The sequence below is a fragment of the Neurospora hispaniola genome (genome assembly GCF_033458365.1).
Source record: "Neurospora hispaniola strain FGSC 10403 chromosome Unknown B0T23scaffold_4, whole genome shotgun sequence".
NCBI lineage: Eukaryota > Fungi > Ascomycota > Sordariomycetes > Sordariales > Sordariaceae > Neurospora > Neurospora hispaniola.
Genome location: NW_026944409.1, coordinates 4,111,904 through 4,230,686, shown reverse-complemented (window position 1 = coordinate 4,230,686; position 118,783 = coordinate 4,111,904). Strand labels below are relative to the sequence as shown.

Sequence of the window (118,783 nt, the reverse complement as noted above, 5' to 3'; positions counted from 1 at the left end):
GACCCCGTCTAGATACTTTTACTATTCGATTAAATATCCGATATAGAAACGTCGGTACTTAGACTGCCTTATAGACTTTAAATTGCTAACCGCCTATAAATAAGAGTAGTTTCTAAAATAATAATTGAATAAAGGTAGACGGAGGAATACGAAGCTCGATAGGATAGGGAATTTAGGATAATAAGTCTATTATAAGAGGAATTAATGTATTTAGGGGAATGGCCAGGAAACTACGGGAATAATAAATTATTAATATATTTTATTTAATACCTAATTAATTATATCCAATAGTAATTTAATAGAGAATCGAACGTCCGGGGGGATTTAATGGAATTTATTAAATAAATTAATATTCTAACTAAAGAAAGTAAAATAGGTACGTTTGACTAATAATTAATAAATATATTAAATAAAGTAACTAAGCAAATAGAAGCTTTAGGTAAAATAATTAATTAGGTAAACCTACGTATTACCGTAGTAGATACGAAGGTATTTAAAATAGAGAATAAGGCTTCTAATATAAAAAATAAAATTAGTAGTATAGTAGTAAGGATAGTGGCTATAGAAACTAAATTGGCAATTAGGATTTTGAAAAATTGCGCTAATTGCAATATAGTAAGGGAAGTAATAAGAAAATTAGAGAATTTAAAGTAAACTGTAGAAGGATTCTGTCACGATGCCGACCAGGAAGGACTTGGAGAAGACGTAATATTGCACGAAGAGGAGAAGATTAGAAGAGAGCAGCGAAAACTCTGCTCCCAGACTATGTATATGAACCAAGTGGAGACTCGATAGAGCTGACTAAAGGACGGTTGGGTTGCGGTGGCGGAACGCCGAGAGGGACGGGACCATGTCATATGGTGCCGTGACAGATTCTTAAGGAATTTAAAGGAAGCCTTATAATAAAAAGGGGATTATATAGAAAACGCGTAGATAAAAGGGTTTATAAGACTTAGACTTAATAAATTTTAGTCTTTTAATAAATTAATTAATAAGATAAGATACTATATTAGTACTAATACCTATTATAATATATCGAATAACGTTAACGATAATATATTGGACGGAATTAATAACCCTGTTAATTTAAATGTGCTCTTTATACGTACTATAGCGACCCTCTAAGCGGAATTAGATTTCGCTGAATTTATATTGAAGCTATTAATTGCTTAGAAGATTAATTAAATATTCGCCGCTACTTAAGCCTCGATATTAGGAAATAATTTCAGAAATACTCTATTATTAAAAGACAACCGGCTTTGTAGGGAAGATATTAGGCAATTTTACCCCTACTTCACCGATTCTAATAATATTAGAATAGTAGAAGATGGAAAAAATATAGTTTATACCGACGTTTTCTATTTTATTGACCGGTTCAAATTGTTTATAAAAGACCCTATTTCGGGTAGAGCGGTTAAGAGATAAATTCTCGCTATATTCCAAATACTATTCTTTAGTTTGGTAATCCGATAGTAGACTAATAAAATTAACCCCGATAAAAGATGTGATTTCTGCTTAGTTGGACTCGGTAACTTAATGGATGTTCTAGCCGAAAAATTCGCCCCTAATTCCGTTACTGCGATAAGGAAATTTACTGAAGTATTTCTACGTTTGAAGGATGTCGCTGGTAATAATAATACTTTAATTAATTTTGTATAGAAAAAATTGCGTTTCGCTAGAGCTATAGGGATCCTGAATAAAGATGGTAATAATTAATATAGTATAATAGTTTAAATTTAGGCTAGTTTTAATATGAATATCCGCCGCTTTCTAACTCCGCCCCTAAAGAAAAGACCCTTTGCGGATTATATATAAATATTCGAAGAGTTTTATATTTTATTTTATACCGCTATTATAGATAAATATCCTTTCCTGGCGAATAAATTATATAGTTCGAAGGACCCTAAGAATACTAGTAATTTAAAAGATGATAAAGGTAAATAGCCCTATAGGAGATGGGGTTAATTTAGCTCCTTTTCCCGACCCGGAAATTAGTTTAGGGACGAAAGCCGGTATAGGGACGATAGTTATATAAGGGATATAAGAAACGATAATCGGTCGTGGGATTATTTACGGGATTGTTTTAGAGATTAGGGGAGAGACTATAGTAGGATGTGTGATAAAGTCTATTTTGTGGACGATAATTCTCCTAGCTCTTTAATTACTAATTTGAATTATTTTATATTCGATACTAAATCTACTTGTAGTAAGTACTTGAAGCACTTCGACTCCTATACTATAATTAGAATTTACGTGAGGAAATGCCGCTACTTTATAGCCGTTAGAATTGAGGTTAGGAGGATAGATAAAAACTTGAGAATTAAATACGGCTATTACGATATTTAATTCAATTCTAGAAATAAATTATTCGCTTATTTTAAGGTATATGTAATAAAGAAGGAAATTGATAAAACCCCCGTCTATTTTATTAAATATAATATTGATGATATTCCTATTGTACTATTTATAAACTTAGTGACTAATCTAATTGGATACGTTATTAAAGAAGTTCTAGAAATCGATGAGGAAGACGTAGAGTACGGACTATTATTAATATATATATATTTAAGAATTAATCTTAAGACCGCCCCGGATTAATTATGTACGGAAGTATGTATCGACCTAAGTACCGGCCGGTCAATAATTTCGAGGGATTTACTAAATAAATTGGAATATACTATTACGATTAAAAATACTAAACGAATCTAGGGTATTAGAGGCGAGTCCGCTATTGAAAAATAGGTTATATTTTAATTGTACTTAGTAGGAAAAAACGCTAACTTAATACCCACCCTAATAAAAATTAAAAAGTCTATATAGGTAATAAATTCTTTAGAGGCTAATATATTATTAGCTAACAATTTTATAGACTCTAGGGGAGGGGTAATCGACTATAGAAATTATAGAATCATTTTTAAATATTTTAATAAATTCAAAATAGACTTTACTATTAATAAAAAATTTAATTCGTACTATTGTAAAATTACAACTAATAGAAAAATCACTATTCGTCCGGACTAGTAAATATACGTCCTAATAACCTATAAACTATTACCCTCGGGAAGAAGTTTTAAATTTATAGTTAAACTCCCTTAGGCCTTCGATTCAATTATTATTAATAAGACTCCCTAAATTGTATTTGTAAGAAATAATGACCCTTTCAACGTACTAACTATCTTTAAACGTACTAAAATCGGTATAATTATTAAATGCGAGGATACGGCATATATTATAATAGATTGGTCCGACCTAAATAATATTAATAATTTTAATAACCCCTACTCCCCTAACGAGTATAACGAAAGTATACGGGAAAATGCTATTAATTTATTTACTATTATAGATAACCGTCCGTGCGTATTAGAGAAATACTCCCTATTGGGACTCCGGCGTACCCCCGACGTACTAAAAATTATTATACTTAATAGTATTTATATTTTTACTGAAGATAGGGATCTAGTACGCTATATAATAGCCTTAGTTGATAAATACCCCGGTTTGTAGGAAGAAGGTGGAATAATCGATATTCCTAAGTATAAAATAATGAAAATCCCTTTAGTAGAAGGATAGTAAAACTAAAAAATAAGTACCTATCTATACCCCTTAAGCCGTAAAGACCGGGAAGTCGTTAACGAAATCTTCGATAAACTTCGAATATAGGGCAAGTTTGACGATTGCTTAGAAGCTACCCCTTTCTTATACCCTATTTTCGTAGTATAGAGAATTATTAAGGATAAACCTAAGGAATACCCTGTTGTTGACCTCCGTTCGTTAAATAAAATTTTAATTCTTAACAATTACTTTCTACCTTATTAAGAATCTATCATCGGCTGAATAAAGGGTAAGCAATTTATTATAATTATCGACGCCGTATTATTTTTCTACTAATTCGGAGTATAGCCCCCTTATAGAAATAAATTGATTATAATTATTTATAGAGGTTTAGAAACCTTACGAATCGTCTTTATAGGATATTAAAATTCTCTAGCCTATATTTAACACTTTATAGACCGACTCTTAGCGCTATACGCGATATATTATTGCGCCTTTATTAATAATATCGTAATTGCTAGTAATATTGCCGAGGAATACTTGAATTATTTGAATGCTATTTTCAAATTATTTAACGATAAGAATATTTCTATTTTACCTAAGAAGTCCTTTATTGGATTTCCAAGTATTAAATTGTTAAGTTTTTGTGTTAATACTCTTGGATTAATATTAATTAAGGAAAGGATTGAAGTTATGTAAAAATTAGATTTCCCGGACTAATTAAAAGTATTAGAAATATATATTAGTAGTATTAGATTTTTGAAGTATTTAATTCCGTACTATACTTAGTTAATCAAACCCCTCTAGGAACGAAAAGTTAAATTATTAGCCGAAGGATAAAAAACCGGAGTTCTAATTATTAGTAATATTAGTAAGTGTATAGTATATGTAATTAAAACTAAGTACGAAGCGATAAAGTAAGAACGGACCTCTTTTAAAACCGTTTAAAACGCTATTTGTAGAAGAAATAGTATTGGCGGTGTCCTTTACTATATAAACCCGGACTAAATATTATTTATTTAATTGGATAGTTCCCTAAAACGAAGGAATAGTATAATAATTTTTCACTTGAAAAACGGATATAATTAGACGCCTAATACTAATATCCCTTTAATAATAGTACTACCGGTAATATTTTTGAATAAGTGTTTAACTAAAGCAGAATTACGATATAGATTATTGGAATTGGAAGTTGCCTGCTTAGTATAGGCCGTCAAAAAGCTACGTATTTATATCTATTTATTAAACTACTCTATTATTATCCTTATTAATTATATTGCGATAAAGGGAATTATTAAATAGATTACTTTGTAGATGTGTTCTACGGACCGAGTTAACCGAAGGCTAATTAATACTTTAGTATACTTATTATAATACAATCTAGAAATATACTATATTCTAAAACGCTTGAATTTCGTCTTAAACGCTTTAAATCGTTTTAAATATATTAACAATAATAACAACCTAAATAGAGAAGCAGTTCTAAATATTATTTAATTTACTATAGCCGAGCTATAAATAGACCCAACTTTAAAGTAGCACATTATCGACAGATATAATAAGGACCCTAAGTTCGTTAAAATTAAATTAGACCTTACAAAGGCGAAACCTACCGAGGATAATAGAAGTCTTTTCCAACCCGGGTACCTATTTATAATCAGCCCGGACGGATTAATTTATAATACTAGTAGCAATAAGACTAGGAGTTTGTATATCCCTAGATCCTATATCTAAGAAATTCTAATAATTATTTATAATAAAAAGTACTATTTCGGGAGAGATAGGATATTTTACAACCTTTGTAGTTTGGTAATAAATAATAAAATTCACTTAGTGAAAAAATATGTAGAATATTACCCTACCTACTAATTAAATTAGATTAGTAGAACCTAGCCTATAGGTAATTATTAACTATCCTAAATTAGTACTCTACTTATATATTTTATTACTATTAATTTTATTATTAGGCTTTCTAAAGTACTATCGGAAGAAACACCTTAGTAAATACCTGGATATAATACTTTTAATGTACTAATGACCGCTATATATTCGAATTCTAAAAGATTACTATTAATATTAGGGTACTCTACGTATACCGCTGATAATTAGGGAAGAATCTTTATAAGGCAATTTATTATCGCTAATTAGGGAATCCTAATAGGATTAATTTCTAATAAAAATAGGAAATTTATATTAGAATTCTAGTAAAGAATATGGAAAATATAGGGAACTAAATTATTAATAATAACCGTATACTACTTATAGGGTAATGGTTTCTCTGAATGTAAAAATTAAAGCGTAGAGATAGTTATATGCTTTTACTATTTCGAATACCCCGAAGCCCGCTAGATAGATATTATACTCCCTCTATAATAGAATTTCAATAGTGTATACTCCGATACCGTTAAATCGTCCCCCTACGAACTCCTTTACGGCTTTAAATTCCGTAGACCCTTGGACGCCCTAATAAAACCTTTAGAGGATATTAACGTAGAGTATAACATAGCCTTTAAAAAGCACCTCCGCTAAAATACGCAACTTACTATAGACTTCGCAACCGCCAAAGCTAAGGTAAGATACGACGAAAACTACCGGGATATTAAATTTAATATTAAGGATAAATTCTTTCTCCAACTCCACTACGGATACTACCTACCTAAACGACCCTTAAGAAAATTATTCTAATAATGTTCCGGCCCCTTTAAAGTATTCGAACGAATTGGCCGCTTGGCGTACCGGCTTAATCTTCTAGACAATATGAAAATTTACCCGGTTGTATCCTATACGCATCTCCTACCCGCTCCTAAGGATAAAGATCCCTTTACCCGCCAAATACCCCCGCCCAGCCCAATAAAGGATTCCTAAGACTCCGAAGAAGATAGTAAAAAGTACGAAGTAGAAGCGGTATTCGATTATCGGGTAAGAAGACGATATAAATTATAATATTTAATTAAATAAATAGGATAGGGAAATTAGTATAACGAATAGAAGATTGAATAATAGTTAAGATATTCTAAAGAATTAATAGAAGAATATTAGGAATAAAAAGGAGGCCGCCCCGAAGGATCTGCTTCAGGCACCCGCCGGGGAGGTTATAGCGTTTGTATTTGCTAGGGAGATATAACTAATATAATTAGGGAGGAAGAAAGCTAGTCGGATATAGATTGAAAGGAGATATAAAGGATAATTAGAGTAATAGACGAATATTATTGAGGATAGTAATAGCTTCTTTTGTAAGGCCGGGACTTAATATAGGATATATACAATAGAAAGATAGACTACCCTCCTGCCCGCCGGAACCCTCCGGTAGGCACGGGGCTGCCCAGCCGGCCTACAAAGGTTCTTACAACCTTTATTGACCGCCTTTGATAGGGCACCCATTTACAGGCAGAGTAGAGGCTTCTGGAAGCCTTGCAAGCACCCTATTTAACCAACGCTTGTAAGGCCGCCTCTGGCCTGCTCCCTTCCCTAGAAATCATCACGCTTCCTATTTAGAATACCAAATACAAGGTCTTCTACAGGAATCCCAGACTTCCGCATCAAATATATTAATTTTGATTAGTAAATCCTATACTTTATTAAATACAATCGCTGTACTAGTATTAAGATTAAACCTGAACTCTGATTAGGAGGTATTCTTTAAAATTATCTATATATACTATTTCTAATAAAATAAATCAATTTTATTATAAATTTAATTATTATTGGACGATAAATTGAAGCGTTTAATTATTTTAATAATAAGAGCATTATATATTTAGTTTTTATAATTATTCTAATTAGTTATACTATAACTGGCAATATTTTTTAAGAGGGTAAATAAATAAGATTCCTATTCGCCGTCCTATATCTAATTCTTAATAGTAGTACGATTTCTCTTCTTTTTCTAAATTTAATTAGAAGGGGGGGCTAGCTAGGGGATAATTAATTAGAGAGGAATTGGCTAGATTATAACTACAATTGAGACCCTATAGTTTGGGATTCCTCCTATGTCACACGCTGAACTTGACTGTCACTTATATAGGTATAAAAGCAGGCGGTTATTATTCTTAAAAAAATAATAAGGGAAGAGGGGGACGATAGTAAGCAACGAAGGGTATTATAGTAGTCAACAACACTACGATTTATATACTGGCTCAAATACGACGATTTCTAATTTCCAGTATTTCGATTACATTTTGGAAATCCCCTCGCGTAAGCACAAAAAGCGGGTCATGGCTAAGACCACCCACTTTTACTGGGATGGTTACGAGCTGGCCAGTGCGTACCACGTAAAAAGGATTTACTGGCTCCCTTTACTGGGCCATTTACTGCTGCGACGTTCACGCCCTCATTCGAAAAGCTGGAAATATCACCGTAAAGAAGGGTCTTTGATCCGATGACAAGACTCCCTAGGATCGGGGAACAACATGAAACTCTCACTCTCTTAACCCCACCCCCACCTAGAGAGAATGTTTGTGGATCTCTTCACCGCTCGTCTCTCCGCTCTCGATTCCATGTTTGGTGAGCATGATGGTCCGTGCTCCTTCGGCTACCTCCCCCGGGCACCAGCCGGCGGCGGTTCGCTTGGTTTGCTTGGAAAGTCTGGAACGAGGCGCTTCACCTACTGCGTAGTTTGTGGCGCACTTAACCCCCATCAACCAATCGAGCCAATCTGATCTCGAAAGTGTGTGTGTGTGGGCTGTGGAATTCCTTCAGCAGCGTCCCTAGCCACTTTTGGGGTGTCCAATCACAGTGAGGTCGGCTATCGACCGAGTCCCAGTGTTCCAGTCTCCATCGTTCGTCTGGTCTCGCTCGGTCCAGGTCAGGAACACCCGCAGACGCCCGCACTGCCAGGCAGGTGAACAAGGTGAGTCGAAACACCCAACTCGCAATCCAGCGGAGATAATGTGAATGAACAAGAGAAGATCATTGATCTTCCTCAACTCCATGAGTGAACCAGCATCGGCGCCAGTTACTCCGTTGGTTCCGTCAAATATCTGTCGTGTTACGAGTAACGCCTGCTAACAACGCCTGCACCCCGTACAAAGCCCGGGCGGAACGGAAACGAACACTGGCGCTCTGCAAGATAGACAAGCAGAGACATGCAAACCCACCAACCACCTCGTCGGCCTTGCTCTCGAGACCGTGAGAACGGTTCGTCAGTGGTTGGACTGGTTCAAAGAGCTTGCATTAGGGCCATGCCAAATCATCAATCTATTACCCCACTCGCACCCCGTGGGCTTGCAAATCTCGCGAGAGTCGTCGTTGTTGGATTGAGGTCGCGTTGAGTGCTTGCATCCACAGTTTTCTTCCCCTCATTCACCCACCTGCTCTTGTCTCGTCTCTTGAGTTTGTGAGACTGTCTCGTCCATGCAAAGTGTCGGTTTGCACTTGTTCTTGTGAGTCGCAGCGCCATTATCAAACATAAATAAGAAACGACAGGGCACAGAACCAATTCAATTCCGGCGTTACCATCCTCGCAAAATTTGCCCTTGCAATTGGAGACACGACAGCAGTCCGAACTTGGTTTGTGTGGGTGTGGGTGTGGGTGCCCGTCTGAGCCATCGTGATGGATGGTGGTCCGTGCGGTGGGTGACTGGTCTTGTGGATGAAGCTCGAAAACCTTCCATCGTGCGATCTTATTGATGCTCAAGGCAGTACAAGCGGCGAAACCACAAGAATGTCGGCAATGATGAAAGTGTCATGAGCGCAAAGCATCAAGAATTTGTTAGACGTGTGGGTTACGCTAAGCAACAAAACAACAATGCGGGTAAAACGACCAGGCGACAACAACGCGCTTAAAGCCAACATATCGATCAGGTTATCCAATGCCCCATCTATGATGCTAAGGAGTGTCCAAAACTGTGAGTACCATGCTGTTCGCAAAAATATGGGTGATGATGTGACCAAAGAAACAAAAGCCGGGACCCCGCGAAGATCAAAATTAAGTGGGTATGACGGGAAAAAAGCAGCCGTAAACTTGTCGCCATCACCCACCTAGGAGATGTAAACAGGAAGGCGATTGCCTCTGAGCTCGCTCTTGGGAAACTGTATGTCCTGCCTGTCGAAGTCGTGCAACTGAAGCCAGCACAGCATCCTGAAAATCAGAGTGCACCAGATGGCCTGGGCTTCGATGAGCTGCTCAGGGGCCAGGACAGGTGTTGTAGGCAACACTGGGGATTGCCCAACCGTAGACGTACTAGGTGTCGAAGCAGTGGCAGTGGAATCGGGACCCGATGCTCTTTCCGTTGGGGCCATCCCCAATCCACTGATGTCCGAGTCTTCGGTCTGCTGTGCCAAGGTATACGATCTGTGATTTATGTTCTTCATGCGCTTGCGCTTATCGTACGCTTTGACCGCACGATCGCTAACACAAGGAAGGACATGCTCAAAGTAGACTTTCATGAAGATGCCCTGCCTGTCTTCTGGGTTGGCGTCGCTGAGTACGTCGAAAAAGGCCGGAACCGTCTTCCCTGCTTTCTGGGAGCTGTCATCTCCTGTGTCGCCCGTTGTGGTTGACTTTGTACTCTCCTCCGGCTCGGGTTCATTGATCATCCTGAGTACCTCTTGGATGTGCTCGCGAACAACCATGGTGAGAAGATCGCGCTCACGAGTCTTCAGGTATTTGTCGCACTCCTGAATTGCGTCGTGTAGACAAGTAAGAAGAGGAAGGTTGTAGCCAGGCAAAATGGGTGCGTAGTCCTTTTTGGGCCGTTCTTCCGCTTTTGGAGGACTGCTTGCTTTGTATTCAATCAACCAACTTGGTCGTGTTCGTTTCCTTGTTAGCGATCGCTTGAGCGGACCAATGACTCCACCTTCAGATGGTACGTCACTTGAGATCTCCACATCCTTCTTCTTCTCGTGCCCTTCGTTTTCTTTGTCCTCTTTGTCTTTCTTCTTCTTTTCTTCATCAGCGGCAATTTCCGTATCCCTCTCCTTCTGTCTTGCTGCGACGTCCCTTCTATCGGTTTCCAGCTGTTCGAGGACTTGACTGATAAGCTTTTTCAGATCAGGAGTGTCCGGAGAGGGCGTCATGTATTTTTCCTTGTCAAACCTCGTTGAGAACTCTTTGATGAGCCTTGGGAGATCAAAGAAGCGCCTATCCCAGTGATACGGTGTCGGGTTCGGAAGCATGCGGTGGTAACTGTTTTTCATGTACAGGGATTGTCCAAGCATGCCGATGATTTCAAAGGGAACTATCCGATGTGGCCTGTCAGTTGAGTGTCGCTTCATAAGGGCACTTTATCTGACTTACCTGCGAACAGATGTTGGTGTCTAGCGTCCTTTGTCTTGAAGTAATTGGCTGTGCTAGTGTTGCATTCGAGCTGAACCATGGTCTCGGCAATCTCGCGCATGCTGCCAAACTGGAGCTCGTTGTCATCTTTAGCACCAAGCCTGCGGTTGTCCTTGGCCGTGTAGAAGATGGTGCGAACGTAGCCGAAGCACAGCTCCTTGATTTCATCAAGAGGTATGATTCTGTTTTCCTGGAAGCGGGCTTTTCCACATATCTGGAAGGTGAAGGTGAGGCCGAGATCGGGGACCGTGCTACCAGTGAGCATGAAACCGTTGCCTTCGGCGCGGTACTTGTCCCGTGATCGATCAAACTCCTTCCAGTAGATACCCAGCATGGATGCGATTTCGACTATGTGGCATATTGTGGTGGTAGCGTACGGCTTCTTGACGCCGGCAGGCATGTTGTCCCAGCTTCGAGGCTTGGGTTGAAGGGCAACAACCAAGGTGTGCTCTTTGAAGCCTGCTACGGCACCGGGGCCGGATTTCTGGCGATGCTCTGTGACCCAATTCATGTTTGCTCGTTCCATGGACTGAATTTCTTCCAACAGGGTGAGCCAGGTGGCCTTTTCATTATCGGCCGTATGAATACGGCTGTGTTGAAGGGCGTCGCGCTGTTGTGCGTTCTGCTCCTCTTGTGTCAGGAGCCGGGCCTTCTTCATGCTGTCCTTGGTGCCATCGAGAAAACTGATAGGAACCTTGAGACCCAATTCAGGCTTATCCATAGGGCCGCGGTCATTAGTTTGCGGACAAACGAATATGACGGGAGTCTCAAACTGGACCTCGAAACGGAGCTCTTTGAGCTGTAACTTTCGGTGTACCGTATCATACCAGCCGCCCTTGAGACTTTTGCGGCAGTTGGCGTAACCCGTGGCAGATGCAAGGTATTGCTGGACGACCTGTAGGAATGTTCCGATCAATGCCACGAGTGAGATGACGAGGGCGGCGGTCTCGACTTTGTCATCGCTGCTGCTCATGTTGACGATCTAGGGGATGATGCCCAGAGACAGGAACGGAAAGAGGCCGTTATGGACGAGTTGAGGTGGGAAAGCGCATGGGTGTATAATTGAATGTCGTTTCAAGCGTCGTAGTAGCAGTGGCCCGCGTCTGGGTATGAATGTATTCGTGATCGTGATGGTGGTGTTGTTGATTGGCAAGACGGTTCGGGGGAAGAGGATGGGGCTCTATCTAAGCAAGAAAAAGAGATGATGAGTGTTGGATTCGTAGCAGACAGACGAGGTTTACGAGAAGGGGCGCAGCCACATCAGTTGTGACAACAGCATACATAGCTTGGACTTGGAATACTACCTCGATCCAAGGAGGCTCTGCCGCCGCCACCGTGTGTACGACGGTAAACAACCATTTTGGTTGCGACATGCTGCAAGAAGGAAGCTTGGAATTGGTGATGGGGGTGGTCGGGGTGGTCGAGTCAGGGTCCATGTCGTGTGTGTACCCGACGAGGGTCGAGAAAAGTGCGGACAAGGCCACCAATGGTGGTGATGGAAATAATGGGGGACTCGATTAGTTGGAGATCAGCGGAGATGGCGGAGGCAGGCAGGGCACTGGAGCGGGACTGCGCTAACACTGCGCCAGGCCCGAATTTGACCTGCAGCAGGGGCAGTTTAGAGGTCCAGTACGCAGGAGGCAGGCAGACAGCCCGCGCTCCATCTCCATCATCCACCTCGTCTGGCCATCATGGTCAGTTCTTTCCACTTTAGGTCATCCTCTTAGGAAGGTTCTGGGTGACTCTTTTGGCCTGTCCATTTCATCGTGGGCGACCTCCGCAACAAATACCTGTAGGTATCCCCGGCTGTCTTTTTCGTCAGTCAGCCCCTTTGGCCTGCATCGCCACAATGTATATGCAAGTCCAAGGTGGTTTCTGAACCTAGACCACATTGAGTTGGCCTATCTCCTCTTCTTCAGGTGCGCCTTGTTGCCTGCGTGGCCAAAGAGGGAGGGGGTTACACTCACCAAACTGATTTGTTTACATGAGAACTGGAGTTACCCCTCCCAACAATGGGAAGCAACAGACAGACGAAGCCAGCCATGTTCGAGTCAATCAAAGAAGCCCCGCCGTCTCCACTGCCAATCCGGGGCGGACCGGGGCGAAACTGGGCGGACCGGCACGGAAGGGGGCCGTCCCTTGGGCCAAACACTAGTGTAGCATGGAAATCCATGTTCATGGTGTTGTGGTCCCCTTACGTAAAAGTGTCGGGTGATGAACGTGTAAAATGACCTTGAGCAGCAAAGGACATTGATGTCACTCCTGTTAAAGGGTTGCGTGACGGAGCAAAGAGCGCTAACAGTTCAACCAGTGTTTGTGCGGTTATTCTGTTAAACTACGCTACCAATTTAGACAACTTATACACTACACCACACGACCTACCTTGGCTTCCTCGTGGCAGGCAACGGCGTCCGGCCCGCGGGGCATTAAGGTTCTCAATCACCATCGTGACGTCACCAACTAGCTCGGGGAAAGAGCTTCTTGATCAACTTGTACCATTTCGGTTGTCACTCTTTTCTTGACTCGGAGTCCTGAATACACACAGGCAGTTGAGGAACTCCTTCTCTCTCCGTCTAGCAGCAAATCAACCTTTACACAACCCTCAGCGACAATATATTTTCTAGTCACCACCTCCCACAATGTCAAACAACAACACCACCTCCACCAAATACAGCGACACCCGAGAAGACGTGCCCACTCCCTCGCTCGCCTGCCACGACCCCGCCAACCCCTCCATCCCCGGCTCTCCCAAAACCACCCTCTCCTCCGCCCTCGAAACCGGCGCCTCCCTCGCTCAAGACTTCAGCCCCGTCAAGTCCATCTGCGCCCACCTCAACGCCTTCCACGTGTACGCCTCGGACCCCACCCGCTTCGTCGAAGCCAACCACTACTGCGCCCACCTGACCGAGGACGTGCGACAATGCATTCTCTACGATTCACCCAACCCGGGCGCCCGCATCCTGGGCATCGAGTACATGATCACCCCCAAGCTGTACGAGACCCTTCCCCAACAAGAGAGGAGGTACTGGCATACCCATGTCTTTGAGGTCAAGAGCGGCATGTTGATCATGCCCAAGCCTCCCGGGCTGATGCCGCAGGCGGCCTGGGAGAAGGCGGAGAAGACGGAGATGGAAAAGGTGGTTACCCTCTATGGCAAGATCTATCACTTGTGGCAGGTGGATAGGGGCGATAAGTTGCCCCTCGGAGAACCGCAGTTGATGACGAGCTTTACCGACGAGAGCCAGTTCCCCGTGGACATGGAAAAGGTGTTGGATGAGAGAGACCAACGATTCCCGGGGGCGGATTGGAGGGCTAAGAGAGAGGGTAGAAAGGATATTGAAGTGCCCGAGATGCATCCTGGTGAGTTTTTCTGTCCCTCGTGACCCTGACATGCCCTGGTCCTTTTTCTTTTCTTTTCTCAAAGGTACCTACGCTAACTGTTGGAACAACAGATGCGGATTGGACGTGGAAGAAGGACAAGCAGAAACAATGAACGAGAAACATATCTCTATCTTATCTAGATTGTAATGCATAATATAATGCAACGAACGTACACGAACGAATATTCCGCGACGCCGTAATTGCTACCAATATACAAGTAAACGAGAACACGATCCCGAAACCCCTCACAATGCCGTCAACGCCTTGGTCATCTCTCCAATCACAAACCGAGCACCATCCAGCCCGAGCTTGTATTTTGACCCAAACACGCCAATCGTAACTGCGTCGCCCTCGACGGCAACCTCCACATCGATTGTATCCTGTATCATATTGTTAGCATAAGCCGTCGGTCTGAGAAAAACCAACTTGATCAAACTCACCGGATACGCATTCCTAACCGCGTTGTTCTCGAGCTCCTTAGGCACGGAAAACTCCTGCTGGTCTTCGGCCTCTCCCATCACCTTCACTTCCTCCTCGCTCACCAGTTCCATCCTCACAGCCCCGTTGGAATCAAAGTTGGAAGAAGACACAGGCACACTCAAGAAGTTGACAAACCCATCCACCACCACTCCAGTCCACTCCTTGATCTCCCAGAGTCCCGCACCAACGTGTTCAGGATCAGAGATCTTGTACAGATCTTCTTGAATCCGCTTGGCCATGTCCACCAGGCTTTCTTGGACTCGAACGCGCAACGGCACAAGGCAGAGAGTGGGATATGGGATTTCAGAGAGGTCGGAAGAGCGGTTGGCAAGGTAAACTCCAAAGACCACGTCTCGGGATTTGGCCTGAATAGTTTCCGAGACGAAACGTGCGTAAGCAGCGAAGAAGAGGGCTTGGATTGAGACCCCTGCCGCGGCACACAGCTTCTTGATCCTGGAGACGTCCGCAATGGCATTGCGCTGGACTAGAGAAACGCGCCGCGAGGGTCGGGACTGATGCTTTGGAGCTGGTGCTGGTTGCCATACGGCTCCTGGCAGGAAACGAGAGAGTCCGTCTACAAGAGGTCGGAGGAGGTCGGGTAGCCAGGTGGATTGCGGTGATGGTGCTTCTTCTACCTTTTCTAGAGCTGATGCTGCTGTGGTCGACTCTGATCCTGTCGTTGAACTCGTTGCCGAAGTGTCCAGGTTGAGGTCAACAGGTGTCGACTTCGCGCCAGCAAGGTATTCCGTCCAGAACTGCTTCGCCCTCGCACTTTGATGTGTCTGCTGTCTGCTATACTCCTTCCAGACCTCAAGCGACTTGGAAGCATCCGCCTCTCCACTGATGCTGGCGCCGGCGCACAAGGTGGCGAGCCGGTTAACCATCATTGGCAAGCATATCGCATCGTACAAAGCATGATGGATCGTGAAGCTCAAGATCCAATCCCCGTTGTCAGCTTGTTGACCACCCATGGAGTTCAACGGTTGGACTAATCCACTTTGACCCTTTCTTGACAGACTTGACCACTGCTTTGGATCGATATCCTCAGCTGGGTTGTCCACCAGCGCATCAGGCCTGAGAATGACCTGCACTACCGGCTTTTCAGGCTGGTCATTTGCTAAGAAGATGGTCCGCAGAATGGGAAACTCGGCAACTACAGACTTCCAGGCCTCCGAGAGAGAGGACTTGCTGATGTTGCCGGTGAGACGATATGTGAAGGTCGCGTGGAAGACATCGCCTTGGGTGTTTTGCCAGACGGAGAGCATGTGGACTTGCATGGCCGTGGCATGAAGGACGGCCTCGATATTGTTGATTATCGGCCCAGCAGAGGAGGGAATGATGTCGGCTTGAGAGAATAGGGCGGTGATGTGCTTTTCGTCGATATGCTTGGGAGGCAGAGAGGTCTCGTTGACAGTGTTGATACCATTTCCAGTGTCATTCGGAGCCGGAGCTTCGGTTGACCTCGCTGCAGGCTGCTCTCCGGCCACAGTAGCAGCCTGAGCCATGGCGGGGACACTCTTCGCCTTCAACAGCTGACGGAGCGGGATCGATACCCCTTGTTTCCGTAGGAGAGAAACGACCTTGATGGCGGAGATGGAGTCCAGGCCCAGGTGGTAGATGTTGTTGCTCTTCTGGACCGTAGATACCTCCAGGCCAGCAACTTCTGCAAGGACAGACCTGATTTTCTCCTCCAGTTCCGACCACTCTCCACCAACATCTGCATCCTCTACTAAATCCTTGCCATCAACCGCAACGGTGTCATCATCAGTCGACGGAGTAAAACCGTCCAACCCACAAACACTCATCTTGCCCCCTTCAAATTCCAACACGTTCTTCTCCCCGCTCTCAACCAAATACCTCAACACCTTATCCAATCTCTCCAGCAACTCCTCCGCCCCCTTCTCGCCATCCACGAATCGTGAGTCGCACGCCGTTCTCCAAACCAATTTCTCCCCTCCATCTGCGCCAGAAACAACATCCATCTCCACACAAACGGGGTACTCAACCGCCGAACTTCCACCTACTGACCTCACCAGCGCTTCACCACCTGCTCCTGTGTTACCGCCGGGCACCCTTCTTTGCAGAACAAACAACGTGTTGAAAAGCTGTCCACCCCCTTTCACCAACCGCTGCATCTTCCGCAACGGAAAATGCTCCTTGCCACCGATATCGTTCGAAACACCTTGCATGTATCGCAACCAACTTTTTACGTCTCCATGCAGCACGCTTCTGACTGCAACAGTGTTCATGGTGGGGAACATGAGCTGTTCAGCTTCTTCTGAACCGGCGCGACCGGAGAGGACTGCGCCAAACATGACGTCTAGGCTTCGGGTAACGGTGGCGAGCACTGCGGCATGGCAGGCTTGACCAAGCGTTTGCAAGGTTATGGCGTGCTGTTTGGTGAAGGACTTGATCTTGTAGAAGTCAAGTTGGGAGGTGGTTTCGTGCTGGTAGATGACCGAAGACTGCTCAAGAGAAAATTGAGGGTAAAACGTCGGTTTCGCGCCAGCCAGATATCCAGACCAGAAAGCTGCTGATCGGCCATCGCCTTTGCGAATAATCTCCTCCAGGTATGCTTCATACGAGGGGCGAGGTGTGTACCGGCCCTCGTAAGCGGCTTGGACGTCTTGGTGGAGGAGGGAGAGAGACCACCCGTCGTAGAGGGCGTGAGCTATGGAGAGAACAACAAATCTCCTGTCACCCAGTGTCGCGAATGTCAGCTGCAGAAAGCCGGCATCGCCGCCAGCTTTTCGAGCCCGAGCGGTAGCATACTCGGTGATCTTGGATAGGTCTTCCTTTCTTTCGATTTTCAGCTCTTTCATGGCTTCTGCGGGGAGTTGTTGGTGGACAACCTGGAGGTAGGCAAAATCCAACGTGGGGTCTTCCGCCATGAAGAAGGACGTCCGCAAGATCGGGGAGTTGGCGATCACGGTCTTCCACGCAGTCTTGAGCTTGCCCAGGTCGACATGCGGCTCAATCTCCATGATATCGTGGTTGAAGTACAGCTGGAAGTCCGAATGGACCATCTCGGCGACCATGCCGTCTTGAAGGGGAGTGGCGGGTAGAATTGTTTCTATATCTCCCTTTTGTTGTTCGCGGATCTTGTCAACCCATTTGTCCCTCAAACTAGAGGAGGTCTTTCCTCGTAATTTGTCGCCGTTTGCTTGCGTGCCGTTCATGATCTTTTGTTCCTCCAAGTAAGGAAGCAGTCCCTCAATTGTCTGCCCTTTCATCAACTCGCTTGGCTTGATACTAACACCCAACTGCCTCAACCGTGCAGAAAGTTTGATAGTGTCGATACTGTCCAGGCCAAGCTCCAGGATCGAGGTTGTCTCGGTGACTGTGTCAGCAGCGACCTCCGCTAGGGTAGCAATCTGTTCGCGAATCGTTTTGGAGGCTTCAGTCCAGACAAACCCGGAATTTTCTCTCCCTTTGTTGACGTCCTCCACCTTGTTGGCCTCGTGTCCAGGTTCTTGCTGCCATGTGACCAAGTTGATCCCATCACCACCCACAATCACTGCCTCCGGATCCTCTCCTATCTCCCTCATAATCTCTACCAAAACCTCCATCAGCTTCTCCACCATATCTTCACCAACAACCGCCTCCTGTGCAACAATCAACAATTTCACCTCCCCATTACTCGTCAAAGTTGCCTCAAGCGCTAGCGGATAATCAACCTGCGTATTGGCATCCTCGTCCATGATTGTCCACAACTCTTCCTCCTTGTTCCTACCTTCTACATCCGCTTCCTGGGATTTCGAAGGCTGCTCCTGTTGGAACGAGAACAACACCTCAAACAGCCCCTTCCCGGCCTTTCCACACCACTTTTGAATCTCCCTAAGCGGTACATGCTGCCATTCCACTACCTTCGAATTCCAGTCATGGCAACTCCTCACCAGCTCCTTATACGTCCTATTGCCGACCGAAACATGGAACGGCAGCGTGTTCAGAAGCGGGCCAGCGACGCGCTCCGCATCCTCAAGCTCGATAGCCCGTCCCGAAACAATGACTCCGATCGTTGGGTTTCTGACGCCGAACTGTTTGGCTAAGACGGCGACCCAAGCGGCTTGCAGGAGGGAGTGATTGGTTACTCCTAGATTTTTGCTCAAACGCTGGAGAGTGAAAGGGATGGTTGTGCGGGAACTGAAGGCTTTCGTGCTGGCGCCTTCGACGACGGCGAAAGTCGGCTCGGGACTGGCATTGTTGAGGTGTGACAGCCAGAAAGGCTTGGAGTGAGAAAAGGGTTGGAGGGGGCCGTGGTAGAGGGCTTCGAGAAAAGATGGGTTCTTCTCACCCTGATCGACCTTGCCACGATATGCAGAGGCCATCTTCTGGAGGATCAACTCCAAGCTGTTGGCGTCATAAACGCCGTGAAAGATGTGCAACGCCAAGAGCCGCTCCTTCTGGAGATCGGGTCTGAGGATACTAAACAGCTGGAGTTCCATGGTTCGCTTGATAATCCTCCCGGCATTGTTTCGTAGCCACTCCCTTCTCGTCGCCTTTACCGTCTCTTCCACCTCAGCCTCTTCCTCGACCTTCAATTGCTTCCAATTCAGCTTTGAATCTGTTGCTCCAGGCTTAACAGCGACCTGAACAAATCCCTCACTAGTCTGCACGAATTTGGTCCTCAGAATCGGGTACTCGTCCATGACTTCGTTCCATGCACTCTCCAACTTCTCCACATCCACTCCCTCCGTCACCTTGAAGAGGAAGGTATTATAATATTTCTCCCTCCGGGCAGTCATACCAGCCTGCAACCCGGTACACGGCGCCACATACTCTACCTCCTCCCTCTTCAGCCCCAGCTCTTTACAGACATTCGCCATGTGGCGATGCTGGCACGCTTGCACGAGTTGCTTGGCAGCAGCAATTTGAGCGGTGTTGGACTGCGCCTTGCCCAAGTCCAAGGCTTGTGACAAGTCGGCAAGGAGCGGATGGCTGAGGATTAGTGACGGAGAGGCTTGAGGAAAACCGGATCGCTTGAGCACCCGGCTAAAGCGGAGGGCAGAGATGGAGTCGAGACCCAACTCGAAGATGGAGGTAGAGGGGGTAATGAGTCCAGGAGAGATGGATAGCATCTCTGCGAGGACGGCGGCAGCTTTTTGACCAGTAGGGGTCAAGCTACCGGGGGCGATGGAGGCAGAAGGGGAGAGGCTGACGAGTTCTTCCTGCGTTAACGAGGAGAAGAGACGTTTTAGCTCCTTGATCTCCGCCTTATTGTTCGCTGACAGCGGGATGTAAGGCAGACGGACGACGTAGGTTGGGACCATGTACCCAGGGAGCTTTGCGCGACAGGCTTGCCGGACCTTGTGAAGCAGTTCAGCAGTGTCGTTTCCGTTTTTGATCACCTCCAATTTCTGCTGCTCCACTCCCCGCGTTCTGATGGCTGTTGTCACGAAAGCAACAAGGAAATCTTTGCCGGCTTTTTCGTTGCGTATCACCACTGTCGCCACATCCTGCACCTCCTCCACTCCCACTTTGATCGAATGGTTGATCTCCCCAATTTCCAACCTCTGCCCTCTGAGCTTAACCTGATCATCCGCTCTCCCCAAGAAGTCAAAGCAACCATCATGCAAAACTCTGACAAGGTCACCAGTGCGGTAGACCTTCTCCTCTTGATCAAGTACCCGCAAGGTAGGGAACCTCTCCTTGGTCAGATCTTCCCTCCCTAAATATCCCTTACCAACCAACTTGCCAGAGACGCACAGCTCGCCGACAGCACCGCGCAGGACAGGCTTGTCTGTGCCCGGCTTCAGCACGTACGAACCGACATTCAAAAACTGCCGCCCAATATTGCTCGCCCTTCCGTTCCTCGGAACTCTCGGGTACACTGTTACACCAATCGTTGCCTCCGTCGGACCGTAAAAGTTATAAATGACGGCTCTATCGCCCCACGCATCCAGAATCTCTTGCTTCAGGCTTTCGCCTCCTGTTATGAACACGCCGCGACACAGGGACGGGACATCGTCGGGGTGTATCAACCTTGCCAAAGAAGGAGTGAGGTCGATATGCGTAATTTGCAATCGGGAGATAGTCCCCGCGAGATCTTCGAGAATGAGGTCCTTAGGCGCGCCGACAAGGGTAATACCTACAGACCAGGACCAATACTGTTCAAGCACAGAAACATCGAAGTGCAGGGAGGCGAACTGGAGCCAGCGGGATGTGTCTTCCCAGTGACCAGTGAAAATGTGCTGGAAAGCGAGCATGCACTGAACTGTGTTGTCGTGGGTGATCTCGCAACCTTTAGGGGTGCCTGTTGTACCGGAGGTATAAAGACAGTAGGCCGCATCAGATGGATGCAGCTTCCGATCCAAGAACGGCGGGTCAGCCGACTGGCTCTTCAACGCCTCGAGATCCACGCCCATGACCGGCACCTCGACAACGAAGTCCATCTGTGTGGACTTGCCAGCCGTGGTCAACAAGGCGGTAGCCCCAGAATCCTTGACAATGAACTCCTTTCTTGCCTTGGGCGCTCCAGGATCCAGTGCCACGAACGAACATCCCACCTTCAGGACACCCAAGATAGCGAAGAAGGCCTCCGGACACTTATCAAAGTAGACTGCAACAATATCTCCAACTTTGACATGTCTTGAAAGCATGTTCGCTACCCGGTTTCCGTTAGCATCAAGCTCATTATAGCTCCACTGCCTCCCTATCGGCTCGCCATGGGAATCAAATCCATCAGCAAAGAATAGGGCCGTCTTCTCGGGAGTCTTGAGAGCTTGGACCTCGACAAACTGATGGAGAAACTGAACATCGTCCAGCACTGGCAAGGTGGCTTTCTCGGGGGGGACGATGGCGAACAGCTCCGGACGTCGCTCCAACAGTCCATCCTCGTCAGCAGCTGGGTGAAGAGCGAGATACTCAACCATTGCCTGAAACTGCCTCAAAACGAGCTGGGCTTGCTCACGAGGGAGGACGTCGTCGAAGAAAGTAACGGCATACTTCACCTCTCCGTTGGGTTGAGGTTCGACTTCAATGGAGACGGGGTAATCGATTGTCGCAGCATCCTCGACAAGGCTCCACGGCGCTTGCTTTTCAGTTGTGGAGGTGTGAGATGAGAACTTTTGATAAACAACCAGCGTGTCAAACAATCTCGTGTCTGGCCTTCCAAGCCACTGCTGAATCTTCGCCAACGGCTGATGCTGCTGCTTGTACAGCTCGGCACTGTACTTCATCATCCCCTGCAGCAGTTCCTCGTTACTCGCGGTATTCGCAGCAATGACCGGCAGGGTGGTGATACACGGGAAGATCGCGTCTCTCGTCGCTTCCGTGTTTCTACCCGAGAGAACCACGCCAAACGTCACTGACGGTTCACCCAAGTAGGCTGACAGCACCCGCGCCCACGAAGCCTGAAGGAGGACTTGCAAGCTATACCCCGACTCGGCCGCAGCCTTCTCCAGTTCAGGTAGCGACCAGCCACCCTGCAGCGTTTCCACCTGGATCTTCCTGGTCGACTCCTTCAAGGGCGTCATCACTGGGAAGCTGTTGATAACTGTATTCTCCGCCTGCCCCTTCCAGAACTTCTCGGCCGTCTGCCGGGAAGTCTCGATTTGCGTGAGAATATCCGCCACAGCGGTTCCGGTTTTAGTAGACGTCAGCGGGATAAGGTCATCGCCAAAGACAGCTTTGGCAAGTTCCACCATGAGGACTTGCAGAGAATGCGCGTCGTAAAGAACGTGATGCAGGCCGACGTGCATCGCCAACCCATCATCACCCTCAACCAAAGAAACGCCCCACGGCACGGACTGCTTTTCGTTCAGGATACCGTCAGCGAGATCACTCCGCCACTTCTCAACCTCAAAAGGCTGTCCCTTGATCACAAGCACCGGCTTCTTGACAGCATCAGGCTGGTATTGAACCATCGCAAAAGCGCAGTTATCATGCTCAACGGCCATAACGCCGGTGCGGAGAATGGGTTGAGCCTTGAAGAGCATCTCCCACGCCTTCTCCAGGTCATCCAGCCCAACACCCTTTGAGGCATCGATCCGGTACTCCAGAAAGTTGAGGTAATCTCTCCCTCCATCTTGAGCGGACTGCACGAACTGCAACCACATTCCGCTTTGCAACGGGGTACAAGGCAAAACCTTCTCCACGTTCATGAGCCGAATGTCCTGAGACACAAGCTGTGGTTCAAGCTGAGACTGGACCTCTTCAGCGAATTTAGCGATGCCATCCGTGATAGTCTTCGGCTCAATTATAACGGCCTTATTGCTACCCTTTTGGCTCTCAAGGAACGCAGCCAATGAAGCGCAACTAGGATGCGCAATGATATCGCTGGCATTGACCTTCGTACCTTCAGAAGCCAGTTCCTTTCGCAGCATCGAAGCGATCTGCACGGCGGAGATACTGTCTAGACCGAGTTGGTAGATGGTTGTCTGTCTCCCAATGCGACGGTCCTTGTTCGTCATAAGTGAGGCCAGAACACTGCAAATACGGGATTCAAGATCGGACCACTCTTCTTTCCTCGCGTCGTTTGCTTGGACATGAGGGGCCGACGAGGTTGATGCTTCAGTGTCATTGAAAGGCATCTCTGTGAGCTTCTCCTTGAGGTTCGCGGGAAGGGTATCGAATTGCCAGATATGCGAGGCAGGATACTTTAGGAAGTTGTCGAGGGTGCTGAAGAGGAGATCAAGAACCAGGTCGGCGAAATCCTTGGAGAAGTGTCCACTGTTTCAGTTCGTGTCAGAAAGCCTTTCCCATCGCATGGAAAACGGACTCTGAGACGACTTACCGCTCCAAATACAAATTCACCAGCAGCTCATCCTTCTCCGCGTCAGGGACGAACTCAACCACGATCGGGACCTGCGTTGATTAGCCTTCAGCGCAAATCCTACAAGCTATCGACCCTTGATCATCATCACCAACAAGTCAATCAGCAAAGGAAAACTCACATCCATATCACCCTCATCCCTCACCACCTTCCACAGGCTGTTCTCCTTCTCCCCATATCCGCCACCTTGTTGCAGCAACAAAAGTGTGTCAAAAAGTCTCTCTTGTGCCTGAACAAGCCCCTGCGCCTTTCTCAAAGATGCAAACCCAGGCCCCTCTAGAAGTCTAGTCCCCAGCTGGCCAAATGCTTTCACCAAGTCAATATTCCTGCGTCCCTCGAGATCGTCCAACCTCATCCTCACCGGGACCGTATTGAAGCAAGGCGCCACGAGCTCATCGATTCCCTCGATTGACAGGGTACGGCCGCTGAGCACGTTACCGAAGCATACGTCTTCCGTCCTCAGTACCACCGACAAAACGGTGGCCCATGAGGCTTGAATAAGGGAGAGAAGTGAGACGCTCGAGTGCCTGGCCTTGCTAAGGACTTGACTGAGTGAAATTGGGATGGGTTTTGTCAGTAGTACCGGCGCTGGCAACTCAGCTGTGCTGGAAGGAGCAAAGTGGAACGATTTGATCAACAGACGGGGATGCAGTCCAGCAAGCTGCTCCCTCCAGAACGTCTCCGTCTCCGGCGCCCGCGCAAACGCCAGACTCTCGCGGAGGAAGGGCTCATATTTCGGTGCTGGAGGTAGCTCCTGGCCGGCAAGAAGCTGTTCCACTTCGTAGAGCAAACGCTGGATGGCCACTCCGTCGTACAGAGCGTGGTGGCAGATGAATGACAGGAACTTGCCATCTCCACTGTTGATTATCGCAAGTGAAATGGGCGGTTCGAAAGAGTCGACCGGCTCGGAGAGGGTCGAAACGTGCTTCTCGATGACTTCCCCCAAATCATCGGTTGAAGAAACACCAAACTCCAACCATGGTATCTCCCAGCTCCCAGCTTCCAACACAACCTGGACCATCGGTCGCTCCGGATCCACAGTGGACACAAAAGCCGCCCTTAGAATCCCCTGCCTCTGGCAAGCCTTGGCCCACATCCGTCTCAAGCTTTCCACACTGCAAGTAGCTCCGAGCTTCAGCAGCATCTTGTTCACGTACGCCCCACGCCCACGCCCAATAGAAGCAGCAAGCATGCCCTCCTGCAGTGGTGTACAAGGCAACACCTTTTCTACATTCTTCCCCTTCTCTTCAAACTGCCCCGTAATAGCCCGGAAAAGCTGTTCTGAGACCAACGGCTCCAGGCTTTTCTCCTTTCCCGTTTCTGCTTCCGCTCCCACTTCTTCTGCCGTAGCCGCTGCCGGGGGCCCGGAAGAGGGCGACTCGGACAACGCCAACGCGATTCTCGCGACGGTAGAACTTCGAAGGATTGTTGATATTGCGAGGCGCCTGCCGCCGAGGTGAGATGAAAGCTGCTTGGAGAGCTCGATAGCAGAAATGGAATCCAATCCGAAAGCCGTGAGGGGCGTCCATCTTTTCACGCTGCTCCTGTCAACCGCAAAGATGCGGCAAACAATATCTGCCACTTTACTCTCGTCTTCTGACCACTCCCCGCTGTCATCATCGCTGTTGCTGGAGCCAATCAAAGGGCTAGCGGAGGCGAGGTACTCCTGGGTAAGGGAGGTGAAGCTCTCTTCGAGGAGGCGGCGGTCGAGCTTACCAGAGGCTGTAATGGGCAGCTTGGTGAGAGGAATGATGAACGAAGGGATCATGTAGCTTGGTACTTGTGCCTCAACCAATTGAAAGATGGAGCGGACTTCACTTTGAAGGACATCGTCGAGCTCGAGGACCTGGAATGTTGTTGTGCGGCCAAGGATACCGGGGACGAAGAAGCTGACGATTTGTCCTTGCCCTGCGCTGGTGGAAGCCACTCCTTTCTTCGGCTTGAAGAACAGTGTCGCGCATTCGATCCCGTTGCCCTCCATCTTCCCATCCTCTCCTACAGCCCCCTTTTCTTCCACGCCATTCGCTTGATCCACCGAATTACCCCCCAGCTTATTGCCAGCACTTGCCTGAGCCGCCGCCTGCACAACAGCATTTACCTCTCCCAGCTCAGCCCTCTGACCTCTCACCTTCACCTGTTCATCCGCCCTTCCCCAAATCATCAAACTACCATCGGCCAGCATCCTACCCAGATCGCCCGACCTATACACCCTCCCCCACTCTTTATCCACCACGAACTTCCTACTTGTCAGGTCTTCCTGCCCGAGATACCCCTTGACGACTTGATCTCCGCCAAAACAGAGCTCACCAAACCCTCCGATTGGGACCAGATCGAGCTTATCAGAGTTAGGACAAACCACGAACGCGCTGGTGTTGGGAAAGGTGAAACCCAAATGTCGAATCCTGTGACGAGGAGGGATGGTCATCTTCTTGACAGAGCAGATATTGGTAGTCTCGGAAGGGCCATACCCCTGCCATAGCTGCTTGTGCCATTTACTTGCTACCGCAGGTGTCATCGGTTCTCCTGCTGTCACCAGGAATTCCACATTAGGTACGTTTTCGGGGGAAACGAGCGAGGCGACGGTAGGCGTCATGGAAAGATGGGTAATTCCAAGTGAACAGATAGATTGTTCGAGGTCGGCGAAGAGGATATCGTTGGTGCCGGAGCAGAGGGTCATGGATTGGGTCCAGGCGAAGAAGATCTCAAAGACCGAAACGTCAAAGGCCTGGGAGCAGGACTGAAGGAGGCGGGATTTGCCGGGTATTGATGGGTAGATGCGAGATAGGACGTCCAGATTGCTGACGATGTTGAGTTGGGTGACGCAAACCCCTTTGGGTATCCCAGTAGAACCGGAGGTGTATATGATGTAGGCGATGCGGGAAGGATCGGCTGGGATATTGAGGTTTTCATCGGAGAGGCCGCCTAGGTCCGCAGTCTCGAGGTTAATGAACTTGACCTCTCCAATCTCCTCAAACTTTGTCGTGGAGTCAGAATCAGCCAGACAGTGCCGGAGACCAGCCTGCCCAAAAACTGTCTTTACCCTCTCAACCGGCGTGGTGGGCAGTAAAGGCAGATACGCACACCCAGCCTTGAGAATCGCCAGTATTCCCGCATAGAGAAGTACCGATTTCTCCATGACAATGGCCACAATGTCTCCCTTCTCCACACCTCGGCTTTTCAACAGCCAGGCAATTTTGTTGGCCGTTGCGTTCAACTCCCTGTAGCTCACACTCTTCGCTACTACGGTGCCATCTTCCGCAATCCTCCCCGCAAAGCAAAGTGCCTCCTGATTCGAATTCCTCTCAGCGGCTACCTCAACGGCCTTCGCCAAATCTGGCACCCCTTCAAGCGTCTTGGGGTGCTCGTTATAAATCGACAACAGTTTCCTGGGAAATACATTCGTGAGAGAAGATACTTCCGTGTCCAAGCTGTGGAGCATAGCCTCAACAAGGACACTCAATTGATCCCCTATGACGGCGATCTGAGCCCCGGTAAACGCATCAGTGTGATATGTGAGGGTCAAGCCGTACCCATCCTGGTGGGGCTCGACTTCAACGAGAAGTTTCGTCTCGAGCCAGTCCCGACCTTGTTCCAACTCCACGAACTTCCTCTCTCCGCCCCTGTTCGCATCCCTGGTCGGGCTTTCGAGCGTCTCCTGATAGACAAGAAGCACATCAAACGGACTCTGTCCAGCCTGAATCCCTATAGCTCTTTTGATCTCCTTCAGTGGCAACACGCTATGTTTCATCACCTCCCTACCCACCGCCTGAACATTCCCCAGCAGATCCCTCACCGTCCTCACACTTGCCAGATCCGTCCTCAGCGGCACCGTAGCAATGCACGGTCCGATGATCTTCTCAATGCCCGGCACAGGAATCGTTCGCCCCGATGTTACCGTGCCGATGACCACGTCTTGACTTCCGACGTAAACGCTCCATAGCCAAGCCAAAGCAGCCTGGAAGAGGACTGGCGGGGTACAACCAAGTTCGCGAAGTACGGACTTGACTTGCTGGGGAGAAAGAGAGGGAAGATGGACGGAGTGGGACCGAACTGTGGAAGAAGAAGGGATGTCGGGTCGCAGTTCTGGGATTGAAGGAGGTTGGAAACCAGCGAGGTGTTGAGCCCAGAATTCGCGGGCTAAGTTGCAAGACCGGCGATAAGATGCGGAATGGTAGTAGGTTGTGACGGCGCTGAATTGGGGACGTGACTTGGGAGTGGAATCGTTGATGAAGGAGTCAAGGTCAGAGAGGAGGAGATCGGTTGACCAGCCGTCATAGATGGCATGATGAATCTGAAGGACGGCCGTAATAGACGATGTGGCTGAGGGAGGGGAGAAGAAAATGCGGAAGGGGCGGAGGAAGTCGTCATGACCGAAGAAGGAGAACTCATCAGAAATGTTGTCGACGGCCGAAATCAGTGAGTCGTCGAGGGAGTGGAAGATGACCTGCAGGAATTGACCGCCATGGTGAACGAACCCCGTCCGTAAAGCCTCGTTTGACTGCGCAAGCTGAAGAAACCACGACCGGATATCCATCTCCGTGGAGCCCTCCGGGAAATTGAGCCGCATCCAGTTGCAGTACGCTCTCGGGTTGGCAGTGGTTTCAGACAGCATCGCAGACTGAAGCGGCGTACAAGACAGCACAGCTTCGATATCCTCCAGCCGTCCCTTCAGAGCGTCGTTGCTGGCTGCGATCTCAGCCGGCTGATACGTCTCCATGTCCCGTTCCTGGCCCTCTCCATCATCAGTACCCTCAGCCTCAAGACCCCTGATCACTTCCCTTAGAGCTCTGATTGTCCTGGCGCCCAGGATTTCGTTGGCTCCAATCCTCACCCCCATTGTCTGCCTCAGTGCACTCGCCATCTTGATAGCACTTAACGAATCCATGCCCGCATGCATCAAACTCTGGGTTGGGTGCACGACAACTCCCAAGGTATCTCGCACCAACACAGAGATCTGCCTCTCCTCTTCGTCTCCATAATTTTCATCTTTCGGCGGCCCGCTAGCCTGCATGGCTTCATACTCTGCAACCAGTCCCTTTCTGTCCACTTTTCCTGACGCCAAGCGTGGGAATTCTGTCATGACGATAATGTCACCAGGGACCATAAATCCAGGTAACCAGGCTTTGCAACAGTCTTCAATCTTGGTAGCCATGGAATCGACTGAATCGACAGCGCAAAAGAGGACGAGAATCCCTTTGATTATCGCTGCAAAAGCGGAGTGACATCCCGGAGCACGCAAAGCGGCATGTTCAATCTCACCTAGCTCGATGCGTTGACCGCGAAGTTTAACTTGGCCATCGCCAATTCTGCCCATACACTGCATTGTGCCGTCAGGGAGCATGCGCGCCTTGTCCTTTGTGCGGTAGAGCAAACCGTAGACGGGGTGAGAAACAAAAGCTTCAGCAGTGACTTCTGGGCGGTTTAGATAGTAGGGGGCTAGCTGATGACCGCCGATGGCGAGTTCACCGACTTCGCCGAGCGGAACAACCTTTATCTCTGAGGCGTCGGCTCCCTCCTCAGGTATCGCCAGAATGAAGGAGGAGACTGTGTCAAAGGAGAAGCCGATCAGGCCGGGGACAGAGTCCGCAGCAAAGGCGGGCTGGACGGTGCAGTGAATAGCAGCTTCAGTTGGGCCGTACATGCCCCAGAGGATACTAGCCTTAGCATCACTGCCACCGAATTCGCGAACGACGGGCTGGGTGAGCATCTCGCCGATGGTCAGAAGTAGCTTCAGACCGGGAGCATTTTCCCTCTTGCGCAACAAACTTCCAGCCACTGAAGGCGTAAGCTCGCAAGCATCAATCTCCAATTCATTGATGACCCCAGGCAAATCATTGAGCATGGCCGACCTGTTACAGCTGACCAGTGTCTTTCCCCTGAAGAGAGGGAAAAAGATCTCGAAGACGGAGACGTCAAAGGTAGGTGCAGCAAACTGAAGGAACCGTGAGAACTCGGGGATGTGTCGATCGTGAGCTAGCAAAGACTGAGTGGCAGCGTCGTGGGTGATGGGCACGCCTTTGGGAGTTCCTGTCGAGCCGGAGGTGTACATGACATAGGCTAGGTTCGTTGGTGTTGGTCGCCTGTGTTCGACTGTCTTTGTGGATGTGAAGGCCTCTTCGGTGAGGAGAAGAACCAACTTGCCCGTTCCATCCTCGGGCACCCTCTCCGCCAACTCGGGCGTGGTAATGACCAAGGCAGCCGAGACTTGGTCAAGGATGAACTTTGCTCTTTCCAGAGGAATATCAAGGTTAAGGGGACAGAAGGCCGCTCCGGCTTTGAGAATCGCCAATTGGGCAATGTACAAATCTGGACATTGGGGGACGAGGACCGGGACGATAGGTTGTGAGTCGTCGTCGGTCACCGGCCCGACGAGAGACGATATCGTGGCCGCCAAGGAGTCAGATCTTCTGTGCAGCTCGTGGTACGACAGTGAGACCCGCGAGCCGTCAGGGGCGAGGTAGTCGATGGCGAGGGCATCATTGCCTCTTGTCTCGGAGCGGTGTTGTACGAGATGATGAAGGAGACTGGGACCTGGGAGTTTCGTTGGTGGGTGGTTAGCAATGGAGAGGGTAATGTCTGGGTCCGAGTCGACTGTTGCCATTGTGGGTTGGTTAGTTAGTGGGTGGTGATGGCCTCTTTGGCCTTTTGTTGTCTTTCGGCACGATGAAGTGCTATTATTGAGCCGGATAGGAGCCCGTTTTTAGCGGTTGCGCGGCGGATGTAGTGGGACACCGGCACGGGAGGCTGCTGTAAGTGATATGATGTGGTGAGACTGTCCAATGAGGAATGAGGGTATCCTGAGTACCTCCAGTTGGTGTTGCTGATGTGCGGACTGATATACCCAAAACGTTAACACGAGTCCCCAAGGCGTCAATCTTATTCGCTACTTGCCCAAGGACGGCCATGTGTTGAACACGACCAATGGTAGGTATCAGATGGACACAAACAGAGGGAGAGACTTACGAAGTCTGGTATGTAGTGGTGATTGGCTGTGCTTGAGAAGTACCAGTTGATGTTGGATGATTTGATTTCTATGCAGAATCATTGGTCAGAGGCCGTCGACATGAAGAAGAACAACATGAGGAGGCTCAGTTCAGTCAACGTTGATTTGGAAGTGGGAGACAGTCTGTCTGTGATGGGCCAGTTATCCCGGGACTGGAGTGCCAAGGAGAGCGGGAGGGACGGGGGTGCAGATCTGGGTCTGTGTCTGTCTGTGTCTGTGGTTGGCGACGCCGTTGGAATCACCAGGCATGCTTGAGACGGGAGACGGTGGTGGTGAAGTCGGGAGCGAGAGACTGGAGAGGGGAAAGACGACGTGATGTTCCATGGATGGCGGCATCCTTCCCTTTGCGATTACCTACAGTAGCTCGCTCGATAAGTAATTTTAGTGGAGCTGCGATGGATCGCTCCAGTCGAAACTTGGAAGTTGCAATGCGACTATCCTCCCTTGTTTGCCAGCGTTTTGGGAAGGTGCCGGAAATTGCGTCCGCGGCGTCGTCTTCTTCTTCTAAAAATCAGATGCCTTCCTTCCGTGTGATCTCCAGCTGCTGTCCCGTGTTTTGTCCGGTCCCGAGTTGAGCCCGGCCCAAGCTCGGTGGTGTTCACAATACCGTAGAGGTAGGAGGGGCCGTTCCGTGTCCCGGTTCCGCTCCCCGCCGTCAACTCCGGCCGCCGGTCCATGCAGGTCTTGGCCTGTTCCAGCTGCCAGCTGGTGATCATTCACGAATGAAATCCAGATGTTCGTGCCTTGATCGGGATATGCAAGGTACCGATACCCGTATGCTTCGGTACTCGATGCCGGTCGTTTCAGTTATCACGTCCGGATGCCGTCGCAAATGGAAGACAAGCTGCAAATCGAGGTACCCTTTTGTCGATAGAGCCAAGATCCAATTATTCAAACATACCTCTACTTGATACTCGTGACATTTACCTTCAAGATCGAAACGCAAACTCTTCAAAATGTCACTGCAATCACACTACACGCAGTAAAAGTGGCCGCCAGTGACGGTGCGGACGACGTTCCTTCTTCGAAAACCAAAAATCGAGATGGTGTGATGACCTGAGGTTACAGTGGAGACGTTGGGGTGCCTCTCCAGGGCACTGTGTTGTGAGGATTTCGTGTTCCTTCAATTGCTGCCCGTCCGTTCTATTTCTCACTACGTAGAGGTAGTATACCTCGGCAACTATGTCTTGTGGTTTCATCCCCCGTTCCCCATTTTCCATCACTCCTACACTACTTTCCCATCTGTTTCTTTTTGCCCTTGTTTTGCAAACCGGATGAACCCTCATCGACTGTGTTCGTCGTTCGATTTCAAATCGACTGTGTGGAGTCCAAACTGAGCAAACTGCCATTAACAGCCAAGACCCAAAGCTTGGCATTTTTGGCATCGCTCTGGCACGGGAGCGACCATCACCGACGGGAATCCTCACCAAAAGACATTCGATCACTTTTGCACCAAAACAACGAGAAATGAAACCACCTTTTCTTTTATAATGCTGAAACTCTATTTCGCACGCGGGGGCCTTTCGGCATCGGTCCCCTGCACCCCCGGAACGAATTCTAACACCTAACCCTGACCGCAAGCCCTAGCACTGACCTTGAGAGCAGCCCGCGCAAAGCTTGGTAGGTACATGATTCAGCGTCGACACCGGCCCCGGATCTATCCAACTTTTCTTTTTTCTATGTCCCTTTTTTTTTTTTTTTTTGCTGAAAAGATCCTTTCTTCCTCTCTTCTTTTTTCTTTTTCTTTTTCTCACCTCTCCGTGATATCAATGGTGATAACGGTTCTTCCGGAAAACTCAGTGTAGCACCTTTCTTCATCTGCCAGACATGCAGGCATTGTACCTGCGTGACTTTGTCTTAGGCCATGTTGATCGATCCACTAGCTTACGTACCTTCGTTTCTTGCTTGAACCTGTCGATTGCAGCACTTCCACTTCGCTTGAACAAGTTTCAGAGACCTACAGTAACTGTCACGTATCGAGAACTGACTGGAAGCTCCAGAAGGCTACTTACAACACGTTTCGAAAGATGCTGCTGGATGGCCTTCAATGTTCGTTGATATCAAGCCACCATGTCGCCGACGCCCCTCGTTGCCGCTGTCTCGTTTGCGCCATTAACGACGACAACACGGCCGGGGTTGGCGACGGTGGGAACAAACGGAGGAGCAAAAACGGTACGACACTTGCAGGGAATAAATGATCTGGCGTTTCGGTCTCCGAGGTGATGGATGGATGCTGCGTGGTGCTAGCACCATCAAATCTTATCAGATCATCAGATATTATCCCGTAGGCCCGCGGAAAGCTCCAGAATGGTGAAAAGGCTAAAGACGTGCCCTTGCCGCACCATTCATGACAGGACCCAGCCCCCCACAACAGGGTACACCTCGGGTCGGACCAAGCATCCCAGAACGGATGGACATGAGTCAAATTTTCATCCCACTGTGGGTGAAATGAGACTCGGAGTCACTGGTTCAGGGGAAGAGGAGTGACTGGGTTGTTCAGCTTTATTCTACTCTACTCTTTTTTTTTTTTCACTCGGAAGCTCAGCCAGCGTGGCAGACTGGTGACCTGGAAGTGAGAAGATATGTGTTTGAAACCGATGTTGATCAGAGTGTGCGCATTTACACGAACTCCTGAAATGGTCAAGTCGGCTCAACTAATGGAAAACAGTCCTCAAACGGCCGAAATGACTAGAAAAAGACAATGATCGGTGACGCAATCCTTGGAAGAAAAAAACAGGCGGAGTCCCAAGGCAAACCGCACTCCACCCAGGTCCGATCTGATAGTAAATTTTTTTTCTCTCTCTCTCGCCTTTTCATTCCGCCCATTACCGCCTCTCCATCCGGCGTCGTCCTTGTGACAGCGGCTTTTTGTACTTTCCAACCCCGGCCCATGTTCACTGTTCGGACATGCGGAAAGACGAGACGGTCTCGGGCCATGAGTGGTGCCTGAATGGTCGAGATCAGATAAAACATCCACTGATCGCATCTTATCTGATCCGAAGATAACGCCGGTGCCGCCCCGACGCATCCCGGACCTGGCTGAGCCTGGCGAACCCACTTGTGGCACCTTCCTGTGAAGCACGAACCTGGCAAGCAAACGGACCCGCATGAGCCATGTCTTGACGGCAATTGGCCAACCAAGATCCGTTTGGAAGATTCCAACCCCACCGTGATGGAGTCACCTATCACCAACCCCACCATCCGTCTCCATTTCCCATCCATCATCATTGTCACAACAACCGAACTGGACTGAAATGCCCCCAGCACGACACCGTCACAAAGCTCCCACCACACGGTCAACCCACACTGATTGCGGCCAGCCATCGATCGAGAAGTCGGCACTGCAGTGTGAGTCTCGGAACCACGATACGGTGATGCTGTCCTGACACCAAGTCCATGGACCCGGAATTGCCAGGAAATCCAGACACCACCATGGCGGCGAGAAAAGCGGGACCGACATACAAGTGGGAGGAAAGTGAGGGTCGAAAACACATGAATTGAGAACACCATCCGAGAGACCGTCCGGGAGGGAATCCGTCCCCGCAATCGATCCAACGTTGGAATCATGCCATGGATTGCACCACAAGCCGGATGGAGCTCCGCAACTCAGCCAGGATAGCCCGGTAAACACCAGCAACAGCAGCACGTTTGGTTCTTGGCCCGACTAGCTTACATACTCGTCCCTAGCAGCGAACAGCTCGGTTCGAGGCAGAGAGCAGTCAAGATGGAACCGCAACATGGGACGAGAACGATAGACTACACCATGTAGGTCCTCCGAGTGGGAATGGCGACACACGGTGCGTGTTTACTCATGTATCACACCTGACCCTCTTTGATCCAAAGATCAACAACTCTCTTCTCTTTACCACAGTATCAAAACGGCCGCCTCTGCCACCTACTTTTCCCACTTCCACTCCCTCTTGCTTTTCCCTTCCTTCCCCTTTCCTATACCTCCTCCATCATCCAAAGCAACCCTCGCGGTGTTACTCGACCTCTCGCTTCCTATCCTCCTCCCGTTCCCTCATTCACCCGGAACTACCGTTGGGCTTTTTGAGCACCACCTCTTCCCGGTTTCTACTACCACTTGCATCAATCCTAGACAAGACAACGTGGGCAACTCCGTTCCTGGCATCTACATACTCTGTGCAAGTTGGAGTTAACGCGTGGATTCACTACAGCAGACACGAACCCCAAGTCACACAGACGTTGTTCGCCATTGGACTTGATTCCCCGCAGCCAGTTACACCGGGATCGCCCAAGCTCAACTGTTACTGTGCCGCCATAATCCCGTCATTCCGCCGTATATCCATAGTAAAGCAGCCTTCCGGCGTCCCTACAACACACACAACATTTAAGAAATGTCGCCTCACTGCAACATGGATGACTCTTCCTCCGTCTCGTCCAGTGGTTACACCTCTGAGCCTGTGGCCAATGGCGTGAGCAATAGTTCTGCCGCTGCTACCACCACCAGCCAATACAAGAACTTCTCCAAGAGCCGCCATTTGAGGCACACGCCTTCGGATGAGGTCCACGATCTCGTTTGCGTTGGCTTCGGCCCCGCCAGTATTTCCGTCGCCATTGCTACGCACGACGCTATCGAGGCCGGCCAGCTTTCCGAGTCGCCCAAGGTCCTCTTCCTCGAGAAGCAGGCCGATTTCGCCTGGCACGCCGGCATGCTCCTTCCTGGAGCCAAGATGCAGATTTCCTTCCTCAAGGACCTTGCCTCTCTCCGCGATCCCCGCTCCCACTTCACTTTCCTCAACTACCTGCACCAGAATGATCGCCTCATCGACTTCATCAACCTCAGCACCTTTACCCCTGCGAGAGTCGAGTTCGAGGATTACCTTCGGTGGTGCGCACGCCATTTCGATGACGTTGTGAGGTATCAGACCGAGGTTGTGGCAGTCGAGCCCGTTCAGTCTTCCGGGGCTAACAAGCTCTTCACGGTTACTTCCCGCGACATAACTACTGGCGAGATCACCACCTTCCAGGCTCGCAACGTTTTGCTTGCTCTCGGCGGCCAGGCCTCGATCCCCAAGCCTCTTCCCCAGAAGCACCCCCGCGTCATCCACTCGAGCCAGTACGCCAGCGTGATTCCCAAGCTTCTTCGCGACCAGTCCGCTCCCGTGCGCGTGGCTGTTCTCGGTGCTGGCCAGTCGGCAGCGGAAATCTTCAACAACGTTCAGAACCTCTACCCCAACTCCAAGACTTATATGATTATGCGCTCCGAGTTCATGAAGCCTTCTGATGATTCACCCTTGTACGTTCTCTCTGTCCCTCTTTCTTTCCATCTTTTGCCATTCTGGAAGCATGCAACTAACAATTCTCTACCAGTGTCAACTCCATCTTCAACCCCGAGTTCATCGACACCATCCACGCCCGCCCCTCGGCCTACCGCACCCACTTTCTTGCCGACGCCAAGGCGACCAACTACGGCGTTGTCCGTCTCGAGCTCATTGAGCACCTTTACGAGGTCATGTACCACCAGCGCCGCGTGCTCGGTACCGACGAGACGAAATGGCCCCACCGTATCATGGCCGCGCGCAAGGTGGTCTCGGTCTCGGAGAAGGGTGATACGCTCAAGATCAAGGTCGGCCGCTACTTCTATGGCGAGGAGGAGGAGACTGATGTCACCGATGGACCCATTGTGGACGAGGAGACGCTCGATGTGGACGTGATTATTTGCGCTACTGGCTACAAGCGCATGGCGCATGTGGATATGCTCAAGCCCACGTGGCCGCTGTTGCCCGAGGCCGATCAGGCGCTGGTCGCCGAGGCTGCCAAAGGATCATCCAAGGATAGGTGGTTTGTCGAGGGTGGCGAGGAGAAGAGCATGAGGGTGATTGAGGCCAACCGTGATTATTCGGTCAAATTTGGGGAGGGCAAGGTCGCCCAGGGCAGTGGCATCTGGCTGCAAGGGTGCTGTGAGGGAACTCATGGTGTAAGTCTTCCTTTCTTGTCTCTCTGATGACGGGGTGCATTTTGTCGATGATGAACGCTAACGGTCACAAACAGTTGTCTGATACTCTTCTTTCTGTTCTGTCTACACGGTCTGGCGAGATCGTCAAATCAATTTTCGGTGCTTAAAAAGGGGAGGGAGGGAGCACGATGATACCAATGTTGTTGCTTGTGTCACAGCGAGAGCGATTTTCCTTTTTTTACATCCATTGATGATTGTCTAAATCTGGAACGGAAAAATACCTTTGGGGTTTTCACATGGTTTTGTTTTGGAAAGAAAAATTTCCTTACATGTCACTTTTACTTCTGTTGTACATAATTTTTCTATTATTATTTTCGGTTGTTGGCTTTGGCATAGCATAGCTTTCATGCTTGTCTCGTTTCGCAGCTGAAGCAAAATAGCGTTGGGTATACCTTTTGGACACACACACTTCTTCGACCTTCTTCTGTCCTGCACAAGTTTTTATTACTGGCAGGGGTAATCACAACTTTATGGAGCTGGCGGTGGTGTGGTTGTTTCTACCACTCGCGCGATTTTCCACGTGCAGCGCGATTATCAGATCATCAGAAGGGTGGGAAAAAAAATGCGGGAAATGCCTGTAGCAAGGGGCCGATGATCGGATCAGATAAAAAGTTTTCGACCCCTCTGGGTTGGGATTCGAAACACGCCCTTGGTTGGCGATGACCTTGGCATCAGATTACGTATCTTTGAGCCGAAGGTACTTGGGTAAGAAGCCGAAGAGACGAGGGGCGGGCGGAGGAACGCTCGGCGGATCTGATAAAACACACGCGGCCGACAAAAAACGGCGTTGAACACGAGTTCGAGGTCGAGGGTGCCATAGAGTGCCTGGTGGCTGGGAACGGAGCTGGGGAAAGACTTGAAAACGGAGGCCATGATGGTGGCAGTCGGTGGAAGATGCAGTGCCTGCCGTGCCTGTGGCAGCGGGGGACGTGGGGGGGGGGGTCCACTTCACATCACCATCTCATCTCCGAGTGTGCGTGGTGTCTGGGAGCTGCATGCTTACGGTTGGTGTTCTAACTCCAGTCGACGGACCTGAGGCAGAAGTGGAAGCTACAAAGGAAACTGAAGCGGCGGGATTGAGAACCTTTGTTGGCAACGGAACTTGGTTGAATCAAGAAGGACCCGCCGTGACTGCAGCCAAAGGAAAAAAATTGCCTCAAGGTTCAAGTTCCTGTCCCATTGGCGACCCTTTCGAAGTTGACGAACCCCTCACTTATAGTACATACCACTTGCCATTTCAGTTCTGTTCGGCGTCAAGCAATGCACGAATGTTTAAGACCGGGAAGGTGCGCGGGCAGATGGTGTACACGAAATGCAGTGTGCACCTTCTCGGTCTGGATCAGTGCAACTCAACTGGCGACTGCATGGTCCCTTCCGCGGGGGGGGGGGGGGGGGGGCTTTTGTTTGATGCCAGATGTGGATGCCAAGTTCGGCTAAGGTCCTAACAGCTTTTGGTGCGTTCACTACCGCACTCGGTTAGAGAGCCATCTAAACTTACACGTTCAATCCGTCCGTCACAAGCCTGAGTGGGCCAATTCCTTTCTTCTTCCCCTCGTTTGCGAGTGTCACTTTTTCCCCGCGGCACCAGCACTCAACTTGAACTGTCGTCGAATTTCAACAAGATCCACTTTCCATCATCCTCCCGCGCCAGGCAACATTCTCCATCCTCTGCGTGAAGCTTCAGACCTCTGTTCATTGTCTCGTGACTTTCATCACCTCATGGTGGGCCATAAACCAGAAGGCTTCAACGTTCCTCTCCGAAACAAAACATAGCCCGAACCCACCCACAGCATCCACACCATCCACACCACATCCATGCCCGCCTCCTCCTCCAGAAAAGGGTACTACGGCCGAAGCTATCAGAACGATCATCAGTCACGTCCCTGCCGATCAACATCGTTACATACATATGTACCTCGTTTGCAAGGTCTCAGTCTTTGCTAAAGTCGTCGCTGGAGACTGGAGGCGAGCAAGCTTCGTTCGGCGTTACGGTTATTTCCTTTCCTGTCTCCTCGTGGCAATCGTTTGACATACAGTAATTGTCTCATCACGGGACGTGCCGTTGTCTTTCAATGTTGCTTGATGTGTTGTTGACAAGTGTGTTGATTGCTTCAAGCACTGTTTGTTCTCTGGCTGCCACCTGACGACCCACGCCTGTTGTGTTAGCTTGACGAGACTCTTGTTACCTTTGACACATTTTATGATATCGGCCTGTTTCTTTCTTGCGCTCCTTGTTCGTCTCGTCACTCTGTCATGACTGAACAGTAACTGAGTTGTGCGCATATCCAGCAATTCATCCGCTCTGATTCTCCCAAACAATTCATTTACGTTGCCCTATCCTTTCACGGTGGCCTCGTGGTGGAAATAATACCTGTGTTCTTGGACTGATGGCCCATTACTTAGGTGCTCAAGTGGGTTTCAAAATTAAAAGAGTGGCTTCATCTCTGCTTTTTGTATATCAGTCACAGTGGGACACATATTTTCATTCGGGATTATTTGATAAGCTTTCATTGACTTTTGAGCTGTACTATAAAGGAGAGGACCGAAACTGGTCGTGAAGTCCCCCGTAATGGCCGAGTTAAGCACCAACCCTCTGCTGAAAGATCTACGAGAATCTCTTCAAGAGGAGAGTGACTATACTCTGCCACATCCACGCGCTGGACCCATTTGCGTAGGGTACCAAGCAGGCAGTGTGGCTCAAATATTACAATATCTTACATATGCGATGCCCCTTACTTTCCCTTCTTCTCGTCCTTTTGCTTCTCGTTTCCCTTCACTTTCTGCTTGCCATTCACAGCATTAGCACCAGCACCAAGATCACATTCCTTCTTGTGTCTCTTCCAATCTGCCACCTGGCACTCCTTCGAACAATACCGTGCTTCCTTGCACTTGGAGCACTGATTCAAGTCGCCTCCATTCCCTCTGTTCTTTGGCTCGTTGCAAAAAGTGCACCTGTATCTCACCGTGGGCTTTGTGGTAGCCGTGGCGGGTCCAGGTTTGGCATTAGCTGAAGCCGACTTGATGCCAGCAGGAGGCGGGGCTTGAACTGAAGCTTGACCTGAGGTTGAAGGCCGCTTCGGATTCAGAGCCAAACGAGCGGCTTTAGCCACCAGAGCTTGGGCCTGGGCCTGAGTCAAGCCAGTGCCAGTCGAAGCCGCAACCGGAGTTGAAGTCGAGACTGGTTTCGGAGGTCGTATTTCGAGTGCTTTGGCGGACAACGTCGAGCGAGTGTCAGTTGGAGCTATCGTTCGAGTCGGAACTGAGGCCGGAGCTGACCTTGTGGGGTTGGCTTGGATCCTATTCGCAGATGGAGGCTGGCTCATGCCGGTTGTAGCCGGAGCCGGAGTCGAAGTCGAAACGGGAGCTCTGCCCGGAGCTGCTGCTGCTGAAGTTGTAACTGCACCCGGAGCGCCAGAAGTCACACCTGTAACTGGACCAGTATGGGGATAGAGCAGAGGATCCCAGCTCATCGGGTGCTGATACGGTTCTCCAAGCCCTGGACATCCAAACGGAAGGCTGATGGCCGCTCTAACAAGATACGGCCCGATCTCCTCCCATTGTGGAATCGGATAATCTTCACACACTGACCAACTCTTAGGCAGTTTACCCATGCTGCACGAGCAAAACACCGGATCATCCTTCCGAGACTGCACATGGTTCGCCACCAGTGCCCTCTGCTTCTTCTTGTACTCACAAGTTGGTCCATGCTCCCATGTATGGCCGCGACACCGCTCAGCAAAAGCAGGCAGAGCCTCCTTCCAAGTTCTCATCGACTGGGACATGACGGATTGATTATAAATAGGCATCGGGTCGCCGATGCTCCCGTCTGTCAAGTATCTGGGCAAGCTCTGGCGCAACTCCCTGGTGATCACCAGCACAGCGGTATCCAGTATCACCGTTCCATGAGCCAAGTCCAGACAGATGCCGTCTTTCGCAATAAAGATGACGATTCGTCTCATCCCATGTCTAGAATGTTCAGGTTGATTGCCAGTGGCAGCACCCTCGCTCCAACTGACACTACTGCCGGTGCCGCTGCCCATCTCCTTGCCGCAGTCAAGACAATTCTCATGGCAAGTGCAATCCGGCGACTTCTGGCTGGGAGCAAAGTCGCACAGCGCAAACACGCTCCTACATTCAGTATCCGGCGTCAACATGATATTCGGATTTATGTGCCTCCAGTCTGACTTCGGCCTCAGGACCCCGGCCGCCATGTCAAACAGCGTGGACAAGGTGATTTTGAACTCAAACCTGGCATGCTCGCCGGATGTTATGAGATACCGATTCAGAGCGTTAGCAAACTGTTCGTCTTTTTCCTTGAGCTGCTTCTCTTTTTCCTCGCGAGAAGCATTTCTCGGGAGTGGGTCAGCGATCTGAGAGAAATGCGAATGCATTGTGGCTTCGCGCCGGGAGAACTGGTAGTGGTGGTTTTGTAGCTGCAACCACCAGAGGCAGAAGCGGTTAGTACTGTGGAGGGAAGGGTCCGGGAGGCAGCCGATGAGAGGGCCACTTTGGCAGAGGCGGGGAAGGGTGTCGAGAGGATTACCGGAAGACGACGAGGGGGATGATAGAGAAGATGAATTGGAGGCATGCAGATATGGAAGGGACCAGTTCATGGGTTTCTGAGTGCTTTGCTCCAAATGGACGGGGTGCATGAAAGATGGGGTGAAGAAGGTCCTCCAAGCGAAGGGTTCAATCGGAGTTTCTAGATCGATGAAGCCTTTGGACCGGCCAGTGCGGATTTTTTGCTTTTCATGCTTGGTGGGGAGCGGAATGTCGATGAGAAATATCACGGGACACAAGTGGGAGTAGTTGGAGCCGTGGGAGAAGAATGAAGCGGTGGGGTCTCTGGAAATGATGAGATGATAGGAGCAAGGGGTGACCGGCACCGAGCGGATTTTGCATTCCCTATTTTCCAGTCTGTCCAGGAGACGGTCGGTGAGGAAGGTAATTCGCGTGCTGATCGATTGGATGCGTTGGTGGTTCTCGTCCATCTTGGCCGTCATCATCGTCTTGACCGCGGGAGGCACGGGCTCCTAGTCCTGTGGCTCTTCCGTTAAACCGCACATCCTCGTCACTCCGCTTTGGTTTGGCATATGCTGACTGATGAACACAGACGAACCGGAACCCAAGTTAGCCTCAAAAACCTTCAGGTTCATCTTCAAAGTTCCTGATGCCATGAATGAAAGTTCGTTCCGCCCCGCAACATCGGGGCCAATCGTAGGCACAACTTCAAGGGTCACCAACCCCGTCACTGCGTCCCCCAACAAGATGCTGGTAGGAACCATGAAGCTGACGAGCAGGTCGCTCTGTCCCTCCCACCCGAGTGGATCTGTCTCGATGTTGAGCCTGAATCGAGGAGTGAAACGCCGTCCTTTGGTCTCGAGCCGACCGAACCCCGTCTGCAGAGAAGCAAACAAGTGGCCAGGCAAGTTGGCGACAGGTTTACCTTCATGGTCATGCGTAGGACGAATGCAAGCCTGCAAAGCCGGGACGTATCGTGCAGGTATCTTTCCCCTGCCCCTTCCTCCGCCAGCTATCTCAGGTCTCAAGATGTTCAAACCTGTCTCCAAACTCAACATGATGGTTTTCAAAGTGAGGAGTGAGTGTCGGGGGATCCGCACAGTAACTGCGAGGGAGCTCGGAATGTTGATCCACTGGTAGAGACTCGTGTTGTGCTTATTGGCACTATGGACTGCCTCGTGGGCGGGGTTGTACACTCTCGGTTTGAGCAGGGCGTCGGGGTCGGGTATGGCGTGCTCGGGCGAGGAGTAAGCACCGAAATGGTGGAGGATGGTGCAGAGCTCTTGGTCGAACGAGCCTTGGGTTTCGACGTAGTTGACGAGGGAGTGCTTGAGGGATTCAATCATTACTTCCATCGTATGGTGCCAGGCAATGGTCTGGCGCGAGGGCAATGATGAGAAGAACGGGGAGAACGTGGCCGCTGAGGGGGCGATGATGGTGGATGCAGAAGATGACTCTGAGTCGCTCTCAGATGAGTCCGAGAAGTGAGAGCAGGGAACGAGGTTGGGTACCGGGGACGAGGAAGGCTCATAGGGGTCTGATCGTTCGAAATTGACGTTGGCGTAGCGGTCGGAGGAGTTGGAAGTTGTGGCACTCTCGCCATGGCCGTCGTCGCCGTCTGCGGTTGCTGCCGCCGAGTTGGTGGAAGCGGATGGGTCGGGAGAAGAACGACAGGCGTCAACGGTTGCTGCAAGGATTTCGCTAATCTCTCCACTGACCGAATCTCTGTCGGGCTCAGAAGACGTCTTTCTGATTTCGTCCAGAAATTCCGAGAAATCCACCTGTCCGATGGACTCATCCTCAGACGGATCAGTGGTTGGCAGTGGATCGCCGAGGATGACCACTCGCTCCTGAACAATCTTCAAAAGCGACGCAAAGGTCGCCCGATTGCATGTCCTTGGACTTAGCAACCTGAAGCCCACTCCATGCCTGTGAGCACTTCCTTCAGCACCTGGGTCACTAGGGCCATCGCCATCGCCATCGTTCTTTTTCTCAAACAAGTACCTCGACTCATACATCCTCGAGTAAACTTGCAGCAGAAACTCTACAAGCTCATCAGCTTGAAACCGGATCTTGCGCAGTGGCATCTCCGTCCGCATGTTTTCCCACCTCTCCTTCTGGTTGCGGAATTCGCGCCGAAGCTCAAGGTCCCTTAGCACGAATGCCGCTTGCTGAAACGCCCTGGAATCAAGCATTTCCTCACGTATTTCCGGAGGGATGTTGCGTACATGTTCCGGGATATGTGCCTTGGCGGTGGTCTTCTTCTTCTGAGGTTTCTTTTCCTTCTTCGCCTTGCCTTTTCCTTTTCCTTTTCCTTGTTCCACCTCTTTGTCCTCATCCTCCTCTGCTTTTTCGCACTCCTCTGCCTTCAGAGCCTTCAAATGCTCAGAAATCTCCCTTGTCGTCTTTTCAAATTCCTCGAAATCCCTTGCAAACTCTTCCATTACCTCACGCAGAACGGGACTGGGGCCAGGCCAGATGTTGTTCTTGTCGCTGATGGTCCAGTCCCTGCCGCTGCCGTCGGTGGGTTGGTGGTAGACGGGCCGCTTCCAGGTTAGACGCTGGTTAAAGTACTGTGCAGCGGTGGCTGGAGTGGTGGTTGGGGTTGAGGAGGGCGACGGGGAGGCACCAAAAGCGGGAGGAGGAGGACTCGGCGTTCCGAGAGAGGGTGGTGCTGGGGCAGAGGTGGAATAAGGGGAAGAAAAAGTAGGTGGCGGAGGAGAGGGATAAGTGTTTGTGTAGTATTCTACTGGCGACAGACCAAGGAGGAGGGACATTGTGAGGAGATCGCCATGCAGGAGAGTGTCTGCTACCTCTTGGGGTGTCTTTGGTCCCAGCCTCGCATCGTTGCTGTCGGAAGGCCGAGGCAGGGGAAGTGTGTGCTCGGTGTACAGTGTTGCTGCCAGTCGATTTTCAAGGAGGGGAGAGGCGGAGATGAGCACGTTAAGTGCTCCGAGATCGTCGGCCAGAGATGAAGTATCAATGACGTGAAAGGATATAGGCGCTGGAGACCTGTTCGACTCACTCGGCACTATGCGGTAATCATCGCTGTCAAGGATCAGAGGATCGAATGAATCCCGGAAGCGATACCAGTTGCCAAAAGTCGGGCCGATGGGATACCCAAGGTCTTCCGCCTTGTGGTGCTGGAGGGTATGCGCAAAAGCGAGCGCATCGCCGATGAAGAAACGGAGGGTGATGCGGCCTTTGCGCCACGCACGGCGAAAGGAGTTGCACCAGTCGGCAAATTCTTGTTTGGCGACGGCCTCGAGGCGTTCCAGTTGGGACATTCCTTCGTCTGGGGGTGGCTGGCCGACAATGGGAAGGTAGGCAGGTGCGAGGTGGAAGCCTTGAAGAGGGTCGCAAGAGTGATCGATGCGGATGCCGGGGGACGGGGTGGTGAAGAGGGGGTTGATCACTCGACGTTGGATCGAGTCGGCGCTTCTCTTTGTCGTCTTTTTCCGTCTCTCCTGAGCCTGCTTCTGGAATTCCTGCGAAGGCATCGTCTCCTTTTCCTTCCCCTTTCCCTTGTCTGCCTTCTTCTGCTTTTTCATGTTGTCCTCCAACTCAGAATCGGTATCCGTGCTTTCGTCTGTATCCTCATCTTCGTCATATCTCTCCTCTGAACCCGTTGCTCCCCACCGCCAGAAATCCTCATTTGCCACTGTGGCATGGAAAGTCGCCTCTAAGCCTACCGGCATCGCAGCTCTGAACGAGCATGCCGCTGCTCTTGTAGCGGCGTAAGGGACTCCCACCTCTTCTTGCTCCCTTTTGAGCACAGCGGTGCCGAGACGCTTGAAAAGGCCGTCTGATAGAGCCTCCTGCTGAGCGGAATCGGGTCGACAGAACCAGGCGTCCCAGATCTGGGTTAGCATCTTTAGAGTGCCCGAGTCCGTGAAGCGGATGCCGCTTGTGGGGTTGCGTGATTTGCTGGCATCTCCGACAGGGTTGGCCTTCTGTTTTCCCTCGTCTTTCTTCTTTTTGCTCTTTGACATAGAAGGATAGGGTTGAAATTCCTGACCACGACCGTAGGGACTTGCGTTCCATGTTGACATTGTTGAGCCGATCAGGCGCAGCCTCATGGCCTGCGAGCGAATGAGCCAGCCGAGGTTTTCGGGAAGGTGTTGGTGGTAGTAAATGGCAAAGAGGTCATCAGACGTGGGCGGCGGGTGAGGTAAGCCGGGTGAGTAAGAAGAAGAGGGGTTGATGTTGAAGTCAGGGTCGATAAGCAGGGTGAGCAGGAGGATGTTGCGCGCTGTGGGGACAACAGAACATTAGATGCACGGTCAGCCTTCCTACCTCTAGCTGTTGAAGATGGGAAAGGGGTGGAATAGAGAGAAGGAAGGAAACGTACCAATCACCAACCGATCGACATCACAACAAGTGATATCCAACTGGCGGGTTTTGTCCATGTGCGTTGTGAAGAACACATTTCGTATGTCACCCGACCCGAGAAGCAGGATGTCTACCGGCTTCCCTTCGCCCTTTTTGTCCGGCGGGATGTTCTCCGTCAGACACACAGCGGGGGTGTCGCCGAACGGATAGAACGTACGGGTGACGTTGGGGCAGCCTGGTGTCAGCATCTTGGATGGATGTTGGCGAGATGATACGCCCTTATGTTGTCGATACAAAATTCTGTGAGGGTGTTGTTTGTTTGGAGAAGAAGGACAAAAATTTTGAAGAAGCGATCTGAAGTTGAGAATTTTGTACGCGCTATGGTAGAAGTGGGGGGTGGCCTGTCACTGGGAGGAGATCAGGTGAATGGGAGGAAGCCGAGTGAATGGGAGAGCTGATAAGAAGGGGAGTGAAGGGCGTGCACTCCCAAAAGATCAGATGGAAATTACCTACGTATGACTAAGGCCTGGGAAGGCTGAATGATGTTGGCTAGGCAACAAGCTGAGGACACACGAATGATGTTGTACAGCTGCCTGTCCCTGAAAGCAAAAGACAGTGGCGCTGACTTTGGCCTTTATTGTCATTGTTCTCGGAAACACAGAAGACCATCCGAGCATGTCAACAATTCAGTTTTGTGGATCGGGGAGTATTAAGACCAGCTGGGTCAAGTGGATGGACGGCTGAGGCCAGTGAAGGGGAGGGCACCCACTTGTCGTGGTAAATGGTCAAAGGATGTCTGCTTAGTGGTACAAACTGTAATGAAGATCGTAGGTATGGTTGGCCCAGTTGGTCACTTGGGTGCAGAAGATGCTGGCTGTGACTTGAATGACGTGGGGATATTTGGGCCTGGCGTGCAACATCATGGTGGAATACATGTAGTCGTATGGTAAGTGTAGTGTATTATGGTGACGGTTTGTGCCTTCTATGCCCCTGGCTCACAGACTCTAGTCGCGTACGCTCTAGTAAAGGTGAGCACCACGGTCAACAAATAACCGCTTTAAAGATCTTGTCCGCATTCTTTGTCCAGAGTTCAGTGTAGGCGAGATTGACCTCCTCTTCAGATCTGTCACCTCTGCTAAGATCAACGTAACTGAAGTCAGCAACATTGTATGTTGTTCCTACCATGATCCATTCTCCCAATGAATCAGGCGGGGCCCGTCGTAGAATGTACTGCTTCGATGACCCCCTCAGCAAACAAAGAACGTCTCCCGGTTCTGGAACATCCACTTTGCTGTTGCAGAACTCCAACTTTCCGTTGTCACACATGAAGGGTGTGAATCCATCGAACTCCTGTGCGATGAAATAGGCGTATTCGCTGCATTTGTCCACTTTGTCCCATATATCATGACTAGCTACGGACCTTCCCTCCTTGCAGAAAGCACGTATAGCATTGTAGGCGTCTCCGAACGTTGCGAATCTGGGCATGTAGGTGGCGATTTGAAACCCATGGAAAGACTTCTCGAAGTAATCGCTGAGTAAGTACTCATTGAATTTCCATGGAGCTGGATCAATCACAACCCCAGCGTGGACTTGAATCCAGGTCTCGCAGTCGAGGAGATACTGCCTGCATCCCCAGATAACATGAAACTCAAGGGCGGGGTCAAGGAGGCGCATGACCCTGCTCTCTTCCAATATCTTGCATCGCCGTCCAACAGTTTGTACAGTTCCGATGATCAATGCATCGATTTCCAGAACCCCGTTCTCTTGAAGGATCCTGATGGGATTGCTACCTCTATCCACCGGGCAATGCCAGAAATTCTGGGTTTGACCTTGGAAGTCTGGTACCCATGACGGGCATCTTCGTCCCACCCGTTGACGGGAGTTCAGTGACAGTATATCAATACACCCGCCATCTCCCAGCATCCAGGCAGCATAAGCATGGAATACCTCGTCCACGGGCTTGGAATAATCAGGTGCCAGGTCATTCGGGACCTTCTCCGGACCATACAACAGTCCAAGGAGCGAGTAGATCCGATCCCTTGGGTCCGTGACCTTGAAATTGACGAACCGGGACAGCAGGTAGGCCAGCTGCTGCGATATTGTTTGAGACACGCCCTGCATAGAAGACTCACGCACGCGGTGCTCGGCTTCCCACGCAGTCCGAATCTGAAAAAGTTTCCTCGATCCATAGCTCCGTCCGGTAGATAGCGGCTTCCCAAAGCCATCCATATGAAATAGGTGATTCACAATATCACCACATACCATGTCAAGGATGGACCACGTCAGGCTCAAGTGCCCGACAAGAAACTGGACTTTTTCGCCATCCTCTTTCCAGTTCCTGACAGCCACCTCTTGTATCACCCACATCCGCTGAAACCATGGCCTCTCGAGTAATGTGTCCATGATCTCTTTGACTCCTGGTACCTGGAAATACAATTGTTTTTTGAATATGACGGCAACCTTGATACAAAGGTCGAATGTGTGCCTCCACGACGACTGGCTAACTGTCCCGTAATCTCCGAGCCAGACGTTTACTTCAGCAGCAAAGGCGTAGACATCCCGCATTCGAGGAACCTGAGCATTCCGCTCGGCCACATCTCGCTGGTTGATACAGAGGCTGTCAATCCATAGGCGTCGCGGCTCGTTTTCGTTGCGCAGATAAGTTAGAGCCAAGTGGAGGTTAGTCGTAGCTGGATAGGAGTGACCGTTGAGGTTGATGTCTTTAGTCTGCGTCGGGTCTCCCCAGGTGTATGAGATTGCGATATAGTCGTCTCGCGGACCGTCAAGGACGACGTGATCAAGAGTGCAAAAGACAGGGTCGTCAAAGGAGCCTGGGTGGAGCGTGACGACGCGGATTTCGTTGCCTTGAAGAGGTCGATGGGTGGAAGCGCCCGAAGGCTGGAACGACTCCATGGGTGGCGATCTTTGATGCGAAGAGCAATTCACAGGGGAAATAGAGGAGTTCGTCGATGGTGCTGTGGTCTAGTTTCGAGTTTCGAGAAGTGATGGTTCAGGGTCGTAAGTTGTGAACTTCTGACAAAAAACTGGAACGAGGTTGCAGTTTCCTTCGTTGGGCAGCTATTTCCATGTGACCTGTTGGGCCTCAGCTGAAGCATGACAGGCCGCCGGGAAAGTGCTCAGGAAGGTGGGACCAAATGGCCTTTATCCAATAAAGTTCAGAAGTCAAAAAGGCCACTGATCCAAGCCAATTGAGGATAACCTCCATTGAACGGGGATCAGATTCAGAAGTCGAGCGACCAAATACCACTTGATACAGCAGCCATACTATGACAACACCCCCAGTAGCTACATACCTACCTCTAGGTAAGGTATTGTTTGTTGATGTGCTTGCATCAGTGGAAGTTTAGGTCTGATCCAATGTGAGCTTTACACTCAAACCTGGACCCAACATCCAATGTCGTCAATAGGTCAGGTACTTGTCCAAATAGGTAAGCATCGAACAGCTCAAGGAAGAGGCCTTTGGATCAGAAAAAGCACCGGCCCCGATCAATGCACGCCTGTGAACCTTTGATCTTCCTCCCTGAAAATAGTAATCCTCACTTGAAGATTGTTCTGGTCCCAAGAAGCAGCCTCTTCTAACCTAATCCCTTTCTCCATCCATCAATGTTGCTACCTATGATCCCGGTTCGTGATAATGTTTACCAAGAAACACTGGGGAAGAAAGCGGACAGGATGGCGAAGAGAAAGAAAGGAAATATGAAGGACATCACCTGTACATCCAAAGTTGAATCCAGAACTGTTCAGATACGTAAAGAAGCATGACAGACAGGACATATAACCCTCATCATCCAGGTCTGTTTCTCAACTTCTCACATTCAGGCAGTCAATTCACTGCAGACACTCAGAGAGAACTCATAGCATCTTCCTGGCAGGCTATCCTCGAAGCCGATAACCTAACAGCACGAGCAAGTCGTGACCTGTACCATCGACTGGAGATCCCCAAGCAACTTCACATAACGCAGCAACAACATCCACCATGTTGACGCCAGTGGGCACCGGCGTCCTGCGCTACAGCTACCCCATGGGTGACACGCCAGCCGTGTGCTTGACGCAGGACGTTCCCCCTTCGTTTCGTATTCGCGCTCACGCCCGCACTACGAAACGAGGAGATACAAAAGGGAAGGAAAAGGAAGGAGAGAAGGGAAATGACAGGCAAGACGAGGATAGTGAAAATGACCAGAAAGACCTAATCAGCATCTTGCTTCTTGGGTGTGGAGATCTTCGCAAGATTCTCTTCACGATCAATCATGATAGTAAGCCTGTCGACAGCCGTCCACTCGGGGCGAGGCTTCAATGGCTAACTGGGAAGTAGAAGGTCGTCAACTGGACATAACCTGTTGTGACAACGAGCGAAGCATCATCGGTACGTCTCATCATCGGAAATTGGGTAGCTTTAAGAGAAGGGACAAGGGCAGAACTGACCTCCATCCGGCGGCACACAGCCCGCAACACCCTGTTTCTAACCCTCCTCATCGACATAAACTCCCAAACTCCCCCCTCCCCCTCCTTACAAGACCTCTTCCCAATCTACTACCACCTCTACCTCCCACCCCGCCTCGCCAGCCTCATCGCCTCACAAGCCCGCAAGCTAATCGACGTTTCCGACTCCCTCCAAACCTGGCACGCAAGCACATACGGTCGTGGAGGCATCCGCTTTTGTGACTCGTACTCCCTCTCCCGCGCCCGCGAAGTCTGGCAATGCTGGGCTCAATTCGAAGGCAACGAGGAACCCGGGGTTACTGATGTTGACTTCAAAGCCAAGTTCGAAGCGGACCTGGCTGCGACCAGAGGTGTGAAAACCGATGAACGAGTGGATAGCACTGGCTGTGGCCTCGTCTACACAGCCGTACGATCGGCGGCACCGGCAGCGGATGAGGATATGCGCCATCTGAACGATCTCCATCAACGGTTTTGGAGGGTCGGGAGTCTTTCAGCCCAAAACAGCGATGCGGTCAAGAAGGAGAGCAGGCAGGTTAACCCGATGTTTGCCACGCCGGATGTCGGACGTGTGAGGATGCACTGGGGACTGGATCCGCTTCTGGGGTTTCCGTTGGCGGAGGCGTATACGAGGACGGTGAGTGAGCCGGAGGATGTGAGTGCACCGCAAAAGGTAGTGGCGCTTGTGATGGAGAAGTTTGCGGCGTGGTGCCAGAGTTTCAAGGAAGCATGGGCGGAGAGGAGCGTGGTAACGAGGTGGTTTGTCGGCGATGCCATTGCCTTTGGGCATACTTTGCAAGGCTGTGCAAATGGCAGGACAGTCAATGCCCACTGGTATCGCAGCCGGCATAGCTTCAGACGTTTAAAGTTTGATGGGGAGGATTACCAGCCCGGAAGCCTTACCCCTGCCCCATTATCCTTCATGGTTATTGATACCTCCAATCTCATTGATGACCTCGGCGCTCTCAATGTGCTGGTCGCCACCTCCCCGCTGCTCGAGAACAACCTAGCCGCCACGATCTATACCGAGATGCTCACCCGGTACCATCGCACTTATAAAGATGAAGCCGACAACCTCCTTTGCGGCCCCCTCTCCACCGTCGCCCTCCTCCTCGGTCTGTTTTGCGTAGAACATTCCACCAACACCTCCGCTTATCACCCATCCCAGGACGCCATGACCTACCAAATGATAGAATACGGATCTGCTCTGCCCACAGACATGCCTCCAAAGTTGTACCAGCCATACGAGCGGCTGAGATGGAAGCGGCCCATAGCGCATTAGGCGTGCGCTTTCAACCCGCCACCACATGCATCTCCCGAATCCATGTCTCTGCCCGTGTACCCCATCAATTTCGAGGACAAGGACCTCGTTGGTATAGTTCACCAGATGTACAAGAAAATGTTCTGGGACGACTGTCCAGACGAAATCATAGCCGCCACGATGGCCAATATGAACCTGGCAGACGACGACCACAACAGCGCCCACGAACGAAGGTCAAACCACAAGCTCTACACGCCCGCCAGCTTGGCTGCTTTCCTGAAATTGATCAAGGGCAGAGTGCAAGTGGACGACTGGAGCGCGACAATTGAGGCGATCATCACCCTCATTGTGCAAGAACCGAGAAGGGTAGCACATGGAGACAGTGAGCCGGTCGCTGATTACACTCCGGAGTTGAGGGCCTGGCTGCACCTGTTTGGAGTGTATACACCACTTGAATGGAGGGTTTCCAACAACAACACACACTTGGTGCCGAAAAGGGAAAGGCTTTGGCAGTTGCAGACGTGGAAGAAAATTCCGCCGGTAATGTGCGTGACGGTGGTGGTGCCTCAGTACAAGTCAGTTGTGGTGGGTAGGTTGGAGAGGGACAATTTGGCGGTTGGAATGCCGACTTTTGTTGAGTGCGCCATTTCCAAGCCGGGCGACAACAAAAGTTGCCATGGGTTTGCGGCAGTGCAACTCGGTTATGGGCGGCCGCAGCGCGAGGTTACCCGCGTCAGAGGTTCCAAGTCGATCTTCAAGACTATCATGCGTCTCCCAAGCTTGGAAGGGAAATACCACTTGATGGTGTCCTTTATGGTCCCGACGTCGGTGCTTCTTCAAGATCCCAAGACGTCGATGGTCAAGGTCCAGTTCCGACGAACCCCCAACGCCGCCGATTATGGAGATGTCCTTGGACCCGGATTGGCCATAAACGAAACTCCCCTCCATAACTATGACCAGGTCGTCATCACCCGATACCCGCCTAGGCTGCGGGGCATCCCAACCGTGTATGAATTTCCCAGGACATTACCTCCTCCGGATCTGTCGGCTAGTGCCACCATCTCAGCTGGCATGGACGAAATACGATCCGAAATCATCCCCCTCACCGCACGCCTCCAGTTCACATGCCGTGAACTGAACTCTTGTCTCGCAAAAGGTTACACAGCCCACTACCACCTGGTATCACCATGTACATACCTCATCACCCTCAGCGGTAGCTTTACCGTGAGCACCTATGACATCAAGTCCATGTCTGAGTCGCTCTTTGTACATAGAGACGGACCAGAAACATGCACATGGGAATCAAGTTTCCCTTTCTCCTTCCCGCTCCTCACAGATATATTCACAGCAGACCTCATCACCGGCCCTGTGAGTCCTGATAACAACTCCATCGAGCTACTGGTCAGAACCATTCGCCCCGCGGATATCCGGGAAATCGGGGCCTCCCCATCGTGGATTTATCCCATCCTCCTTTCCCCCCCTCTCCCCCACTCTGCTTCCCCAGTACCTTATTCCTCAGTCACACCAATTTCATGGTCCCTCCCCTACCTCCCCTGCATCGACGATCTCCCAGTCCTTGACATCCAAAAACTTCGCTCCTCCAGCTCCTCCTGGCGTCGCTTTAACCTCTGGCTCAAAAATCACACTTACACCCTTTCCCACTGGGAGCACGAACACACAGAGACGCAACCGGAATCCCTACAAGAGGACTTGCTAAGCATTGGCGAGCTGTCCTGGTTGCAATGGAAGAAGATGGTTCGGGGCATGATTTTGGGGTTCACGGCAGCTGTCGGGAGGAGGCAGACTATCTTTGCTGTTTGTCTGAGAGGTGATCGACAGAGGGTTGTGAGCATGGTCTTCTTTGTGTCGTGTTTGAGGCTGGACGTGGCGAATCGATGCGTGCTGCTTGATGGGGCAGTTCTCGTGCGAACGGCGGAGACAGCTGCCTTGATTGATGGGTTGGAGAAGGTATTGGACGATTGTGCGGATGCTACTGCGCCGGCGTGGACGGAAGCTGAGCTGGACACATCCCTTAAATATTTCAACACTACACGTGAAGGCATCCACCTCTGGAAGGAGATCCTCCCGGCTTATGTCGAGCGGTGCCGAACTTGGGAGCATGACGCTGAAAGGTGCGAGTATCTTCTCCGCGCCGGTGCAACGGGAGTGATCATCCCGATGGATGATGATACCGAGGAGTCCTCGGTCCTTTGCAGCTGTGGTAATGGACGAGTCCCGGGCCATGATAACGTCCCGCAAAAGGTGTGGGAGAGGATCAAGAAGCATTTGGTGAGGGTCGCTATCTCCCCTCCGTTCGGATGTCCATTTGTGGAGGAACCGTATGTCCCGGAGACGAAGAAGAATGTGAACAACCCGACTCCGCGGCCGCCACCTCCACCCAAAGCTGTGTGCAGGAACCCAAACTGTAAAAGAAAGGATGGAAGAGAGTTGGATCATACTTGTCCCGTTTGTGAGAACACCAAGTACCTCTACTGTTCCAGGCCGTGCCGTAAGGCTGATACAGCGAGGCACAAGAAGGAGGAGTGTCAGGGTGGAAAGGGCAAGAAGAAGTGAAGGGAAAGCAGGATTTAGAGAAACGCAACATGTAGTAGAGGTAGTAAGCTTGTAAGATAGAGGTCCAGCTCAAACTATCGGGAACGTGCTCCCCAACCTTATTTTCCTTTCTTGTTCTCCCATTCTTCCTTGACAAACTCAGCGCATCGTTCCGCCATCATGACCACCGGTGCCATCGTATGCGCACTCGGGATCTTGGGAAACACGCTAGCATCTGCGATTCTCAAGTTCTCGATGCCATGGACCTTCAGCTTCTGGTTTACCACTCCCTCTCTTGAGTTGTTTGACATCCGGCAGGTGCAGGAGACGTGGAGGCTGGAGACACAGACGCGGGAGGCGTAGGCATCTATTTCCTTTTCTGTGACTGTGCGCCAATTTGGTTTTTGGAACTGCTGCTTTTTGGATTTGCTGTGTGTGGACGTAGAAGCAGATAGTTGTGTGGCTCCTGGCAAAAGATCCTTACCAGGCACAGGAACGGGCTCCTCATCCGCTGGCTTCTTCGTCGTCCAGAACCTTTGTAACAACCCCGTCTGGGGTTCGTAAAGGGCGTCCAAATACACCAAATCCATTCCCGGCGCAATCCTCAGTGGTGCCTCGTGCGGATATCCTGTGTTTGTAAACTCTTCCGCCAATCGCATAGTGAACCGCACCGCCTTCCTCATTGTCGCTCGATCTCTGGCATCGGTCATCATCGGGTAACAGATCTTCGGGTCAGCCAGCGGGTCATCAGACGCAAGCTTGACATGCCCCCTCGAATATGGTTGGATGAGCGTTGTGTACCACGTGAAGAGTGACTTGCCCGAGATGCTCACGGTCAGGCAGTTGACGGGGTTGATCATGATCTCGACGTCCGGGACATTCCGAGGCAGAGAAGCCTCCATGGTGTCTTGGTCTGAGTCGTCATTGTGTCGAACGGTCATTGTATTCGCCTCCAGAGCTGCGGTGCGTACGAAGATGCTTCGGGGAGTAGTTCCATTGGCGAGTAGGCCTCTGCCAAAGAAGAGGTAGAGGAGAAGGTGCCAGAGGAAGACGAAGGCGTTTTCGAGGCAGTGGAGGGTATGTTCGCGTGGGAGGTCCAAGATGATGGGGACGGAGGTATGGTCGGAGAGACCCTGTCCTACTGCTGGGAGGTCGTGGAGAACTGGGATCTTGAGGGATTCGAGATGCTGGCGAGGTCCGATGCCACTGAGCATCAGGAAGTGAGGCGTGCAGATGGTCCCACTGCAGACGATGACCTCCCTCCGGGTCTTGACCGTATACTCGCGGTCACCTTCTCGAACCCTCACACCCGTCACCCGTGTCCCATCCTTGCTGAAGAGGAGCCTCGAAGCTACCACTCCGGTACAGATCTTCAGCCCCATCCTCTCCCTCACCGTCTCCCTCGGCAACCAAGCCTTGTACGCCGACACTCTCTGACCCTTCCCGTCAATAGTCTGATCCATCACAAAGCATCCCTGTGCGTTTGCACCTGGGTCATTCACCCCCTCCCCCACAGGTAACCCAACTCTCCTCGCCGCTTCCTCCACGAAGGGTATACACCCAAGTGTGAGCCCCGGCTTCCTAGGCCTGACAACATCCTCGCTCTTCCTAAACCACGGCTCGACCCTCTCCCAGCTCCAGTCCTCTAGTCCATGGCCTTCGGCCCACTGGTTGTACCCCCCTGCCCCACCTCTTGTCCATAGCAAGGCATTGATTCGTATCGCCCCGCCCAAGGCCTCAGCGGTCCAGAGTGCCGCTCGTCTGCCATTGGCAGCGGGGATCGGGTCGGAGTCGCGACGGACGGACTGGAGGAACGGGAATTCGAAGTTTTGCGAGAGAAGGGGTATGCGAGAGAGGAAGTTGTCGCGTACACGGCCTTTTTCCAGGAGGAGGACGGAGACGTTGGGAGATTCGGACAGGCGCGAGGCCAGAACGCAGCCTGCTGTGCCGCCTGTCGGAGAGGGGGGGCGAGTTAGCTGGGGTTGACCTCTGGATAGGTAATACGAGGGAATGGAAAGGGGACTGACCGCCGACAATGATGTAGTCAAAGGTTTGATCGTGGATATCGATCGCGTGGACTGTGGGGTAGGACGGCGCGAATGGCCACATCGTTGTCGTGGTGGTTGAAGGCGAGGGAACCGAGCGTCGGGTCAAAGACAGGAAGTTGGAGACGCGGGACAGCGGTTGTCCGCTACGGCGCTGTATTACAGGCGATGTTACGCTGTAACCATGACGTGCATCCCGTCCCATCGAGGCTGATGCTTCCCCCCCCCCCCCCCCCCCCCACATCACGAACATCAACACCGCAACCTTACATAGGTAGAAACACGCAAAGTTAAAGTATCAAAACAAGAGGTATCATTACTGTACTTATCTATCCCTGTCGCTTTTTCCGAACCCATCCATTTATCCCAACTCCATTGCTTTTTTCATCAACGTCCATCTAAAACTTCCACCCCTTAGGACCGCCCCATGTGCCCTTGACCATGGCATTAAAGTACACCCAGGGGAAGAAGTCCTTCTTCAGGTGATAGAAGGCCCGTCTGGGGGTTCCCTGATCCAAGGCACCACCAACAATGGGCAGTCCACCAAACGTCTCCTTGGGCACACCCGCATACTTGAACTCGGCCAACATGACCTTGCCATACTCGGTCACCAGCGGGCACGAAGTGTACCCATCATACTCGAGCGCCGGCTCCTTGCCCTCCAGGCTCCTCAGCAGGTTGCCCACAAGAACGGGGGCCTCGGCAGTGATGGCCGCCGCAGTCTTGGAAGTAGGCAAGCTCGAAGCGTCACCGGCCGACCACACATTCTTGAACTTGTTGGACTGGGTAGTAGCCTGGTTCACATCGACGAAACCAGCCGCGTCAGCCACCGCGCTGTTCTTGACAAAGGCGTAGGGGCCCATCTTGGGGACGACGTGCAAGAGGTCAAACTCGCGCGTAACCTTCTCCTCGCCCTTGGCGAAGATGGCCTTGTTGCCGTTGACCTCCACGAGATCGTGTGCAAAGAGACCCTCCACGCCGCGCTCCTTGCGCAGCTCCTCCAGGCGAGCAGAGTACTTGGGCACGCCGAACATAGCCGGCAAAGCCGTCGCGAAGGCGATCTGGATCGCGCCCGACGAGGGGTTGGAAGGGTTGTAAAGTCCCGCGCGCTTCCAGTGGTCCAGAGCCAGCCACATGGCCTTTTGCGGGGCACCAGCGCACTTGATGACACCGGCGGGTTGCGTGAAGATGGCCTGGCCGCGCTTGAGCTTCTCGATGGTGGGGAAGACCTTGCTCACGGTATGAGCGCCATAGATGGTCGACACAGGGGCGCTGGGGTCAGCGAGCGCTTCGGGCAGACCCTTGATCTTGTCGTAAGTGATCTCGATACCGGGAACAACGACCAAGTGCTCGTAACCGATCTTGTCGCCATTGGCGAGAGTGACGGAGTCCGTCTCGGGGGAGAGCTGAGAAACAGCCTGGTTGTAGAACTTGAGCTTGGGGTCGATGAGGGAAGCCTCGTCGCGGCGCAGAGAAAGAGGGTCCTTGAGGCCGCCTCCGACGAGCGTCCAGCCGGGCTGGTAGTGGTGGTACTGAGCCGGATCGATGACGGCAATCTCCTCGGGCGAGAACTTGCCGGTGCGCAGAAGCTGGTGAGAGATGGAAAGGCCGGCCGCACCGCCGCCTACTACAACGATACGGTGCGAGCGGGAGGTGCCGGTGACGGGGGCAACGGAAGCGAAGCCCCGACGGGAAAGAGGGACGGCGAAGGCGGCACGGGGGGCAGCGCGGGTGGCTGCCGTGAGGGCCGTCCTGGTAACGAGTGAGCTGCTCATCTTGAATCTGTATCCGCTATCGGAGACTGAGCTGAGGTGGTGGAGTGAATGTAGGTTGGTGTTTTGAGTGAAAAAAAGTGTCGTGATACGACAGTCAGCGAGTGAGTGAGTGAACTCAAAGAAAAAAGACTGTTAAAGTGCCCCCGGATTTGTAACAAATCTCAAACTAGTGTAAGCGCGATCACCTCATCGTCGACCTCTCATGTTGCGTTGCTGAGTCAACCTCCCGGCCCACACCCGATAGCCGCCGAGTGGGGCTCCTTTGACGGATTCCGGGGGCCGGTTATCGGCGGGTGCAAAATTTGCCATGGAGCCCCGGTCGACGGCGATTACAGTGTGGGAGCACGGGCCACCCATCCCCCGAAAACATCAGGTCATTCCAAGTCACATGTGGCCCTTGACCTCGAACACATCGGCGACCACCTCATCGGTGATGGATTACTATGTAATACTCGGTGGCGTTCATCCCCGGGACATAGACGCCGCCCGGCCCCCCGGGACTCGGCCAGGATGTGTAGGTAGTGTGATATATATCTGTTTGTGAAATCTGTCATGATCTAGCTGATGTCAGGGAATTGTTTTTGATGCTTCAACAACACCAACATCCACATACCTCAACCATCACATATTGAATCTCACCATGACATCTTTACAGCCTTACCTCGCAGAAGTCTGCCAGACAACCTCCAGTCTCTTGACCAGCAGCACCTGCGCTCCATGTCTTTATCACATCCGACATCTCACAGCATCGTTCCCAAGGAGTGCATTACGAATCGCCGCCACTAGATCTCTCAGCTCCACATCTTCAGCATCAACTTCCCAAAGGAGGACAATTTATCGATCCCATCGACCTCATCTACAACAATCACATATTGTTCCCACAAACTCCATCCAACCCTCTTCACTACGCCGAACACACACCACCACCACGTCACCACCAGAACCAACAATAACCCCCCTCTTCGAACCCACCACCTCCACCTTCCAATACCTCGTCGCCGACCCCCTCACCCTAACAGCCGCCATCATCGACCCCGTCCTCGACTACTCCCCCCTCGACAATTCCATCTCCACCACCTCCGCCGACGCCCTTCTCTCCCTCATTGCCTCCAACGGCTACAAAATCGCTTGGATCCTCGAAACCCACGCCCACGCCGACCACTTATCTGCCTCCTCCTACCTCCAAACGCGATTAACAGAAGTACAAGGAGAAGACCACAAACCCCCCATCGGTATCGGCAAAAGGATCGGTACCGTCCAGACTTTATTCAGCAAGCGGTACGGAGTACCGCCGGAAGAAATCCAGCAGGTATTCGGCCACTTGTTCGACGATGACCAAGTCTTTCGGATCGGCAACCTCGAAGCGAAAGCCATCCATCTTCCCGGCCACACGCCCGATCATCTAGGGTATCAAATCGGCAACAACGTCTTCTGCGGCGACAGTCTGTTCAATGCAGACATAGGGACCGCGAGGTGTGATTTCCCCGGCGGGAGTGCGCAGGATCTGTACCACTCCGGCCGAAAGTTGTTGCAGAGTTTACCGGACGAAACGAAGATTTGGACAGGACATGATTACCCGCCTGAAGACAGGAAGGAGCCGGTGCCGTGTTTGACGGTTAAAGAGCATAGAGAGAGAAATAAGCATTTGCGGGATGGGATCACGGAGGAGGAGTTTGTCAAGGCCAGAGAGGAGAGGGATCGGAACTTGGCGGCGCCGAGGCTGTTGCATCAGAGTTTGCAGGTGAATATTCGGGCGGGCAAGCTGCCGGGGGAGAATGAGAGTGGGTTGAGGTTGTTGCATTTGCCGGTCAAGATTAGGACGGATAAGAAGTGGTGATCTGGACGGGTTAGTAGGAAGAGGTAGTCGAGAAAGGAGGAGGGTAAAGAGGAGATCAGGATTCAGTGGTACATCACCCACCGTGCGAGTCTGTTCACCGTGGTTGAGACGGCTCGTCATGTGTCCTAGGTGTTCATGACCCATATGCATGCCTCAAACTCTGTACCAAACTCCTCACCCTACTTCGTACATGTCGAAGCGCATTCGAATACGTGTTTGTAACATTCTTGGAGCTTTGGAAGGCCTTGTTCGAACTCGCAGGGTCGGACTATGAGTTTCCGGTCTGCTTATATGACAGGATGAGACGGTGAAATCACGACGAGATGAGCTGGAGATTGTGATCAGATGTTGATGGTACAGATTAGGTAGAGGTACCTACCTAGTACCCCAATAGCAGTGACCAGCGCCCTCACAGTCAAGTAGAACCACTTGTACATAGGTACTCCATCATGGTGGCCTTCCTTGCAAGCACGTTGTCCTGATCTTGGGACTTCCGATGATCGATGTGGCAGCAGGTGGTAAAAGCTAGCGAAAAGATGACAGCGACAGGGCAACAGCACCATGGGAGAACGTACAGGCCAATTCAAGTGTTGACCATACCACCAGATACCAATACACAAATCCTCATCACTCTATGTTATCATCTCTCCTCCTCCACCTCCCACCCAAGGTCCCAACTCTCGGGTCCCCACGGATCAGCCTCCAACGCATATGATACCACCTCCAGCTCATGCTGCTCAATCCACTTCAGCTGATCCTGCAGCCTCCGATACGTCTTTTCGTAGAGATGATAATCATCGTACCAAACACGGAACCACGAGTCCATCGTAGAGGCCATGATCTCTTCGTTGGAGCGAATGTCCGAGATAGCTGGGCGCACGGGTCGTAAGCCTTGGTACATGCGCTCGACAAAACTCGTAAAGCAGGTGAAACGTCGCGAGAGCTCATCGAGCTGGTGTGTAGTGAGGAAGGGTTCAGCCAAGAGGTCCTCTCCTTGAATGGGAAAGTCGGAGACAATGGACTTGCCGTACTCGACCCAGTAGTTGGCAAAGTCTCCAAAGGGAAGACGAAAGTCGTCGCAGAGCTTGTCCCACCCGAAGAGAACTTGGTATCGAGCCCTTTCGAGCGCATCAGCCATTAGCGACCTTGCAAAGGCTACCAGATGCCGTCTGAACGCTGCCATGCCGTGTTCCCTCAAAAAGCACCGATTACACCTGGGTTCCCTCAGCTCTCCCAATTCAGCATCTTGCACACAATATTTGCTCATCGCATCCGTCAAAAAATGCACCTCTTCGTACGCAATAACAGGCAAACGAAACTGTGACGCCTCTCGCCATTTGGCGCAACCACCGCAGCGAAGGATGCGCATTGTCAAATGGTACGTCTTGTTATCATGGGCACCGTAATATAAGAAGCGGCGGCCGATTTTGGCGCGAGGGACAGGGTCAAACAGGTTGGGGAAACACCTGTCAAAAAAGTTGTAGAAATCCAACTTGCGCCCAGTGACCACTGGTGAAGGGAGGATGGGCCGCCCTCCGTTGTGCATCGAGTTTTTGTTACGATGCCAGTCGCCCCGGACAAAGATACATTCAATGCAACGACGGTTGTGTCGACGGAGGCCGCAAATTACGAGCTCATGGTTAGAGGCAATCAGGTCGTTAGTAGTAAGAATGTCGGCCTCCACGTTTCCGGCCCAGAGGAACTGGTTGATTCCCCCAGCCTGCCGCATGCTTTCCCATGGGTGGGTGGCCTCATGATACCGCATCCGGACATCGGCAAGTGACTCATCTCGAGCCCGGATATGGATTCGGTGCTGGAAGATCCTGGCTCTCACGCCGTCATCCCATCTGTCGATAAACCACCATTCGGCCAGGCGATTGGCCTCTCTGCTGCCGGGAGGGGGCTTGCGAAGGTCGAGCCGCAGGATGTTGTGGTTATCGAACCTCGTATGCGGCAGGAGCTTGAGGCAGCCTCCACAAGCGTACTTGTTGGACTCCCAGTCCTTGGAGCCCATGCGAGGAGAGATGTGGGAATCCCTGCCTCTGAGGAACGGCGTGATGCCGCCATACTCGGGAATCAGCTCAAGGGCGAGCAGGCGCTGGAGGAAGTTGATGCGTGTCGGCCTGATGGTGGCTCGCAGAGTCTGGCAGGTTTGGGCCAAGTTGATCAATGAGATGGGATCAACGTTATCCAAGATGATGAGGAGAATTTCCAACGGAGCGTTATGCAATGAGATGACAGACATCTTTGGGTGAGGGCTCGAGGTGGACTGGAAGTGAGGAGGTAGGGTGAGGTGTGGCGAGATGGCTAACGAGTTGTGGTTATATTCATATATTCCCACCCAGTCCGGTCAGCTTGTTGTCGCATTGGTTGATGCGTGTCAAACACGAAATCTAGGTTCCGTTCCATCAAGTTGAAGTAAGGAAAAAGTGTGATGAGGACAGAGGTTGAGGAATCAAGTGAGATGGCTAAAGCCGGCGGCAGGCGATGTCAAATCGAGTCATACGGTAAGTCTCGTCAACGAAGGGCCAAGTAATCACGATGTAACGTAGGCGTGAGGTCGAAAAGGAAGGCCGGGGTGAAAGGGCGGAAGAAGGGGAGAAGGGGAAAAATGATTAATTTTCAACTTGCAGAACCACAGTGTGAAGAAACCGTGAAGAAGTCTGGGAATACGTGATCAGGTTCAACGCATCGTCAAGTTGCATGGCTGCAGGCGACAGATGAAGATGTATCAAACAAAGATAGAGAGGCTGATGAAAGACGACGAGATTGACGTGGAGGAGAGTTATCGTGATGAAGGAAAATGGATATTTTGTGATTCCGTGGAAATGACGGCGATGAGGGTTGAATTACGTGAACTAAGAGGAAGAAGCTGGAAGAACGGTGACCGTACAAAATGCGATTATTGATTTCTCAAATGGAGGAAGAAACATCGTCCGAGGTTTTTGATGTGAAGTTGAAAGGAACTGAAGTGGTACGACGTGAAGTGGAAGGTACGGTGACACCAGGAATAGGTACCTCTAGTGGGGCATGCCCCATTCGAGATACGTACCGTCTTATCTTATCTCGAGCAGCTACTCGTATCAGCTCACGTGATTACCTCAATCGTCACCACCCTCTCTGGGGAGGACTTCACTCGGCCCTTGACAGCCACAATCACAAATTGGGCGGAGCATGTCACAAAGAGTTTTGTTCATTTTAGTTTGAAGAGTATTTCTGAATTTCAAAACCATGAGTAACTATCCATTATCTCAAATTCCTTCGATAAACACTGCATCCCCCTCCCTTTGTTAGCTTGCATTATCATGAAATTAGTACTTTCAACGAGATAAAGTATCTTTGCGGATGGATCGACGGCCAATTCTATCTCAAGATCTCGAGATGTCGTTGGGCTAATCAATGCTTACCACAGACTAGACAAACCACAGCCCTCTCCAGTTCTTTATCCGCCTTCTGCTGGACCGTGATGGTTCTCACTCCATTGGGGCACTTGTTGACATAGTCATCTTCGAACTCGATGCCCAGCTCTTGAGCCGTGGGGCAGCGAATCTTTTCATCAGGGATCGGCTTGGTAGAGCCACAAGTGCGGCAGATGGCGGGAGTGAAGGGGATTTGGAAACACATGTTTGCTGTGGGTGGTGTGTGGTGATACTCGGTGTCTGAGCACTGAGTATCTGTTATTCGCAAGTGAAGGTAGATGAATGTCTTGATCCGTATCTGGTTGTGACTGTGAGTTTGATCTGATGGCGAGAGACGGAAGACTTCATGTTTAGCTCGGTGTGTCTTCTGCTTTTATATCTTTTCGGTAGAAAAGATTGCTTGTGAATATTCACATGAGTTGGGTCGTTTTTCGACATAATTGCATTATATTCTTGGTGATGTTCCATGGACGAAGCTGTTATGTCGATACAATGGCCTTGTTTCGATGAAGAGTGTTGCCCGACGAAACAATTCGGACAAAGAAAACAAAGAAGGTGAAGTCTCAGGGCCAATGAACAACAACAGTGATTTTACTTTGCTTCGTTGTGTCCATCGGTCCAAGACAGACGAGAAGGATAGAGAATGTGATGGCCATACAGCGAATCTCCAACCTGAACAAACATGAACGAGTACCTGATTCCACGACAGATCACTTCCAGTCCTCAGACCGCCATGCCATCTCAGGATCGAGTCATTAAAGAACTGGAGATTGACCAGGTGCATGACTGCTGATGTGCCCAAGTTCTGGGACTGCAAATAGGTTAGGATAGCGAGACTGAGAATCATAGACTGGTTCTTCACCAGTGGGATTCGTAGCTGTCCATTCTGTATGTGAAGAAAGGGTTGGTGCATCATTGATGATGAGGAACGTTGCGTCGAAGAAAGGAATGCTCAGCCGTGCGTGAAATACGTTGTGGTACTGGGTAGGTAGTTTCTGTTGCAAGCGCACTACTGTGTTCGCTTTGCTGACTGTCCATTACGTCCGCATCTACGCCTGGTATGGCATCTTGTGAGTTGTTGCGATGCTTGCCCACGCGGCGCTCGTCACTTCATTGTATTGCTCGCGCGCGTCTTGTCGGTAACATTTCGACTGGGAGTTCTTCATGTCACATTCTTGCCCTCAGTTCTTTTCATGGCGGAACAAAGTGGTGCCGATTTTGCGACCATTAAAATTTTCCTGAGAGAAAGGTTACCTAGATAGACGAGCCGAAGCCTACTTAAAGGCCAGCTTTAAGCATGAAGGGAACAACGCGGAGTAGTCGTTTCGATGAAGTTAGTTTTCATGATAAGATAGAGCAGATTCAAGACAAGTGTTGATGGAAAGATGCCGTTGCTCTGATAAAAGAGGTGACTGGAGCAACCAAGGAGGGCCCAGAAGAAGAGAGACGGGAGCCGGCGGCACAACATAACGAACGGCAGATTTGCTCCGTCGGCACCGAAAAGCTTCAGTTTCGTTGACAAAGGCAACGCCGCGCTTGCTGATACTTAAAATTGCTCAGCGAAGTAGCAGCCATTCGCAAGGGCAGGAGCGACATCAACATCATGTCGGATCAAAGTTCACAGTCCTTCGGGCCATAACTTGTGGGATGTGATGTACGACAAGGCTTGAAGTCGGAATCTGTGGATGTGGTGGCTGATCAGCATTGATATATGGCGTGTGCCCAGGATTACTTCGGCCCAAAGCGGTTGATCACCAGTTGTCGTGTAACCTGAGGTTAAAGAGGACCCCCGAGCAAACAAGGCGAGGATTAGTGTACTTGTTGCCGAAGAGGTCCAGATGTCCAGTGGTTTGAGGATTGATTACGTACATATTGGTGTTTGTAAATCGCGCGGGGATCTCCTCGAAAAAGGAGTACTTAGTTATTCAGTACCTATGCCCCTGGTTCGGAATATTTTGGCAACGAAAAGACGTCCGATTGGCAAAAAATGACCCTGATGTGCGACGGGAGTAGAGGTAAGACATGTCGTTGAATCGTCGCCGAACGCACCCCACTCAGTGAGCTATCAATCGTGATGCTCATCACTTTGCCAACTAACAGAAACCCACAGTTATACGGAGGAGCGCTGCTAAGGGCTGTTGCAAGTAGAGCATTTACTGTTAGGGCTTGCCACTTACGGATAATGGTGGGGTGAGAGCTGCATAAAGGGACCTGTAGCGGGGATGCTTAGGGGCCACAAGGGGTCTTTTCAGCGCCCTAAGAGGCTGAAGCGGTGGGGCATCACGGCGTTCTGGACTGTTTGGGTCAAGGAACGATGACATCATAGCATCTGACGCAAGCCCAGGCCTGGCCTTCCCTTGTCTGGACCGTGACCAACCACAGGCGGCGCAACGTCATGGCCAGGGCAGAAAATCCGATGTCTTGCTTTCTTCTTTCGTCACTCACTGCCACATCCCGGCATCCGTCCAGTCCAGTCCAGTCTTGTTCATCGTTGCTTTGGATACTAGACGGCTACTGATGCATCAAGGGCAACATTATTGAAGGTTCTCGGCATACCTATCTACCTACCCATATACCTACCTACCTAGGTACATACTCTGTCTTCTTGTTCTGGACCCCAACTGCAGCAGGGAGACAGAATGCAACCATGCTGATGCCCTCTTGTCCTTCTCCTGTTCCTACTACTTTACTCAACTACAACGCCATTGATTGATCCTTTTCTTTCTCTCTTCTTTTATTTGGTCCCAATTTTCATCTATCCCGCCACGCCGATCAGCAACTACCCAACCTGCCTGTACATACCTACCTAACTACCCGCCTACACCTACTTAGTGTCCAACAACATCAAACGCACTCGACACCACATCTATTCGACCGACCCACACCACCGAGAGCCTCCGATGGCCGACAAAGCATCGACGTACGAGCTCGAAAGGAAGGAGGATATGCCCAGTGCCTGCCCATCCTCAGGGCAACTGGACGGGGAAACACTCGAAACAACAACGCAACACCGTCACGGCCACCATCATGGCCCTACGAACGGCCTTGCTCCCTCGGGGCACACGCAACCCCATTCCTCCGCCTCCTCCGCGACAGCTGTCAACATGCCCGCTGGCGTCGACAACATTCCTCTCGACACCGTCCCGACCGTCGAGGACACCCCCGGCCTCCCGCGCCTAAAGTACAACATGATGGACTACAAATGGAAGCTCATCATCGTCTCCTCCCTGCTCGTCATCGAGTCTTCATTGTTACCCATCGCCCTCTTCTACGGCCTCTGGTTCGGCACCGACCTTCGCCACGGAATCGTCTTCGCCATCATCACCGCCTTCTTCGGCCTAGTTACTGGCATCGAATTCGGGCTCCGTTCCCTTAAACTCATCCTCCCGCGCGACGAATATCGCCCATTGGGTACCGATCCCGTCAAAGACCGGTGGAAATTTGACTTCACCCATATGACGCTTTCGTTCGGGTACACGTACATGACGGGCATCCTGATTGGCGCGTCGATCCCGCACGAGCCGATAGTCAAACCGTTGGCGATGCCGGTGCCGCTTTTCTTTATACAGATGGGACTTCAATTGTTGTGGACGGGGTGGGCGAACAAAAAACACAAAAAGGCGCCATGCAGGATTAGTTCGGTCCCCAAGGGAGGGAGGGTACCGCCATTGGTGTTGACGATTGTGGAGGATATTGTGGCGGTGGATGGTGCTGGAGGCAAGGAGTATAGGAGGGCCATCAATGCCAGGTACGAAGTCAGCAAGAGGTTTAGGGAGATGATTGCGAGACAAAATTGGTTTTGGGGAGTGGGAGCGCTGGTGGATGGGGCGGCTACAATGATTGTGATTTGGACGATACCGCAGGAGATTGCGTATGGTGTTGGTATGTTGTTCTGTCCCCATTCCCGGTTGAGGTGTTGGCCATGTATGAGATGCTAACCTTCGGTGCCAACAGCTTGGGCAAGTCCCCTTATCTTCTCGGCGATATGGACCGTCATAACCGTCATCTGGGTCAGACGAGATCTACGACGAGAAAAGGCAGAATGGCGAGCAAACGCTGAGCCGTCATTGTCCACTGAGGACACAACCACACAGGAGATGCAACAACACTCTGTTGTCTAAAGTCAAGGGTGGGGGGAAAAAAAATATATGAAGAGTTTTGTTTCTTTGCAAGTCAGCGTACACGGGTTTGGATGGTCCAGTTTCTTTTCGCGTTTCCTTTTCTTTCATCAGGCAATATACCCACGCAATTTTTGACGAGTCAAATCGGTTGTTTCTTTTGCATGATCTGCTTTTGGTAACTGTCGTCTGCATCTAACCGCCGAGCCCTTGATGCCCAAAGCCAGCTTGAGGTCACCCTGCACGAGGCCGACCGTCTTGCCGGCCGCCATGCCCCACCCGTCGTTTGCAATCCGGCGTCCATAAATTTCCTCATCCCAATCGGTTACTCTTGATGTCTCTGAGGTTGAGCAATTCCCTCTCCATCTCTCACCCGCACAATCCTCATCCCTCCTTCAACCGGCGAATGATTTCGCAAGCCCTCAATAAACAAAGCGGCACTTCCAGTATCACGGCGTCAACGTAGCCTCGACTTCCTCGAAGATGCCTGACACGTCGCCTCACATGTTCGGTCTTGGGGAGAGGTTGATGGACATCCCACCTGTCTTCTACCTTCTCTTCAAAATTATCGAAGGAATTCTTTTTCCTCCCCAACCGTTCACCCCTCGCCTGGCAAGCAACTCCGACCGCCTTAGACCTGCATCTATCGATACTTGCAGTCCCACTGAACCTCAAGAAATATCCATCTACAACGACCACCGACGTACCATCGACGGCTGGCATGCCGTAATAGGGTGCATTCTTATCATCTTACTCTGCTCTGCCCTCCGCTTCTCCGAAGACAAATGGAACATGAGCTCCCGGAAAGGGCGTTGGTCATACCGTCTCGACTGGATGAAAGAAGTCAACTACCCGCCTGAGACTCGCACTTTAGCCCCGATCATGGTTCCTTCACACCAAGATTACCGCCTCACCCAACGGCGCGAGGCGATAAGAGTACTCTTCATGGTTATGGTCACAACATGTGTGTGTCCGATCACGGAATATTTTTTGTGCACTAGGGCAGGAATTTCGGAACGACTGCATAACATTGTGCAAGAAAACACAGCTGGAGAATCATACGCTATGTTGGTGAATGGGCTTTTCCTGGTTTATCTGATCTTCAGATATGGTATCCTTCCTTGGTTCGTGACTGCGGTGGCTAGTGAGAGTATAGTCTTGACAATGCTCCCTCTTTACGGCGACGCGGAAAATGGAATGAGTGTCTGGGACAGATGGATTGAGAGGTGGATAAATGCACACCAGTTGGAGAATGTAGTGGAAGAGGCCCGGTACATGGCCGCGATGGAAGATCTCGACCCAGGACCGCAGAACATGCCAACAGACTTCGGTCTCTTGGACTCCCATGTGCCTGAGTTGACGGTTGACGTATCCTGGCGTGACAAGTATAAAGGGTTTTCCTCAACCGAGTACTTTGCGGGCTTGAATGGAGAGAGAAGTGGCCCGTCGATTGTCACAGGTAGAGGTAGGTGGGAAGTGACTATGGTAACTTTGTATGCATAATAGATGTAGGATTCTAGCCAATCATAGCACGTATTTTATGCGAAGCCCATGCATTGTGCATGCTCTGATCACGAACAACAACCTCGTTGCTCTCAACAACCAGCAAGTCAACGTGTATGATTACGATTCCAGGACAACGCGGCATCACTTCTGCCATTCCTATCTGACTCGATCTTTTCAACATCCTAGCCTGTCCTACCTGCCGTCTCGAACGGAGGTACCGGCCATTCTTCGCTTGTGCTTCAAACGACCCATGGATGTCGATAAAACAACACTGATCATCACCAGGGTGACCATCTGGGTATCGGCTAGCCACCCAAAATGTTTATGACGCGTGATCTTGGTCACCCAGAGCAGCCGGTATGGGGGTGTGGCTCGCAACTGACAACGAAATTTGTAACCATTCTCGATTCTAGTCTGGTCCCGAAACAATCACGACCCCATTGCAATTGCCCTCGTTAAACAGGATATGGAAAAATCGACACTCGAGCACAACGAGCCGCGTCTGCGACAGGATGACCACCCCCGTTATCCATCTCCCCAAAACATTCACGAATCGGATCAAGCAATTCGCCTCGTCTGCATCTAACCGCCAAGCCCTTGATGCCCAAGGCCAACTCAGGTCTCCTGCACGAGGCCGACCGTGTTGACGGCCGCCATGCCCCACCCGTCGTTTGCATCTCGGTGTGGCAGTCGTGACCGACCTTTTTTGTTTACCCGACATCCATCATTCCTGACACAAATCAGGTTCCCGATCAATGTTTTCATCCATTTCACACGCTTTCTTTCCTCTGCTTTTCTCTGCTGCTGAAGAGTACCTGACGACCACATGATTCGCTTTCTAAAGATTTCCATCGATTCGCAATTTTCTCACCGAGCGACAAACTTGAGGTATCTCCCAGAGTCAAATCGCCGGATATTATGTTTATACTGACTGGTCATTATCTGAAAGCGCTCCCCTCCATCGAGCCACTTCCGGTACCTTAACAGGACATAAATATGGACTCTCCACATCCCGAACCTACTACCTCTCCGTACAACTTCGGCCTCGGCCACGACTTCAGGATCGCCCTTATCCCACCCTTTCTGTACTTCTTGATAAGAGTTCTCTCTAGTGCAATGCTCAAAGATCACCCGCTTCTTCTCGACCAACCTTCCTACACAAAGATGATGAAGAAAGCTGCAACGGATATACAACCAACTGTGATCCTCTTGGTTATCTTCATAATCTGTTGCACCTGTCGCTATCACAACTCGAAGCGGCACAAACTGCTCCGGGCCGCCAACATGGATCACACGGACCGCTCGCTTCGCGCCTTTCTCAAGCATCATCTCTTTGCTTCGGATCCGGTCCTGCCGCCGGATGAGTACCATGTAACGAAACGCCAGGAGGCCATGAGGCTGCTCTTCTTGGTGGTGATCTCGGCGTTATCCTGTCCGATTATCGACCATTTGCTTTGGGACTGGGGGGCATTTGTCAAGAACGAGTGGATCTATAAAGCCTGGATAATTTATTCGGCGCTCAGGGTCTTTCAGATTGGGGTGGTGTTTGGTATGGATGTACCGATGGTGCTTTTGTGTATAGACCTGCAGTGTTTGTTTACGGCGACAGCGACCGTGGCGCTGGCGTGGGTGACCTTTGGGGGAAGGTATGGCGTGGTGGATATTTGGGATAGGAGGATTGAGAGGTGGGTGAAGGCTTTCGAAAAGGAGAGATCTGAGGTGACGCTGGAAGAGTGGAAGATTTTATGGGAGAAGCAGATTCTGGGGATGAGCTTGAAGGCCGTTAAAGATGAGGTGGATATGGACGAGAGGAACAACGAGTTGCTGACTTGGCGGAGGGGGATGAAGGAGGGCAGGGGGTATGGACCTGATTATTGGTTGCCGAGGGTAAAAGGAGCGGAAAGGCCGTTCCAGTATTCGAACAATGTGGATGGGGACGCGAACCACCCTAGAGATACTGCTCCTAATCATGTATCTTGGTGTTGGGAATGCAAGGCATACGTTTATGGCCATGCAAGCCGATGATTTGGCCCGAAAGCAGCAAGGAGAGTTATTCGGAGGCACCCAATGTGTTGCTCACCGCACAATTTGGACAAATGCAGTGGTCACCATAGACAATCGAGCGAATCGAATCGAGGTTTTCTCATGCTGGGATCGTGCATAGGATTGTTGCACTGAACCGTTGTCAACATGAAGATGCGAGAACGTGGCACGGCAGACTGAGGGGATTGAGAATGAGAGTTGTAATGTGACGATCGGTGTAACAGCCGAAGGATGATAAAGAGGTGTAGTCCGAGATGTTCGAGGTCGAATTTGTTCTTCTTTCTTCTCGTGATTTTGCTTGCGATTTTAGCTTGATCATTTTTTTCGCGCATTTTGACCAGAAACGGGAACAGAAGAAGTCGTTGGGAGTGGATATCGAAAGCAAGAAGAACAATACCAGAAAATGACAGCGGAAGCGGCAGTAGAACCAATCCAAGTCGTAAGTCTCGTCAACTCACTCAGGGAACCCTCGAGACAACCAAAAGAATTAACGGTGCCGTTCGTACAAGGATCATGATGTGGTTGGCAATCTCGATGTCGACGTCAGTGAGTCCATCAGAGATGTCGAGACTCTCTACGGCTCAACGCAATCTGTCACGGCCAGCATCTTCGAATACCGCGACGTCCATGGCCGTCTATATCAAGCATCCAAGACAACAGAGTACATCTTTCCTGTAGACGAACAACATCTTCAAGGCTACGACCTAGCGTGCGTTTCTCCTTCCTGCCATCCTCCAGGCCAAAACATTGACGAATACCAGCCACGAATACATGCTCATCCTCTTCTCCAACAAACTCTACCTCGCACCCATCTCCAACCCGCAAGCCATCCTCGACATCGGCACCGGCACCGGCAACTGGGCTATCGACATCGCCACCGAGTTTCCCTCGGCCTCCGTAATCGGCACCGACATCTCCGCGGTACAGCCCACCTTCGCGCCACCTAACTTGTCCTTCCAGATTGACGACGCCCAGCTCGACTGGACTTTTCCACCCAAACATTTTGACTTTATCCACTGTCGCTTTCTCTACGGCGGCATCGACGACTGGGCCAAACTCTACCGACAGGCCTACACGCACCTGAAACCAGGCGGCTGGTTCCAAAACGTTGAAATCGACATTGAAACCTTATCAGAGAACCCCAAAGTCCGGAATGACCAGGACCACGTCTTCAAAACGTGGTGTCAGCTATTCTGGGCTGTCGGGGACAAGACGGGTCGGACCATGCGGATTGGAAGGGATGGGACGATGGAACGGTTGATGAAGGAGCAAGGGTTTACAGAGGTGGTGCACAAGAGCTACAAGGTGCCGATTGGGGCGTGGGCAAAGGATGGGAAGCTGAAGCAGGTGGGGTTGTTGAATTGGCATTATATTGACCATAGCTTGGACGGGTTTGCGGTGTATCCGATGGGACAAGTGTTGGGATGGAGTAGGGAGGAGGTGAGCGAGTTGGTGGAGAGGATGAGGAGAGCGATTAGGGAGGTGAGGAGTCTGAGTTATTATACGGTGAAGGTGGTTTATGGGAGGAAACCCGAGGGGGGGCAGTAATATGTGGCTTCATGCGATGGTGTGATGGAGTTGGGATCTTGAGTCGGTGAGTACCGCCCGGCGGGATGAGAGAGTAGTTGCCTGAGATGGCATCATCCCGTCTGGATACATGGCACATGGATGGATACCTCTACATGCCCGGCACATGGATCATGATGGCAACCGAGAGATCCTGACGCCATCCAATGGAGGTTTTTTCCTTGTTAAAGTTTGGAGAATTTCTTGCGTGCCCACAGATGCCCAGATTACAATCCTTCAAGGGAGGAAGGAAGGCTCGGTGACGGCACCTGCCATCCAATCTAGCAATTAGGTTCCGTTTGGTCGCCTGCCTGCCCGGCTCTGTGGCGCATCCACTCCTGTTCCTCCTTCTGCCACAAATTGGAATTTTTCGTGTTTATTTTCTATCCTCCTTACAAGAGTTCTTTGAAAGTTATCTGCCATCCCAATTCAGCCGAACCATGAAGAATCCCCAGGTCGCCGCCATTTCGGAACCCTATCAGCCTCGTCAATTCGTCGAAAACGTTCGTAGATGTCGCGAGAAGATTCGAAGGCTCGGGCGCGAACTTCTACCTCCCGAAGATCTGGTGCCCGACTTCCTCATGCGAGAACCGATCCAAGTAACGACACCCGCGCGTACCCCGTCGCCCCTGCAACCAGCATTGCAACCTGTGCCCCAGTCCTCAACTCCCGGCGGCTCCAAAGAGCAGATTGCTGAGGAGGTATCCACGAAAGAAGAAGAAAAGGAACAGCGTCGCAAGTCGAATGGGTCGCAACCCGAAATCCTCGTTGCCATTCAACAGCGCATCAATCATTTGGAGGAGCAAAAGTCGTGGCCGGTGGTGCCCGGACAACCACAAGAAATCACATCGTTCAAGGACGCACTCGAGGTGCCCTTGCAAGTAGTGGGATCAAAAGCGACAGACGTTGGGTCCTCGGCTACCATCACCCTGATGCAGCACTTCTATGACCACATGATCATGGCCTACAAGAACTCAAGGGCCGATATCGAACAATTTTTTACTGCTGACCCTGATCGCATATTTGAAAAGTTCCAATCAATGTCGGTCGAGGACCAATGGCGAGCCTTTCCAATGATACAAGCTTACGTATCCAAAGTGAGCATACTGCGTACCGCTACAAAGACCACGAATCTTCGTCACAACCCCAGGTTTTTTGCTGTTCTCGGCGGACCAGGCTCGGGGAAATCCACCATCTGCGCAACATGGGCCAAGCTGGATGGCGGCGTTATGCACATTGGTATTGGAGACATCTTGCGTAGCGAGGCAAAGCGACCTGACAGCCCGTATGCCGAAGTCCTCCAAGCCAATCTTGCAAAAGGCGCAATCGGCGATCCGGAGATGACAGTCGGTCTCATCAAGGACTACATCCGCACCAGGATACGCAGCGCAACCGGGCCTATCCACACCTATCTTCTCGACGGTACGTAAGCAGTTCACACTTTGCACAACGTTTGCCGTGGCCTATTGACACCTTGAACAGGATTTCCTCGCGCTGTCGCGTCAGCCCAATACTTTGAGCGGACCGTCGGTCCCATCAGCAAGGTCATTGTCCTCGACATACCCGAGGCGACTCTCATAGATCGATGTCTCCAGCGAAACCGGTCTGATGACAATCATGATGCCATCCGAGAACGCATCCGCGTTTACAACACCAAGTCGGCCGAGGTCATCTCTGCTTATGCGCTTCGTGGCAAAGTCTCCCTATTGAGCGAGCCGTCTGACTGGTCAATAAGGACTTGGGCAGGATATTGGACCATGGAATTGAATCATAAGTTGTCCTATAGCGTGGAAGTCGGACAAGATGTGATTCGACATGCTGTTGCCTGCGGGCTCCTCATATGGGAGCTCTGTGTCATACGCGACGACTGCACCGAACTAAATGCTCGTTGAGAGAGTTTGGGCTTTGCGTTCACGTGGGCTTGGTACTTCTACCTTGTGGAGGCCTGTTATGGAGAACGAAGTACACACTCGGAGGATGGAATGCAACATCGATGAGTTAGCGGTGGGTGAGCATGATTTCACGCGATTGTGCCTAGTGGTAGAGGCCATCACTGCTGACCAAATGGAAATGAATTACACGAAGACGGTAGAAGAATAGAGTAGAGTCAGCGAAACATGGATAGCTTCTGATGTCCAGAGTATTTTAGAGGGCCACCTAGTGAGCGGGTGCCGCCGGGGTGGTCTTCTATGTGATCTGTATGGTCTTGTGAGCGCCAGTCCCATCGTATCCAGGCAGATTGCCAATTGGGATGCAACCTCTCCTGCCTGGAAATCTGCCCGCTACCCCCAAGGTTTTTGGTCAGGAACAACGCCCAGTAACATATTTGCTCGCAGATGCACCAAGACTCAATGTATCACGCAGTCGGCATGTACGTGGTCCCTCTCGAAAGCTCACACATGTACCTACAGCATAACATGCACAGAAGCAAAAGCGAGAAGGAGGGGAATCCAGAGTGGTTTAGTGGAGTTGGTCACGGCACTCGTAGGAAAAGAGTATGGTAGGTAGAGGTGTGTCAATGAACGAATAACTTGGAGCTGCAATGGTCTGGTTTTGATGTTTTATCGGCAGCAATGCAGGTCACTATTTGTCTAACCTGTCCATTTTCTTTTCTTCCTTCAAGGCATCATCATTTCTTCCCATTTTTCCCTTCCTTCCATCATCTTTAACCGTTGTCCAGATGTGTGAGTTGTCCAGATGTCTGATATGATTTATTGCCCATTCTTTTCCTGTTCCAACGCCCGCTAAGACAAATCAATGCTTCCATGCTGAACTCCATTCCAAACCACGCCTCTACCACCAAGCCTCGTTGTCGCTAACGCCGTAACATCCTGCAAGAAAAACCGTGCAAAGAAACGAGGGAATGAGTGCTGCAGATAGAGGTAGGTACGAAAATGTCGAGGACTGAAAGTCCAACCAGACCCAGTCAACAGACAAGCACCGTCTTACCTACCCGACTAGGCCGGAACCTCCTTTCCAGTCGGGTACTCAATGTTCATAACCTTGTGATCAGTCGGGTTAGGGATCGTGACCGCAGCACCGCTACCCAAGGCATGCGGACAGGTAGCCTGATTGGCACCAGCAGCCAAGGTACACTTCTCATCATAACCTTTATGGCACAAAGAATCGTTGATGTTCCAAAGCTGGTAATTCTTTCCCACCCAAGTATCGCGAGAAAGGCAAGACGACAGAAAGTTCATGGAGTTGGCGCCCATAAGCGGAAGTTTGCCCGAGCCATCGGTGATTAGAGATCTGCAGTTGTCCGCTGGAAGGTACTGGTAGTGAACCTCACCCATGGCGCCTCCGGCAATGGCGGTGCCAGGTGCAGCAGGATGTCCTGTGGCAAGGTAGTTCCACGCATCATAGCTGATGTCGTGGGCGCCGCCAGAGTGGTCGATTCGCAGGAGAGTGACGCTGCGGCCGGCGGTGACGTTGGTGAGCTTGACGCAGAGGTTGTCGCAGTCGACTTCGTCGGGCCAGTAGGCTACGCGGTTGGTGTTGATTTTGCAGCCGAGAACTCCGATCGAGGACGAAAAGAAGGAGTGAGGGGTCACGTCGAAGAGAGAGCCGGAACCAGAAGATTGACGCTTGTCGGTGATATGAGAGCTGGGAGTGTCAACGGGAGAGTGAGGACCGAGCGAGGAGGGTGAGGCCTTGATGATTGAGGTCGTAAGTTCCTGGGCTAAGCCGAAAGCAACCAAGAAGGCCACGAAAAGGGAGATAATTGTGTGCATCATCCTGCCGGCTGTTGAAGATGTTTGGTATCAAGGCAAGACTTGCAGGTATGCCTTTCGCTGGTGAAGATATTGGAGGTTGATCTTCGAGGGGATGGCGATGAGGATGGGAAACGAGAGAGGAGGGCTGGTGGAAGAGACATTTTATATCTGGAAGAGGAAGAGGTGCTGGAGTATCCAGATCTACTCAAAAGCCACGAGTAGGTGAAGTGCAGAGGATAGTTGAGATGAGATCGTTGAGTGAACAGGTTTGGAAACGGCGAAGCCTTCATTCACCCTTCAATGCTTCATAATCCGCCATCTGGACTCTTTAGATGAGAAAGTTTTTGGGTGATAGACGTCCCCTTGTTGATGAATCACCGCAACCAATCTAAAAAGAAGAGATAAGAAGGTCACGACGAGGAGAACATGTTGAGTGAAGGGCTTACCTCAACGCCAGGCAGCCATGGGGCGTTTACCACGAGCACCGGACAGACTCCGCCCATCGCACAAGAGAGGCCGTCTGTCTGCAAGACCTACTCGTCTGGAATGCCTGTTTGTGGGATCAAAAATCTTACTCGTTGTATATCTCCATCGCTTGGTGACAACTGGAAGGTTTTGCTGCAAGACAATCACTGCGCCCGTCGTTTGGCTCTAACAGCACTGCAGTTTGATGAACGATTGAAGCTCCGGGTTTGTCATCTATCAGACTCCCCAGAACGGCTAGTGGCAGTGGTGGTGAAGGAGTTTATCATTGTGGACGCACGTTTTCTGTCAGTCTCTCCTTCGAAGAAAAAGATAGAGGGGATACTTCTGTGTATGTTGCGGACGATGTGGTGACATTTGATGTCGAGATTCCTCAGTTACCTTCAAATCATGGGCCCAATTTCAACGTGCGACATTGCCAGTCATTGCAGATGTTTGGCACCTGCCTCAATGCTCTGTCAAGATTGCTTCTGTGACAGATGTGGAGATTACGTAGGTACAAGTCCAAACGTGCAAAACAAAAGCAAGCGAAAAGGAAGTCGCGATTCTACGATGGCTGTCAACGATTTCACTTTTTGACATTGGAAGGCACGAGTTGGAAGTTGTTTTGGTGACGTTATTTGCGAGTGTCTCTTGGGATCTAACTACTGGCTGATCCAGATTCATCATCCTCTCACACCCATTCCCGGACCCAAAAGTCGGGGACTGCACTAAAATTCCTTCTGATTGTTGTGTGTACCATTGAACTCCCAAACTATTTTCTTCTGACCACTCCTGCTTGTTCCTAGACTAATTCTTCCTTTCCCAGTCCAGCAAAGAATCCAGACCCTAACCGACTCGAACTCCAGCACAACCATGTCCCTCTATCGTTGCCGATATATTCCCGCGAGACAAAAACCGAAAGAAACGAGGAGAAGACGCTACCGTCGCATATACGAATGACCACGGCCGTGACTGATAGCTGGACCCGGGCGCTTAGGGGGCAACTTCCTCCTGACCGGTGGGGTACAGGAGGTTGACCACCTTGTGGTCGCTAGGGTTGTCGAGCTTGGGGTTCGCGCCCAGCTGGTGAGGGCAAGTGGGTTGATTCGAACCCGCGGCAAGGCTGCACTTCTCATCATAGCCGTAATGGCAAATGGGATCCTGGATGTTGTAGAGTTGGTAATTGTTTCCAACCCACGAGCCACCAAGACAAGAGGTGAGCCAGTTCAGGCCGTTGGCGGCGGCGATAGGCAATTTGCCAGTGCCGTCAGTGATGAGTGACTTGCACTCGTTAGCGGAGACGTACTCAAAGTCAACCTCAAAGCCACCGCCGGCAACAGCCTGGCCAGGTTCCTTGACGGAGTGGCCGGTCTTAAGGAAGTTCCATGCGTCGTAAGAGATATCATGGGCGCCGCCCGACGCATCGATCTGAAGAAGGTGGACCGAGCGACCTGCGTAAGACAACTTCACGCAAACATTGTTGCAGTCAGGGGTGCTGGGCCAGTAGGCGACCCTGTTCGTGTTGATCTTGCAGCCCAACACGCCAACGGACGACGAGTACTTGTCGTGGGGTGTGATGGAGACTTTGCCCAGGAGAGCGTTGTTGCCGTTCACGTTGCTAGTGCTGAGGACACTACCCGAGGCCATGGGAGATGCGGGAGCCATGGCATTGCGAGCACCGGAAGCGGCGTTCTGGGGGAAGGCGAGGGCAGGTAAGGCCAAGGCGCCGAGGGCCAGAAGGGTGGAAATCTTGACTTGTCCGAACATCTTGACGTTGTAGAAAACTTGAAGGGGGTGTTTTCGAAAAGATCTGAGATTATTGGTCGCGGTGTGGACTTGTTGATGTTTCAGGTACTGGCAAAGACGAAGGCTTGCTTGCTGGTGGGTGTGGAAGAAGGAGGAAGGAAGAGAAAGCCTGGGAGAGGAGGGGATTTTATATCTAGAGGACGTTAATTTCGTTACGGATACTCCAGTCCTATTCACCTGAATGAAGTTGAAGGTTCAAACGCATTCTCTTTAGTGAAGGAGACATGTTGATTTCCGCGAATTCATCTCATGACTTCAAGAACGGCTGGGGTCGTCCCAAGTCCAGACCAGAGCAGGTTCCGTGCCAATGAATGGTATTCTCCATGGCTGGGTTTTTCCACGGCAGGATGAAGGCAACACACTTCCGCAGTACCTGGGCGGTGAACCTTTTCGTCTGAAGCTGCGGACGGGAAATTTTGCTCATTTTATACCTTTTCTAGAACAATTTAGCAGCCATGACCATTTGGCTGTTTGAACTCAATGACTTGCGGTCTTGGCAAACCTCTAGTTTGCAATCCGCTACGGGGCACTTTACAATTTATTTGACACCCTTTACCAGCTGTGTGGACGGCGGGAAGTTTCAGTCACCCCAAACACAGCAACTCTGACTTTGAAGCTCTGCAAAGCACAACAAACCTTACATCGTACTTCCTTGCGGTATGCTATCCAAACAGACAACGAGTGTTCCGTGCCGTGTGGAGACGATGCCGTGAATCTGTTGAGGAGTGACGGCAAACGGTCGGCCTGGGAGTCACCTGCGAGAGTCTCCGCCTTTTCTTGTCGTCTCGAAAAGCGATAAAAAGGGCCCACCGCCCAGCTCTGATCCGTTTGCGTTCCATTCACTCGCACGTATTTTAAGATGAGAAGCAATAGGTAGTGAATGGACCTCGAGGCCGTTGTGGTTTTGGGGTGGGCCCCCAATGGAATAGATGGCCTGGATCTTCCTCCTCTTCATCCTCCATATCTCTATATAAAGCTCCCATTTCTCTAGCACTTCTTCCTGTTTTTATTTCCTCACCATCGACTACCCAGAGCAGCATACTCCGTCCTGCTTCATCTTTCACAAGCAGCAGACTGTCACAATCACTCCCCCAAAGCCACGCAACATCAAGAACCAACAAGATGGTGTCCTTCAAGTCTGTCATTCTCGCCCTTGCCACTACCGGCATCGAGCTTGCTTCGGCTATCAGCGTCACCCCCCACGATCAATACTCGTCTTCAGTTGGCGTTCTGGGCTGCAAGGTCAACACCAACAGGGTCGCTTACTGGCCCTCCTCCGTGGACTGCGACCAGATCTGCGTCGAGGTCACTGCCAACGGTCGTTCGGTCACCCTACTCAAGATCGATCAATCTGGAGGCGCGTACGATATCTCCTTTGACGCCTGGAACTATCTCAAGACAGGCTACCCGGCGGTCAAGGGCCACATCGAGCCTGGCGGTGGCTTCTCTGCCGAGTACAAGTTCGTCTCCGCCGACAACTGCCGCAGCCTCATCAAAACGTCTTCGGGCAAGCTGCCCTTCACTGCTGCGAACTCCATGAATTTTGTCAGTTCATGCAGCGCCGGCCGGAACACCTGGGTTGGCAACAACTACGAGCTGTGGAACATCGCCGACCCCGTCTGCAACCACGGCTTTAACGAGCTTTGTACTCTCGCACCTGGTGCAAACCAGGCCACTTGCCCGCATCCCCTCGGCTCAAGCGATGTCCTGAAAGGTCAGGATGTCTTGAACATTCTTTACCCCCGCGGTGATGTTGTTGATGCTCCTTAAGCGACAGGACATCAATTCCGGTGCGCACCACACCGATTCGAAGCACATCTCCTTTTCTCCTTTAGATACCATGGCGTTCAGAACGGATGGGTCGGATGGGGAGGAGGTTTGGTTTCGATGTTCGGCATGAGCGATCACCATGGGTGCACGGGGTTGGTTGGCGAAGGGTCATTCAAAGTTGGGAGTTCGTGGACGGAATAGAGGAGTTCAAAAGTTCATAGAGGTAGATTTCAGGGATTGAGCACCATGGTGCAGATGCTCCCCGATGGTAGCCGCAATGTAGATACTGGCTCCTGCCGAAAAGGAAATGACATAAACCGTTTCGGCCAATCTCTTTTCTGCGTGATCGTGACTTCCTCGCTTGGTCCTACTCGGCGTCCTTCCTCCTTCTTTACGGAAGAAAATGACTGGGTGAAGCTACGTACCAGGCAACAGTGAAGAAGTGCTGGAAAATGTGGGAGGGGTTGTTTCATGTAGAATGCGGATTGATGCGCTTTCAATTCTTGCGCTTTCATCGATGCCACCACCACCGGGGAAAGACGAATAAATACCACTTGGGTTTTTCATTTGTGTTTTGCATACATGACAAACATTCCAATTCGATTACTCCTCGACTTGAACCACTCCCATGTACCCATCTCAGAACATTAATATTCTGACGGTGGTAGAGGAGGTTCTGAGGCATCTAGGATCCCCCAACAACCTCGAGCTGGGTGTGAATCCAGTCGCCTCCATCCTTACATGACTTCACGGTTCGAATTTCACAGCTATGTGCCATGCGGCAGGCTAGAATTGCGCACGATCAATCGGATCAAACATGCTCACCAAAGTCCCTTTTCTTCGTCCCGACCAGCCATGTCGTGGGTTTGCACAAAGTTGCTCCTATCTCCATCCCCAAGACAGTGCCCTCGGATAATACCAACGGAACTATCCCTTCACTCAGATGCTGCCGTCGTCTGAACTCGGGGATGACTCCCAACGTTTTTGGTCCTGGGGCTCCGAGATGTATCCTGCCAACCTTGAACTGGTCCCTTCACCAGGTCTTCTCTTCACTGAAAACCTTCTCGTCTCGTTTGAACCACTTCAGCGATGGTGAATGGCATTTGGCGAGCCGCTATTCACCGGCAGAAACCCAAAAATATTTCTTCCTTCTAGATATAAAATCTTCCCCTTCTCCCACCACTTCTTCTACTTTCACACTTCCTCACCATCAACGAGAAGCAGTCTGGAAATCTTCCCTACCTTCAGCAAGACTAAGCCCAAGCCAACTTCCACAAGCATCTACCAAGACCACCGGAAAAATGTTGCCCAAGACCTTTTCCTTTGGCATTCTTGCCTTCTTTGGAACTATCCTCTCCTCTGTCACCGCTGCAGCCATCGCCAACCCCGTCCCAGCTGCTAACGGTACCACCACCTTCAGCGACGGCCGAGCCAGTGCTAGATTAGCCGCTGCCGGCGACATCTGGCTGACCCCTCACGACAAGTACAGCTCCTCCGTTGGCGTTTTGGGCTGTAAGGTGGACGTCAACCACATGGCCTACTGGCCTGAGGCAATCGGCTGTGACGACTTCTGCATCGAGGTTTCCTACGGTGGCCGCTCCGTCACTCTCCTCCGCGTTGACAACTCCGCCGGAGCCCACGATATCTCTTTCGAGAACTGGAACTACTTGGAGACCGGCTACCCGGCCTCGGAAAAGAACCATATCCAGCCCTCCGCGGGTTTCAATGCCCAGTACAAGACGGTCGATCCCAACCAGTGCCGCGGCCTGATCAAGACGGCCTCTGGCAAACTCCCGTTTTCTGCTGCAACGTCCATCAATTTCATTTCGAACTGCGCCCTCAACCACCCGAACAGCTGGGTCGCTCAGAATTTCGAGCTGTGGAACATTTACGACTCCCAGTGCAATTTGGGATATAATGAGATTTGCGAGACACCCGACTTTAAGAGTGGCTTCAACCAGGCCAAGTGTGCGCACACCCTGGGAAGCCAGGACAAGTTGGTTGGTCAGGATGTCTGGAACATCCTGTATCCGAGTGGTGACGCGGAAGAGGCAAAGGGTCCCGGTGAGGCTTAACTGCTGAGGCCTGAGTGGGCGGCGATCTTCAAAGTTACAGGTCAACATCTTCTTTCCTCTCGACTTCGACTTGGGTGACATGATAGTTCAGCATGCACGGTTCGCGGCGAGGTTAGAGGAGGTTTTCGGCTCAGAAGATGACATCCTGGTACTATAAGGGCCAGGCGGAAGGTTGCGGTCTAGAAGATGATCAACATGGTACAGCATGGAGTTCTGGGAGTTTGAAATCAGGGAAGCATTCGACAAGGAATTGATAATGGTGATGGCTTAGGGAAGAATCCTCAGGCATTCGAGCTTCTAGACACAGTTAGATGCAGCACATGGTTGATGCTGGCTCCGGTAGATGGAAATATGAATGCATTTCCACATGGCCGGCTCTACATTTTTCGTGTCAGTGATGCCTGTTTGTGCACTTCGAGTTGTCTTGCATGTTTCAAGCAAGAAGCCAAAAAGTCCATAGAGTTCGCGGTCTTGAGTAAGAGTTTTCTGGCATGTCTCGCAGTTATTTTCTTTGTAGCAAATTCGTGTTTGCGGGAAGGACAATCCACAGAAGAGATGAGTACCTCGTTTTCTTTTCTTTTCTTTTTTTTTTTTCTTTTTTTTTTTTTTCTTTTTTTTTTTGGGCAAAAATTTTGCATCAAAAGGGTCATGAAAGACCAGAAGTAGCCACTTGGGGAGAACGAGTCCCTGAGCCGCCCATGGGGAACAAAGAGCGGCAAGGCGGTTTTGAAGAACAAAGCCAAGTTTCAGAACGTCAAAGATAATTGTGCCTGGTGGGGATGCATCCGCGTTGAACAAAGAAACAAAGCATCCCATCGAGATGGGGCCAGCGCGCGGGACGTTTGAAGTAATGGTGCCAATCCATGTTCATGTTTTGCTCCCTAAGATGACTCGAAAGAAAAGCAAGATGAACTTACCTTTACCTACGAATTCTCACGTGCTTCAATAGTTCTGGATGATGTGTCCCAAATGTTCAAGTTGTGGTAGCTGCGTGTAGATGTGAGCTGCATGTACTGTGGTCGCGAGCGAAAGTAAAAACCCCCCTGTCAGGTACTTTTTTGCACGGACACTATGCGTTTAGTACCTACCCACCTAATTAAACTTACCCATCACACCAAGTATGTCTATAAAAAGTGGCTGCATGTCCTAGGAAGAGGTACATGTACCAACACGGCAATGCAGCCTAGCCAGCTTCTAAAAGAACACGAAGCTTGTAAAGTGTTGAAGCAATGAGAAAATATCTCGGACACCTAGGTATGTAATCCGAACAGCGAAGACCACGAGCTCACAGCAGACCGATGGAAGGGAAAAAGGTGTGTGTGTGTAGTAGACAACTCTATTTTTCTTGGTCTAGAGGTCTAAAAGTGCATCTAAAGTGTGCAGCTGATGTCATAACTCATAAACGTTCTCCTTGAGGAGGAAAAGTGCCCCTACCATAGGGTCTATAGAAAGGAAAACAAAAGAAAAAAAAATCGCTGTGCCTCCTATCATGTTGAGCTCCGAGTGGGATTCAACGAGTAGCAGTGTACCCGTCCTGCCTGCACATGTGCTTCGAATGATTTCCCAGATACCCAAGACAAAACATAAACCAGATCTGGTCAAACTTCTCCAAGATATCCCTCCCAAAAAGGGGGGGAAAAAAAGAAAAAAAAAAAAAGGACGAAAAATTGGTGTAAGGGAACCCGCCCATGGTATCCATCAAGAAAGAAAAATCAAAGCTGAAAAGCTGTGAAGCTGTATGTCTTTCGTCGCTCATGATTTCCATGCCCAGCTGACCTCGCCCTGCGAACTCAAGGATGACGCCGACTCGAAGGCTTATACTTTCGTGTTGTTTACGTGGGCTGTAATAAGCCGTCAGTACATGAGCGGTAGTAGACCGTGGCAGAAAAGCGAACTTACTGTAACCACCTTGACAAACTCAATTAGGATACGGAATATCCACCACAGCATACTCGGCCGGCAACGCCTTCTGGATCCCCAAAACATGTCCCGCACCACAATCCGGCTGGTTGGTAACAGCCAAATCAGGGAAACTGCACGGAACATCCTCGCCCCACTGGCACCGGGCATCCGCAACGTTATAAAGCTGAAAGTTGTGGCCCACCCAACTACCACCCTGGCACGAGTTGATAAAGTTCATCGAGTTCGCGGCCGTGAAGGGCAACTTGCCGTCAGGTGTCTTGATAAGCGGCCTGCATTCCTCGGGCGAGACGAACTCGTAAGTAGCAGCGACGGCGCCACCGAGGGCTGCTCCGCCGGCGGCACCGACGCCGTTCTGGAGGTAGGCGTAGGCGTCGTAGCTGATGTCGTAGGCGCCCGTGGAGCTGTCGATTTTGAGGAGGGTGACGGAGCGGCCGTTGGCGGTCACGCGGACGCAGATGTTGTTGCAGTCGACGGCCGAGGGCCAGTAGGCTACGCGGTTAATGTCGATTTTGCAGCCGAGAACTCCTACGGAGGACGAGTACTTGTCGTGAGGGGTGATGGCGATGGATTCGCCGCGGCGGACGGGAAGGATGACGGCGGCAGAGGTGAGGGTGGCGGCCGTGAGGCCCAAGACGGTCATGACGTTGGCTAACATGTTGTCTGGGATTTGTGTCTTTGTTTCAGAGATTGTCTGGTTGGATGTGGGTTTTAGACGTGAGACGGCTGGAAGAACTTGATCGAGATGAGTGATCGACGTGGACTGTTCGAAGCTGACTGGGGAAAGAAAAAGAGGGAATGAAACATGGCTACGCTCGTTGTTTTATAAGAGTTTTAGAAATATTCTGCCAACACCATCTTGGAAATTTCCTGTCCGATGCCTATGCAGAGTCATCGATTTGCTCCATGCCGTTGGTAGGCACAGCTTTTTTTTTCCACGCCCGGAAACCTGTAAGGACAAAGAAAGATGCATGCCCCTGAGCCACCCGCATGGGACAAGGCGAGATCGAACAAAGTTAATCTTCAGGAACGTGAAAGGGAGAACGTGGTTAAACGTGGTTGGTGGGGGGTATATCGCAGAAAACAAAGCCCAGTGGCTTGTGGCTTGCAGTCGAGTCAAAAAAGATGTGAAATGGCAGAATCATACGCGGAGAGCGTTCTGTTATATTTTCACATGCACCAAAGTTTCCACATCAGATTGCCACCCACCATAAGACATTCCCACGTATGCTGCCCGGTTCGAAGTGGGGTCGGATACTGCATCTGCATTTCCTATGCCGATACCAGGACCGGTAGATCCGGGACGCGGATCTTGGAAGTAGAAATAGTCTGGACGCAGATCGGTGATAGCTCGCGGCTCCGGGCTCTGGCCTAAGCTTGTTGTGTTGTCCGAGGGACGGCATAATCTTATAGGCCATGTCTGCCGCTCATGTCCCGTTCATAGCGCTTTGTGTTTCCATCCCAGTCGGCATCTTTGTATCGGCTCCGAAGGCGGCAAAGAGAGTTTCAAGTTGTCCAGGATAAGCAAACTTGATCTCCTTTCCCCCGCAAACCCCGATGCGGAGATGGTCCTTTGACACCCACATAAAGTCCTGGTGCTCCGTCGAGTTGAGACGAACTTGCGGGTGCTCCTGCAGACTGTGCGTAGACTCGACAGACACAAGAAAGGTGAGCTTCCGATATCGCCCTTCGCCTGACGCTCCTTCGAACTCGAGTTGGTCGAGCAGTGCCACGACATGGTTGAGGGCAAGGCCAGTCTCCTCGAGGAGTTCACGTGCCAGGGCGTGGGAGAGGGTCTCGTCGCCGAGGTCAACTCCGCCACCGGGGGTTTCCCACAGGTTGGGGAAGCCATCTGTTGGCGCGCGCTGAATCAAGAGAATGTGATGTTGGTGGAGGACCACGGCGCTGACAATCACGCCCTTGAGTGTGGGGTTGGCCATGAGGTATGTCTCAAGCGAGACGCCGAACTGATGGAGAGCCATGGTGCTGGTTGTACTTTTGCGGGCTGCTTTGAGGAAATGAGTGTTGGTTATGGTCCCCGAGTCAGTCTATTTGTTGGTTCAGTTGCGAGGGAGATTAATCGTTTGCCACCAAACGGCAACAAGAAATTTGACGATGTCCTGTTGGTTGTTCCCGGATTTCCCCAGCTTTTGAATTTGGTCAACGCCTTCCGTAATGGTCTCTTGCGTTACGCGGCGATCACGTCACTTGAAACACCCTCTCAAATTAGGTAGAATTTTCTCATCGCGGTTGCCTCTGTACAGCCTGGGTGAAGATGCCCTCACTACCTCTACCTCTATGGCGTCCCGATGGGGTTGAGGAAGCTCCAAGAAGACCAGTCAGCAAAACAAGAATATCTGAGACTTCCTGAGACTTGGCTCCAGAGTCTTATATTCGAATAAACCTTTGTCGTCGTCGAGTGTCCGGACAGGGAGTAACCAAGATGACGTCAGGGGTACAAGCCATGATTCAGTGGAAGCACGTGCTGAAATGGAGGGACGGGATCTTTAGTGTAGAGGGGTTATTTCCTGCCCCACCTTTTTCAGGGGCCTCAGCGCTCCTGGTTGGCCATTCCCCCTCCACCACTCAGCGATCTCCAGGGTATCAATGACGTGGCGTCCACTGTTTTGCTCGCTGTCAGCATCAACAGCACTGCGACTTCATTTCCCTCGAGACCTTGTCCTTGTCCTGTTCCTGGTGTCCATCTCCCATCTCCCACTCTCAGCCCTACCCGTTCTGTTCTCCATCTTTGTCGATGATCATCCCAAAAAAAAGTCCATCATGGCGACCGATTCCAGCACCCAGACCGAGACGCTGCTGTCCGAGATGGACGAAGACGACGACTTTGTCATCATCACCCACCAAGAAGTCAACGCGGCGCGGCGCCCACGGTTCCTGAACGACATCAGCAATTACATCGACAGCATCGCCGACGAGCTGTGGCCCATCAACAAGAAGATCCACGACAAACCTGAGCTCGGCTATGGAGAGGTCATTGCCCATTATACCTTGACGGCCTACATGAAAACGCAGCCAGGATGGACAGTGACGCGATCGGCGTACGGCATGAAGACGGCCTGGGTTGCGGTCTACGACACGGGCAAACGGGGGCCTTGTGTTTCCTTTAACGTTGAGATGGGTATGTGTGTCTCTTTTCCCGGCCCTTCTCAACTTCAGCCACCGTGCCTGGCCATAGCAGGCATCACCCCAGCACCCATCTCCTCGACCAGTTCCAGACTTCCACACTAGACCACAACTAACAACAAACCCCCAATCCAGACGCCCTCCCTGCCATCGGCCATGCCTGCGGCCACAATCTAATCGCTACCGCCTCCCTCGCCGGCGCCCTTGCCACCGTCCACCTCCTCTCCCTCTACTCTCTCCCGGGCCGCGTCGTCCTCTTCGGCACTCCGGCAGAAGAAGGCGGCGGCGGTAAGATCCGGCTCCTGGCCGCGGGCGCCTACAAAGACCACGGCGTCGACATCAGTCTCATTTCCCACCCCGGCACCATCCCCGACTGCGCCCTCACGCACACGACCGCCTACATTCGGATCAAGGTCGAATACTTTGGTCGGGAAGCACACGCCGCAGCAGAGCCGTGGCTGGGAGTCAATGCGCTGGACGCTTTGATCACGGCGTATAATGGGATTAGCGTGTTGAGGCAGCAGACTATGCCGTCTGATATCATCCAGGGACACATCACTGATGGCGGGGCAAGGCCGAACATCATTCATGCGTATGCGGCGGGCATTTTTGTGGTGAGGGCGGCCACGCAGAGACGATTGGAGGCGTTGGTTGAGAAAGTGATGGGGTGCTTTGATGCGGGTGCGATGGCGACGGGTGCAAAGGTCAAGGTGACCAGACTGATGGCCTACAAGGATCATGTGCCGAACCGGTTGTTGGCGAGGAGCTATGCGCGGTACTTCAATCCGCTGGTGCCCGAGGAAGGGGATGGAGGAAGGGATGGGGACGGGAACGAGGCGGGCGGACCGAGCAAGATTCCAGAGGACCAGGATGTTGATGAAATGAGAGGGCGGAGTGGTGCCAGTTCGGACCAGGGCGATATTGCTCATGCGATGCCGAGTATCATGCCCGGGTTTGAGATACCGCCGGGGCCGGGAGGGGCAGGGCCCCATAATCCAGGGTTTGCGGAAAGTGCGGGAACGAGGTTGGCGTTTGAGAGGAGTCTGAGGGTTGCAAAGGCGTTGGCGGGCACAGCGGTCGATGTGTTGACTATTGATGGGTTGTTGGAGGAGGTCAAGAAGGAATGGAAGCGATCCATGAACGGGAGCAGGTGAGAAACAGCAGGCGGAACGGAACGGTTAACGACGTTATGACATTACGACAGCGGTACAGATTGGATGTAGGTTTGGATACAAGGTAACTGAAAGGTACTAACTAGGGCTGGTCCCCATCTTTCATCAATCAACATGTCCTATCTCCCATCCCTTCTCCTCCCTCCCGTCCTTTACTGTCAAGTTACCTGCATCCCACCCGGCAGCTCCGAGACCCAGCCCTCCGTCTCCTCTTTTACCGTCTGCTTCTTGAAACAAGCCAACGCCTGCTCTGGTGTCTGCGTCTTGAGCTGCGAGCATCCATCACCGCTGCACCGCGCATCCAGCGCCCTCTGGAGCGCGTCTCCCTTCCACCCAAACACGTAGTCGCCGTGCTGGCCATACCCGGTCCCGTCTCCCATCGAGTACACAAACGGCTGTCCCTTGTCGGGCCAAATAGCCTTGTCATTGAACTGCCGAGTGTCCCACATGACTTCGTACATGAGCTGTGGTAAGCGGACCGGGTGGCTGGCGGGGCAGGGGCCGGTGGATTCAAAGGTGCCAGAGGAGGGGTACGCGACGTGCGACTTGTGGTCCGGGGAGTCGACATTTTTGCCATCCCAGCAGCTAGCAACACGTTAGTTGTTAGTGAAGGGAGTGGCGTCGAGATGAACGGGAAACTCACGTAGGAAAGGTGATGGTAGTCCGAATACCACCCGGACACATCTTGTTGGGGAACGTGACGGTGTCGTCGCCCGTGCAGGGCGCACCGCCAAACGGACTCTGCTGGATATTGTGTTCACATCGATGGCAGATTTGCCTTTGCATACCCCGATTAGACCGGAGCATGGCATCGCCTACCAGCATGCGGAAGCCCTGTTTGACATCGATCAGTAGGTACCTTGTCTTCTTCACACACACCACACACACCTTGCTTTGATGATGCCAGGGTACGTAGGTAGGTAAAACTCACAGGCTTAAAAGCAGTAACTTTTGTCTTCCCATCATACGGCGGGATATAATAGACGGTTATCCCTCCTTGCCCCTTCAGTCCCAGGTTCACCATCTGCGGCACCCTTTTATAGCTTCCGTTCTTGGCTCGGAAGTACAAGTTGGCCGTCCAGTAGTTGGAAAAGTCCTCGGCGAAGGAACACGTGGTGCAGGTGGACTGGGTGGAGGGGTCATACTCGACGGGCGTCATGGTGGCGTTGAAGGAGTTGCCGCCGACGATTTGGTGCATGTGCGTCGAAGGGAGCATGCCGGGGTTGACGAGCGGGTCAAGACGCTCGATGGAGAGTTGGGAGCATTGAAAGCGCATCATGGCTGCTGTGGCGTATTGGGCTAGGGTGTCTTGCACGAAGACTGAGGCCACAAGGGCCAGGAATTGGAGCTTCATGGTGATGGATGGGTTGGCTTTGTGAGATGAACGCGTCTGTCTTGGAGCAAAGAGATGTCGAAGGTACCGGGCTGGTGGTTTACGGTTCTAAAAGCCAAGAAGGAAGGCAAAAGGAGAACGGTCTCAGGGAGTGTGATGTAAGACAACCCCTTATACTCCAGTCGTGTCTCTCTTCGCCTCCCATCCGGGCTCATAGCATCGATCATCATATGCCGAGATCAACATATATAAAGACGCGGCATGAACGTCTGTCTCATCGACAACTGCAACCAACCGTGAATCTTGCTTCATGCCATTGTGTAGTTGTCATTGGTTAACCCATTCTGCCGAACTCTGGCAAGAGAAGCAGTATACCCGCCTTGGTGAACTGCCGCATATTGGCCTGCTTTGGTGGTTAAATCCGGGGTAAAGTCTCATTGGCGAGGAAGGGCGATCTGCCTTGAGTGAGAGGTCGAGGTGCAATATATTCTAATGAGGACTTGTACCTTTACCCCGCTCTGAAAACATATGTGACCATAAAGGATTAGAGGTATATAAGGTTTGTCATAAAGGTTGTGGTCAGGTTTGCCACAGGAACGGAACCTTGGAAGGGTACCTACCTAGGTACCTAGTTGATGATTGCATGTACAATCACCAACATTGCCGTTGTCACTCACATGGCACGAACACGGCTTGTTGCCGGTTGGATTGGAGTATCACAGTCACAAACTTCAGTCAGAAGACCAGATAGGTAGAGGTAGAGTAGAGTTACAGTTACAGTTATGCTTAACTGGAAAACTAAGTGTAGATGCTGAGGTTACATGAATGTCCGAATCAGATCAGAACCTTATCAGACGTCACCCGATGGAGCTCCAGTCTCGGTAGTTATGATCTCTTCACATGTGACGGATGCTTCGCGATTGCATCGTCGGTCATCGAACCAGCAAGTATCTCGATTAGTTTAGGTAGGTAAGGTTCACCAGTCAAGAATGATGAGGACTGTCGAAAAGGGGAAAGAGAAGAGAGAAAAATGAGATCATCCATATTGTGGCATGTCACAACATACATGTAATCAAACTTGGAGGAATTAAGGTCGCCAAGCAAACTTGACGGTATCGTCGGCAACCGAATCGAAGAGGGTCTAAAGATCTTTCGGGATACCTGAGAGTAGTGGTTTGCTTGATACCGTAGGCTGACACTTTGAGCAGAGTACCTCTAGGTGCAGGCAGGTTAGGATAAGCCCAAGACAAACCCAGACTCCTACTGTTCGTTATCTTCCTATCATTCGAGTAGGTAGGTAAGTAAGACATGCATGCTTACACGGAAATTGTCGGCGATGTGAAGCACCGCGTGTCCAGTCTGACTCTTCCCTTTTAGTGTAGGTTGACAGAGAGAGCCGTTCAGCCATTTTTGAAGCCAAGGATACGAAGCACGAATTCGGTGGTGCAACTGGTTTTCCAACGTTGCTCACGGTTATGGGTAGAATAGACGAGAGTGGGTTGGTTGATTAGGCTAACTAACGGTTTCTCACCGTGACCACTGGTTAAATACTACTGCAGTAAAGCCCACCAAAATCCTCAAGCCCCATTGCACCTTCCAGTGGCTCCAAAGTCCCAAACAGGCATGCATGCCGGGCGTTGTACACTAGCCATAATCGATCGTGGCTACATCGAGGTACATATGTAGACGGCGCTCGTTGGATCATGGTTCAGGGATCATGATCGTTGTTACACTGCCTTTGTGGCTTGCAGGCACGCAAGATAAAGGAGATTAAAAGAGGGGATCAAAAAAAGAAAAAACAAAAGAAAGCGTTCAGGAGAGAAAAGATGATGAGGAGGAGGAACTAAAGAAGAAGCAAAGGGTCTAGATCGGTGATGCAGGAACGGTCCACATTGATGCCTGTCGCGAATAGGTATTGCAGGTGTTGATGAGTTGGTTGCCCTAGACATGGAGGCACGTCAGAGCTCATTGGGAAAATAAAAGAGGGTTCGTTGTTGGCTCAAGGATTTCCTGTCTTGATCTCCTCAAGTGTTCTTTTCTTATAATTCTTTGATACCTCAAATCATTTGATGCTCAGCACTTCCATCGGCGATGTCTGGCAGTGAATATCAGTAAATCCTTCGTTCACTCACCGTCCTTTTCAGTGACCGACCCCTGCCTCATAGTACATTACTGTAGGACCCGAGCACTGGCGCTAGACATTGCTGGTTGGTTGCCAAGACGCGTGTTCGTTTCTTCACGGACCGGACTTGTCGTCTGCAAAGTTGTTGCCGATGTGACTCGTCCGGTATTCTCCTCCTTTAGGCCAAAGGAAGGCCCGATGTTTTGTTGATACCTATCTTTTCGGTGTGTCTAACAATTTACCGAGCCATGTTAGACAAGATAACGCAATCCAACAACTCTCCGAGGCGATGAGAAGGAACAGTCCCATCTCATCTCATGGATCCCCCATCCCAGTTTTCAACCTACAAGTCAGCCCCGAACACCTCACAACTCGCGCTTACCCAAGACACCTAGACGCCGCGTTTAGCGCATCATCACCATACCGTTTACCACTAGAATGTCCGTTAGCCCGGTACTTTGCATAAGGTTGATTAGGTGGACATTTCCACATCCAGCCTCGACAGCATCTGCCCGGTTCCTTGTTGCCTGCTGCAGTCAACTTTTGGTAAATTATGCGATACACATGTTGTCCGTGAGGTGTGGGACACCTGGTGGGGGGACTTTTTCAGTTTTGATCCGCGATCGGGCAATTCAGTTCTCTCTCCCTTCCCTTGTTCCTTCGACGACCGTGACGTTGTAGTGAAAGTGTCACGCTAACAAATCTTCAAGGGTTGTGTTCACTGAGTGAGACAGGCCCACTCGGACTGGCCATTTTTAGTATTTTTTAGCGGCAGAGGCTGGGATCGATGGAGGATCAGGAACCCTGCTGCATCCGTTGCGGGGCCCCAGGCAGGCAGCTGTTGCAGCCTCCATGTTGTTGGTGCAACAAGTGAGCAAGTGAGAAAATGGTGGAAAAAAAACAACCAGTAAACTGAGCCTTGTGGGCTTGGTTGCTAGTGGCTGGAAAAGTGGTTGGTGCGGATTGGTTGTTTTGTTTTGTTTTTCTTCTCTTTTTCTTTCCATCCTCTCCGCCTTCACTTTGCTGACGTGATTGTTGACTTGGTGATCGATTGAGGCTGTTGAAGTGATTTGTCAGTTGGAGCATCCCCCCCCCCCCCCCCCCCCCTTTTTTTATTATTTTTTATTTTTTTTCCCATCTTTTCTTGGCTAACACAAGTGAGTGTTTACACTGCTCAGACAACTTCTGCTTCTCGAATTTTCGGCATCACTCACCCGCGCCCAGATAGCGAGATACGAATGGCTCGGCTTGGCAACGTATCATGGACTCCATCAGGATCCGTATTCATCTTCCTTATCAACGGGCGCCATGACGTACTACCTTGGAGAACCGATGACCTTGTGAAATGTTTACCAGTGTACACTATCGATTCCTTACCTCCTCGCAACTCTTACCCAAATCTCCCCCATGGTTTCACTCACATGCACTCCTATCGCTTCGGAATCCGGGTGCCTACGCCTTGCGGAGATTAAAAAAGCCAAAAGATGCTCCTAGGTAGCGCTTACGGACCGGGACAAGGCATGGAAGCCCTTGGGGTGAGCGGCGGTCGGGGGGACAGCAAAAGTCGGAAGACGCCACGACGCCAAGTCCAAACATCCCAAGCAGATCGGATGTTCGGGCGGGTGTAAGGCCGATCGCTACTGCAATTAGTGGCGGTTAGGGGGGGCCCGTCGTCGTGAAGCCGTCCAGTGGTTTGTGGCCGTTTAGCGTTATCTGCAGCGTGTCAGCGACTTTAGGTGCAGTGCCACCTCACTCATCACCACCACGACCGCCGCGCCGGGCCCGCCGCCAGGGGTCGGGACTTGGTTGACAATCCTTTTTTTTCATGTGGGTAGCAGCCCTGACGGGAAGGATGGATGGACTCTCGTGGAATTCGAGATCCGATGATATATGTATCGTGCTCGCGCTGGTCGCAGTGCGGTACCGACCTTGGGTACTTGACATAGTTTCATGCTGCTTTGCCTTCCTCCGACAGCCGGCACCAGATAGACATCATCACCACCCATCATCGTCATCGTCATCGTCAAAGGAGGAAGTCGACGTCAGGCAGCAACAACACCACCCAACATGGCGACGACAACAACGATCATGGCCACCACCATCACTACACCAGGACCCATCCTGCTTCCACCAACACCACCACAGACACCACCCCTCGAGGCCAAAAGGTCGTCGTCATCATTTTCCCCCATCTCCAGCGACGCCTTTTATTCCGACGACAACCTGCCAACACTGCCGCTTCCAGCAGCAAAAACCACCCACCTCCCTCTGTCTTCCGCCCTTGGGCTACCCAGCCCCAAGAACACAACATTCACATTCGAAAAACCCCCTCCTCCCCCCGCAAAACCAACCCTCTCTCGCCTGGCAGTCTCATCCCGCCTCTCCGAATTAGGATGGAAATCCCGTCCTCGCCAAGGACCCCAAGGCGATTGCCGACAACTCCAAAAGCCAAACAAAAGTCTCCAAGTACCCACGCTGCTTCCTGGAGGCGTCCCGGCCGTGGTTCTGCATGGGCCCAAGTGCGAGTGTCGGGAGCGGGAAGAGACAACAGAGAAGGCGGGCGATGATGAGCTAGTAGCAAGGGTGTTGGCGCTGGCACAACGCACGGCAGTGAGACAGCGGCTTGAGCAGCAGAGGAGAATGAGGGAAGAGCAGCGAAGGGCAGCAGAAAAGAGGGAGAGGAGTTTAGAGAGGAAGGGAAAGAGGGGTGGCATGATTTGTGGGTGGAGAGTTGGCATACCCAAGGAAGTGACGAGGTTTTTTTCGAGCAGGACATCATCTGTCTCGCTGTCCGACTCCAGTTCCGACTCCGACTCTGACCCCGAGTCGACGACGGTCACCGGCAGCACCAGCATGGGACTCGGATTCGACCAAGACAAAATCACCGATCTCTGTCTCGCCTGCTCCAACCTCGACATTGACAAAATCGTCACCCACCTCTTTACCAACAAGGTCCCCATCAACGGGCGATGTACCATTACTACCTCGGCGGAAGTTCCACTTGATTCTCAACCAGTCGAGACCACCCCCCTCTTTTCCGTGCTTCGCTCTCCCCTCTTCTCGACTCGTCCAAAAGGTCAGATGGCAATCCTCCGACTTTTGCTCGACCTGGGCGCCGACCCCAACGCTTCCATTTCCGTCGTCCCGCTATCATCCGAATTCGAATCCACCCATCTTCCAGCCCAAACACAGCCTGGAAGGCTCACCATCCTCAGCGCCGCCTCCATCCTCGGTCTACCAGAAGCAGTCTCCCTCCTCCTCGAGCGCGGCGCCAAGGTCGACGCAAGGCAATCCAGTCTGCCACTTGGCGTCGATGGAAAATGGGGCAAAGGGCTCAGCGCATTGGACGTGGCCACAATGGCAGGCCACGATCGCGTCGTCGAGATTCTTCTTCGGGCAGGTGCCAACGTGACAGGAACCTGCGACCTCTTTCTCCCCGCTCAACTGCCCATCAACAAATTCGCAGGAGGGAGACCAAAACTACAAAGTGCATCAACTTCCAACCTCCTCTCCAAGCCTTCTCAATCGCAACTTCTCCAAGTGCCAACTCCAGAACCCCAATGGCCCACCCCCTTACCCATCCAACGAAAGACCACCCGCCTCTCAGGCGTCACACCCCTCCACCTCGCCTCTCTCTCCGGCAACTTATCCATCGCCTCCATGATCCTCTCCTCCTCCCCCTCCAACAAAGCCGACATGACCAACGCCCGCACATCCACCACCAACAACAATATGACTACCGGCGGACGAACCCCCCTGCACTACGCCGCCGAATCACTCAACCTCGAACTTTCCTCCCTCTTACTGTCCGACCCGCGCACCGACCCCGACGCGACGGACGACGACGGCGCTACGCCCCTTGCATTGCTCGTCAGCAAGCTGGAAAGTACCTATTCCATGAGACAGCAAGAGGAAGTCGTCGAGTTAGTCCGCAGGTTACTGAGAGCCGGAGCGAACGCGGGAGTAGTCCGGTGCGGAACGGAGTTGTTGAGCTTAAAGGCGAGGTTGTTGGCTTTGGATGATGGTCGTGAACATGGAAACAGAAGAAGGTGGGGGGATCTGTTTGAGGAGGATGCGAGGGGGGTGTTGAGGGGGAGTGTTAAGCGGAGGTATTGAAGGCACCTAGTTTCTAGAGGTTGAGGTTAATGACAAGGGACGATGATCTGATGGATCGATGCATTACAGGCGTTGGCGTTGGTGCGTGTATACCGAATGGCTGAGTGGACCTGATACATGTACTAGGGACAGGCAATTATTGATTGTATCTTCATTTTTGTCTGTTGCATTCGCTGGATACCCTTCTTGGTAAATCAAATGGATTTTCATCAACACAACACAATACAATGCCTGCCTGCCTGCATCTCTTCAGTTGCCAAGCAGCTCCATGTCCCATCTGATATGATCACGCAGACCTCAAAAGGGAAACTGAAGGATGATGCAGTCTCTGAATGGACCGGTCACGGACACACATGCATTAGTCTAATGGCCACGATTAAGGCCGCATAGCAAAAGGAGCACTAATCCAGGCAAAAAAGAAAAGCGTGAGTAGTCCCCTTTGGGGAACGACCAAGAGCATCTTTGCACTTCGAATTAACACTGTGAGACACCGACATGCGCAAGCTGTCTCTCCCTCGCCTACCGGTCCAATCGGTACTTTTGTTTCCCGAAACCTGTCTGACAGCTTCGAGGTACCTACACACTAAGTAGCCTCACAAGGCTGGCTGCCTCTCGTCTATTTCAAGCCACGCCTTACGGTCCCAAACTTCTGGTTCCGGTCGCAGTACGCGCGGCGGTGGCACGTCGCGCAAAGGTGCTGCTGCTGTGATCGGGGCTGACAGAGTGATGTGATAACATGGAATCAAGATGAGGTGACACCGACTTGTCCGCCTGTCGAACTGGTGGGTGCAGGGAAGGCAGGATGTCAAGGAGTGTTGCACGACAGGCAGCAGACAACAGAGGCCGCCACGAAAAGATATACCATGTTATACTAGGTAGGATTCCGTCTTGAAACTTTTGAACGACCGTGATGAAGCAGTTTTCCTTTAACCCATTCCAAAAACTCCGAAACAAACAAACAAACATATTGAACTCCTCCTCCCGATGCCGCCGCTGCTGTCTTGTCCCTTCTACGAAGCGAGTGTCTATAAAGCGAGTGTCGTCTATCCATGCTCCTCCCCAAAAGTGTCCTTTCTCATGACCTGGTATCTGTCAATCCCGCATGGCCGGAGTGCGGCAGAAGCCACAAGCACGGCCTGGGATAACCCAAACAACCTCGCCGTTGGCGGCACATGTCGAACAGCGGATACCAGGCAGTCCCTGATGATGGCGGGTAAATACATGAACCGAAAGTCGTTGGAGCAGAAATCTCAACACTCACTGGAGCCTTCCGAATGCCTTCGCCGACTGCGGATGGAATCGAGAGCGGACCAGCGCTCGGAGCTAGCAGATCCAGCTGCTGCAGACGGAGGGGGACGTGACTTTGAAGAATGATGTTGTTGAGAGGAAGCATTGCGTATAGCAAACGTGTCAAGGAGGGAGAGAAATTGCCGTGGCTTGACTGTGGTGGAGTGATACCTAGCAGTATCTTTCTCTTTCCTACAATTTGTTCTTGTGATGGCGGCGCTTGCTGAATGCTGTGCTTGCTTCCACTCTGTGAGAAGAGACCCGTTGATGGTAAAATCTCAGGGTTTATATCCTATTTCATGATGAAGCATTGTGGAGCTAGGGCCGACAAGGACGACTGACTTGGCTAGTCAATGGACTTGTGTAACGACAGCAGGATGAAACGCCTAGAGGCTTTCCGGAAGTAAACACCCGACTTGTTGCCCTCATTGGCTATAACGAGAGAACCCAACAGAACAAGGAAACACAGTAACGTCGGACCCCAGCCCAACGCTCTCCCTATCTCGGTTAACCAACGGCAGTCAGTCACCGTGAAAAGAGTATTTTCTCCTGAGCGTCAAGCAATGAAGAGTAAGGGAAATGGACTGACGTTCTCACGATATTATCGCCACACGGCCGAATCTTTCACCAGGAGTTCTTGACCGAGTGTCCATCGCGAGCTTCACCGGTCACTTGGTGTGCAGCCTATTACAACGGGAGCAGCGGGCCGTTGGGGAGGGATAATAAGCACGAGCCGCGCCGTAACCCCCACCAACTCATCCTTGTCTTGCCTCATCCGGTTCAACATGGGTACCTTTGAGCCGTCTGGTTGGCATGCCTTTCTGGTCCCAGCTTGAGGAGACCGGTGACGAGGTAGCCTATGAGAGCCTACAGAGTTCATGATAGCCGAGAAAACTCTCTGCGAAATGAATGGGCTCTTCCTGGCCGATGGTGGCTTCCACGTTACCTTGGGCTCGCCTCGATGGGACGTGGGCTGATCTTCCACATATGTAATGAATTGCTGTTTGGCTAGCACTAGCTGCAGCACAAAATCGTGCACCCTAACGTTCATCAACCAGATTGCGACGGCAGAACGCCAAGAATTCAGGACTCCAGCGCCACAATCTTTGCTTGGCCCAGCGTTCTGGCAAGCTCCAGTGACGATGGGGCAACGCAGGGAGTGCATTGAACCGTTCCATTCAATATCGTGGCCGGTCTCCTGTCTGAGGCCCACGCATCAGGTCTGGTCAGGTGCTCCCTCTGTCACCCAAACGGTCTACGCACGCTGGCCCTGGACTGCTTACGCTACAACCCTGTGTCTGTGGCCGTTGGGAGGACAGCTGAGCCAATCTTGAAGAAGAGGTTATTGATGGGTGACAGCCAACCGGATGCTCCGGCACCCCGACCTTTTCCGTTATAACCAGCAACGTCCACTGCCAGAAACCAGGACTGCAGGGTTTTATATCAGTTCTCATATGGCAGATCTCCAAACAGGAATCCGGCACTTTCTCGTCCTCTGGTATCACCATGACTGGCGCGCTTCAACAAAAAAAAAAAAAAAAAAAAAAAAAAAAAAAGACTATGAGGCATTCGGCCTACCTCTTGGTAAGTATTTCCAATGGTTCGAACCTTTGATAACAAGCAATAGGCCAACCATCGCTCAAAGAGGACAATGAACGCCTGGAGTCGAACTTCCGCTTCAGGCGGGATGCTTCCGTGGGCTGGCAGCAGCGGGCTGTCAGCACGCTTCTGGTGCCTGCCCACACGTGGCTGATAAATGCCGCAGCGATTGCCTCGGCAAGGATTTCGAAGTGCGCTTGACTTCACCCTTGTTTTGATATCTCGGTCGTCGAATCAAATCACCCCGACACGCAACCCAGGCGGGTGGTTATTGCTGAATGAAGAGTATGCCGAACCTTGGGCATACCCTTGTTCAATCTTGGTGTAACACTGGGTAATGGTGTGGTCGAGGATCTTGTTGACATTCGATGTGCAACGGAGGAAATATCAGCATAGCCTTCGTGGCTAGGAATAGAGGATCAGAACAGTCTCCAACTCAATGGTAGAGAAACAGGGAGAAGAATTGGGCCAGGAAATCGATACACCCAAGCTCGCAGTCAAGTGTGGAACTTCAGAAGAGGAGGGGAACGGCGGCCGACAACTTGAGAAACTTCTGTCAAAAGCTGAGGGTCGGGCTTCGATTTCGGACGCCCAAGGAGCCCAAACTCTTCATCGTGTGGTTACCAGAAGGAGGTCAAGAACCATATCTGCTCCAACCAGCCGCGAGATCTGAATATCGTGGTAAGGGGGCCAATGGCAGTATTGGCAAGTCCGTCATAGGCTTCCATCGGTTGTTGAAGCTTTGTCTTCCCATTTGCCCCTCTGCTGGAGTTCCTTCTCTTCGGGCATTCGGGTCATGGCGCTCCCATTTGGCATCGATGTTCACCCTTTGAAACACGGGGAAATCGTCAGATGGCTTGTCGTTGGACCAGAGAGATGCTGCATTATTCCGAATCGAACCAAGAGCTGGCTATCCATTTTTGCCTTTGAGGGTGTGTTAGCAACGGTCTGCTTCGATTTTTCGCTTTTATACACGTCTTTATCTCTTTCACGTTGCTAAGTTGGACGGTGAGGGAGGATCAACAACACCTACTTCCACCCAGTACCAAATTGCAACGAAGGCGAGGTACTGAGTACCCGCTATTGGTCCAGATCGTCTTTGACCAAAGGCGTCTTTCTGAAAGCCTTGTATTCGACTGCGTCGTCGCTCGAGGGCCGGTCTTTGGGGTCAGAGCTAGTGTCCGTGGGGCGGTTGTGTAGGCTTGACAAGGGGAGATGGAAGTAATCGATCTGCTCGGATGGAGGCGAAGCATTGAAGGCATCGAGCTTTCTGCATCGGCGAGAACCGTCAGTACTCTTGGGACGCTCAACAAGGAGTCAGAAAGGACATGGGAAAATAAACTTGGATCAGAGAGAGGCAACAGCGAGGTGATGCCTGCCTCGATTTTGACGGCTGCCTTGCACCATTGGTCAATCGCACACAATTGGGCAACACAACTTCGTGCTCGTAGCTGCCAAACTGAAGAGAAAAGATGCCATGGTGGAAGCGTCCGATGTAGCGGCAGCACTTTGAGATGTGATGACCAACCCACGGCAGGCACGGGTGCCTGCATACAACCTCAAAATTTCCACAGACGATGCCCCAAGTATGATAGGTTACCATGCCTAAACATGTAACAGCGAAAATACAGAGAGGAGCATCCGCCACAAGTCGAAACAAAACATGGGGAAAATAAGAAGGGAAGCCATCCCCATCTTCCAAGTCCTCAACATGATCACATGCGGTACTAGGTTCCGGCCCAAAGCTCGTCGTACAAACTCCCAAACAAAACCGTCATACAAGTCAATCAACGTAAAATAACGACCTTCTCGCCGGCTCTCATTGGGATCTTGTCCCTCACATCAAGCACCTTTGTGGTCGCTCTTGCGCTAGCACCCTGGGAAATTGTACAAGTTAACACTTACTCCCCATCCGGTCGACCTGGCAGCAGCACCATCAGCTACATCAAGACCGAGTCGACTCCAGTCCGCGTGACTCCCAAAGAAATTGGGAACAGGGCCGTCTTGAAGGAGGAGTACACTCCGGTGGTGGTGGTGCCGGAGTAGGCCAAGGGACGGTAAAGGAGACGAATGTAATGATATCTTGTAATTTACGGAAAGCAACTGTTTGGTCCGGATCGAACGGCGGATGGCCGGGTTAGAAGGACTGAACCTGAAAGTCAAGCTGACAACGAAATGATGGAATGCATGATCTTGAAATCGGGTGAATACAAGGTCACGGAAACTGGAATGGAAGGCGCGCCCATGTTGACCTTGCTGAGAACTGCGACAGCCAGGTTGGGGAAGGAACTGCTTAGATGTTACAACCGAAACAAGCCGAAGTGTCCCACAGTCAATGCCGCTGAGGGAAGGAAGAGCTCGAATGCTCTGCCATTCTCACGATCAGAAATTCTCGCATTGTCTGCCGGTATCTGTTCCTAATCATTCCAGCCCGGCATTTCCTTCACTCTCTGCACCCAATGAATACTTCTCCCAAGCACAAGGCCAACCGAGCATCCTCCTTTGCAAATACCCGCAACTACTCATGTGCCACTCGTCACCACCAAAAACAATAGCCAGCGTAACAGCAACAATTGTCCACTGATAACCATATTCCAATCTAAACCAGGTACGTATCAGATGACTACATGGTGGTAATGATGACTAACTTAACTCCAGTCTCCAGCACCCAGCTCAACCTTTTTTCCCGCGCGCAAGGCCTCCATGATGTCTTCAATCTTCCACGGCTCGTACTTGTACCCCGGCGGATAGTTGGGCGGCACTTCAAAGTCCTTGTTGAACGGAATGCCCCTCTTCATGTTCAAAACCACCTGGTCGTAAACCTCGTACGCATACTTCTCCGGATCGTGCTGCCAGACCCATCTGGGCATCCTAGGCTGGGCGTTGCGATAATCCACCTTCGCATTCTTCCAGTCGGTGTCTTGCAGCAGTTCGGCGTTGAAGAAGCCCAGCTTCTGAGCACATGCGTTGCGAATGAAGCGCATCCTCACGTGAGCACGAACCGACTGTGGAACATTATCCCATCCGCCGATCTGGAGACACGACGCCAGGCTGACGGCATCTTCAATTGCTTGCGTTGCTCCATTTCCCGAAGCTGGCAAGAACGAGTGGGCGGCGTCCCCAATGTTGACAACACGCCCGCCCGGAGACGCCCACTTGGGTTGAGGATTGCGCCAAAAGAGCTCAAAGTTAATGATGGTCTTGGGCGGAGTAAGCTTGATCAGCTCCTTGAGCTCGGGGGCCCAAGGCGTGGGGACTTTGTTGTCCATGTTCCTCAACACCTCGTCCGACTCGACCGTGTGTGTCCAAGACTCTTTCTCGGAACCCGTAACATCGTGGTTCATGATCCAGATCACCGTGTCTGGGCGAGTCAGCTGCATGGCATAAGTTCCCGGTCTGTCTCCAACGTCAGTTCCCACCACACTAACACGTGCATGGGTAGCACCACTTACCCAAGCCAGGTACGGACGATGGGTTCTGGCTTTCCACCGCCCTCTGGAATGTGCATACTAAAGAACTTCTTGAGCTCGGGCTTCTGGTCCAGGTACCTAATGTCAAACGCCGCGCGCCACATGGCTCTGCCAGACTTCATAGCCCTGACCTGGCCACCGAGGAGCTTTTGCGCCTTTGACCCGACGCCATCAGCCGCAATTACGACATGCGCTTCGTATCTTTCGCCGTCCTCAGTAATGACCCCGGCCACTTCGCGTTTCAAGTCCTCATAATAGTCGACAACCTTCTTGTTGAATGTAATGGGAATTCCGAGTCGGCCCACCTGACGAATATACATACGGTAAACAAGCGGGCGCATTTGAAAGAGCCCAGGAGGAGTGCCGGGATCAAGTCCAGCCTCCCGGAGTCGTTCAGCAACCTTGAGGGGAGGAATTACCAATTCTCCGTCGTGCTTGTAGGTCGCAAGCCAGGAATTATGGAGAGATATCTCGTCATACTCCTTCGCCATCTCAGGCCAGTGTTTGAAGAATTTGGTGGCAGACAGACCCATGAAGTACATATCCCCTGACCAAGCATGCGTAAGCTGACATTGGCTTTGGACACGTAGATGATGTTCGGAAAACACACTCACCTTGGGTGTTGATGTCTGGGCATTTCTCCAGGATTCGGACCGTATGACCTTTGCGACGGCACTCAATCGCAGCCGTTAGGCCAGCCAGGCCGGTTCCCACGATAAGAACATCGATGCCTGAGTCCGGATATGAACCAATAGGTTTGGGTTCGCCTTCCGTGATGTAGGGCATATTGTAATTGGTTTGGGCTGTTCAATGTTGTTCAACCCGAGTGTATGATTCGGGGAAGAAAGCTGATGAGAGCTAGTGACGTGGGGAGACCTCATTAAGTATATGCATACACCCACAGAATGTTCTTTCTGTCTCCTGGAACCATGTAAAAGGATGGAGAATGCACATGTCAGACCCGAAGGTGCCAGCCCGATTCCCACACGGGGATGGTAGCTTCCGACACCGAACCCAAGACCAATGAGCAAACACGTTCCAGTTGGCAGTCAGCCAAGCCTACAACACCCGCCCCCCGATGCATCGAGGCGGGCATCGGGCGGTACCGAGGCGTGGGTTACAGTGCGTCCCATTTGTCAATTGTACATGACCATACATTGTCGTTGATTAATTTCTGTTGGCTGCTCGATTTCTCATCTGCATTGTCCCAGATCAATATGTCCCTTCCCTGATCTGATTGTCGGTTCCTACCAGCTCTCTTCTTTCCTAGACCTGTACGTGTACTTGTTCTTGTTTCGAGCTGCCAGCAGCTGCTGCTGTATACACCGCAGTGCGGAAGTCGCCCTACTGAAGTTTTCGTCTCATGCCAAAGTTAGAAATCCATGATCATCAAGGGAATTGACGACCGGACGGAGTATGTGAGGTATTGGAAGCGCTATCGCCTTTCGCTGGCGCCGCCATTTGCTATTATTTTTGTTTTTCCCTATCGTACCACTACCCATAGCCCGCCACTGCATGCACGTGGCCGTCGCGGCGTCAATCAGCTCAAGGGTCACTGCACGGGGCCATCCTTTTGGGGCTCTCCGGCGGCCAGCAGACCATGAGAACATTTAACATGATGCACAATGATTGCCACAGGTGCGTTAGACAACCATGGGGAAAGGAGCTCAGAAGAAGAGGACTCAGAGGAAAGGGGAACAGATGAGAGGGAGACGTGGAGCGACTTCTGCCTCGGCGGTTGGAGTCAAGCTGTCAAAGTCAGCCAAGGCCGCAGTCGAGACTACCTACGGCTCCCAGGGGACTTGATTGCCAACTTGGAGGGTTGAGAATCTTGGAAGTTTGGGCGTGGGAATCTTGGCACATCGACTGCCAGCAAGCAAGCAGAATGCCAGAAATCCGCTCAGTTTCAGGCTCTACCTATGGTCCGTCGAAAGCCTCGGCTTCGCAGTTCACGAGCTGACCCAGTCCACCGATGATCAAGAATCTACAAACTCTCAATGACAGATCTTTCAATAGGGGACCGGACAAGGTTGAGTCCGTCTCAGCCGGAGTTCTACGGCACTTGAAGGCAACATGCAATGGAAGGAAGGACTGGGAAGGAGGGAACTCAGGAAGAGGGAGAAATCATGCCGCATCTCTGCATGACTGACTGTTCAGCCTTTGGACATCCACAGGAACTTGTTACTGTATTCTGCGGGGAAAGGGGGGCGTAAACAAGACCATGGAGTTGATGACGCTGCTGAAGTGCAAGAAATCCCACGAAGCATTCCCGTCTGAAACCCTCCGCGTATGTGCCGGGATCTCCGGGAGGGAAGGAGTCTGGTATTAGACGGCAACGGGAAAGATCACGGTGCCCGTTTCAGCTGGTCTTCCGGTTCGGCACATAGTGTTGTTCCATGTTAGCTGGGAGCATCGTCATACATTAGTGGGCGGGACAAGGAGCATCCGTCATGGGTTTCGCAGCCCTTGAGCCTTTCTTTCTGGGAGTTTCTCTCTGATCGATGTGTTTGATGTTATCCGTGAGCATCCTCGCGCCCTAACAACTAACTTGCTTACCTCACTCACTTGCAGCAGGTACAAAACAACCTCAACCGGGCTACTTACCTCTAAATGGACTGTGAAGCACGGCCCGATCAGTCCTAAATCTCGTGTCTGCGCGTCCAGGTCCCTGTGGGTTGCATTGGAAGCAGCGCAGCGCTTAGATAGCACGGAAGGTATCATGTGCATTGCATTCAAGTCAGATGCACCCCACAAGGAAGCAACAAAGCGTTCGGCACGTGGGTGGGCATCTCCAGTCCAAGCTTCAGCCACTAGCATCACCACCATCACCACCACTATTACCACGTGCACCGTCTGAAGAATCGTCGTCGGCGAGCTAATCCAATCCAATCCAATCCTATCCAATTCGGTCCGGCCAGCAACAGTGCCCGGTCGCCCGGTGGTTACCAAGTATCCGCCGCCAGTGTCGCAGTCACAGACTGGATGCGTGCCTGTGCCATACTGGCAACTCAGGTTACCTACTAGGTAGATGCTTCTGCCAAGTCTCCCAGTCATGTCCGGTCCGGTCGACCAGCTTGACAGCTTCCATCAGGCTGCTAGGTAGGTACACACCTACTTCTTGAGCGCATATCAGTATCCCAGCTCTACCTAAGAACATCAACTGAGGAACTTTGCTTGGATTGCACCATGCATCATGCTTCCAAAGCGTCAGTCATAAGCAGGTTAGCATGCAGAAGGGACCAGGCGCAGTGCAGCTCAGCGCAGCTCAACGTGCATTGATTGAGCTTTTCAGTGCTTTTTAGATACAGCTCAAGGGGTGAGGATAACAATGAAGATTTTTTTTTTCTTGTTGGCATGAATTATCGTCGAGTGTCAGTTGAGTGTCAACAACTGAAGGCCAATCTTCGTGGTACTGGTTGGTTAGCCAGCCTGTACGGGGAATTATGGCCACTATTTCCAAGCAAGGTGTTCAACCAATCAAACGGGCCGCTGGTCTAGTGGTATGATTCTCGCTTAGGGTTCAATCCTGAGCATTCTTGCGAGAGGTCCCGGGTTCAATCCCCGGGTGGCCCCATTCTTTTTCGACTTTTTTTCCATCGGTTTTTTTTTTTTTTTTTTTTTTTTTTTTTCCCGGCTTTACCGCTTCACAGTTCTCTTTTTCTTCTTTTCCTTTCTAGTCTCTCTGTCTTTTCTTTAATTCGACATCAATGTCTTCCTGTCTCTTCAAAACACCATCCTCATTAATTCCATGCCTTTGTGTCTTTTTTTGTCTCTTCAACTGCAACTCCAGCGATCGCAAGATGCAACTCCCAACTCGTTATGAAGAACATTTAAATGCACACAATTTCTGTACAGACCTGTAAAATTGCATGTGTGAACTATGCTTCCAATTCCACAGTAAAGTCCTCGGTCCAGATCCATGACCACCCCTATCCCTTGGATGAAAGGGACTTCACATGTCAGGCCTTGCAAAAGCAGGAATCAATCTCTTCCTTTTCAATTGCATCTGGTTAAACAAGAAGAAAGTAGCGATATCGTCGCCGATGCAAACACATCAAGAGCACCGCAACATGGCACTTTGCAACCTGTACTCAGTCACGCGATTCCTTGAAGTTTTTGCGCAAAGCCGCCTCATTGCCTGTCATTTGGTGACTGCAATCTCCGCTCCCGATCTTGCCAAAACCATGATCAACACTCCGATCAACCAACTCTAGAGTCCGGACGAGTTGCTGGGTGGGTGCAGACCCCTTCCTACCGTGGGAGATCTCTTGGTACTGACTTTTGGATCCTGATAGCTGTTAGTTATCTCACCTATATTACTTGCATATACCTAAAAGTTTATGTGCAAGCAACTGGAAAACCTTCTCGTGGGTGCCATCCCGGACAGGAGAAAGCATGACCGTTGCCTCCGCAGATGCCTCTACAGCACGTACACCTCGACTTCGACAGTATATCTGCAGCCATGCCAGTTACAAGATAATGGGTACTGGACTTGCCGTCTCTCTTTCATTAGCCGCGAGTCGCGACCGAGACTTCACCGTAACTAACTTGGTCGAGGGTTGGTGCAACTCCCGCCGGGTCGCACAACCTTCCCGTGCTCTCCCATGCCGCAGAGCGTAGAGCACAGAGATGCAAAAAGAGAAAGTGAAAACAAGAAAAGCAACGGCAGGAAACTTGAACTTGGTGATATGTGCTCATGATTTGTTTTGAGGGAGTTTTGTATCCGTATCTGACCTGACGGGCCTGCGTTCCACTTCAGCAACCAAGGTATAAACCCCTCGCAGCAAGACATACACCGTAACGCAGCCCAAAGTTCATACATAAACGTGCTTTCAATTGGCTTTGTTAGTCAAGGAGAGCAAAGAGCTTGAGTGAGAGAAATGGGGATGTCATTGAAGTCTAAAAAAGGCAAGTGAAGCCGACACTCATTCCGGAACCAACTCCGAATCAAGTAAACGTTCTCAGTTATTGCTTGCAGTTTGCAGTTCGGCAACAGAGCCACTGAACGAAGAACGAATGCCCTATTCTTGAGTTAGCTTTTACTTCTCATTTTCTAATGTCAGGCTCCATCGCACTCACCAAACGATCTGAGATCCGTCTGCTTCTCACCCAACGGCCCTACGACGCTACGTCCGGGGCTCAATGACTTTTTCATGTTGGTCTGATTCCGGCGCTGAGCCTGTCCTTATTCTAGAAACTCAGTCGCGCAATCCATACATTCTTCCGCTCAGATCATCATCAGTCCACTCGACTGAAGAGAAACTGGAGTGATGAATTCGCCAAAAGACAAGGAAACACGTGTTGCGTACCTCTGTCATGTACACTGCCACCCGCATCTTGCCTCGCATAGTACATGAAACCGGCGTCTAACTTCTCTCTTTGTGCCAGGCTGAGTCCTGAGAGAGGAGACGCAACGTTGGAAGCGTTGTCAAATGGCATCCATTATTGGTTGGGAGGTGTTCTCGTATAGCATGATGCTCGAAGCTGTGATTTCCAGATGTCAGCGTCGCTGCAGAAATGCTGTGCGTAGGGATCAGAACAACGGCAACGCTCTTGCTCAATCAAGGAGGCGACGGCATGTAAGGGGGGAGAAAGTAAGTGCATTGAGGATCCCGGAACGGCCACACCATACCACCCCACCCTTGGCAAGTGTGATAGCTGCGAAGTAGTCAGCCTCCATTGATCAATAAGGGTTGATGTCCCTCCGCCCTTGTCATCAGACACTTCAATTCTTCCAAAGAGCCGACAATATCGCCATTGACGCTCGGACTCCATCAGGAGGCCGGCGCTAAGTCGTTGTGGTTGCTGAGTGCATTGCGTATACATTGGCAGTCGGCCAGGTGATAATGAGGAGAGAAAAGACGCGGGCGGGCGGCCTTCTCGAACTCGCCGTGTCAGCCCCGCTACTGGAAACAAAGCTGGCAACTGTTAAGCATCAGTCTGCCTGGACAACTTTCCGTCCAACTCTCCGGCCCCGATCTTGTTGTTTGATGTCGTTGGCATAGTTTCTTGTTTTCCCCATTTTCCTTTTAAACAGGGAACCAGACCGGTAGAAGTGCCGTTTTGTCATTTAGAAGATCATCTTTGCATTCTCTCTCATTCTGTCATCATTTGCTCTTGCGATGCAGCTACTTACACTCGTTATCGTAGGCCTGTTTATGCTGATAGTGGCCGTTGTGCACTTCATCAAGGCCTTTAGGGAGGTGAACGACCCAAATGGAATTCCGGGGCCGACACAAATACCCTACTTGGGGCGCGTCCATGATCTTCCCATCCAGTTCATGTGGCTCAAGTTCAAGGAGTGGGCGGACAAATATGGACAACAAGGCTTCTACCGAACCATGATGCTCGGTGCCGAGTTCATCGTCGTGACCGATGAGAAGGTGGCGGAGGATTTGCTGGTCAAGCGCGCCAAGTATAACTCGGATCGGCCGGTTATTCAATCCTTGTTTGACTCCAAAAGCACACATGGGTCGATGGAGTACCTTCCCCTGATGGGTCACAATAGTAAGTAAACAAGCCCCTGAGAATGATGGTACAGGCCAAAACGAAGCAAAAGGTTGACAAAGGAGTTAACAACAGCATACTGGGCACGACAAAGAAAACTCAGTCATTCCTATCTGACCGAGGCCACCAAAGCTCAATACTACGGTGTAATGTACTTTGAGGTCCAGCGATGGATGGCACGCTTGCTCGAAAACCCAGAGGACTTCCAACACTCTATCGAGGACATGTCATCCAAGGTCATGTGCCAGTTGACATGGGATGATCCGAGCCTGAGTGAGTATTGTACCAAAAGTGCCTGGGGTCTCCTGACACAGATGTCACCGGCTGGACCCATCACCAACGTCCTGACACCGCTATGGCACTTGCCAACCTTGATCAACCCCTGGAAGAGAGCAGAGCGCAAACGCCACGATGAACAGCAAGCGTGGTGGATGGAACGTCTTTTGACATGCAGGGAGAAGTTGGCGCGCGGGGAACTACGCCCATGCTGGACTCGACAGTTCCTCGAGAAGACGTCCCAGAAAACCAGCATATCTGGTGACTATGAGGCCTCTTGTGTCATTGGCATGTTGGCCCTGGTTGGAATCTTTACCGTCGTCGGTCCCATGTCCTACTGGCTTGTGTCCATGGTTCACAACCCCAAATGGCAAGAGGCTGTTCAGAGGGAAGTTGACGAGGTTTGCGGTAACCGTATGCCAAGATTGGAAGACGCTCCTCGGTTGCCCATCCTCCGTGCTTGCATCAAGGAGACAATGAGGTGGAAGCCGAACGTGCCCACTGGTGTCGCCCACGAGACCGAAGCGGATGATCATTACCAGGGATACTTTATCCCCAAGGGAACGCGCATCCTGCCTTTTGACTGGTTTGTCGGTCCTATCCCGCTGTAATGCCTGCTCGATGAGATGCTGACAAGGCCAGGTCCTTTCTCCGTAACCCCGTCAAGTACCCTGACCCGGAAAACTTCCGTCCTGAGCGCTGGCTCGAACCTGGCTGGCCCACGTACAAGGAACCTCTGACTCAGTATCCGACCATCAAGGGTTTGACCTCGTTTGGCTGGGGGCAACGCCAGTGTCTTGGTATGTCACTCACCCAAGATGAGCTCATTGTCGGATGCGGTGCCTTGGCCTGGTTGTTTAACCTCCGGCATAAGCGTGATCCAGTAACGGGCCGGGAACTACCCGTTCCGCTGGACAGGAGCAACTCGCTGCTCATCATCAAGCCGGATCCGTTTCAAATGGAATTCGAGCCACGTTCCGAAGAGAGGAAGAAGGAAGCGTTGAGACTCTGGAAAGAGTCCGAGGCAAAGGATCGCGCCAGGAGGGAACGGTGGTTGAGGAACGTGAAAGAGGGAAAGGCGAATGTGATCAAGGAGCCAAAGGTGGCGCAACCGACATTGAAAATTCCATCTCCCTCACCGGCAGCAGCGGTTCCGGCTGCACTCGTGGATGGAGGAGAGGTACGGGATGATTTTTCGAAGACGGTGCAAGTGGTGGAAGATAAGAGTGGCGGCGTGAATGGTCATGGTGGTTCATTGGCCGAGAAGGCGGTGATTGATGTGAAGAAGGAGGCAGATATTAGCATCACGATCGCGAGGCTCGACTCCACTGCATGTGTGTACTGATGGACATGACGGGGGAGAAATTGTAAGTAACCAGATGGGAGTGATAAGCAAATAGCAGTCGGTGCACCTTTTTACGAGGTAATCAAACCTTTTTTTTTTTTTTTTTTTTTTTTTTTTTCCTTTTTTTTTCTTTGTGGGTTATTTTCAATGCAATTTCTTCACTCAAAAGTGCGCTGATCGGGTATGTGCAATCTGTCGCGCCATGGTGAAATGGTTTATCTTGTTCGGGCGGCAGACGAGTCGAAGGGCTCGAGAACTTAAACGAGAAGAGAGGAAAACCGACGAGACAAAGTTGACTGCCCAGGAAGACTGCAGTGGAGACGAGAGTGTGGCGCCGACCAGAACGTGCCTTCCCCGGGCCGTTTAGGTCATGATCCAATTCTGTTGACATGGACCACGGCAGCTGCCTCAATACGAGTCAGCCAAAGGGCACCTTCCCGCCTTGGAGCCATCGACCGGCTTGATCGTGATCCCATCCCCAACAGAGGATTAGATGCTGGAAGGTGCGCATCGGCGCACAGACCACCAGCTACAGTATTTAGTTAGGCATTACGGTTGCAAACCGTGAGTGAGCTCGTTAGACCAATCACAACCTTTGTTTATAACCTAAAAGAACCGTAAAACGCAGTGCCTAACGCATTATATTAGCGATCCTACCCACAGGGATTTAACATTACAATTAAGGGGGACACCCTAAAATGCCCTAATCGAAATCATTATTACCAAATAAATAATATGCGTAGTAGCAGTAATACTAGTACAGTACCTCGACGTAGACTAAGGGGTTTAATGAATATAATGATATTTCGAATATATAATAGTACGCTACTTTAGCCAAATTATTACCTAATAGCTACCGACGAGTATTATTAATAATTCTTTCCTATAAAACAAATTCGGGACTGAAGTATATATAATTACCCCTAATAATCTCTAATATAAGAAGTAATTATTATAATAAATATAAACCGGATTTACTTTATCCGAGAACCTATAAATTTGAAAATAGAGAGTTAACGCTAGTTTGGAAGGTGTATATTAATATATTAATAGAAGTCGGAAATTATACCCCGTATTTATTAGGACAGCGCTAAATATTAAATAAATATTTAGTAAGAATATTTAATTAGGGTATTAAGTAAATTATAATATAAATTACTAATAATAACATACCTCCACCCACTTTATCTTAATAAGTCTTCCCTAAAACTAAAACAATTATTAAAATATATATACTACTAACTATTATAATACTTAAACTTAATATAATATTAATAATTCTATACCCCTTAATTCTACCCTCCGTTTCTTTATACTCAATATTAATCTACCGTTTTTAATACTTATATACTTACCTGGTCTTTATACCTAGTTAATTACCTACGAGGTTTAATGAATTACGTATAGGTATTAGTAACTTTTTAAATTCTAATACTTACTCCTCTTACGTACTAATATAATTACCGGAGGGTATTAGTACTATACTACTATAATTGTAAGCTTTCTATATATAGTAAATTTAGAACGCTAACCTCGATTTAATATTAATTTAAGAAGTACTAATCTAATTCTCTCTTAATACTATACTCTAATTGGGTATAATTAGCCCTTAGAATATTATACCTACCCTAATCTTCTACTTATTTCTAATTTTACTACCCTTATTATAAGAGTAACTAATTATACGGGATTTTTCGGGAATATTCTCAGGATTCCCCGGTGAAGACTTTAATAAATATTTAAAAAATATTGAAATTTATATTAGCTATTTAAAGTTTATTAATAAGGAAGAGAAGGCTCGCGAATGTTATATTGCGTTCCGGAAGGGACTACGGGGTATTGTAAAGGAAGGATGGTACCTAAAATTATTTAAATTTAATTATAAATAGGAATTATTGAAAATATAATTTTTAATAAAATTTAAATTCTGTATTACTAATTATGATTAGAAAATAGGATATTAAATTAATATTTTTAATTATAAAGTAGGTGAATTAATCGAAACTTATGTAGATTAAATTATAGAATTATTGTATAAATACAATTTATTATAATTTAAGGAATTTTATAATCAATTTTATTTATAGTTAGCTGATAATTAGAACCCTATAGACATCCAATTACTAGAATGAATTAATAATTAATTTTATAGAATAAAGAAGATTAATATAAGATATTAATTAACCAAAGGGACTATATTTAATAATATAAGGGAAGTTATTATCGATTATATTATCCGGCTAGGGGATAAGGCGAGTCTATTTTTAAAACAACTATTAATTATAGAATTAATAGCAATTAAATAGAATATTAAAATAATTATGATAAATAACCTACTTATTATATTCAATGAATTAATATTCTATAAGCAAATACTAATTAGAACCAACCTATTATTATTTTAAACGTTAAGATCGGTGAATAGTAATTATATATTAATATATTAATAATAACTGTATATTATCCCGCTACACCTACAATTATAGATAGGAATATAAATAGTAGGGTAGGCATATATAAATTAATTTATCCTAGTACTATATTTAGTATTAGGCTATATTAGTAGAGAATAATTTCTAATCCCTAACTAAAATAGTATATATTTACCTAATATATCGGGAAATTAAGGTATAGCGGGGCAATTTAGGTCTATTAAATAAGGCAATAGTAATAATAATACTAATTAATCCGGAATCTAAGGTAGGGCAAACCTAAGAATAAATTATAATAGGGACGTAAAGAGTAGTAACTATAATATCAAGGGGTATAATTAGTATAAATAGACCGACTTTAAATATTTTAATTATTTGGGCCCCTACTTATTAATTGATTATTTGGTAGTAAAACGGCCTTAGTAAAAGATAATAAAAATTTAAGAATATATTTAAAATAATAAACTTAATTTAACTTAATTAAATTATAATCCGGCGGATAAATAGGGAAAGTAATCGCGAAGTATAGCAAATTTTATTAGAAGAGTAGAGGAAATTCTTAATAAGGAAGAAATAGAAATAGTAATACTTGTTAGGCGAGCCGCCGTAGTCTCAGTATTAAATTCGGTAGTATTAATTGTAGGGCTAGAAGATAAATAAAAGTGAATAGTTAAATTTATAGAAGAAAATACCTATATATATAATGCGCTATTAAATAATATACCGGCCGGTCCGGTATATTAATAGTAAGGGAGGTCCCTAATATTAGTATTGAAAAGAATTAATATTAAATAGAAAATTAAATTAGAGAAAGATAATAAATTCCTTAACTAAGGTAATACGAAGGGATAGTGAATTCGGCGAAATATTATTCTAATCCGGGGTATTAAACCTAACCTATAGGATTGATGGGACATAAGCGTTTAAATAAGAACCTAAATAGTCGGAACTGGTTTATTATTTATATAATTGTGTAATTGCTTACCCTAAATATAAGTTAGCGTAGTTTAGGAATTAGGGTTATAATAAATAGTATGTTGGGGTCGGCGAATCGCGAGATATACCCGATTAATAATAATTAACGGAATGAATAAAGGCCCAAGCTAGGTAGTAAACGTAGGTTAAAATAAGGGAGAATAATTATAAAATATATTATTAGGATATATCCGTGGATTTATAAGTAAAAGAAATATCGGTAGGTATTTAATAAATATAGGTATATTAATTAATATAATTAGCGAGGAAGTAATAAATCGGTATAAAATAATAATAAAAGATATAAAGACGCTATACCGAATTATAATTGTAGACGGACGGTTAGTAATAGTAATAAAGTATATATATTTCCCCTTAGTAGTAGAAGGTATTTTAGCCTAGGTTATAGTATATGTAACTCTAAGGGCAAATCCAACCTACGACCTACTATTGAGCGCCACTTAGATTTATTGCGTAAGAGGAGTTATTAATGTTTATTATCGAACTATTACTATAAAGGGGAAGAATAGGGTTAAGAAAATAGTATTATTACTAAATAAGTAGGGAAGGGTATAAAAGATAGAAGATAGTAATAAGGAGGATTATAATAAGGATGATTATTAAGTAGATGAAGAAGTAATTATTAATATTAATTTAGAATATACTTTATTAATAGATAAAATAAAGGTAATAGAAGAGTATAAGGCGGAATATTATTTAAAAAACGGATAGCGGGCCTAAACCTAGAGTAAGTCTACGAGGAGGAAGAATTAAGAGAAAAAGTATTAAAATTACACCTAACGAAATCGAAGATAGGAAGGAGGATTAATAAATATATAATAGTATATACAATAATTATAGTACTAATAAAAAGAAGCTTAGGGGAAATAGATTTATAGATTATTAATAGACTATTAGAGGTTAGTAAATAGAAATTAAGGGAAGGATATATATTTTGAAAATTAAGGATAGTAAAGGATAGTTTCCCAGTATAGACGCTTCTACCGATAATACCGGTAGACGGAGGAAGAGTAATATTATAGTATTATAATTAAATGAATCGTCTATTCCTAAATATTGAAATTAACTATTTATTCGATATTAATAATATTTTAATATTCGATAATTATAGGGGAATAGTATTAGTATTAATAGGGAGAAATAGAAAATTTATATTAGAAGTATTAATAGAAGAAAAAGATAGAACTAAATTCGAAAGATAGGCGCCGAGCAGGGTATTAAATAGCGAATAGTAAAAAAAAATATATTTTAAGGAATAGTATAAGGATAAAGAAATAAATTAGAAAGAAACGGTAAAGTATAGTAAAAGAGTAGGTTATATATATATAAGATAATTGGTCGTAGAGGGATACGTAATAAATCAAAAAATCTGTAGAGATATAGGAAGGAGACTAGAGATTCGAAATATTATTAAAGTACTAATAGAGAAGATATAGGTATAAATTGAGGAAATAGGCATATAATTAAAAGATGAGTATAATTTGGAGGAATGGAGAGAAAGGGTAGTACGTTTAGTATATATTTACCGGAATATATTTGCAATTGAATTAGTTAATATTAAAATTATAAATTTTATTTAATATATAGTTAATATATTACTTAATATTATCCCTTACCGTCTTAAATAATTTTAATATACCCTACGGATGCGAGAATTTGCCGATTAGATTTTACCGGAAATAGAAGTAATTAATTAGATTATTCCTAATATAAATTCTTAGGGAATATATATAAAATTTCCCCTTAAAAATAATAAAAACCTCCGGATTGTAATAGATTATCGATTAATTAATGGGGTGATTATTAAATTATAGTAGCTTATATATAATTAGGTAGGATTATTTAAATATATTATAATAGGAGAGTACAAGTTTTCTTTTAAATCGATAGCGCTTATAGATATTAGGTAATACTAATAGTGCAAGGCTATAAGAATAAAACTACTTTTATTGCGCTAAACGGTTAATATTGGAATATATAAATACTGTAAGGTATAACCGGTTCCTTATATACTTATTGTATATTAATAGACGTAGGTTTTAGAGCGTAGCTAATTGTGAGTAAATTTAAGGGATTAACTTTACTAAATCTATTCAACTATTACTCCGAATAGGGAATATTATTCGATTATTTTATTAATAATTATAATACGTCAGCTACTAATTTTAAAGCTATATATAATTTCTTTAAATACTATTATTTCCCTTATATTATATTTATCCTTATTAATATCTCTCCGACAAAGACTATTCTTTTTACAATTAAAATTACTATAATAGGTTTTAAATTTAAAGAGGAATAATGGCGACCGGTAGTAAAATACTAAAACTAATTTATAAAATAAACTAAATTTAAAAACTATTTGAAGAATAAAAAAAAATTAGCGGCAACTCTATATTTACTACCCTATTTATAAAAATATATTCTTAGCCGAATAGATTATATAAAAGTATTAAAACGAATATATATAAAGTAAATACTATAATAAACTTTAATTGGAAAATAATTAATTTAAAGCTATTAGATACTATATAAGTGGAGTTGGGGACCAGTTCAAGCCGAATTTTTTATATATCTATATATTAAAATTTAGAATCGAACAATTAAAACAATTTTACCGGGTGTACAATTCTACTTAATTAATAATATATTGAAGACTAGTATTAGGGTTGTATTAGTATAATTAATAACGGTTCTAGTGGGAATAGAAATTATTAATAAATTAGTAAAAGATATAAATATTTTATCCTTTATATTATAGTTACTTTCCAACGCTGAAATATAATATTATGTAAGTAAAAGAGAGGCGTTAAGAATACTATAAAATTTGGTTAAATATTGAAATATATTATTAGAGTCCGTATATCCAATTATTATTTATACTAACTATAAAGATCTATTAAGAATTTTAAATATTGAGGGAGATCCTACAGGCCGTATTATGCGATAAATTGACCAATTAGAAGAATATAATATAAAGATTATTTATTAACCCGGGAAATTATAATTTATTGGTATTATTAATAATTTATTACACTTATTTAGCGGAACTATAGACTAGCCGGAACGGTAGAATAAAGAAGTACTCCCTTTTAAATAATTAATTAAGATAGCCCTTATTTATTTAGTTCGGTTGTAAACTATATTAATTAAGGAAGTAGTATATATAATTATACTATAGAATCCGCTAGACTATATAGATAATTTAGACTAACAATTACTTACTGAACCTTAGTATACGGTTATAGTAGGATTCCTATTAAATAGTAAAGTAATATTAGATAATTTACTTAATACGGAATAATGTAATATTATCCGGAAATTAATTAAATATTGGCTAATTAATAATTATTTAATATACTAAGAGGGGTGGGGAGGTTGTAATTCGCTAATTTAGTACGTATTCCTAGAAGAAGTGCCGAAAATACTATGTAAAGTATACGATAATTATGGTTATTACTCTACTGCTATTACTCTTTAGCGATTGTATTTACAATATTAGTAACCGGACCGATTGAAAGATATTATATTTTATATATTAGAATGCGGGATATATATTATAATCGGCCTAAAATTACTACGAGCCGTCGATTTAATACCGATATTATTATTAATTCTATAGTTTATAGTTGGAATAGATTATACGGGTATAGTAATACTAAAAGGACGAGCGGGTTAAATATATATTTATTTATAGGTGTCACAGGGTTAGCCTGTGTGCCTTGTGCCTGGTGCTAGCGTACAGCAGCTTTTAAAACTGCCGTACGCTATTATTACCGCCGGTAAGCCAATTATTACCGGCAGTTGATTAGTTAGAACGCTGCCCGCCGCGGGTCTATCAAACCCGCCGGCGGTTGCCTTTATAAGGCCAGCCTTCTAGGTATTCGATTATACTTCTCTTCCTTTCTCCTTCGTACAATTACGTATAATTATATTTACTACCTACCCTTTGCCTATAATAGTTAATTATACTTTTTAATTATTGTGTTTATAATATAAATCTATTCTCTTTTATTGCGCTATTAATTCTTAATTAATACGTATATAGGAATCGCCTCGCTCGTCGAATTATTAAGTCTAATACCCCAAATACTAATAGTTATAAATTATAATAATTGCAATTATAGTTTCGCTCCCTTTATTTAATAAATAAGGGTAAATACTTTTTATTTAAGGGATAAAAGACCGCTTTATATAATTACTTTTCTTATATCTTATAATAAGAGTAATAATTATATATCCTTCTTTCCTATTAATAGTACTAACGATTTTATTAACCTCGGTACCCCTCTTAAAAGTACGCTATTTAATTTGAATAATATTTATAAAATATTTAATAAAATTATTAATACTACCGACATCGCCGTTTATCAAACTACGCTCGTCGAATTCCTTCCTTCGATAGTAATTAATAACCTTCTTATCAGTATTAACGACGATAAAGAGAAGAAAATTATTCCTCGTACTTACTTTAATATAATTAATATTATTATTTAGGACCCTACTTTCTAATTAATTATTACCCCGTTTGGTCGCTTTTATTATAATGACCTTGCTTAATACAAAGATATTACTATCGATTTTGAATATAGTAAGGACGAATTAAAGACCGTTCGTAAAATAATTATTAAAATTTAAAACAATTTCAATTAAAAGAATTTTGATTATTTTAATTTGATAATCGAATTTAACAACTTCTAAAAGAAATATAATAACTTTAATATAAATTATACCGCCCTTAAATTTTATAGTGCTAATATCCGGTCCCTATTTAATAATTTTAATAAAATTACTAGTATTAATATTAGTAAAATATTATTTTTAAAGTAAATTATAGAAAATCCGCTAATTTTTACTAATAAGGAGAATATTAATATAACCCGTAGATACGAGATTTTTAAGGTATGGCGTTTCTATATTTTATTTTAATAAAAATACAATCCCTTCCTCTATATTAATAAGGATATTAAAATTATTTGTATTACTATACTATTAAATTCCGAAATTTTATTTAGTATTTAGAATAATTTGGATATTATTTCAAATAGAGGAGATATAAATTCCTAGCGTTAGAAGATTAGTATTGAATTTATAGAGTATTTGGTTATTTATTTCTAGAATATTAATTTAAAAATGGACGTTGGCCGTTATTTCGAAGAATTTTTTATAAAGAATATATTTTTTACGGAATTCGAATTAGAATTTATTAATTTAATAAATTTTTTATTACAATGCCGACTAGGAAGGACTTAGAGAAAACGTAATATTGCACGAAGAGGAGAAGATCAGAAGAGAGCAGCGAAAACTTTGCTCCTAGACTATATATATGAACTAAGTAGAGATTCGATAGAGT

At 49.4% G+C, this 118,783-nt stretch overlaps 32 protein-coding genes and 1 non-coding gene across 33 annotated transcripts; 18 read left to right on the top strand and 15 right to left on the bottom strand.

Annotated features, from left to right (window-relative positions):
• Positions 1–8,243: 8,243 nt before the first annotated feature.
• B0T23DRAFT_317632 (uncharacterized protein) lies at positions 8,244–8,489 on the top strand (the record flags this gene model as incomplete). Its single annotated transcript, XM_062835011.1, has 2 exons — positions 8,244–8,392; positions 8,432–8,489. Coding segments are annotated over 2 exons (207 nt in total), but the record flags the coding sequence as incomplete, so codon positions are not given.
• A 949-nt stretch (positions 8,490–9,438) lies between these two features.
• B0T23DRAFT_154764 (uncharacterized protein) lies at positions 9,439–12,057 on the bottom strand. Its single transcript, XM_062832608.1, has 2 exons — positions 10,790–12,057; positions 9,439–10,730 (listed from the first exon to the last, which is right to left on the bottom strand). Exons 1-2 carry the CDS (start codon positions 11,799–11,801, stop codon positions 9,532–9,534), a joined length of 2,211 nt encoding a protein of 736 aa, XP_062693504.1. The 5' UTR covers positions 11,802–12,057; the 3' UTR covers positions 9,439–9,531.
• A 1,410-nt stretch (positions 12,058–13,467) lies between these two features.
• Positions 13,468–14,321, top strand: B0T23DRAFT_317343 (uncharacterized protein; the record flags this gene model as incomplete). The annotated part of the gene is made up of 2 exons (XM_062834997.1): positions 13,468–14,188; positions 14,281–14,321. 2 exons carry the CDS (start codon positions 13,468–13,470, stop codon positions 14,319–14,321), a joined length of 762 nt encoding a protein of 253 aa, XP_062693503.1.
• A 69-nt stretch (positions 14,322–14,390) lies between these two features.
• On the bottom strand, positions 14,391–30,492 carry B0T23DRAFT_453982 (uncharacterized protein). Its single transcript, XM_062841194.1, has 4 exons — positions 30,426–30,492; positions 23,584–30,294; positions 23,424–23,494; positions 14,391–23,359 (listed from the first exon to the last, which is right to left on the bottom strand). Exons 2-4 carry the CDS (start codon positions 30,061–30,063, stop codon positions 14,455–14,457), a joined length of 15,456 nt encoding a protein of 5,151 aa, XP_062693502.1. The 5' UTR covers positions 30,064–30,294; positions 30,426–30,492; the 3' UTR covers positions 14,391–14,454.
• A 4,331-nt stretch (positions 30,493–34,823) lies between these two features.
• Positions 34,824–36,552, top strand: B0T23DRAFT_316125 (FAD/NAD(P)-binding domain-containing protein; the record flags this gene model as incomplete). Its single annotated transcript, XM_062834906.1, has 3 exons — positions 34,824–35,725; positions 35,800–36,406; positions 36,481–36,552. 3 exons carry the CDS (start codon positions 34,824–34,826, stop codon positions 36,550–36,552), a joined length of 1,581 nt encoding a protein of 526 aa, XP_062693501.1.
• A 2,400-nt stretch (positions 36,553–38,952) lies between these two features.
• Positions 38,953–45,546, bottom strand: B0T23DRAFT_442938 (uncharacterized protein; the record flags this gene model as incomplete). The annotated part of the gene is made up of 3 exons (XM_062840839.1): positions 38,953–41,478; positions 41,590–45,218; positions 45,318–45,546. 3 exons carry the CDS (start codon positions 45,544–45,546, stop codon positions 39,178–39,180), a joined length of 6,159 nt encoding a protein of 2,052 aa, XP_062693500.1. The 3' UTR covers positions 38,953–39,177.
• Positions 45,547–46,174: 628 nt separating this feature from the next.
• On the bottom strand, positions 46,175–48,329 carry B0T23DRAFT_154558 (heterokaryon incompatibility protein-domain-containing protein). Its single transcript, XM_062832607.1, has one exon. The coding sequence runs from the start codon at positions 48,209–48,211 to the stop codon at positions 46,340–46,342; it is 1,872 nt and encodes a 623-aa protein (XP_062693499.1). The 5' UTR covers positions 48,212–48,329; the 3' UTR covers positions 46,175–46,339.
• A 1,011-nt stretch (positions 48,330–49,340) lies between these two features.
• On the top strand, positions 49,341–51,038 carry B0T23DRAFT_442930 (uncharacterized protein; the record flags this gene model as incomplete). Its single annotated transcript, XM_062840838.1, has 2 exons — positions 49,341–49,572; positions 49,762–51,038. 2 exons carry the CDS (start codon positions 49,341–49,343, stop codon positions 51,036–51,038), a joined length of 1,509 nt encoding a protein of 502 aa, XP_062693498.1.
• A 600-nt stretch (positions 51,039–51,638) lies between these two features.
• On the top strand, positions 51,639–53,591 carry B0T23DRAFT_315759 (uncharacterized protein; the record flags this gene model as incomplete). The annotated part of the gene is made up of 1 exon (XM_062834879.1): positions 51,639–53,591. The coding sequence occupies one exon, from the start codon at positions 51,639–51,641 to the stop codon at positions 53,589–53,591; it is 1,953 nt and encodes a 650-aa protein (XP_062693497.1).
• Positions 53,592–53,729: 138 nt separating this feature from the next.
• B0T23DRAFT_317219 (GMC oxidoreductase-domain-containing protein) lies at positions 53,730–55,679 on the bottom strand (the record flags this gene model as incomplete). Its single annotated transcript, XM_062834988.1, has 3 exons — positions 53,730–53,785; positions 53,917–55,521; positions 55,598–55,679. 3 exons carry the CDS (start codon positions 55,677–55,679, stop codon positions 53,730–53,732), a joined length of 1,743 nt encoding a protein of 580 aa, XP_062693496.1.
• Positions 55,680–55,905: 226 nt separating this feature from the next.
• B0T23DRAFT_381042 (FAD/NAD(P)-binding domain-containing protein) lies at positions 55,906–57,752 on the bottom strand. Its single transcript, XM_062837242.1, has one exon. It carries the CDS (start codon positions 57,388–57,390, stop codon positions 56,014–56,016), a length of 1,377 nt encoding a protein of 458 aa, XP_062693495.1. The 5' UTR covers positions 57,391–57,752; the 3' UTR covers positions 55,906–56,013.
• Positions 57,753–57,777: 25 nt separating this feature from the next.
• B0T23DRAFT_154498 (beta-lactamase-like protein) lies at positions 57,778–59,547 on the top strand. Its single transcript, XM_062832606.1, has one exon. It carries the CDS (start codon positions 58,031–58,033, stop codon positions 59,225–59,227), a length of 1,197 nt encoding a protein of 398 aa, XP_062693494.1. The 5' UTR covers positions 57,778–58,030; the 3' UTR covers positions 59,228–59,547.
• A 320-nt stretch (positions 59,548–59,867) lies between these two features.
• Positions 59,868–62,851, bottom strand: B0T23DRAFT_429234 (uncharacterized protein; the record flags this gene model as incomplete). The annotated part of the gene is made up of 2 exons (XM_062840182.1): positions 59,868–61,534; positions 62,635–62,851. The coding sequence occupies 2 exons, from the start codon at positions 62,849–62,851 to the stop codon at positions 59,868–59,870; spliced, it is 1,884 nt and encodes a 627-aa protein (XP_062693493.1).
• Positions 62,852–65,750: 2,899 nt separating this feature from the next.
• Positions 65,751–66,767, top strand: B0T23DRAFT_315897 (uncharacterized protein; the record flags this gene model as incomplete). Its single annotated transcript, XM_062834888.1, has 2 exons — positions 65,751–66,528; positions 66,601–66,767. The coding sequence occupies 2 exons, from the start codon at positions 65,751–65,753 to the stop codon at positions 66,765–66,767; spliced, it is 945 nt and encodes a 314-aa protein (XP_062693492.1).
• Positions 66,768–66,826: 59 nt separating this feature from the next.
• Positions 66,827–68,345, top strand: B0T23DRAFT_381034 (uncharacterized protein). Its single transcript, XM_062837241.1, has one exon. The coding sequence runs from the start codon at positions 67,248–67,250 to the stop codon at positions 68,265–68,267; it is 1,020 nt and encodes a 339-aa protein (XP_062693491.1). The 5' UTR covers positions 66,827–67,247; the 3' UTR covers positions 68,268–68,345.
• Positions 68,346–68,922: 577 nt separating this feature from the next.
• On the top strand, positions 68,923–70,418 carry B0T23DRAFT_381031 (uncharacterized protein). The gene is made up of 2 exons (XM_062837240.1): positions 68,923–69,158; positions 69,220–70,418. The coding sequence occupies exon 2, from the start codon at positions 69,267–69,269 to the stop codon at positions 70,293–70,295; it is 1,029 nt and encodes a 342-aa protein (XP_062693490.1). The 5' UTR covers positions 68,923–69,158; positions 69,220–69,266; the 3' UTR covers positions 70,296–70,418.
• An 11-nt stretch (positions 70,419–70,429) lies between these two features.
• On the top strand, positions 70,430–72,078 carry B0T23DRAFT_154460 (S-adenosyl-L-methionine-dependent methyltransferase). Its single transcript, XM_062832605.1, has 3 exons — positions 70,430–70,752; positions 70,823–71,022; positions 71,075–72,078. The coding sequence occupies exons 1-3, from the start codon at positions 70,717–70,719 to the stop codon at positions 71,859–71,861; spliced, it is 1,023 nt and encodes a 340-aa protein (XP_062693489.1). The 5' UTR covers positions 70,430–70,716; the 3' UTR covers positions 71,862–72,078.
• An 874-nt stretch (positions 72,079–72,952) lies between these two features.
• B0T23DRAFT_359157 (adenylate kinase-domain-containing protein) lies at positions 72,953–73,981 on the top strand (the record flags this gene model as incomplete). The annotated part of the gene is made up of 2 exons (XM_062836219.1): positions 72,953–73,301; positions 73,362–73,981. The coding sequence occupies 2 exons, from the start codon at positions 72,953–72,955 to the stop codon at positions 73,769–73,771; spliced, it is 759 nt and encodes a 252-aa protein (XP_062693488.1). The 3' UTR covers positions 73,772–73,981.
• An 855-nt stretch (positions 73,982–74,836) lies between these two features.
• On the bottom strand, positions 74,837–75,616 carry B0T23DRAFT_396300 (uncharacterized protein; the record flags this gene model as incomplete). Its single annotated transcript, XM_062838238.1, has 1 exon — positions 74,837–75,616. One exon carries the CDS (start codon positions 75,614–75,616, stop codon positions 74,837–74,839), a length of 780 nt encoding a protein of 259 aa, XP_062693487.1.
• A 1,437-nt stretch (positions 75,617–77,053) lies between these two features.
• Positions 77,054–77,827, bottom strand: B0T23DRAFT_316798 (uncharacterized protein; the record flags this gene model as incomplete). The annotated part of the gene is made up of 1 exon (XM_062834957.1): positions 77,054–77,827. One exon carries the CDS (start codon positions 77,825–77,827, stop codon positions 77,054–77,056), a length of 774 nt encoding a protein of 257 aa, XP_062693486.1.
• A 1,161-nt stretch (positions 77,828–78,988) lies between these two features.
• B0T23DRAFT_429228 (uncharacterized protein) lies at positions 78,989–79,636 on the top strand (the record flags this gene model as incomplete). The annotated part of the gene is made up of 1 exon (XM_062840181.1): positions 78,989–79,636. One exon carries the CDS (start codon positions 78,989–78,991, stop codon positions 79,634–79,636), a length of 648 nt encoding a protein of 215 aa, XP_062693485.1.
• A 1,301-nt stretch (positions 79,637–80,937) lies between these two features.
• B0T23DRAFT_405004 (uncharacterized protein) lies at positions 80,938–81,711 on the top strand (the record flags this gene model as incomplete). The annotated part of the gene is made up of 1 exon (XM_062838956.1): positions 80,938–81,711. The coding sequence occupies one exon, from the start codon at positions 80,938–80,940 to the stop codon at positions 81,709–81,711; it is 774 nt and encodes a 257-aa protein (XP_062693484.1).
• Positions 81,712–83,348: 1,637 nt separating this feature from the next.
• Positions 83,349–84,443, bottom strand: B0T23DRAFT_154442 (uncharacterized protein). The gene is made up of 2 exons (XM_062832603.1): positions 83,611–84,443; positions 83,349–83,552 (listed from the first exon to the last, which is right to left on the bottom strand). The coding sequence occupies exon 1, from the start codon at positions 84,287–84,289 to the stop codon at positions 83,630–83,632; it is 660 nt and encodes a 219-aa protein (XP_062693483.1). The 5' UTR covers positions 84,290–84,443; the 3' UTR covers positions 83,349–83,552; positions 83,611–83,629.
• Positions 84,444–85,032: 589 nt separating this feature from the next.
• B0T23DRAFT_154448 (NUDIX hydrolase domain-like protein) lies at positions 85,033–85,792 on the bottom strand. The gene has a single exon (XM_062832604.1). It carries the CDS (start codon positions 85,611–85,613, stop codon positions 85,059–85,061), a length of 555 nt encoding a protein of 184 aa, XP_062693482.1. The 5' UTR covers positions 85,614–85,792; the 3' UTR covers positions 85,033–85,058.
• A 620-nt stretch (positions 85,793–86,412) lies between these two features.
• B0T23DRAFT_442913 (uncharacterized protein) lies at positions 86,413–88,417 on the top strand (the record flags this gene model as incomplete). The annotated part of the gene is made up of 2 exons (XM_062840837.1): positions 86,413–86,770; positions 86,911–88,417. The coding sequence occupies 2 exons, from the start codon at positions 86,413–86,415 to the stop codon at positions 87,927–87,929; spliced, it is 1,377 nt and encodes a 458-aa protein (XP_062693481.1). The 3' UTR covers positions 87,930–88,417.
• On the bottom strand, positions 87,937–89,549 carry B0T23DRAFT_154407 (uncharacterized protein). Its single transcript, XM_062832602.1, has 3 exons — positions 88,879–89,549; positions 88,591–88,781; positions 87,937–88,532 (listed from the first exon to the last, which is right to left on the bottom strand). The coding sequence occupies exons 1-3, from the start codon at positions 89,299–89,301 to the stop codon at positions 88,106–88,108; spliced, it is 1,041 nt and encodes a 346-aa protein (XP_062693480.1). The 5' UTR covers positions 89,302–89,549; the 3' UTR covers positions 87,937–88,105.
• Positions 89,550–93,039: 3,490 nt separating this feature from the next.
• On the top strand, positions 93,040–95,594 carry B0T23DRAFT_154357 (ankyrin repeat-containing domain protein). Its single transcript, XM_062832601.1, has one exon. The coding sequence runs from the start codon at positions 93,470–93,472 to the stop codon at positions 95,516–95,518; it is 2,049 nt and encodes a 682-aa protein (XP_062693479.1). The 5' UTR covers positions 93,040–93,469; the 3' UTR covers positions 95,519–95,594.
• Positions 95,595–96,245: 651 nt separating this feature from the next.
• On the bottom strand, positions 96,246–97,352 carry B0T23DRAFT_154340 (uncharacterized protein). The gene is made up of 2 exons (XM_062832600.1): positions 96,780–97,352; positions 96,246–96,718 (listed from the first exon to the last, which is right to left on the bottom strand). The coding sequence occupies exons 1-2, from the start codon at positions 96,909–96,911 to the stop codon at positions 96,611–96,613; spliced, it is 240 nt and encodes a 79-aa protein (XP_062693478.1). The 5' UTR covers positions 96,912–97,352; the 3' UTR covers positions 96,246–96,610.
• A 238-nt stretch (positions 97,353–97,590) lies between these two features.
• B0T23DRAFT_404997 (uncharacterized protein) lies at positions 97,591–98,605 on the top strand (the record flags this gene model as incomplete). Its single annotated transcript, XM_062838955.1, has 2 exons — positions 97,591–97,594; positions 98,433–98,605. 2 exons carry the CDS (start codon positions 97,591–97,593, stop codon positions 98,603–98,605), a joined length of 177 nt encoding a protein of 58 aa, XP_062693477.1.
• A 645-nt stretch (positions 98,606–99,250) lies between these two features.
• Positions 99,251–100,115, bottom strand: B0T23DRAFT_154333 (uncharacterized protein). The gene has a single exon (XM_062832599.1). The coding sequence runs from the start codon at positions 99,955–99,957 to the stop codon at positions 99,424–99,426; it is 534 nt and encodes a 177-aa protein (XP_062693476.1). The 5' UTR covers positions 99,958–100,115; the 3' UTR covers positions 99,251–99,423.
• Positions 100,116–100,783: 668 nt separating this feature from the next.
• On the bottom strand, positions 100,784–102,831 carry B0T23DRAFT_154324 (FAD/NAD(P)-binding domain-containing protein). The gene is made up of 3 exons (XM_062832598.1): positions 102,489–102,831; positions 101,857–102,421; positions 100,784–101,800 (listed from the first exon to the last, which is right to left on the bottom strand). The coding sequence occupies exons 1-3, from the start codon at positions 102,658–102,660 to the stop codon at positions 101,053–101,055; spliced, it is 1,485 nt and encodes a 494-aa protein (XP_062693475.1). The 5' UTR covers positions 102,661–102,831; the 3' UTR covers positions 100,784–101,052.
• Positions 102,832–105,357: 2,526 nt separating this feature from the next.
• B0T23DRAFT_t189 lies at positions 105,358–105,447 on the top strand. The gene has a single exon. It is a non-coding gene; the product is annotated as a tRNA-Pro (tRNA).
• Positions 105,448–107,996: 2,549 nt separating this feature from the next.
• Positions 107,997–110,699, top strand: B0T23DRAFT_442907 (cytochrome P450; the record flags this gene model as incomplete). Its single annotated transcript, XM_062840836.1, has 5 exons — positions 107,997–108,381; positions 108,457–109,243; positions 109,300–109,991; positions 110,295–110,505; positions 110,651–110,699. 5 exons carry the CDS (start codon positions 107,997–107,999, stop codon positions 110,697–110,699), a joined length of 2,124 nt encoding a protein of 707 aa, XP_062693474.1.
• Between the last annotated feature and the right edge of the window lie 8,084 nt (positions 110,700–118,783).

Excerpts from the sequence above, each read along its gene's own strand:
- B0T23DRAFT_381034 (XM_062837241.1), top strand. The coding sequence starts at position 67,248 with ATGCCTGACACGTCGCCTCACATGTTCGGTCTTGGGGAGAGGTTGATG.
- B0T23DRAFT_154558 (XM_062832607.1), bottom strand. The coding sequence starts at position 48,211 with ATGGAGTCGTTCCAGCCTTCGGGCGCTTCCACCCATCGACCTCTTCAA.
- B0T23DRAFT_154340 (XM_062832600.1), bottom strand. The coding sequence starts at position 96,911 with ATGCTTCCTCTCAACAACATCATTCTTCAAAGTCACGTCCCCCTCCGT. Across the intron at positions 96,719-96,779 it reads AAGGCATTCGGAAGGCTCCA|GGACTGCCTGGTATCCGCTG; the intron begins GTGAGTGTTGAG and ends CGCCATCATCAG.
- B0T23DRAFT_453982 (XM_062841194.1), bottom strand. The coding sequence starts at position 30,063 with ATGGCAACAGTCGACTCGGACCCAGACATTACCCTCTCCATTGCTAAC. Across the intron at positions 23,495-23,583 it reads GGGATGAGGGTGATATGGAT|GTCCCGATCGTGGTTGAGTT; the intron begins GTGAGTTTTCCT and ends TAATCAACGCAG. Across the intron at positions 23,360-23,423 it reads GTGAATTTGTATTTGGAGCG|TGGACACTTCTCCAAGGATT; the intron begins GTAAGTCGTCTC and ends GAACTGAAACAG.
- B0T23DRAFT_154460 (XM_062832605.1), top strand. The coding sequence starts at position 70,717 with ATGACAGCGGAAGCGGCAGTAGAACCAATCCAAGTC. Across the intron at positions 70,753-70,822 it reads CAGTAGAACCAATCCAAGTC|GATCATGATGTGGTTGGCAA; the intron begins GTAAGTCTCGTC and ends CGTTCGTACAAG. Across the intron at positions 71,023-71,074 it reads CTTCAAGGCTACGACCTAGC|CCACGAATACATGCTCATCC; the intron begins GTGCGTTTCTCC and ends GACGAATACCAG.
- B0T23DRAFT_154764 (XM_062832608.1), bottom strand. The coding sequence starts at position 11,801 with ATGAGCAGCAGCGATGACAAAGTCGAGACCGCCGCCCTCGTCATCTCA. Across the intron at positions 10,731-10,789 it reads ACACCAACATCTGTTCGCAG|TTCCCTTTGAAATCATCGGC; the intron begins GTAAGTCAGATA and ends CACATCGGATAG.
- B0T23DRAFT_381042 (XM_062837242.1), bottom strand. The coding sequence starts at position 57,390 with ATGAGCAGCTCACTCGTTACCAGGACGGCCCTCACGGCAGCCACCCGC.
- B0T23DRAFT_154498 (XM_062832606.1), top strand. The coding sequence starts at position 58,031 with ATGACATCTTTACAGCCTTACCTCGCAGAAGTCTGCCAGACAACCTCC.
- B0T23DRAFT_154407 (XM_062832602.1), bottom strand. The coding sequence starts at position 89,301 with ATGAAGCTCCAATTCCTGGCCCTTGTGGCCTCAGTCTTCGTGCAAGAC. Across the intron at positions 88,782-88,878 it reads AAGTTACTGCTTTTAAGCCT|GGCTTCCGCATGCTGGTAGG; the intron begins GTGAGTTTTACC and ends GATGTCAAACAG. Across the intron at positions 88,533-88,590 it reads ACTACCATCACCTTTCCTAC|CTGCTGGGATGGCAAAAATG; the intron begins GTGAGTTTCCCG and ends ACGTGTTGCTAG.
- B0T23DRAFT_154333 (XM_062832599.1), bottom strand. The coding sequence starts at position 99,957 with ATGCAGGCACCCGTGCCTGCCGTGGGTTGGTCATCACATCTCAAAGTG.
- B0T23DRAFT_154324 (XM_062832598.1), bottom strand. The coding sequence starts at position 102,660 with ATGCCCTACATCACGGAAGGCGAACCCAAACCTATTGGTTCATATCCG. Across the intron at positions 102,422-102,488 it reads CCCAGACATCAACACCCAAG|GGGATATGTACTTCATGGGT; the intron begins GTGAGTGTGTTT and ends ATGCTTGGTCAG. Across the intron at positions 101,801-101,856 it reads ATCGTCCGTACCTGGCTTGG|ACCGGGAACTTATGCCATGC; the intron begins GTAAGTGGTGCT and ends CGTTGGAGACAG.
- B0T23DRAFT_154357 (XM_062832601.1), top strand. The coding sequence starts at position 93,470 with ATGGCGACGACAACAACGATCATGGCCACCACCATCACTACACCAGGA.
- B0T23DRAFT_154442 (XM_062832603.1), bottom strand. The coding sequence starts at position 84,289 with ATGTTAGCCAACGTCATGACCGTCTTGGGCCTCACGGCCGCCACCCTC.
- B0T23DRAFT_154448 (XM_062832604.1), bottom strand. The coding sequence starts at position 85,613 with ATGGCTCTCCATCAGTTCGGCGTCTCGCTTGAGACATACCTCATGGCC.
- B0T23DRAFT_381031 (XM_062837240.1), top strand. The coding sequence starts at position 69,267 with ATGGACTCTCCACATCCCGAACCTACTACCTCTCCGTACAACTTCGGC.